The 131505-nt window shown below is 42.3% G+C and overlaps 1 protein-coding gene and 1 long non-coding RNA gene across 7 annotated transcripts; one reads left to right on the top strand and one right to left on the bottom strand.

Moving 5' to 3' along the window:
- Positions 1–4110: 4110 nt before the first annotated feature.
- On the bottom strand, positions 4111–46085 carry LOC123365635. Its single transcript, XR_006577673.1, has 4 exons — positions 45900–46085; positions 11186–11261; positions 5144–5221; positions 4111–4553 (listed from the first exon to the last, which is right to left on the bottom strand). It is a non-coding gene; the product is annotated as an uncharacterized LOC123365635 (long non-coding RNA).
- A 319-nt stretch (positions 46086–46404) lies between these two features.
- FBXO25 (F-box protein 25) lies at positions 46405–111350 on the top strand. 6 transcript variants are annotated; one of them, XM_045010443.1, is made up of 11 exons: positions 46405–46511; positions 52602–52748; positions 66180–66283; positions 67375–67424; positions 73434–73526; positions 87065–87158; positions 87964–88148; positions 91767–91949; positions 98531–98674; positions 104493–104519; positions 110080–111350. In XM_045010443.1, the coding sequence occupies exons 2-11, from the start codon at positions 52609–52611 to the stop codon at positions 110167–110169; spliced, it is 1110 nt and encodes a 369-aa protein (XP_044866378.1). In that variant the 5' UTR covers positions 46405–46511; positions 52602–52608; the 3' UTR covers positions 110170–111350. The 6 variants fall into 6 exon arrangements, with proteins under 6 accessions (XP_044866378.1, XP_044866380.1, XP_044866381.1 ...); XM_045010444.1 differs by lacking the exon at positions 46405–46511 and adding an exon at positions 46524–46571; XM_045010445.1 differs by lacking the exon at positions 104493–104519.
- The last annotated feature ends 20155 nt before the right edge of the window (positions 111351–131505 follow it).

A 131505-nucleotide genomic window follows, 5' to 3' on the forward strand; every position in this document is an offset into this window, starting at 1 on the left:
TAAAGGTCACATTTGGTATAAGTTATGGCTTGATAGATGCTAATTCTGAGTCAGTTGTAACTGTAATCTGAATGATGCCTGAGTTATTAAGCAAAAGGTTTCAGGTAGCAGCAGCAGCCCTTAAAATTAATTTAGACATGAGTGAAATGAAAAATGGTTTACAAAATCCCTTCAGCCTTTAAGAACTGAAAAATTAACATATTAAATATATTCCTTGTCTAAAGACATGCGGTCAGCAGGCTGCAATTATCAAGATATGTTCAGAGAAGAGGAACATTTGGTGAATCCGAAGAGCATTTTCCACAATGCAGCACAAGGTGAATTATGTGTCTTTCTGAGGGAGGAAAGAAACTATAGTTCCTTTAACTATGGTTCAATTAAACTATGGTTCAATTAAATAAATTTTCTTTTCATTTAATAACCAACTGAACCCTAGCATTAAAGTTTGACAATATGTTTAAATTTCTTAGTGCTTTCCTCCACATGCTATAGTGGGGAGATGCAGCTTAGACCTATCCACTGTAACAGCAATAATTGTTTGGCATCCTGACTTTTTTTTTTTTCAGTACAGCTTGTGCATTGTGGTCACACTTCTCACATTCCAAGAGAAACTGAAAATGCTAGAATTATCTCAGTGGAGTTACATAAAGGATGAATTGGGCCAGCTGTCCCAGACTTCTCAAGACCAGAGTCTACCTGTGACAAAAGGGTTATTTTGGGATAACTTCAACAGCATTAAATAGGCTTCCCTGGAAATTGTGAATGACTGCTGCATCAAATTTCACAGTCTATACCTTGAGAGAAATGCTGAGTTCAGGGTATCACATTAGTTGGGAGTGTGGTCCTCTTTCAATATGCCAATATTTTTATGGCCGACCTGGAATGCTTCCTCAGTTCTCGTCCACTCATGCCCCTTCTCTACCTACGCTACATTGATGACATCTTCATCATCTGGACCCATGGGAAGGAGACGCTGGAAAAATTCCACCACGATTTCAACAGCTTCCACCCCACCATCAACCTCAGCCTGGACCAGTCTACACGGGAGGTCCACTTCCTAGACACCACGGTGCAAATAAGTGATGGTCACATTACCACCACCCTATAGCGAAAACCTACCGACCGCTATGCCTACCTTCATGCCTCCAGCTTCCATCCCGGGCACACTACACGATCCATTGTCTACAGCCAAGCACTGAGGTACAACCGCATCTGCTCTAACCTCTCAGACAGAGACCAACACCTACAAAATCTCCACCAAGCATTCTCAAAACTACAATACCCACACGAGGAAATAAGGAAACAGATCAACAGAGGCAGACGTGTACCCAGAAGCCTCCTACTGCAAGACAAACCCAAGAAAGAAACCAACAGGACTCCACTGGCCATCACATACAGTCCCCAGCTAAAACCCCTCCAACGCATCATCAGGGATCTACAACCCATCCTGGACAATGATCCCACACTTTCACAGGCCTTGGCTGGCAGGCCAGTCCTCGCCCACAGACAACCTGCCAACCTGAAGCATATTCTCACCAGTAACTGCACACCGCACCATAGTAACTCTAGCTCAGGAACCAATCCATGCAATAAACCTCAATGCCAACTCTGCCCACATATCTACACCAGCGACACCATCACAGGACCTAACCAGATCAGCCACACCATCACCGGTTCATTCACCTGCACGTCCACAAATGTAATATACGCCATCATATGCCAGCAATACCCCTCTGCTATGTACATCGGCCAAACTGGACAGTCTCTACGGAAAAGGATAAATGGACACAAATCAGATATTAGGAATGGCAATATACAAAAACCTGTAGGAGAACACTTCAACCTCCCTGGCCACACAATAGCAGATCTTAAGGTGGCCATCCTGCAGCAAAAAAACTTCAGGACCAGACTTCAGAGAGAAACTGCTGAGCTTCAGTTCATCTGCAAATTTGACACCATCAGCTCAGGATTAAACAAAGACTGTGAATGGCTTGCCAACTACAAAACCAGTTTCTCCTCCCTTGGTTTTCACACCTCAACTGCTAGAACAGGGCCTCATCCCCCCTGATTGAACTAACCTCGTTATCTCTAGCTTGCTTCTTGCTTGCATATATATACCTGCCCCTGGAAATTTCCACTACTTGCATTCGACGAAGTGGGTATTCACCCACGAAAGCTCATGCTCCCAAACGTCTGTTAGTCTATAAGGTGCCACAGGATTCTTTGCTGCTTTTACAGATCCAGACTAACACGGCTACCCCTCTGATACTGGTCCTCTCTTAATATCTTCTATACATACGACATGAATTTGCCACACAATGCTAGTGTCAACCCCTAGTAATATGAGATTCTTCCTGCCCTTCCATATCAGAGCTTCATTTTCAATAACGTTGTGGTGCCAATGTTAAGAATTAAAAGATTACTCTTTTAATCTGCTCAGCACAAGTCTAATACAACCCTTGAAATGGCTGCCTCTTTCTGAGAGCAATGCATTGTGGGGTTTTGCATGAGACCATCTTTGCTACTGCTGCTGCCATTCTGCATTTCTTTTTGCAGGTAGTATAAAAATAATAATGTAAACAGTGTTCCTCCCCTAGGCATACTAAGAAATGAAAATGTCTTAGGCCTCTGATACTGTGTTTATATGTGGCCCAACATTCCAAGAATTCTAGCCAAGAAAGTAAAGCAATACTTCCAATTTATATATGAAATTATTGCCAGGGAGTCAAATACACAGTCACAGAGGAAAGAAAATTCTTAAGGCCTCTCCTGGTATTTTAGAATCATAGACATGAGGTAATCTAGTCTATCCCACTTTACTGAGGCAGGACCAAATATACCTAGACAATTCCTGACAGGTGTTTTATCAGTAGTTCCCCTATCAATTTTTGTTAGCAACACCCAAGAAGTGAACTAAATGTTCTTTATTCCCAGACTTTACTCAGCAAATAGGAAAACTATAAAACTTTCATTTCCCACCTAATTATAGGTCCTTTCTGCTGACATTATTATTACCTTTCTTTCTATGTTTCCAAAAGGACAGAAGCAATTGATAAAGTTAGGCATCACGACTAATTGATAAACATAGCACCACGACTCATGTAATTCTACTTGTAGTTATAGTTCCTCACAGTATTTTGTATAAGACAATTATCTGTTTGTGCATCCTTTGACTTTTCAGTAAGGTCTATTGCATTTTTTTCTCTTCATTTTCACTTAACCCTAAAATGTTCTATGTTACATACTATTAGGCTTCTCGATACTGCATCTATCTTAATTTACTTTCATCATTTCACTAGGTATTTCTATCTTTTAATGCTACCACCTTCATCCCTATCATTCTGACTCACAATCTCGGGAAAGAGGGGGAGTTCACTCTTCCCATTTCCTCGTCTCACACATCCAGGCCATATCCAAATCTCAGTGCTTTGTCTTCCTCAGCATCTCCAAGATCCATCCTTTTCTTTCTATCTCCCCAGCCCAAACACTCCATACATTGCCTCCCACCATTCCAGACAAAATGGAGCCACTATAGTCATCTTCCTTGTCTATCGATTCAACCATGTCACTTTCCTCTTTGAATCCCGTCACTGGTTCCCCATCAGCTATTGCATGATATTTAGGCTTCTTATCACAGCTTTAAAAGCTTTAAATAATATTGCCCCTCTCTGCTTATCCACCCTTGTAGAATGTTGTGTCTCCCCTCTGCTCCACCAACGTTCCTAGCTTCATCTCTCTTTTTTCCAGCTTCTCATATAACCACCTCTCTACCTTTCACCCACACAGTCTTTATGCATGGTATGACTTCCCTGAGCTCATCTGCAAAGCCCCACCTAGTTCATATTTAAATCTACTTTTGCTGTGTTGCTTACAGTGACTGATTTGTCTAGTATTTACATTGCCTGTTATTGTTCCTTTTCTCCATATCCTTTCTTTACTTGCCTGTTTGTCCTTAGATTGTGAGCTCTTCGCAGCAGGGACCACCCCTTCCTGAATGTTTGGAAAGCACAGGAACGGTACCAGAACCAAATACATGTATTTTAATTATGATCTTGACATCTCTAGTTCATCTTAATTAGGCGTATTACATATGCATGTATTCATCTCCATGTGCATGCACATGCTGCAATAGCAGTGGCCCAGTTCTCCCATTATTATTATTAGCGAATGCACAAGTGGTACAATAAAGATGAAAAAAACTTCAAAATACAAAATTGAGAGTAGGGAAATAAAACAGGGCTATAAAAGTCAAAAAAAGAAAAAAAAATGCTAACAGTGATTAGGTAGACATCACATGTGACTTCAGTTGGGCCATCTCTGCCAGAGACCCACCATTACCAGCCTTCTGCAAAGTTCTTGGAAACTTCCCACACAGCCAACGCCAATGCATTCTTACTTGAATAAGTGATGATCCTCATAATAATCCCTATCTCTAGACTACGATGGAACCATACAAGAGCAGGCTGGAAAAAAAACTCAGTACTCCAGTGGGTTTTCTTTCGTGAGCACTTCTTATCTTCAGTACTTTTTCTGAACACTCCATCATCTGAATGCTAAAAGAAAAACCACAGATTGAAGTCCTGAAAGGTTTGCAATAAAGATGACTTTAAGATAATCTTGTCCACTACCATTTTTCTTAATACAATGTACAGAGGTCATTTAAAAACCTGCACTAAGGAATACAGCCAGGTAAGATTTACAAAAAATATTTCAAAAATGGCTTTTTCATTTAAAAACATTGATAAATATATTCTAAAAGGTGTGCATATGATACACATTTTGTGATGTGCTAAACACCTTCAGTTCTGAATGAAATCTAATGGCCCAGCACCTCACAGGATTGGGCCCTTAATTTCAGTTAGTACTAAAGAGAGTTACCTTCATATATCACCCTCATATCGCTGGGAAAGTAAGCCCTTAAAGTCCTGATAAACCAAAAGACATGTTTCTAATGGACCTTCATAATCAACTGAGATGACACAAAGTTTGGCAGTAATAGAATATAATTTGCAAAATGAATGTTACCAGAAGACAAGTTCTCTTAGCTTTGCCAACTTTTCTAATTAAAAGAAGTGAGTCATGTTTCACATAACTGTGCTTCTTAGAACATAATTTTACTGACAATGGATGCAATGAAAAGTACCTGAATTTTAACTGAAAAGTTAAAATAATAATTTCCCACTGCAGTCTCAGGCCAAAATTTCGTACCACCTCTGTAGTCCTAAAACAAAGGAGACAAGTCTGCAGAAAGCAGCCTAATGAGCTGCTAGTCAGGGGTGAAAGTGGACCAGTATGGGCCAGTACAGCGTACTGGTAAGAAGCCGGTACTGGTCCGTACCCAGCCAACATTAAAGCGCTGCCGCAGCAAAGGACCCCCTTAAAGCGCTGCTGCAGCAGCACTTTAACATTGCTGTCCCCCTGTGGCGGACAAAAGGGGCAGCTGTCCCAGGGCCAGTGATTTAAAAGGGCCTGGGGCTCCCAGTCACCACCACTGCTACCATGGCCAGGCCCCGGGCCAGGCAGCACAGATGGGCTGGCTGTGGGAGGCTGACCTCCAGCCCCGCCCCTTCTGCCCATGGCCCCGTACCGATAAGAATTTAATATTACTTTCACCTCTGCTGCTAGTCCACAAAGGCATGAAACTCTCAGATTCCATAGCTAAGGAAGTTGTTCCCAGTTCTGGAAAGCAAACACCTCTCTTTTAGATAGCCAGAGATTGCCAAATTAGCCAAATTAATAGCCCTACCCAACTGTACTCATTTGCAGACTATGGGCCTGATCCAACGGCCATTGAAGTCAGTATAAAGACTCCCATTGACTTCAATGGGATTTGGTTCAGGCCCTAGGATGGGCACACTTTGTGACAGCCCTATATTCTAATGTGTGGGAGGGAGGAACTGTTTTTTGCACAGAGCACTGAATTAAGGATGTGTTTTTAAAAGATACCATTGCTTGCCCCTGGAAAACTATGTACTGTAGGTCAGCTAGATATTAGAAAACCCGGGGCGATGCAAACTGAAGATCATTTGAAGACTTTACATCTTCTCTTTCTCTTTCAGAAGAATTGTCTATAGGATGTAAATATGTGAATACAGCCTACACTTACTCAGTGGGAGGAGAAAGAAGTTAAATTCTTTGGAAAAAAAATAACATTGAATATTCTTAGTGAATGAAATTTGGAACTTGAAATTATTATTCCAACTGTCACTGAATTCTTCATTTCAGCTTTTATTTTTAATAGGGACAGTTCATAATTTCTAAATTGATCAGGATGTGATCAGGAACACATTCTGTATATCTGTGTCTGTCCACACATTTTATGAAATATCAAGCTTCTGTTGCTATTAAACAATAGTTCACATGTATACGATGCATCTTCCCTTGGAAATTTCATACCTTTTTTCAACAATTGTTCAGCTGCAGTGGTATTGCTAATGTGTAAGCTCTATACCTGAGCATACATATCCTTGCCTGTGTCCTTCTCATCATTTTACACTCCTCAGTAATGGCTGCTAAATGACTAACCTGGCTACACCAGAAATGGATAAGAGAACACAGTTTCCAAGAGTTTCCAGTGTCCAATTCTACATTGCTCTGCACCTTGTGTAGTCATTTAGGTCACTCTGGAGTAAATCCATTGACTTCATTGGAGTCACACTGGTGTATGACATCAGAAGCTGGCATTTACATTTTTCAAAATGAATGCAAAATTGACTGAAATAATCTTGGTGAGTGGAGAATTCTTATTTGTTAGAGTGTTGCACTCACATTGCACAGTTGCAAATGGCCACCAAAGGTGCAAAGCAAAGGAAAAGCAGATCCTAAGTTATAACCATTCTGTGAGGATAGTGGGCCACACCAACTGACTCATGTAAGTGAACTAGATGTACTAAGTTTCTTCCCTGTGAAGCAGGCAGGTCTTTTATTGGGGGTGTTAAGTAAATATTTTTTGTTATAGTATAAATATTCTGGGTTACTCACTTAAAAATTCTCAATAGCTGTTCAATTCAACTCTTGCTTAGACTAAAAATTTAGGATTTAGAAAGCGTGTTTACTTTTTATTTTCTTAAGATAGCTATCTCTGACCTTTATGCCTACCACTTATAATCACTTAAAATCTATCTTTCTGTAGTTAATAAATCTGTTTTATATGTTACCTAAAATGGTGTGTTTTGGTTGAAGTGCTTGGAACTCTCAGCTCAGGCTAACAAGGGCTGTTGCACGGCCACTACCCTTTTGTTGGAGTGGCAAACTAGGTAATGAACTTACACTGGCCAGGCTTCTGACCAGTGCAAGACGGTACAGTTCTGGGGTGTAAGGCTGGAGTGTTGGGGGAATTGGCTGGAGCTTCTGTATTGAAGGTTCATGAGTGGCTGGGAGATCATTTGTGTAACACAGTTGGGTGTGTCCCTGCCCGTGGATATCGGTGGTAAGTACAGTGCCTGTCAGCGGTTTGTATCTTGACATCACAGTGTAAGAGGCAACCCAGGTTGGTGAGTTTGGAGAGCTCAGTGGTCCCACAGTCCAGGTTGGACCCTAGGGACTCCATCATAGATGGGATGGTATTCAAGGCAGCTAGCCAATCCTGCCACAGCTACACTTCTATTTTAGCATGCTAGCTAGATCAGAGGTAGTGCTGGTATGTCTACCTGCACTTGGAATTGGCTCCAGTGTAGACCTATCCTAATTCAGAGGGAAGAGTTCCACCTTCGGAGCTTGCTTCTCCTCTTACACCTGTGTAAATCAGCCATGGAGTCACATTGATTTTTACAGCAGTGTAAGTAAGAACAGATACAGGGTCACTGAATCACCACCATCTCTTTTTATAGCACCCCGTGGCTTCTCCTCCAAATACTGACTAGGTCCAAACCACTTGGCTGTTTAAATGTAATAAGATCACAGTTTCAGGTGATATGCAGTAGTTACAAAGCCATTGAAGAAGATACAGTGATACCTTGTATTAGTCATAAAGTCTTGTTCTATTGTTTTATTCTGAATTAGAAATGTAATCTTTATAGATGCTGGCTAAAAGATGTCAAATACTTGGCATTTACAGTGTATTATACCAATACATTCAAAATGCTTCAGCATCTCATGATGCTTAACAAATCTGAGAATTATACAACTAAGAGAGCATTTAAGCAACTTGACTAAGGGCAAACAGTGAGTCAGTGGCAGACTTAGGACTAGAATCCACATCTTTGCACATCTAGTTCCCTGCCCTAATCACTAGAGGGTACTGCCTAACAACAATTACTACAGGCACATGTTTGCATTGGAAATATAATTTATCCTAGCATCTATACAAACAAAAATGGATTGCTCTGCTGAATATGTAAGGAGCCTCAGGATATCTTTTCAAATGTCAAGAACACATGTTCATTAAAAATACATATGTCAGTCATTGACTGGTGTTAGCTTCAACTGGACTAATTATATAAGTTGCTAGATATGTGTATGTACATCTCTGTTGAATAATGGTCAAGCGGTCATAGGGTGCACAATATAATTATGATGAAATATTAAGGGTGCACATTGTGACTTTAAAAATTGAATGATTATCTAAAGAGTTAAAATTAATAAGCTCTAGTATTTGTTTGTATGGAAACAGGCCTGTGCAGATTTTCTAGCTAAATGTTTGCATGAGCTAGAAAACATAGTCAAGTTTTAACTTACTAACAATACAGAAAACACTTTTTTGTTTCCAGACAAAAGATGGCAGTGCCATACTTGTCAGACTTAGAGGCCTCCAAAATGTCTAACACTCATGTTATTGTATTCAATATAGAGCTTCTTGTTTTGCTTGAAGCTTAACTGTGAATGTGGTCATGTACAATGTGTTAAGGTATTTATCTCTGCAGGTAGTTTGCTTTACATTATGCAAGCAAATATTCTAAATAGACTATGATAGCTACAGTAGGCCTGATTCTCCAGTGCCTTGCAGCTGTGTAGTCATTTACATGTGAGCAAAGTCGTCCAGACACAAGTTTGGGGCACAAGGGATGCAAAGGAGTAGATTATGGCTCCCTGATCCTGGTGTCAGTTCTATGCCAGCTCTGAACCCTGTCCGGATATCAAGCCAATCTATGCCATTTGACTATGGCCCCTAAGGGGCCATCTACCAGCTGAGGATTACCAGAGCACAGTATGCTCCAGCCACATCCCTGATAAGCTGCTCCATGCCCCTGACATGCCTCTGATGCTAGGGCTGCATCAGGAGTGATGTAGAACAGAGGGACATAAAAACTATCTATTTGGGGACTATGTCAGCGTATCCCCTGAAGATCAGCGAACTAGGACTCTGTCAGTCCAGCTAGGAAAGTGAATTTGAAAGTCCAGGGACCTACCCTGGGAACATTTTGGACCTGACTCCCTTCTCACACTTCTGTAACTCCACTGACTTCAGTGGAGTGGCTCCTGATTTACACCGGTGTAAGTCAGAAAAGAATCATGCTCTTTGACTCCACAGTCAGATGTTCAAATCCAGGGACAGTTAATCTAGGCAACCCAGCTGGCCTCAATTCCAGTGGTGGCACATTGGGGAAAAGGTAATCAGAATTCAAATCAAACAGGGCTTTATGCGTCAGTCAACCCTTGCAAACAGATAAGGAGTCAGCGCAGTCCAGGGTCAGCCACATAGGATGTGGATCCAACCTGCAGGTCACAAACCAGAGCTCCCTCGGTACCTCTGAAATCTCAAGAAGCAAAAGTGGCTGAATTTCAACCCGAGGCATTTGCTGAGATATTGCCAATATGTTCTCCTCTCCTTTCACCATAAACATTAGAGTTTAAATCATCAAAGCCCAGAGCTTAGGTGAGTATGTTGTGCACTGGGGAAGTTTGCAGGGAGATGAAGTCCTCCGACATTGTTACTGTAGCATAAGGTCCTGATTCAGCAAAGCACTTAAGCATGTGTTTAAGTCCCATTGACTTTAACATGCTTGAAGTTAAGCATGTGCGTAACTGCTTTACTCAATCAGGTCCTGAAGGCTGAAGTAGCCCCACAGCTAGTGCACCTTCCCCTCCATAGATGCCTGGAGATCCATTGCACCCTGTCCAGACTCCCCAAATTCCCCTTCCCTCTCCAAGCAGTGAAACGTACCATTTCAGCCTTATCCTGAGCCTTCTGCTCCAGTGGGTCAGCTGACAGAGGGGGGGGCAAGTGGGCAAGATTCCTCCCATACCCAGACCCATGCACATTATTCACCATCCAGGGAGAATCAAATTGTTCACATCTGGAGGAGCACTGAGAAAAGCTGCTATTATCAGTCAAGCAGAACCAAATAGAGACATGGGCTGAAAAATGACAACCCGCATTAAGATTGCTTTTACTCTTGTGCATTGCTGCCACTGAGAAGCTTACTGCATCATGCAGATAGGGAGTGGGGGAAGAGAGGAGGCTTCAGCATGCTGACATGCCTTCAGAGATAGTTATATAGCCTTGGGAAGCTACTTTTTGCAAAGCAACAATAGTAAGATTTTTTGGATAAAAGCAGCCCCATGGACAGCCCTGAGGAAAATGGTGTTGTGAACACACATGTTCAGTTAGATTTGGATTTTAAAGAGTTTTGAATATGGAAAAATGCAATACAAGTGCTAAAAATTGTTATTACTGTATATTTTTCAGTAAGTCCCCTCTGACCAGTACCACTAGCATTTGCAATGCTGAGCCTCATAAAGCACTATTGTTGGCTTTTAAGATGGCTCACAGGCTTGTTACCCCAGACAGAGGTATTAAAGCACAGGACTAAGAGTCAGCAATTCCTGCCTTCTAATGTGGGTTTTGTTACAAATGATATGTTGCCTTGAGCAGTTCACCTAACCTCTCTGCCTCAGAGTCCTCATCCGTACAATAAGGATAGAAATATTTATTTGCCCATAGCACAGCTATGTTGTGAAGATTAGTTACTTAGAGCCAGGTTCAGACACTCTTGCTCACCCTGACATGTCCTCGTTCAGTTTTAGTAATTATAATCTGCCTACCTAATACTGCCTTTGTTGTTCTAATTGGATATAGTATCCTTCGCCTCCTGTCCTAATACTGTTGTTGTGTTTCACCCCAGATATGTCTGCATGTCAGTGGTGCTTGTAGTCTTTTCTATATGAAAGAGATATGATCTTGTGGTCTGAGCACAGTAACTGTAGCAAAGTGCTCCTGAGTTGTAATTCTGGCTTTGACACTTACCCTCTGTCAAGTTGGGCAAAACACTTAACCTCATTGCCTCGGTTTCTTGGCTATAATTAAGATGATAATATTTTACCTGTTTCACAACAGGGAGGTGAGAATTAGACAAGCATTTTGAAAATGAAAAGTACTATATAAATGCTAAGTATTATTATTAGTACATGCACTTTGGACTCCTGAGATACAGAAAGTATTCTCTCGATATATACATATATTTGTGTGTCTCTAAGCTTTTATAGACTAGACATTTTTCCTTTTATAGAATTACTAAATAAATATTGTGGCTATGCAGAATTATATTCACAGTGCATTCTACCATATGGTGTTTGCATCAAAAGAATGAAATGGTCCATTTAAATATGAAAAATTTGATCTCCCTTTCTTGAAAATACAGTCTCGCATAAAAACACAAGCACAGATGAGTCCCAAATAAGAATGTCTAATGTATGTTGATGTGTTCATTCAGCAGTTGGTTTTTCAGCAAACTTGGCCATTTCGCATCACAATAATGCACAAAATAAATGAGATTTATAGGAAATATTTTCTCTGTGTGTGGACTTGGAAGGTTACTCCCACACATTGGTTATTCTCCAGGGAGCCCAGCCTTGCATTCCTCACAGATTTCCCAGTGAGTAAAGAAAACAAGCTCTTACCAAAATAACATCACAAAACTACCTAGTGTCAACACTCCAGCAGAACTCCATGCACTTGGCACAGGGCCAAACTGAACGGTGCTGCAACCCTGCAAGCCAAGTCACAATGCCACTCACTCAAACTTGGCTTGGCTGCCCCCAGTGATGGAGGAGTGGCTAAGTCAAATTTGAGCGAGTGGCATTGCGACCTGGCTTGCGGGGTTGCAGCACCGTTTTGGTTTGGCCTGGCCACCACTTCATCACGATGAGGGGCAACCAGGCCAAATTTGAGTGAGTGGTGTTGCAATCTGGCAAAGCCGCTCATTCAAATTCGGCCTATACTGTGTGAGTGTGGGGCAGGCAATGGGAGTGAGCAGAGCCACTGGGTGGCTGAGATTGGGGGGAGCTGCTCTAGACCAGGAAAAAAGTGCTGAACTGGGGGATGGGGGCACCAGTGAGCAGCCAGGAAGGTATCAGAGGCAGTGTGTGATGGCCTGGGGAAGAGTTGTTGTTGGACTATGGGATGAGTGGAAAATGTTGGGAGAGGGGCGAGTGGGGGATGTTGTGGGGAGGTGGATGAGTTGTGGGGGTTGTGGTAGGAATGGCGGTTTCTGGGTGGAATTGGGGACTGGGATGTTGGGGGTCAGTGGCAGATGTTGGGGGCTGTGGCCGGTGGGGGCTGAGGTGTTGGAGGCTGCTGTGAATAGGACGTACGTCAGAGCTTCTGGAATGTGTGGGACAGCTGTCAGGATAAGTGGCGGTTGGTGGAGGGTTGTTGGGATTATGTGGGGCGAAACGGGCATTCAGGGATCTGTATGGGGCAGGGAGTGGCAGCAGCCAGAGCAGAGCTAGAGCAGGGTTGCAGTGCCACTCAGGCTTGGCCCAGCCACCCCTGCATCATGATAGGGGAAGGGTGACAGGGCCAAATTGGAGTTTCCATAATGCACAGGCCCCTAATCCACTCCAGTCTCCCATTGACGTAAGTGGGAGTTATACATATGCAAATGAGGGTACACTTATACTCTTAAGGGCCAGATTCTGCCTTACACAGGTGAACAGTAGGGAGGAGGAGTATGCAAGGATCCTTCTTCTCCCCACTATGCTCCAGCAGCTGGGTAGGGACACAGAGATTTCCAGTCCCTCTCCCTGGGATTGCATAGTGCCCCTAATGAGTCAGAGAAGGGAAAGGAGCTGGCAGTGCCCCTGGCTTCACTCCTCCTTATCCCTATGCATGGCTAGTGTGGGGGTGACCAGCTGTGAAGGACAATGTGAGCTGTACCCCCAAAGGGATGAGGCAATGAGTAAGGCTACGAATTTTTCACAGAGGATCCATGACTTCCAGTGACCTCCATGACTTCAGCCCATGGCAGCCAGGAGCTGCAGGGTCCCTCCGCCATCTCCAAGAGCTCCCAGCGGCCGCAGGCAGCAGGGGTCCCTTGCAGCTCCAGGCTGCCACGGGCGGCAGGGACACACTGGAGCTTTGAGCCACTGCAGGCAGTGGGGGCCCCCAGAGGGCTGAGCAGCCCCCTCAGCTGCCTAGCCACTGCAGGGCCGTGTGGGGACCCCGCAGCTGAGCGCCTCATTTTGTCATGGATATTTTTAGTAAAAGTCAGGGACAGGTCACGGGCTTCCATGAATTTTTCTTTACTAAAAATATCCGTGGCAAAATCTAAGCCTTAGCAATGAGTGTACAGCCTCTATCTAGCCTCCCTCACCAAAGACTCTTCCTAAATGGCACAATCTGGCCTGTTACTAAACTCTTCACAGATATTTTTATTCCTGAATATCTAGATAAGTAGTTTTGTAAATGAAACGTACAATAGGTATCTGCTATCCTCTGTTGTAGATTATTATCATTTGATTACTAAGCTATAAATCATTATTTGCCGTCATTCTGTGCATTAACATGCTTTTAAGAGCCTGACACTGGTTCATCCACTAACTTCTATAGGAATTTTAGGTACACAAGCAACTGATCATCAGACCATATATCTGGTTCCATAATATTCCAACATTTAAGGGCTACATTCTGCCTTTACTTGAACCAACAAAACCCCAATAAAGATTGTTTAATGGGAGTAAATGAGGGAATATTTTGACCTAAAGGAAGTATAAACAAACAGTTCAAACATATGACTGGCCGATCTCAGAATCTCTTTAGGAACTCTAAGCTGATTGCTGAAACATATGGTACTTAAGCCTTATTTTAATTTGTTCTAATTTCATGCAGAAACAATTTTGCAAAACTGGCTGATTTTCTACTCAGTTCACTTCTTTACATCATGTTTATTTTTTCAGGTTTAGTAAATGATTATTTCCAGCGTATGCTGTTGCCATCTAGTGTCAAAACCAAGCAACGTACTTAAGTAATATTTTCCATTTATTGTAAAACTAAGCACCCCATTCCTGTTTTTAGTGCCTCTAGTTCACTTCTAGATTTGTTCTCTCTTGGCCTTGACACAGGCTGTGGATACCTCCCATTAACGCTAATGAGATTTTTACAGTTGTGTGTGCACTAAAGGTGAAATTCTGGCCTCATTAAAGTCAATGGGAGTTTTGTCATTGAAGTCACCTTTTAGCAACATCAGCGTAAATGTTTGTCTAAATCTTTCGAAACATTTGTGCTGATGCTACTAAAAGGTGACTTCATCAAAGGAGCAGGAGCCTCCACACTCTCCGGTGCTGAATTGATGAATGAATGTTGCATTTCCCTAATGCTTTTTCATCCTCTGACTTCAGAGTTTTACAACCCCTGAATTGCTGCCACCTCTGGGATGGATTAGAGATGCAATTTCTGCCATCACCCAGGCCTCCAGCTATTGTGATTCATTTCATCTTGCTGATGTTGGATATATTTTCTTAACAACCTATCGGGGAAGGCTGTGTTAATTTATGCCACCTGATGAAGTTATGGATGTACTAAATACAACTTTAAAAACAAAATTCAGAAGCCAGTATTGCTATACATTAAATAGTTGTCTGCAGGTAAATGTATATAATCTCAAATTGGTTTTAATTCAGTAACTCTAGATAACGTGAAAATAAAAACATTTCCCCCCATACTGATTGAGTCCTATTTAATAAATCTTGACTTCCCCTCTACGGAGCTGTAATATATAGTCATAGACTGTAAAGCCAGAACGGACTATTATGACCATCTGTCTGACCTCCTGCACACATCAGAGATTGCCCAAAATTACTTCTTGCCCGAACTACAGCAGTGGTTCTCAACCAGGGGTACACATACCCCTGAAGGTACTCAGAGGTCTTCCAGGAGGTAAATCAACTCATCTAGATATTTGCCTAGTTTTACAACAGGCTACATAAAAAACACTAGTGAAGTCAGTACAAACTAAAGTTTCATACAGTGACTTGTTTATACTGCTTTATATACTATACATTGAAATGTAAGTACAATATTTATATTCCAGTTGATTTATGTTATAATTATGTGGTAAAAATGAGAAAGTAAGCCATTTTTCAGTAATAGTGTGCTGTGACAGTTTTGTATTTTGTCTGGTTTTGTAAGCAAGTAGTTTTTAAGTGACGTGAAACTTGGGGGTATGCAAGACTAGTCAGCCTCCTGAAAGGGGTACAGTAGTCTGTAAAGGTTGAGAGCCACTGAACTACAGCATATCTTTTAGAAAAATATCCAAACTTGCCAGTCATAGAGAATTCACCACAATGCTCAATACATTGTTCTAATTATTAATTATCCTCACTGTTAAAATTTACACCTTATTTCCAGTCAGAATTTGTCTGGCTTCAACTTCCAACCATTAGATCGCATTATGCCTTTGACTACTAGACTGAAGAGCTCATTATCAAATTTTTGTTCCCCCTTTGTAGGTACTTGGAAATTGTGATCAAATCTCACCTTAACTTTCTCTTTGGTAAACTAAGCAGATTGATCTCTTTGAGTCTTTTGCTATAAGGAATGTTTTTTCAAGCCTTTAATCATACTTAAGGCTCTTCTCTGGACCCTTTCCAATCTGATTCCAACATCCTTCTTGAATTGTGGACACACACTATTCCAGTAGCCATTGCACCAGTGCCAAACACAGATATAAAAATAACTTTCTTACTCCTACTCGGATTCACCTGTTTAGTCCAAGGGTTCTCAAACTGGAGGTTGGGACCTCTCAGGGGGTTGTGAGGTTATTACATGGGGGGGGGGGGTTGTGAGCTGTCAGCCTCCACTGCAAAACCCGCTTTGCCTCCAGCATTTATTATGGTGTTAAATATATTAAAAAGTGTTTTTAATTTATGGGGGGGGGGTTGCACTCAGAGGCTTGCTATGTGAAAGGGGACACCAGTACAAAAGTTTGAGAACCACTGAATTAGTCCTTTTGGCAAAGGCATCACATTGGAAGCTCAATCTGATGTTCAGCTGATTATCAAATATGACCCCCCTAATCTTTTTCAGAGTCATTGCTTCCTAAATTAGAGTCTCCTCCCCCCGATCCTGTAAGTATGGCCTGCATTCTTTGTTCCTAGATGTACACATTTATATTTGGCTGAATTGAAATGCACAGTGTGTGCTTGCACCCAGTTTACCAAGTATCAGGACCTGTCCTCTTCATTATTTACCACACTCACACTTTTTGTGTTGTCTGCAAACTTTGTCAGTGATGATTTTATGTTTCTTTCTAGATCACTGATAAAAAAAAACATTAAATAGTATAGAACCAATCCCTAGAGGACCTCACTAGAAACACACCCATTTGATGATTATTCCTCATTTACCATTACATTCTGAGGCCTATATTTTAGCCAGCTTTTTATCTATTTAATGTGTGCCATCTTAATTTTCTGACATTGTAATTTCTTAATCAAAATGTTGCGTCATACCAAGTCAAATGCCTTACAGAAGTCTAAACATATTATAACAACACTATTACCTTTATCAACCAAACTTTTCATCTCATAAAAAAAGCTATCAAGTTTGACAGGATCTATTTTCCATAAACCCATCTTGATTGGCATTAATTACATTACTCTCCTTTAATCCTTTATTGATTGAGTCCCCTATCAGCCATTCCATTATTTTACCCAGGATCAATATCAAAATGACAAGCCTATAATTACCCAGGTCATCCGGTTTACCTTTTTTGAATATTGGCACAACAGTTTTCTTCCAGTCCTCTGAAACGTCCCCTGTTCCAAGAGTTATTATAACTCAATATTAACGGTCCAGGGAGCTCCTTGGCCAGCTCTTTCAACAGTCTTGAATGCTAGTTATGTGGACATGCTGATTTCAAAATGTTTAACAGCAACTACTAAAGTTAATGTCCTCCTGAGTTACTGTTGGAGCGATAAGTGTCATCATTATATCATATGCTTACATCATCTGTTTTTCTTCCCAAATACAGAACAGAAACATTTATTGAGCACTTTTGCCTTTTCTGCATTATTGACAATTCTACCATTTCCAGCTTGGGACTAACATGCCACTCTTGGTTTTCCAATAGTATTTTAAAAAATCAAGGGTATTACAGGAGGTGGAGATAAGAACACTTCCCCCCTCCCCCAATAGATTCAAGAAGCATTGGAAGTACACAGTGTGTGCTCTCCTGTATCATTCTCCCTTTTTCACTGAGTTCAGAGAGCCCCTAGGTGTGTGTTCTGCGGGGATCTGGATTTGGAATAGGGGAGGCTGTTGGGCCAGGGCAGGGCTCAGTGGATGGGGCCACCAACCATAGCATCATCATCCTAGCAAACCCACAGGACTTTAACAGGGGAGTTAGCGTTGACTTTGTCAGCACACATTTATCAGCTGATTCCCCTGTGATGCGTAATTCCCCGAAAGAGCTCATGGGCAGCAGTCAGTGGAAGTGCAGGTCCTGGAGGAGCCATGCTGTCATGGAGCCTAGAGATGGCAGGGAGTTGGGAACTATTGTGGACGTACACAGTCTCCGTGTGAATATGCCTCACCTCCACCGACTACAGGAACCACTGATTTTGAATGCAAAATTCTCAGTTACCTTGACACAAATCCTCCCAACTGCTGCAGAACAATGGGATAGAAATTCTACAGATGCAGACTCACTGTTCCCTGCCCTTTCCACAGCAATAGCCAGTGTAGGGAATGATGTGACTCCTCCTCAGCACCCTTAACAAATTATTAAAGTCGCTGAGACAATATCACCATTGGTGTAAGCTGGCAAAACAATTGCACCAAGTTACACCAGCGGTGGAATTGGCTCACTGACTGTCATGGGACTTTATGCTTGAGTGAGAACTGCTGGGTCAGGCCTGATGTTAACAGACGTCAGCACAGTTCTGGGAATAATGTTTGTTAATTAACTGCTGAGACAGCAGAAGCATCACAAACAGTGTTTTTGTTTTGTTTTGTTTTTTGGGATTCACACAGGCAGTGCTTCCTGTTTTATAATTTCTCAGGAGTTAGTGCTTTCCTTTGCACTTCCTCAATCTATATGGCTGCTTGGGGTTGGTGTGGCTCCTACCATAACCAGGCAGCTGAGAATCCCCCTGCTCTGGGAAGACCTGGGTGGGACAGAGCTGAACAGACAGAACCACAGTCTTGTGGTATCCTCCAGCATAGGGGACAAGTCATATGGGTACATGCCAAGGTTGCCTGGGAAGGGGCACGTTCAGAGCTCTGCTGCACTCCAGTGATCTCCACATGCATACAACCTGTCTGCCACCATAAACTAGAGTAGCTCTGAGGCTGCTCCGGCTTATGGCAGGAGTCAAACAAACCCCCACCAGCCACATGGCTTGAGAAAGCACAAAGATGGGCTAACCTTGTCCCCCATCCTCCAGGCACTCTGCTATGCACAGCTTGTACAGATCCAAGGACTGGAATCAGACAATCCAGTATGTCGAATCCAGATAACTTCCTTCTTTAGATTTTATTTAAGTTGGATCAAATATCTAAATATAAACATATTCCAAAGCATACAAAAATAGTACCTTGTGTATGTTGACATTTTAGAAATCTCAGCATTTGTAACAGGAAATTCTTTCTTTAATACAAACTAATACAGGAAAGTAACTACAGGCTTCTTAAATTTAACATTGAGAAACTTCTCCTTTATTTTGCTTAAATGCATAATATCTTTCAAGTTTGTAAATCAAGAAGATATGATGAATCTAATTATCAATATTTAATTGCTGCATCTTTCCAAAGTTGAAGAATTAATATGATGGTTGAGGTTAATGGTGACAAGTTCTAGAGTAAATGTCAATATGTTCTGTGAAACATATTGATTTAAAAATAAGATGGATCACATACAGCAGAATCCAATTAGGGCCTGATCCTGCAGCTGTTACTTAGGCAAAACTCCCGTTAACTTTAATATAGGTTTTCCTTGTTCCAGGACTGCAGAATTGGACCTTTAACCTTAAAGATAATAGCCAAATCAAGAGGATCAGGTCTTGCCATCTTTTATCAAGTTGAGTGGTACCTTACTCTATGTGTAGTCTCATATTACTCAGCTCAAGTAAGGGTGGCACATCCTGACCCCCCTAATCTCTTAAGGGTTGTATAAGAGATGCTATGGTGAGAGAAGGGTTCTGGGGGGAAACTGGTCTGGGCAGCCTGCCCTTTCTCTGGGTAGGCTGATGAAGAAGAGAATCCACCATGGAACCTAGAGTATGTTTACACTGCAGCTGGGAGCAAGCCTCCTAGCATAGGTAAATGGACTCACGCTAGCTTAGCTCAAGTTAGCATACTAAAAATACCAGCGTGGACACTGCACCTCCAGCAGAGGCTCAGGCTCCCCACCTGAGTCCTCCTGGGTCTGAGCTCGGTGGCTTGCCCAAGTCACCACCAGACCCACAACATTCACACAGCTATTTTTAGCACACTAGCTCAAGTGAGTTGTCTGTCTGCACTAGGAGACATGCTCTCATCTGCAGTGTAGACATATCTCCAGAGGCCAACGGACAGCTCAGAGGAGATGGGTCATCAACATGAAGAACATGAAGTTGTCTGCCTGCTAGGGGGTTCCAGCTGTCAAAGAGAAGCAGGACAGGTAGAAAAGAAGAGAATGGTTAGCTATTAAATGTGGCATCTGTCCCTCACCTTAGACCTGTAAAGATGTGTTTATGCATCCTTTGGGAGTTAAGAATTTAACCAGCACTTTCACAAATGGTATGCTCACTTAATTGGGATGGAGACAAGACAAAAAATGTAATGTATTTCAGTGGCTCTAGACGGTGGGAGAACTGTATATCCAGCTGTGCTAAGTCAGTTTAAATAGCATGCCTGATGCTATCTGCATGCCTAGTCACAGTTGTTTATCGGTGTTTGCCAGCATAAATTTCCTACTCTAAGGCAATTTGTTCACTTCATGCTGCTTCTCTGTTCTAATATGGCTGTAAATGAGTTAGTTTTATCTTAATAGTTTTAAAAAATAATTTAATGTTTTGCACATTGCTGTGTTTTAAAGGAATTAACAAAGTAAAAGTGATTATCTCCTAACACTAGGAGCCTCTGACAATGGGATATACTTAACAGGCACGTTTTCCTTTCTACCAAGGTGTGCGAGGGAAAGAGATTACACTGTATAGGGCCAAGGCAACTAGATTGTCTTCCCTAAAGGTTCCTAAGCCTTCATTTCCATTTAATAAGATAGTGATTGCATATTTAAATCTACATGTAAAAATCAAATTATAAACATTACCAATTGAGAGGGAGAGAAAAGGTATATTTAAGATCAACTGCTATGGACCCCAGTTTAGGGCTAGAATATGGGAATTGTAGAATCATAGAACTGGAGAGACCTCGAGAGGTCTTCTAGTCCAGTCCCTTGCACTCCTGGGGGATGAGTGTGCCCTGAGCTAGGTGCTGCATGTATGTGTGTGGCCCCAGGGGCAGACCAGGGAACTATTTGTGACTCAGGCCTTGGCTACACTTGAGAGTTACAGCACTGTTGGTGGCTTTATAGCACTGTAACTCACTCCCTGTCCACACTGGCAAGGCACCTACAGCGCTGTATCTCCATGGCTACAGCGCTGCTTGTACTCCACCTCCCCAAGAGGAATAAAGAGCATAGCGCTGCTGCTGCAGCGCTGGGGCGCCAGTGTAAACAGGGAATAATCTTAATACGCTGTGATTGACCTCTGGAAGCTTCCCATAATCCTTTTAAGTGAATGTTCCACTCTTTGTTTTGTTGTGAACTCTGGGCTCCCGGAGCTGCTTATCAAAAAAACAAACACAGCTAGTGTTTGCTGTGAATGAGCAGAGGCAGGGTGGCTCCCTTTGGAACGCCCACAGCTAGTGTTTGCTTGAAGAGAGGGGGAGAGAGGGGGCTTGAGGAGAGAAGCAGCGCGGTGGGCGGGCGGGCGAGAGGCGGGGGCGTCCGTTTCAGAGCAGCTGCTTATCTGGTCTGTGAGGGAAAAAAACAGTTGCTGTTTGATTTCAGTGAGTGAGAGAGGGGTGGGGGAGGGGATCGGAACTTGCAAGGCAGGGTGCTGACACAGTGTCGGCTCCAAAAATCCACTCACTCTCTCCCCCACGCTCCCTGTCACACTGCACCCCACCCCCCCTTTTGAAAAGCACGTTGCAGCCACTTGATCGCTGGGATAGCTGCCCATAATGCACCACTCCCAATGCCGCTGCTGATGCTGCAAATGTGGCCACGACAGTGCGCTGGTAGCAGGGGCGGCTCCAGGCCCCAGCACGCCAAGCACGTGCTTGGGGCGGCATGCCGCGGGGGGCGCTCTGCCGGTCACCGGGAGGGTGGCAGGCAGGGTGCCTTTGGCGGCATGCCTGCGGAGGGTCCGCTGGTCCTGCGGCTTCGGTGGATCTCCCGCAGGCGTGCCTGTGGAGGGTCTGCTGGTCCCACGGCTCCACCGAAGCTGCGGGACCAGCAGACCCTCCGCAGGCACGCCTGCGGGAGGTCCACCGGAGCTGCAAGACCGGCAATCGGCAGAGCACCCCCCACGGCATGATGCCGTGCTTGGGGCGGCGAAATGTCTAGAGCCGCCCCTGGCTGGTAGCTGTCAGTGTGGACAGACTGCAGCACTTTCCCTACTCAGCTGTACGAAGACAGGTTTAACTCCCAGCGCTGTACAGCTGCAAGTGTAGCCATACCCTCAGAGTCACAATTTGGTTCTTGTTTCTGCATTGCTCCTACGGTGAAACAAGCTTTTTAACACCACCTGAGTCTTGACAACCCTAGAGCTTTAGGGTGACCAGATGTCCTGATTTTATAGGGACAGTCCCAATTTTTGGGTCTTTTTCTTATATTGGCACCTATTACCCCCCATCTCCGTCCCGATTGTTCACACTTTCTATCTGGTCACCCTATACAACTTCCACCATTGCTGGGCTAGTGTTGAATTACAGATACTAGTGTAGATGCAACCCAGGTGTATCTTAGGGCTAGGCACTCAGCAATGAACTGCAAAAATAACCCATCTGTGTGCAATTAAGTTTATTACACCATGAGCCTGATCTTGTTCCACTGAAATCAAGGGCAAAACTTCTACTGACCTCAGTGGGTATGGGGTAGTTCTTATGAGCGTAGTGGATGCAAAGAGGTGATCATATTAACATAGTTAGCATAGAATAAGCAACTAAAACCCAGGGAGTTATAGGTGACTTTTTTTAATTGGATTCACAATAATAATAAAAAAGCCAGCTTTCTACACTCTTCAGTAGGCAATGCGAATTTAGAGTCTGTAATTAAATGGTGAATGAGGCTGGGAATAAAGATAATAAATGTATATTGTATTCCAATTTTTAAATGTATATTATTTGAAATGCTTTCTTGATCCAGCACTTCCAAAGGGGAACTCTATTACAGCTGCAAGAGTTTATAGGGTTAGTAACCATAAGTTATTACTGTATTTCTGCAGGGGGTTTTAGAGCAGTCTAATTAGCTTCACATACAGTAACTCATATCTTATTTGACCTTCAGGTTTTAATTTCATTCTAATTAGAATCACTTATCTTCATGTCTTTCAAAAAGAGACTAAAATTATTCTGAGCTTCTTCACTTTAATACCTTCAAAGTTTATCAGCCACAGGGCTTGTAAGGAACTGCATCTATCAGCTTGCCTGTTCTCTCTGTGCTTTCTCATCTCTGGTGAGATTGATATTCCACTAGCGCAGCTCTCCTTCTGCAGCACTACAAGTTACTCCTTAAAAAACAACTTGACAATGTTAATTATAACACATTTTATTTATTTTAAAGACTAATCGTTGGGTTTATATGAGTGTAAAGATCAGATATACTTAGTCTCCCACAGCTGTCAGGGACTGCGGGGACAGTGCACTCAGCCTCAAGAGGGAATGAGAACCTCTTTATATTTGCAAGTGAATCCACTGGCCAATGCCCCTAACGGTGTTGAAGAGCTCAGGAATGAGCTAATCTGCATCTCATCACTGGAGGTAAGGCCATCATAACTCCACACCTTCTGAGAAAGGAGAGAGTAAAAATGGGAGGGAAAGAGGCTTCAAAGTGGTTCAATGGACTCCTGGGTGGTAGGGGAGGCAGACAAAATATGTCTGTCATTGCATACGACAGCAATAATGCATCCTGAAGAGCAGCAATGAAAATGAATCTGAAAGATACTGAGATACCTACAAGGACCGCACCAGCACTCGCTGCTCGCTTTCCACTGAACTGTCAATTGCATAAGGGGTTGTCACAAAGCCACTCAATCCGATTTTTTAAAATTTTAAGGTGAGGTAATAAATATAACTAAGGGTATTTGTTACCTTTCCAAAAAAATAAAAATGATCAGCAGCATAAGTCTGGAGCCCATGTAATACATACATTTAGCAGCATAATATAATATGCATTAGAGTACTCCAAAGTTCTGAACATCAAAAACCTAACTCTACCAGCAATTTCCATCAAAGGTATTACCCACATTTATAGTGACAGAACTGCAAAAAGAACAAAAGAAATTAAAAATGTAAACTACCAAGAACTAAAAAAATTATAGCCAAGAAAGAGGAGGGGTAAAATGCATGTCTCCACATACCACCTGTATCCATTAAATTGCACATCCAAAATTTCTCATTTATAAAGAACGGTAGAAAATTTACCAATTCTGATAAATCATTTGGGTGTGGGATTGAGGAGGGAGATGAAAAATAATAAGAAAATAGGTTAATTCATTTAGGATCTAATTCAAAATCCCCTGAAGTCAATGGAAAGACTCTCATTGACTTAAATGGGCATTGGATCAGGATTTTATTGTACATTCTCTCTCCCTTCCCTCCTTCTTGCTCCATGCCCATTGTTTACTTACATTAAAGGACATTTGAAGGGGAACACTTAGAGAACATTAATATCAGTGGGCTTGTATTGCTGTAATTGACCCCATGGCTAGACTGGGAAAACGGATGATGTTTTGACATGGGTTAGTAAACATATTTTAATTAAAAGATTACAAACAGGACTTTCCACCCAGTGTAACTAGGACAAGTCATCATCGAAAATCTGTGAATTTGTTGTCATAAACCTTAGGGATAAGCCGCAGAACCTGATTCTATTCCCACAGATCTGATGTAAGTCAGGAATAACTCCACTGAAGTCAATGGAGCTACATCAGTGGAAGTGAAATCAGTAAAAGGCTCATTATCATGTATCCCTCCTGCTATGTAGCATTGGCAGCAACAAGTGCCAAATTCAGGTTGCTTTTAACATTACAAAACAAAACTGTCTCAACCCCCCCGCCGCCCCCGAAATCTTGGAAAACTAAACACCACCCCAGAGTGCCTCTAAGAGGGAATACTTTCCCACTTGCAAGCACTGAGTCCGTGCATGACAAAAGAAAACTTACTAAAAATAGAAGATGTAGCAGGGTGCTGGTGCAAAAGCACCTAACTAGCCCCTGCCCAGTCAGTTCCAATCAAGGGAAGCAGATTGGGGCTGATGGAAAAGGCCTGATGGACGGCCTGAAGATTGGCAACTCCTGCTGGCCTGACAAACCAATGGCTACAAAGGCTGGGAGGGAGCCAGAAGGTGGGGGGCAGCCAGAGAGAAGTCAGTCGGGGAGGGAACTAGAGGCCTCCTAAGCCTGGTCTACACTAGGCGTTTAAACCGGTTTTAGGAGCGTAAAACCGTTTTAACGCCACACCCGTCCACACTAGGCGGCACCTCATATCGATTTTAATGGCTCTTTAAATCGGTTTCTGTACTCCTCCCCGACGAGAGGAGTAGCGCTATTATCGGGATTAACATATCAGAATAGGGTTAGTGTGGCCGCAAATCGACGGTATTGGCCTCCGGGCGGTATCCCACAGTGCACCACTGTGACCGCTCTGGACAGCATTCTGAACTCTGATGCACTGGCCAGGTAGACAGGAAAAGCCCCGCGAACTTTTGAAATTCATTTCCTGCTTCCCCAGCATGGAGAGCTCATCAGCACAGGTGACCACGCACAGCTCATCTGCACAGGTAACAATGCAGTCTCCTGAGAATCGAAAAAGAGCCCCAGCATGGACTGCACGGGAGGTACTGGATCTGATCGCTATATGGGGAGAGGATTCAGTGCTAACAGAACTGCGTTCCAAAAGACGAAATGAAAAAGTTTTTGAAAGAATTTCTAAGGCTATGACGGATAAAGGCCACAGCAGGGACTCAGTGCAGTGCAGAGTGAAAGTTAAGGAGCTCAGACAAGCCTACCAGAAAACCAAAGAAGCAAACGGAAGGTCCGGGGCAGGTCGAAAAACATGCCGCTTCTATGCTGAGCTGCATGCAATTTTAGGGGGCTGCGCCACAAGTACCCCACCCTTGACCGTGGATTCCGAGGTGGGGGTTGTAATCTCTGCCATGTCTGAGGATTATGCAGACGGGGAAGATGAAGATGAAGAAGAGGAGGACGACCTAGCAGAGAGCACACAGCACTCCGTGAGCCCCAGCAGCCAGGAGCTTTTTCTCACCCTGACGGAATTACCCTCCTCCCAGCCCTCCCAAGCAACTGTCCCAGACAATGACGCCATGGAAGGGACCTCTAGTGAGTGTACCTTTGCAAATAGCAAACATTGTTTTTTAAGCAAGGATTTTTTAATGATTGATTTGCCCTGAGGATTTGGGATGCATTCGCAGACAGTATAGTTACTTAGAAAAGTTTGTTAACATGTCCGGGGATTGAGAGGAAATCCTCCAGGGACATCTCGATGAAGCGCTCCTGTAGGTACTCCAGAAGCCTTTGCAGAAGGTTTCTGGGCAAGGCAGCCTTGTTCCGCCCACCACGGTAGGACACTTTACCACGCCATGCATGTAGCAAGTAATCAGGTATCATTGCATGGCAAAGCATAGCAGCGTATGGTCCCGGTGATTGCTAGCATTCAAGAAGCATCCGTTCTTTATCTCGCTGTGTTATCCTCAGCAAAGTGATATCGTTCAGGATAACCTGGTTAAAAATCAGGAATTTAAGTAAGGGGGATGGCCATTTTCCTACTGGGTTCGTGGACTGCAGCAGCTTAAAAAAAATCCTTTCCTGCATGTAGCCAAGCGGGGGGAGGGGAGGAGTGAAATGCCGATGGTCTTTTTTGTGTTTGGTAAGCAGGGATCTCCCCCAAGCTACCAGCCACGCAGTGGGTGGGGGGGTGGGAAGGATGTTGATTAGCAGGGAGCTAGTGTGGTATTAGCCATGCGTTGGGGGGAGGGGTAAATCACTACAGAAGCCTAAAGACAGTGGCTTACCATGGCCGCATGCAAGCTGAATTCTGATGCCCGGACCTGTGTCTGTGAGATCTGTAACTCCAGAGCTGCAGGCAGTCAGTATTAAGATGAAAAATGCGACCTTGTAGGGAAATCACATGTGCTATGTAAGGTGAATAGTGCTGTTCACTGTGAAAGAGTATAACCATTGTTCTGTAAAATGTATCTTTTTAAATATTTCTCTCCCTCATGCAGCTGCAAATTTTTCAAGCGTCCCTCCTCCATCCCAAAGGCTAGCACAGATAAGGCAGAGGAAAAAGAAGACGCGAGATGAAATGTTCTCGGATATTATGGAAGTTACACGCAATGAAAGAGCTCATCTGAATGAGTGGAAGGACGTGGTATCAAATTACAGGAAAGATGCCAGTGAACGTGAGAACAGGAGGGACACCCGAGATGAGAGGTGGCAGCAGGAAGATCAGCGGTGGCGGGATGCAACTCTGGGGCTGCTGCATGATCAAATTGACATGCTCCGGCGTCTGGTGGAGCTTCAGGAACGGCAGCAGGATCACAGAGTGCCGCTGCTGCTCCTGTATAACCACCCTCAACCCTCACCATGTTCCACATCCTCCTCACCCAGACGTGTAAGAACGCGTGGGGGGAGGCTCCGTGCACCCGTCCACTCCACCCCCGTGGACAGCCCAACCAGAAGGCTGTCGTTACTGTGAAATTTTTTTAATGGCCTTCTCCATCCCTCCTATCCTCCTCCCAAACCACACCCTTACTTCTCTCCCTCTTTTTATAATGAATTAATAAAGAATTCATGATTTTTAAATGAGAGTGACTTTATTTGCATAAGTAAGCTGTACTCGAAGGGGGAGGGTGAGTTGCTTACAGGGAATGAGTCAATCAAGGGGGTTGGGTGTTCATCAACAAACACAGCAGTCACACTGTACCCTGGCCATTGATGAAGCTCGTTTTCAAAGCTTCTCTGATGCGCACCGCTTCCTGGTGTGCTCTTCTAATCTCCCTGGTGTCTGGCTGCGCGTAATCAGCGGCCAGGTGATTTGCCTCAGCCTCCCACCCCGCCATAAAGGTCTCCCCCTTACTCTCACAGAGATTGTGGAGATTACAGCAAGCAGCAATAACATAGGGGATATTGGTTTGGCTGAGGTCTGAGCGAGTCAGTAATGTGTGCCAGCGTGCCTTTAAACGGCCAAATGCACATTCCACCACCATTCTGCACTTGCTCAGCCTGTAATTGAACAGATCCTGACCACTGTCCAGGCTGCCTGTGTATGGCTTCATGAGCCATGACATCAAGGGGTAGGCTGGGTCCCCCACGATAACAACAGGCATTTCAACATCCCCCAACTGTTATTTTCTGGTCTGGGAAGTAATTCCCTTGCTGCAGCCGTTTAAACAGTGTAGTGCTTCTGAAGACGCGAGCGTCATGAACCCTCCCTGGCCATCCCACATGGATGTTTGTGAAACGTCCCTTGTGATCCACCAGTGCTTGCAGCACCATTGAAAAGTACCCCTTCCGGTTTACGTACTGGGTGCCCTGGCGCTCCGGTGCCAAGCTAGGGATATGGGTTCCATCTATCGCCCCCCCACAGTTAGGGAATCCCAGTGCAGCAAAGCCATCCACTATGGCCTGCACGTTTCCCAGAGTCACAACCTTTCGTAGCAGCAGCTTAGTGATTGCTTTGGCTACTTGCATCACAGCAGCCCCCACAGTAGATTTTCCAACTCCAAATTGATTCCCGACTGACCGGTAGCTGTCTGGTGTTGCAAGCTTCCACAGGGCTATCGCCACTCGCTTCTCTACTGTGAGGGCTGCTCTCATCTTGGTATTCTGGCGTTTCAGGGCAGGGGCAAGCAAGTCACAAAGTTCCATGAAAGTGCCCTTACGCATGCGAAAGTTTCGCAGCCACTGGGAATCGTCCCACACCTGCAACACAATGCGGTCCCACCAGTCAGTGCTTGTTTCCGGGCCCAAAATCGGCGTTCAATGGATAGAATCTGCCCCATTACCATCAGGATCTCCAAAGCGCAGGGGCCCGCGGTTTGAGAGAATTCTGTGTCTACGTCCTCATCACTGTCATCGCCGCGCTGCCGTATCCGCCTCCTCCTCGCCTCGGTTTGAAGGTCCTGGTTCAACATATACTGCACGAGAGTGCGCGAGGTGTTTAAAACATCCACGATTGCGGTATTGAGCTGAGCAGGGTCCATGCTTGCTGTGCTATGGCGTCTGCACAGTTCACCAAGCAAAAAAGGCGCGAAACGGTTGTCTGCTGCTTTCAGGGAGGGAGGGGTGAGGCTGTACCCAGAACCACCCGCAACAATGATTTTTGCCCCATCAGGCACTGGGATCTCAACCCGGAAATTCCAAGGGGCGGGGGAGGCTGCGGGAACTATGGGATAGCTACGGGATAGCTACCCACAGTGCAACGCTCCAGAAATCGACGCTAGCCTCGGACGTGGACGCACACCACCGATTTAATGTGTTTAGTGTGGCCGCGCGCAATCGATTTTATACAATCTGTTTTGCTAAACCGGTTTATGTAAATTCGGAATAATCCCGTAGTGTAGACGTACCCCTAGTTGAAGGCTGACTCTGTCTGTAAAAGAGGTTGAATAATCCTGTAAAGCTTGTAAATAGATAGACACTGGTGGTGGGATAACTGTTGGTAAATAAAGACAGGTGTTGCACAACCCTAAAGCCTCTCTCAGCATTATTGGGGCAGCAAGCGGGCCTCAGGAAGAGGGGTGGGTTGTGAACCCTGTTACAGAAGGAAACACTGTGTTAATTTGGGAAAACACTGAACTCAAAAGTAAGTAAACAATAATAAAGTAACAATAAGTAAAACACCTACCCCACATTATCTTGGGCAGTATCCTTTGCCTCAGTTTCCCATCTTCTGTGTGAATGTCCCCTTAACACACCACTTCCCTTTTCCCTCCGCAGCACCCCACTCACGGTTTGTTGTCTAAGGTCATTAAAATCCCAGAATTCAAGAGTGCATTCACAGGGTGGTGGAGTGTCAAGCAACTGCCTCTACCGCTCACTGCTCGTGCTGCCTGTTACAATGCCATATTCTGAGGTTCCACCACGTAGTCCAGCTCTTAATGATTTCAGCAGATAGTGGGGAACCTCACTGCCACAGCAGCCCCTGCGATGTCTTTCACTGCAACACTGTCCCAACAGCAAGTCTAAGGGTATGTCTACACTGGGAACTTCAAAGCTCTGCGTGCAAGTTCTGGGAGAGAGCTCTGGTATTCCATCTCCATGAGGGGATTAGCTCTAAGTGCTGTGAGCGCGGCTCCCAGAGCCTGTCTACACTAGAGCTTTAAAGCGCTCAGACTTGCTGTGCTCAGGGGGGTGATTTTTCACCCCTCTGAGCCAGCAAGTTAGAGTGCTATAAAATGTAAGTGTAGACAAGCCCTAAGGTTCAGACCCCAGACCTGGTCATCAGTGATTTCACCTCTAGTTATACCTGAGCAGAAGCCAGAAGTCTAAATTGACTCTGATCAGCTCTTTCTTTAAAGACTGGAAGGGGAGTGTAGACAAATGGGGCAAGGATGGTACTCAAATCGAGTTTACACTGCCAGGAAGGAACACCCAGTGCTTACTTTATGCCAGCTGGCACCTCTAGGCTTGGCATTTCATAGCCCCAGCACCTCTGGGCTTGCTGCATCAGTTATGAATGTAAAAAAAGAAAATGGTTGAGCTCTGGTACCTAAGTGCTTGGGCCCCAGCACCTCTTTCATTACAAATTAAGCACTGGGGATATCTATCTCTCTGACTTTCAATTGGATTTGCATGACTACCACATGCTTAGTGAGTGAGGTTACATTTAAAATGACCTCCTCAAGTAGAGCATATTAAGTGTGAAGCTCTATTGCCCTTAGTCATACAATAAGTGTAACAGCATTTCATTACCCCTACATCCACAACTAAATTAAATTTTAAGCCAAATCAGCCAAAATTGATCACTTTAACAAAGCAGGTACATCTGTTGATCACCTAGGTAAAGTAGGTGTGTTTATGCAAATATGGTCTGCTCCTGTGGTCATTTCCCCCAATTCACCAACAGATAACAGGGAAGAGCTCATTCAGCTCCTGATTACAGCTACAAATGTATTTTTCCATTGTTGTCAATTTGCTTCCTGTCTGATCCTGTTTATCCAGAGAATGATTCTACTGTAAAAGATATGGTTACAACCTTTGAGACATTGATAGCATCACTCATAACAATACTTATCCAGTTTGGTTTTACATTATTCCATTAAGCAATGATTATTTTAGAAGAGAGATTGCTCGATAGGAGATAAACATGATATGGTTAGATACTTTAATTATGGCTAGATATAGAAAGTAATACAGTATGAATGGAAATAAATTAAAATAGTACCTCTTGCAGGGGCTGGAGAACAGGAATTAAAAGTGTATGACTGTAGGAAGTTGAAATGATTCAAGGAAATCTTAATTATAGTGCACTGTCTTTGATACATACTTCTTTTTTGTTTTTAATTGTCTCTTTAAAGACAGAGAGATGTCAGATAGGAAAGGAGCAGGAGAGGAAGAAGATAAAAGATTTATATTTTAAGCACAACTTGACACAATATAGGAACACTCACCACACCACTAAAATCTATTGTCCAATGTAGGCCCTACTGCTGCCAAAACTGATTTAATTTATTTCAGTAAAGACCCCTCATGAAATCATAATATTTGAACAGACAAATTACAGAAAGGGAAAGCTTTTAACCCTGCTTCCTCATTAACCTCATCTCCAAAAAGGAAGAAACAATTTCCCAGCCTCCCAGAGAGAAAATCTGTAGTTTCAGACCCTGCAATGCCCAAAAGTAAAGGGGTAAAATTGAACATTGCCCTCATTCTCCCATCACAATCACATTCCCCTCTTGCGAAGCAGCTTTAAATGGTGTTCCCGCTGCTGATAAATTGGCCTCTTATCATTCCACCCCTCCATCTTGTAATCTAAAGCAACATTTGACACAATTTTACCAGCTGTTAATGCTTTAGAAACACATTTTAAGTTTTTGACCATAAAATAGATTTATTGATTCAAAGGATGAATTTTTAGAATCAAATGTGTAAAAATCTGGAGGAAGCAGTCAAATCCAATCAGATACTGTGTAGCTCTAAGACTCTTTATTGGTATCTTGAGAGAAGACAATATTGTACTTTATGTAGGTCACCAGGGGAAGCTCCCGCTATGCTTCATAAGCACCAAAACCATGAATCTGGTTCTCTTAGTAACTTGACTCCCATTGATTTCTCCACTGAATCCAGCCACAATCCACCCAGCGTAGCAATTTTCTAGAAGAATGTATTACTGCTCTTAAAACACAGTTATTTCATTACAGCATCAGTACAGACATTAATCTGGAAAGTTTAAAATTTCTGCTCTAAATCTTTTCTCACATGCCATTTTTTCTTACTTTGAATTAACCAGTGTTACCATGCACCCTGACTTTATCAACCAGTGCAATTTCTGTTAATTTCCCAGTACTTTCATTTGAATATGTCTCTCCAGATAAATACTCACTGTACTTAACATTTTCTCCACTGTTTTACTATCAATATTCCTCTCAGCATGGCTTAAATTCTCATAGACTATTTTCCAGTGGGGCTGAAAATATGTACCAGAGCTCCACTTTGGACAGCTCTGGCTGAAGCCCTGCCTCTCAGGGAGGAACCAGGGTTTCTAATGCATTACTGGACTCACTCTGCTTCACCTTTACTACTATTTCCCTTGCAAATTGTTGCCAATTTAATCTCAGAACAATCATAAGTTCTCAAAAATCTTTGCCCAATACTTACCTCTAATTTTTCCCACCAGTACAAGTCAACATCCAGCCATGGGTTACTTCTAATAAACCTCCTTTTATACTAAATCCTATCTACAATACTTTTGTTTATGCATCATTACCAAAAATACTTGCATCTTTTGATAACTCTAAGTGTCCCTCAGGACAAAATGTTTATTAGGATTTTAAAACAAAAACAAACAAAAAACCCTACAAAGCTCTAATTTTCTGAGATGTTGCTTTCTTTGGTATCTTTGCTGTTACTTATTTTCCTCTTAGACAGCAGTTTCTCTTTTCTTTACGTAATTTTTTTATCCTAGAAAAATTTTTTGCAAAATTTTTACATAAAGTTTAGAATTCCCAGGATACCCCATTTCCCTCTCAGTTTACAACTCTTAGAATTGCACCACAGATATTTTCAGAGATTAGAAATTTATGGAAAACTCCTTTTTTCACCTTTTAAGTGTCCTCTTTTGTTGCTGCTTCTTTCATAGAACTCTAATTGAATTCAATAGAAAATCTATGGGCAGAGTGGTGACAATATTGGACTGATGCATTATGGGTAAACTTGGATTTCTTGGGACATATTAGAAATGGGGACAAATTTTAGACTAGGCAAAGTTTTAGTTATGTATGTGAATCTGCAGAAAATTTCAATTAGCAAAGAAAAACTTGACCATAAAATTTAGAAAGAGGAAAGCTGAAATTGACTAGGATAATCAACATAGTTGTATATTGTTTTTTTGCTCATTATTTCATTTTGAAATGTTAACATATGACTTTTCCACTGAATTATATAGAGAAAAGGTGTGTCAAGGGTCTTACCCAAGAAGGGATAGAGAGCATTGCTGACAATCCTGGCAGAGTATCATGGGACAGCTCTGCCCTGAGCACCCTTCAGAGACAGAACAGGTGCATACCTGCATCAGTTTTCTCAGGAACTACACACAGGCTTTCTTGTCTTAATAATACCCCTCTTTGGAGCCAGTTTATTACCAAAATATAGTTCAAATAATCCATAATAAAAGTTCCAAACATAGTCCATTTCAGAGTATATAGTCCTTAAAACTCCACATCCTCTGGTCCAGTGGTGGGCAACCTGGGGCGCGTGGCCTGCCAGACAGTTTGTTTACTGTTCCCGGCCAATGGGAACTGTGGGAAGCAGCGCTGGCTGCAGGGATTTGCTGCCTGCCACTTCCCGCAGCTCCCATTGGCCAGGAACAGCAAACTGCGGCCACTGGGAGCTGCTGGCGGCTGTGCAAATGTAAACAAACTGTCTGGCAGCCAGCCAGCAGATTACTTTGGTGGGCCACATGCAGCCCACAGGCCGCAGGTTGCCCACCACTGCTCTAGTCCATGAACATAGCATATACCACCCTCCTGCATCTTCCACCACACCTAGGCTCTTCTTCAGTCCTCTCCTGTCCCTTTTAAAGGACAGCCACCCCAGCCCTTCCAGCTGGACTGCAAACTCACTCTTACCAATAGGCTCTCCCCACAGCCTCTCATCTGTGAGTTCATCCTCATCAGGGGAGCATCCCTCACTCCCGCTGGTCCTCAGACCTCTCTACCCCTCTGGCACCAGCATGGAGCATCAGCAGGTAATCCCCTCTGCTGATCCCCTTTCTTCAGCCCTACCCATCTTAGAAATCAGCAGGCAACTCCCTTTGCTGCTCTTTGGTCTTCAACCTCTCCCCAGAACCACCTACAACTTCCTTCAGAGACTTCCTACAGACTCCTTTTCATTTCAAAAGGGCAGAGTTTGGGATAGTAAAGGAATTAGATAAAGAAGCCAGCTGGACTGAAGACCTCAAGGACTTAAATGTGCAGGAAGTTTTGAATTTCTTCAAATCAGCTATACAAAAACTATATGAAATTTGCATCTCAAGCAAGGGAAAAAAACTTGTAGGGAAAGGCTCCAGACCCAGCTGGATGAATAACCACCCCCAAGAGGTTATTAGGAGTAGGCAGAGAGCCTGTTTGGAATGGAAAAAAGGGGTCAGTCAGCAAAGAAAGCTGCATTGTGGAGATTAGGAAATATAAGAATAAAGTGAGAATTGCTAAAAGTCAAGGAGAATTAGCTCTTGCCAAGGAAATTAAAATAAATAATAGGTTTTTTAGTTATATAAATAAAAAGAAAAGACAGAAGGATGAGGCTGGGCTGCTATTGCAGCAGAGATGGAAAGGAGATTAAAGATAATCTAGGTATGGCCCAAAAATAAATGAATATTTTGTCTCTGTTTTCAATAATGAAAATGATGTGGAGCATGTGCATGAAGGCAGTCCAGCTGATGAAATGAGTGTCTAGAAATGGAAATTATCACATCTGTGGTGGAAGAAAAACTTAAAGAGTTTAAAGCGCTCAAATTGGGGGGACTGGATAATTTCCAGTGCAGACTACTGAATGAACTGACACATGAGATTGCTAGTCCAACAGCAAGGATTTTTAATGAATCTATCTTTTGGGAGTAGTATGATATGAATGGAGAATGGCTAATGTTGTACCGACATGTAAGAAACAGGAAAAAAGAGTGATCCAGTAGTGACAGACCTGTTAGTCTTGCAAGATTTTGCAGTAGTAATGCAAGGTTTTAGAACAAATTGCATCAAAAAGAATAATTAAATGCATAAAAGTAATTGGTAAAGAGAATGTAATGCAATATGGGTTTACCAAATGTAGATCATGCCAGACTGACCTGATCTCCTTCTTTGAGAAAAAAACTGATTTTTTAGATAAGGCAGGTGCAGCAGATCTAATATATTTGGACTTCAGTAAAGCATTTGACACAGTACCACCTGGAGAATTATTAGTTAAATTAGGGGAGGTGGGGATTAGTACAAGCACTGTACGATAGGTAAGGATTTGGATAAAGGGGAGAAGGCAATGGGTTGTGCTGAAAGGTGAATTATTGGACTGGAGCAAGGTTACTAGTGGAGTGCCTCAAGAATCCGTCCTGCTATCAATCAAATTCAATATTTTTATTAATGACCTTGGTACAAAAAGTAGGAGTGTGCTAATTAAATTTGCTGATGATACAAAATTGGGAAGCATCATCAAGCCTGAGGAGGATTGGAATATTATACAGAAAGATTTGGATGACCTTGAAGACAGGAGTGACAGAAATGGGTGAAATTCAATAGTACAAAGTGCAAGATCATGCACTTAGGTTCTAATAATAAGAATTTCTGCAACAAGCTAGGGACTCATCAATAGGAAGCAACAGAGGAGGAGAGAGACCTATGCGTGTGGGTTGATCACATGGTGTCTATGAGCCATCAATGTGATGTGTCTGTGAAAAAGGCATATGTGATCCTAGGATGTATTAGACAAGGCATTTTCAATAGAGTAGTATTAATGCCATTGTACAAGGCACTGGTAAGACCTCATTTGGAATACTGTGTACAATTTCGGTCACCCATATTCAAGAATTTTGAATTTAAACTAGAAGAGGTGCAGAAAAGAGCTACTAGAATGACATGGGGAATGGAGAGCCTATCTTATGAGAGGAGATTCTAAGACTTGGCTTGTTTGGTTTAAGAAAAAGAATGAGAGGGGATATGACTCCTCTCTATAAATACATTAGAAGGGTAAATACCAGGGAGGGTGAAGACCAATTTAAGCTATTTAAGATAAAGGACAATGTTGGCAGAAGAGCAAATGGATATAAACTGGCCACAAACAAATTCAGGTAGGAAATTAGGTTTCTACTCATCAGAGAGATGAGGTTCTGGAACAGCCTCTCAATAGGAGTTGTGAGGGAAAACAATCTAATTAATTTTAAGATAGAACTGGACAAATTGATGGGTGCAATTGTATGAAGTTTGCTTGTGAAGGTAGGGGGCAAGGCTCAAGAGCCCTGGGCTCACTTCCAGTTTATGTCTTATGTTCCTAAAGCTCATTTTTCAGGGTTTCAGCCATCCAACTACTGGGATCAGGAAGGGATTCTCTCTCCTCACCCCATATATTCTGGGCGGGTTTTTTATCTCCTTTCTCTGAAGCATCAGGATGGCCATGGCTGGAAATGAGACACTAGGCAGGGTGGGCCAGGGCTCTGAGGTGGCACTGAGCATTTTTTCTCTCAGGTGCTTGGCTGGCTGGTTCTTGCTCCCATGTTCAGGGTTTAGCTGATCACTGTATGTGAGATTGGGAAGGATTTTTACCCAAGGTCAGATTGGCAGTGACCTTGTGAGCTTTTCACCTTCCTCTGAAATGTGTGAGTGCAGGTTACTTATCAGGATTATCAATATACATCTCACTTAATCATTTCCTTGCCATTATCAAGGACGCAGGCACCTCCTATTCTCTGCCTGTGGCATGTAACAGTTTAGTCTCCTATGGGTTGTAATATTTTGGTCTCATTTTGCTGTCAGGTTTAGTGTGCGGGTGCTGGGTGGTGTTGGTGGCCTGTGAGAGGAGGTTAGACTGGATGATCTAGTGGTCCCTTCTGGTCTTAAACTCTATGACTCCTGATCTCTGGCAGTTCCAATCTCTCCCCTCGAAGGCCCATATGTCCTCTTTGAAGCTCAGTTGGCAGTCAGCTGACCACTCACAGGTGCACTAGCCTCTTCTCTCTTAAAGGGTCATTGTCACCCTTATTGTTTTCTTAATCTGTGACACCCAGAAATATTATGCTATCGTAATTTTGGCAGATCGGTAATATAGTATGTTCTGACAATGAAGAAACAGTGGCAAGATGACCCTGGGTAGATGGTGCTGATGGAAAGTGTTTAGAAAAGTTGATGCCAGCAGTGAAGAAAAGGTTGGAGGAGCTGGTGTGATAGGTTGGAAAAAATACAATAAATAATCTTCAGGACAAGTAAGGCTTTTGTCCAAGCTTTGTTCTTGTACTAGTTTGAGATTTTTCCTGAAAAAAATAATCACCTGTGCCAGCAAATCTCCAATTCCTTGGAATAGTGAAAACTTCCTGGATTAGCAATCCTTTTCCAACTTTCCTAGGAAACCCTACGAGAGCTGTCTTTATAACTGCCATGGACTCTCTGCTGCTGTTTCCTGTTTTCTAGCTGCTCCATCACTTCCTTGTTTCTCACCAACTATAAACATCACACCTCTCTGTGATGTCTTCATCAATCCCCTGGAGTCTGGATTTAGTCCAGTTGCTAAGTAACCAAATCAGCTCATGTTATTTTCTGCAATTTCTCCCCTTATTTAAATATAAACATAGGTGAATCAACAGAATTCTTATAATATCAGAGGTGACTGTCTCAAAACCAGTGAGGCTCAGTTAGATATGTCCCAGGGGCATTCACCATAGACCTCATTCTCAGAAGGCTGGTCAGAAAAACAGGGTGACTACCTATCAGCAGTCAGCCTGATTTTAATGTAATCCTACAGTCTTCTCTGACCCAGCAAAACCAAAGGCTCTTGCACTAATACAGGGATCGGCAACCTTTGGCATGCGGCTCACCAGGGTAAGGACCGTGGCGGGCCGGGACAGCTTGTTTACCTGCCGCATCCGCAGGTTCAGCCAATCGCGGCTCCCACTGGCCACAGTTCACCACTTCAGACCAATGGGGGCTGCAGGAAGGGGCGCGGGACGAGGGATGTGCTGGCCACTGCTTCCCGCAGCCCCCATTGGCCTGGAGCAGCGAACTGCAGCCAGGGGGAGCTGCGATCGGCCGAACCTGCAGATGCAGCAGGTAAACAAACCCGCCTGTCAAAGGTTGCCGATCCCTGCACTAACAGACCTATTGACTCAGCATTCCCCACTATAAGCAATGAGCACTCAGGGAAACTGTAGTCCCAAAATGCTTTAGGATTTGATCAAATGTGATGGGTACCAGGAGAAGCCACAAGAGTGGGGGGCTGAACAGTGAAGGTTGGCACAAATGTGATGGCCATCCAGGGACTTGGGGAGTAGTGGTTGAAAGAGGGTCAGAGTCTTTCCATACCTTCTCCAATACAGTCAAATTCCTAAATTCCTTCAGCATACCTTAGGAGCTTCATGCTGTTGTCAAGTGCTGAGGAATGTTGTTGCTGCTGCAGCACTGTTACTGTTCTTGGAGCACTGATGTCAGCTGCACTAGCAGACAGTGCAGCATGTTAATTCAGCAGACCTAAATGTTATTCAGAAGAAAGGCCACGGGATCAGTTCAACAGCAAAGGCACTTGGCCAGGTTTATTGTTGACAAAGCACGGTATCCGTGCCCGATAGAGGCTACAGGTACACTAACACATGTATGTCTGCGACAACAATACCAGTTCAGTCAGCACACCAGGATGCCGTTCCCTAAGCTGGCCAACAGTGTCCCTTCTATGACGTCTCCTTTTATACATTGATACAAACAAGTTACACTCCTTATGTGATTAGTTACCAATCCTACACCTTGCATCTGCTAATTCAAACAAAACATCCTTATCCATTATCCTGTCATCCCATCCTTATCTTACAAAAGGTCGGTGTGCTCCTGTACCAGGTCTTACATAGTTACTTGGGAACTCTGGGTGTTCTTGTACCATCCTCTCTGGTCAGGAATGTGCTTATTTGTTTAGCCAATACCTAGTGTGATGTTATTTTGCCAAAGCCAGGCCTACCCTGGTTCACAGACTTTGCTTCACACTGTTAGTTATGCCTAGGGCTCCAGTAAGCCTACACATGCTCACTGCTATGGTATTGGATCAAAAGTAAGAAGGGGAAAGAGGAGGAGGAGGAGAGCCAAGAAGAGTCACTGAAGTCAGGAAACTGATCAAAGTGAGGACAGGGGCAAAAGGCTATTCCTCAGTTCCAGAATACCGTGGAACTCCTAAAGTGAGCAGAAAGCCTTCAGAGGGATCCCCATTCCTGCAGGGCTTTGGAGTAGAGCCCGGAGCTGGAGCGCGGAGCAGCTCTGGAGCAGTGGAGCTGCAGGTTTTTACCTGGAGCTGGAGCGGAGCCGGAGCACAGCTCCAAAGCCCTGCATTCCTGAAAACTTTTGTAAGTCTATAGTAGGATTGCTACACTCCTGCAGACAACAGAAAGTCCACTGGAGGCCATCTCATTTCTGAGAACTTTAGGAGATTTGCAGAAGCAAAGTATTTCTTCCATGGAGCGGGGGGACTCCTGGAGGTTAGACCCACACCTGCAGACTTTAAATGGCTCACAGAAGGAGAAGACGTGATTGAACCTCAATGGAAGAACAGTCACTAAGGCCACGTCTACACTACCTGCTGGATCGACGGGTAGTAATCGATCTATCAGGGATTGATTTATCGTGTCTCATCTAGATGCAATAAATCGATCCCCGAATTGACGCCCGTACTCTACCTCAGCAGGAGGAGTAAGCGGAGTCGATGGGGGAGCCGCGGCAGTTGACTCGCCGCCTTGAGGACGGCCAGGTAAGTCGAACTAAGATACTTCGACTTCACCTACGTGAATAGCGTAGCTGAAGTTGCATATCTTAGATCAATCCCCCCCACCCCCAGTGTAGACCAGCCCTAAGTCTCAGAGCACTTGCTCCTTTGGAGTTAGGAGCTCCAGGATGATTCCTTCCTCCAGCATGACCGAAATTTCTGTATTTTCTGACTCCTTAGGGCTATCCAGTATCCCCTGCTCACCTACCCCAATCTAGCTCTCATGTGGATTTTAGGAGGGACACTATATCTAAGACAAAGGATTGGCAAATATTATAAGGAATCAGGCAGATTTCCTAACGCTGATTGGAGCCCTCTTAATAATTTCTCAGATTCCAACAGACTATTCGTATGCTCCCAAATTGAAAATGAATGACCTATTAAATTTGCTTTTCTACATCTCAGGCATTGTTCTACATCTTGCCAAGATCTTTCAAATACATTTTATTTGAAGACTCTCAGACAAATTGTTTTGTAGCTAGGAGTTGGCAAAAAAGTATTCGAATTTCAAACATGAACGTGATTATCACTTATTTTTTTCTATGTCCTATCTCTCAAAAATGACTTTTCTGAAGAATGTCAAATTTAGTCAAAATATTGTTAGGTGGTCATAGAACACACATGGCAAATTTGACGCTGAAAGGACTTTTATTGAGGTACAAAGAGTGCCAAAATTATCCTTAAAATGGAAAGGATGTCTCAACACTAACTATGGTGTTGGCAACAGTCATTCTATAATAAGAACATTTATTCGGTAAAAGTTTTGATCCATTTGGATTAAAATGCTGGACACACAAAAGATTAAAGTTACTGTCCCAAACAACTAACATTCTTGTGCTAGAACAAATATAATTACCAAAAGAGGCACGTTGTTATAATTCCCACAAATGTATAACTAGGGTAAAAAGGCTGAAGACAAGGGGAAAATACTGTAATAGCTGGCATCAAGTCAAACCTCTTAATTATTGTCTACAATCAAGAAGGAAGGGAATTGGCACATGTGTCACTCCAGCAAGTCAACAATTAGTAGCAGCCACAAACATATTCATTCAACAACTATCAAAGGGAAAAAAAGGAAAGCATAAAGCATATTATCCTATAAACAATACCAATTTGCCTGCTTATATTCAAATGTCAAACATATTATTCACTCGGGTCCCTCACAGTTCTGCCAAGATTATAACAAAGATACAATTAAGTAATAGCCTGTTCCGGATAATTTAAAAGATAGCATACAATGTGTGCAAGAATATTATATTCCTGCTTTCATCACAGTTATTGGATGAAGCATAAAACTATAAAGCAGGGATCCGCAACTTTTGGCACGCGGTCTGTCAGGGAAATCCGTTGGCGGGCCAGTTTGTTTTCCTGCCACGTCCGCAAGTTCGGTCGATCGCGGCTCCCACTGGCCGCGGTTCATCGTTCCAGGCCAATGGTGCGGCAGGAAGTGGCAGCCAGCACATCCCTCAGCCCGCGCCATTTCCCGCAGCCCCCATTGGCCTGGAGCGGCGAACTGCAGCCAGTCGGAGCCATGATCAGCCGAAACTGCAGACGCGGCAGGTAAACAAACCGGCCCGGCCTGCCGGTGATTTTCCCTGATGGGCCGCATGCCAAAGGTTGCCGATCCCTGCTATAAAGAAAGGAGAAGCTGATAGTAATTAAATCAGAAGTTATTAATTGTAGAAATTGATAAGGGAAGCCAAGGAACACAAGGAGAAATCAATGGCCAGAAGCGTTAAGGAAAATAAGGAAGTTTTTTAATATATTAAAATAAAAAAGAATCCTGACAATGATATTCATCCCTTACTAGATGGAAATAGTAGAATTAGTGTTCAATAAATTTCTGTTCTGCATTTGGGGAAAAATAGATGATATAGTCTCATCATATGGTGATAATACTCTTTCCATTCCACTGGTATCTCTGGAGGATCTTAAACAGAAGTTACTAAAGTTAGACATTTTTAAATCACCAGGTCCAGATAACTTGCATTCAAGAGTCTTAAAAGAGATGGCTGAGGAGCTCACTTGACCATTAATATTGCTTTTCAATAAGAACTGGAGCAATGGGAAGTTCCAGAAGACTGGAAGAAAGCTAAAGTTGTGCAAATTTTTTAAAAAAAATTTAGACGAGCTGACCCGGGTAATTACAGGCCTCTCAGCCTGACATTCATCCTGAGCAAGATAATGGAGTGACTAATATGAGACTCAATTAATAAAGAACTAAATGAGGGTGATGTAATTCAATGTTAATTTACTTTGTTTATGGAAAACAGATCCTGTCAAACTAACTTGATATCTTTTTTGATGAGATTATAAGTTTGGTTGATAAAGGTTACAGTGTTGACATACTATATTTACACTTCTCAAAGGCATTTGACTTGGTACCAAACTGCATTTTGATTAAAAAACTAAAATGATATAAAATTAACATGCCACATTTTACATGGATTAAAAATTGGCTAACTACACCACTACCTCGATATAATGCCACCCGATATAACACGAATTTGGATATAACGCGGTAAAGCAGTGCTGGGCAGGGCTGGATCAAAGCAAATTCAATATAACACGGTTTCACCTATAATGCGGTAAGATTTTTTGGCTCCCAAGGACAGCGTTATATCGAGGTAGAGGTGTGTTAGGTCTCAAACTATAACTGTAAACAAGGAATCGTCATTGAGCGGGTATGTTTCCAGTGGGATACCACAGGGATTGGTTCTTGGTCTTATGCCATTTAATGTTTTTGGACAAAAACATAAAAATCATCAGTGATAAAGTTTGCAGATGACCCAAAAATTGGGGGAGTGGTGAAATAATGGAGAGGACAGGTGACTGATTCAGAGTGATTTGGATCGCTTGGTAAACTGGATGCAAGCAAACAACATGCATTTTAATATAGCTAATGTAAATGTATACATCTAGGAACAAAGAATGTAGGCCATACGTACAGGATGAGGACTCTATTATGAGCAGCAGTGACTCTGAAAAAGAATTGGGGGTCATGGTGCACAGTCAGCTGAACATCAGCTCTCAGTGTGATAGTATGGCCAAAAGAGCTAATGCGATCCTGCGATGCATAAACGGGGGAATCTCAAGTAGGAGTAGAGAGATTATTTCACCTCTGTATGTGGCACTGGTCCAACCAGTGCTAGACTACTGGGTCCAGTTCTGGTGTCCACAATTCAAGAATGATGTTGATAAATTGGAAAGGGTTCAGAAAAGTCACAAGAATGACTGAAGGATTATAATTACTATAGGATCTCACTCTATTTCACTTACCAAAGAGAAGATTAATGGGTGACTTGATTACAGTCTATAAGTACCTACATGGGGAACAAATATTTAATAATGGGCTCATCAATCTAGCAGAGAAAGGTATAATAGAATCCAATAGCGGGAAGTGAAGCTGAACCAATTCAGAATGGAAATAAGGAGTACGTTTTTAATGGTAACCCTACCCACAGTCCAAGCGCCAGCAAGGGTACCATGTAGGTAGGGCAGAGGGGGGTTGTTTCATACTGGAAGTGTGCTCCCAGGCAGAGCTCTTAACTGCTCAGCATTAGTGTGGAATGTGAGTTCTGCCAAGAGGTGCTTCTCCTAGCTTGTGTCCCTGGAGCAGGGAGTCAGTGTTTTGTTTACAAACAGAGGCAGAGTGATTAAGTTAAGAAAAGCCTGGTACTGTAATTAAATTAAGGATCTGGACATCCTTAGATGAACCTGTAAAATAGGAATCCCTCTGGAGGTGGGAGGGGGAGTTGAAGAGGGAATGCAGGGGACTCAGAAGAAATACAGTCAAGCTTTCTGAGCCAACGTTACATTCAGAAAAGAGGAAGATGTGAGGGGCGTAGGTGAAAAGAAGGTGCCAAAACCCAGGGAAGGGATAGCAGCGGTATAGAGAAGTTCCCACTCTGGTACTTATGTGGCCGCATTACCATAGTATCTGAGCGCCTCACATCACAGCCCCTCAGTGAGGTAACAGTGCTGTTATCCTCACTGTACAAGTGGGGCACTGAGGCACAGAGAGACTAACAGCCAGATTTTCAAAGGTATTTAGGCACCTAGTGGGATTTTCAAAAGCACCTAGAAGTCCCTGTCCCTAAGGCACTGACCTGATGTCAGATAGGAAGTCCATGGGGGATGGAGGGGAAAGTAGAACCCAAGTCTCTCAGGGCTAGCTTCCTATCCACTGGGCCAGCCTTTCTCTCTGCTGCATGCTGCAAAAAAGAGGCCTCTGATGGATGGGAACAAAACCTAGAAAGCCAGTTCCCTGAGACTCTAGCACACTGTCCCAGATGATTGGGAACAATGTCATGATTGACAGTATCAAAAGCAGCACAGAGGTCAAGAACGTTGAAGAAAGAAAGAGAATGAGTCAGATGAGAGGAGACCACTTAACTGCCAATGGGTGGCAGGTTCTGCCCCAGGCTGAGTTGTATAGCAATGCCTGCTGTGCAATTTTAGATTTTAACTGAAAACCATTTTGTTTTGTCTTTTTTTGTTCTGAGTTTGAGAAAAGGAACGAATGAGAAAGTGTCATGAGTATCAGATGTGATTATACATCAAATTCTTAAGGTTTCAGCTGTATTCAGGCCAAAGAACAGAAATTGCATCCACAGTGTCCATAAAGTCGACCATTATTGTCATGATTTGTGTTATTCACTGGGCACAATTTGTGTGCTCAGCACTGTTCAGAATACGCCAGAAAATGTAGCCCCTGAGCCAATGCATACAAGATGTGTAACTCTGAATAAGATGGCTCCGATATTTAAGTATGAAGTGTACAGTTATTGACCACACGTGTTATCACAGGGTCATTGTGATATTTATATCTATGAGTGGAGGCACTGATGGCAATGGAAATTTTACTTGATTAAGGACTAGAAGATTTGACCCTCCAACTTTCTTTTAAGAGGAAGAGCTGCCCAGAGCTCTTGTGCCTGTTTATTTTCCTTTCCTGCCTGCAGTGGCCATGATATACCTCAGAAATCTCAATATTTTCCCCAACTTTAAAACACTGAATTTTCTTGGTGTTTGATTTAAAATATTCTCCTGTGAAAACTGCAACTCAATCATTGTAGTGTTGTGTTTACGAGCCTTCTGGAAAGTAACTAGCCTTTAAAAAGAAAGAAGTGTTGCCAACTCTCATGATTTTGTCATGAGTCTCATAATAATTGTCCTCCTTAAAGCCCCAGCTGCTGGAGTCAAGTGATATGTGATGATTTCAGCCTTCATTCTTAAAGAAAAATGAAGGTTCTGGCCCTTGCGGCTGTGGAGAAAGCTTCAAAATGCGACCCCAGTGCACCTTAAATGCTCAAAAAGCAGAATGTAAATAAAAAGAATACCAAATCTATTAATTTTACATCATTTTAAAGCCAATATTGTGGTTTTTGGTGAGCCTGAGTCTTGATTTTTGAAGATTTGGGGTTGGCAATCCCATGAAAGTGACTTGAAAGTGTCAGTTTCACTCCTTTTTAAAGTCATTTTCTAGTGTATTATTTGTAATGGGGTAACATCCCTAGAGCCCCATGCCAGTGCCCTAATAGGATGTCTCCAAAAGTTAAATGATCTATTCCAAGCTTGATGAACTGCAAAAAAGTGATAGAAAGTAATCTAGGCTTTTCTACAATTGTTTAAATTGTTGTATTCAAGAGTTAGTAACAAAGTAAGCATATACATTAATGTTTTAAACCTAACCACGGTCCCTTAAGTGAACTGACACAAGATGTCAAAACATGTTAGTTTGGGTCTAATATTTCTTTAATTTTCTTTCTTTATATAGGAATTAGAAATGATTACCGGACAGGTGCATTATATCTAAGTTACCGGTATTATCTGCAAAAAACAAGAAAGTTTTCAGGTGCCCAAGCAGCGTTTTGAATCACAGTTAAAGTTACCACCTCTCTGAAATGGTGCCTAGTGCCTGGAAGTCTAGTGAGCTGTCATGGGCCAGTGGTGGGTTTTTGACTGCAGTGCAGACACACCTTTTAGGCAGGTCTGAGACCATGGGGTGGAAAGAGGGATAGCTCAGTGGTTTGAGCATTGGCCTGCTAAATCCAGGATTGTAAGCTCAATCCTTGAGGAGGCCATCTGGGGCAAAAATTGGTCCTGCTAGTGAAGGCAGGGGGCTGGACTTGATGACCTCAATTTTTTTTTTATTTATTGGAACTAACCACCCCAGGAACTAAGCCCATTCACAAACCTCACCACCTCTTGCTCCAAGCATATTGCTTTGCCCTGACCTTCTCTAACCTAAGTACACAGACAGCAACGTGGACAGCTCAACCACAACAATTCGCCCCTACCAAAAGGAACCACTCCTCCGCGCGCCCAGCTGCCCCGCAGGAGCAAACGCGCCACACGGGACACACGCCGCTCAGGCACCAAGCCACGTGCGGGGTAGAAACGAGCCCGGGCAGAAAGGCTCTCGCACCCGGGGTGGCCTGCTACCGCCCCAGCCACTCTCCTTCCTGGCGGGCTCAGTGGGAGCCGCTGCCTCACCCTGGCGCAGGGCCGAGCCTCCAGCTCGCGACCCTAGGGCCGGGGGGCGGATCTGCTGACATCACAATGGGCCCCTGGAGAACGGACTCCTCCAACCGTGCGCGAGCGGTGACCAGGGTCCTACAGCCTCAGACCCTGGGACACGCCCCTTGCCCCGCCCCGCCCGCTCACAGCGGTGCCGGGCCTCTCCCCCGCCAACCAAAACACTGACATGTGCTTCTCGCGCTCCTCAGTCACGTGACGCGGGCGCCTTAGAAAGCTCGTGACGTCACAAACTCCGTAACCAATGGAAAATCCTGCTGCTGGGTAGCAACAAGCGCCGCGGTAAGCGGCCAATCAGCGGGAGCGGGAGGGTGGGGAGTTCAGCCCCAATGTTAGTTCCGTCAACAGTCCTGCAGCTGCCCGGGTTCCGTCAGGTGAGCGTCGCAGGCCTCCCGCAGGGCCAGGGCAGCGGGAGCCAGGCTGGGGTTTGCGGGGTAGGGCTGCTGGGGGCGGGGCTGGCGCTGAATGGGGTGGGGGCCTGGGCGGGTTGGAACCGGAACCGGAGCAGGAGGGGGCTGGGGTGGCTGGGGCAAGAGGAGGCAGGGGGCTGGGCTGAGGGTGGCTGGGTGGGCGGCTGGAATAGGAGAGGGCAGGGATAGAGGGAAGGGATCTGGGGCTGGGACAGGGACAGGAGGGGGTAGGGATCTGGAGGGCTGGGCTGGGGATTTGGGGGCTGGGACAGGAGGGGGCAGGGATTGTGGGGGCTGGGCTGGGACAGGGATTTGGGGGCGGGGGCAGGGATTCTCGGGGCTGGGACAGGGATTTGGGGGCTGGGACAGGAGGGGCTGGTCTGGGACAGGATGGGGCAACGGTGTTGTGGGGATGGGGCTGAACATGGGGAGGGGGTTGCTGGGATCAAGGGGCTGGGGCTGCCCTAGGGTGGGGATGTCTAGAGGAGCAAGGAATAGGATTGTAGTGGTCTGTGTGGTTGGGCAATGTGGGGAGTGAAGGCAGTTGGGGGAACAGATTTTTACCCCAGGTTGTTGGGGGCGGGAGTTGCTGGAGTTAGAAACAAGGGTACATTTAGGAGCCTGCAGATTAGGGAACTGGAGTAGATGGGGAAGGAGCCAAGGAGTGAGTAGGGCTGGTGAAGAAAAATGAGGAGATGGCTTTTCAGCAGGGAAATCCTCATGGTGCAGAGTGCTGAATGGGGAGTGATGGAGTAGTGTAGGATCACATCTTCCTAACTTTGTCTGATGAGGGATTTTCTGTTCTGAATGGGACCTCAAGTGCTGTCCGTTTCATGTGTGATGCTTTATCCACCCCACCAAAAGCAGAACAATCTCAGAAATGCCTTCAAATTCTTTAGCCTGTCAGGATTTCCCATTTTTTGAGGAAAGGGTGGGAGACCCAAAAAACCAAGAAATCAACTCTCATTTGTGCTTCCAGTGCTTGGAAACCAAGGAGCTAAACAATATTTGTTTTAAGCGGCAGAGTCCTGTGGCATCTTATAGACTAACAGAAGTATTGGAGCATCTGATGCAGTGGGTATTCACCCATGAAAGCTTATGCTCCAATACTTCTGTTAGTCTATAAGGTGCCACAGGACGCTTTGTTGCTTTTTACAGATCCAGACTAACACGGCTACCCCTCTGATACTTAATATCTGTTTTGTAGTGCCAATCACTGCAAATCAAATAACCAAGTTTATTGTAAATTATCTGTTGTGTGAAGTTGGAGGGTAAGTTTTTCAGGGAAAGAGATGTGAGGAAAACAAAAACATAATGGGTCCAACATTTAGAAGTCTAGAGAACTATATTCTTGCTGTGGTGGTGCAAAGGAGTTTTCTCTGCATGAGGTAATGAGCTCATGAAAATTTCACTCTGTGCAATTATACATACCTCTTACATAAAGTTCATGTGGGCTGGCAGCTCTTTAAACAGGTGAGTTCAGGAATGGCCAAACTTTGTTCAGTTGTTAGTAATTTTCCAAGAGTCGATAAGGATCAAAGGTAAGCCCCAATTCTGCAACTGTACCATTTTCTAATGTAGGGCCCCATTAGCTCTGATTTCCTTAAATGCAGCTTCTCTTATTTTCTGGAATGTCTGTAAGAGTTTTGAGCCTGTGTTGTACCAATATAATAAAAACCAGCAGGATCTTATTAAGAGGGATAAGGCAAAGATGCCACATTTATTGTAAATACCATAACAAAACAAAAGACAATGTTTTTCTACTTATTTCTATCACTACTTATTCCTTATACAGACACACACACACACACTCTCTCTCTCTCTCTCATTCATTCATTCATTCATTCATTCATTCACACAATCATTCATTCAGGTTCTGTATAGATGTTATAGTTACCAGCCTAGATGTTGCTCATGCCAAGTTACTGGCCAGGTATCTTGGTCATGAGGATGGAGCCGAGTCTGTGTCAGATGCATCTGATGCTCCTGGAGGCTGGCAGTAGAACCATAGACTCAAAGTCCTTATTCTTTAGAGTCCAGTTTTATAGGGATTTTTCCCTATGTTAGTTGATAGGAGTTGCTTCATTCTGCTGTTGCTAAATCAATCAGCAGATGGCTGGCTCCATGTTATTAGATGTTTTGTTTTTCCTTCCTTTGAGGTGTGGTGGGTGGATTCCAGTTTGCCCTCCAGGGGTCATCTGGTTGATCCCACTTGACACCTTCTTCAGCCGACACTGAATTCTTCAGGCTGGTGACTCCCTAACCATTCATTCATTGTTTAAACTAGGCATGCATTCACATACACTCTCTATCTTAATCACATCTATTTCACTGTCTCTTAAATTGGTAACACCCCAAAAAGTAATGTGAGACTCCCTGTCTTTTAACAATCAAAGATAAAGTGAGATGAAAACTTACAGAGGGTGGGGGTCTCTATCTATACACTATAACAGCTACTGTTTTGGCTTACTTAGAGTTAATTAAAATGTTTAACAAGTTTTATACAAAGTATTTCTTTGAGCAGGCTTCACACAGACACAGCTGGTGGCTTGCAGGTTAGAATCACAAATTTACTTTTAACATAAACCTTCTTTAATATCCCTACACCTGAGATGCTCCAGGAGAGAAGCCAAGTCCCACAAAAGCAGATTACTGCATAGCAGGTTGTAGTCTCCATGGTGTCTGTATCCCAACTAAAGATGGGTCAGAAGCATGTTGCATCATTTTCAGGTAGAGCTAGACAGATAGTTCTAATGTTGCAAAAGATGGAAGTATTTTTGTTCTCTTTTTTTAATAGAAAATTTAGGTCATCATGCTCTCACATGGAGTTATTGATTTTCTGTGGCTGTCTCTCACTATGGCTTTCTCCACAAGGGTTTTATTGCTAATTAAATTGGTGGTTTCCTAGTGATTTTTTTTGTTTTTCCACCCCTGAAGTACAAATGTGCTGCTTACTTGTCCTAAACATGGGAGGTCATAAAAGTGTAAGAAAGAAAGCCCTACGTGATCCAGATTCTAGATACTAGTTTCTAAAGTTTATATAGGAGCAGCAAAAGTATTGTCTGTCGACGTGTGCATGTGGCTGCCACTTCCATTAGTATTTTTAAAACCTTTAATCCAGTTATCAGTTTTGCAGGGGTAGAGAAAACATTTACTGACTTTTTATTTCCTAATGAAGACTTTCATTTCAGTCCCATTGGTTTGCAGGTCATCTTTTAGACTATAAAGCAATTAAGAGTTTATTGACCATGTATACTAAGGCATGTTGTTTTGAAGCAGACATGACTTTTATAGGAGTGTTTATGCATAATTGTACTGACTCAGTCTGACTGCTGGAAGTTCTCAAAGTTCAAGAGCAAATTTAATTTTTTTTTTAAAGAATTGAATTTATTCACTGTTTTACTAGGGTTTCACTGATAATCAGTTGTTCTACTTTATATACTTCCTGTTTGACGTAAAACTTGAATGACACAGTTTTAGGTTCCAGTCCTACCCATACTTGCACACCTGCTTACCTTTATGGATGTGAGGAAGCCCACTGCTTGATATGGGAGGGAGGAGGGAACAAACCTTTACATTTATTTATGGAGAAAACTATGGTAATCTGACAGACATTAAAAAGAAAGTTCAATTTCTTCTTTTTTAAAACAATGTGATGCTAGTAGTAACTATAATCAAGCCCTAGACGAGATCACAAAGCAATACCTGAACCTCTCTGTGTTGAATTTCTTTGCTGCCTTAATGTTCCCATTCATGTTCTTAAATGTCTTCATAACTTTAGTGGGACTATTCACATGTATTCTATTCAGTCTCTAATGACTTTTGATGCTCTGAACTCATTACCAGAAAGATACTGACAACCTGGAAGGAGATGTCAAAAACCAAACATTAATTGGTGTTTACTTTGTCTGTGTTCCAGTTCTTTCAGCAGGACATAACACAGGGATCAGCAACCTTTAGCACGCGACCCTGGCAGGCCAGGTCGGTTTGTTCACCTGACGCGTCTGCAGGTTCAGCAGATCATGGTGAACCGTGGTCAGTGGGAGCCACGATCGGCCGAACCTGCGTATGCGGCAGCTAAACAAACCGGTCCGGCCTACCAGGGTGCTTACCCTGGCAGGCTGCGTGCCAAAGGTTGCCGATCCCTGACTTAACGCATTGACTTAATGTAGCAAGATCTATTTTTTTTTCTTTGACACTCTAGTGGCATAGCTCTGATGGTGACTGTCACAAACACCTGAACGCCAGATATTTGATAAGAAAGGTAAAACAGCCTTTTATAGGAACAACATTGCCTTCAGTGCAGCACAATGTGTGCAGTTTAAAGAAATGATTGAAACACTCTGCCTTGGAAAGACATGCACTCCTGCGGACAGATTTAAAATTGAAATTCACCTAAAAGAAGCTGCAAGTGAAGAAACAGGAGAAATTAAAGGCAGAACTAAAAGTAGGAGCATTGACGTTAGTACGAGATGGTTTGAACATGAGAAGCGTCCTGATTAAGGCTTCCCATGCTCCTATTTAATGCTATTGATTTTAGGGTTGCCAGCCCTCCAGGATTGTCCTGGTCTCCAAGAATTAAAGATTAATCTTTAATTAAAGATTATGTCATGTGGTAAAACCTTCAGGAACCTCCAACCAAAACTGGCAGCCCTAATTGACTCACTCTCTCTCTCCCTCCCTCCCCTAAAAAGGAAAAAAACAAAAAAACCCTACAGAATATTGCCATTAAGGAATCCAGGAAAATATAACTGCAGCTTATGCCATTTGCACAACCTATACTATGTAGTTGTTCAGCACACTATTTAAAACTCATGGAGGAAAATATGGGTAACACCTCCCTCACTAGAACTGTTTAATATTTTCAACCAAAACATTTTCCCATTAGAAAAATGAAGGGGGTTTTATCAAACAAATTTGAGGTGTATGTGCCCCTGCAAAAATCAGGAAACATCAAAATGGAAATTTTTTGTTTAGTTTTCAGGTTTTGAAAATTGGAATTTTTTTTCCAGTTTTGGACTTTGTCTCTTTTCCATTTCTCACTTTTCTTTTTGTTTCCTTTGCTACTGAAAACAATAAAATTAAATCTAGACTTTTTTTCCTTCTGACATTCTGTAAATTTTCAAACCTTTTCCAAAGTTGGAGAAGTTAGTTGCAAAAGGAAAAATGAAACAGAGTAAATTTGCCACTCTGTCAAAGAAAGAGAAACAAGTTAAATATTTAGAAAATTAATTTTTTTCCCAAAAGTATTTTGTTTAAAAATTTTGGAAAAAAAGAAATTATTCCACATGAAATGGGGAAATTCTTAACATGTCTCAAAATTCTTTCAATTTTTTACCAGATCTCTACAACAGATTGTAGAATTTCAAAAATATAAAATGAATATAACCCATTATCAGCCTTTTGTTTAATTGACCGAATAAAGATATTAATGTCTCAATTTCCTCATGACACATTAGATCTCTCGGGATGATTGTCTCCATACTAGTGTCCAGCTATCATAAGTGTATTGCATTTCACACTGAGTATGAAGGGGCTTTGATCACAGCTCACATTAAACAACAACAAGTTCTACAGAGAACTACTGCATTTAAAAACATAACCAAAGGATGTTTAGGAATCACCTGACAATTTGCTTATGCAACTGTCATCTTTTTGACTTGTTTGCATTAAATACATGTTAACAAAACAGCTCTTAAATTATCTGAATAAAAATCACTTCCTTTCTCAATTTAATCAGCTTTCAATTCTGTTGTATCTTTGTCTAACTTACTAGTTCTCCGTCTCTTTCAGAATTCTAGGGGGGAGAAAGGTATATGACTCCTGAATTTCTAATGCAGAAAAAATTTCAAGTCATCCTTTTATGTATCACAAAGGAGAAAAGGGAACAGTTTTTTTTCTTTGCCAAACACCGTCAACTGTAGAAACCTATTTTTTCTGAAACTTGATTTCTCCATTTAAAATGGGGGAAGATGAAGTAATGAATTAGGAAGTGTGAGGAAGGTTCTGAAACATTTTCAGGAATATTTAAATTAAACTACTTATTGCTTATAGGGAAGCCATGCCATTTTTGGGCCAAGACTGGAGATCTCCAGGATGGAGATGGATTAAAACAGAAGATGGTTGGAAAAGATGTGAGTCCTTCAGTCCAGAACTTGAGGATGAGAACAGCCAGCTGAACAACAACATCAGTCACACTGTGTAAGTTTCAGAACAAAGATTAATAGACTTCAACAAGGAAGTAGGAGAGATTGTGCTCATAGTTTAAAGTTTGCTGTAGCAGGGTGTGTCTTATTCAAACTCAGACTTTGTGTTCCGCACATTCTTCTTATCTGCACTCATTAGCAATACAGAGCTGTAATCATAAGCACTTTGGACAAGGAATGTCAGTCAGCATTTTGATGAGAGGAAATTATCTGAAACTCCAACTTTGCGGAGGCAGGGAAGCAGCCCACTTGATATGTGATTAATTCATATATTCAAAACTTATAGTCTCCTTGAATAATGGGAAAACATTACAATAACTTTTAATCAGTATTTTAATGAAGATCATATGATTGTTTAGAGTGTAGCAATAATACAAGGTAGTTGGTAAAATTTACCGGTTTTTTTGTTTGTTTGTTTTGTTTTTAAATAACATCTGTCCACGATGGGGTGATGTCCATTTGCCAAATGGCTGCTCTAGATATCTTAGTAAACTTGGATAATTTACATACTTAATAGTATATTACAAGTAAAAGGGTATACAACTTTTGCAGTACTTCTAGTATTTCCATGTGTCAGGACAAGGTGGAATAGTGTGTTAGGTTATCATCTCTGGAAAACTGGGGTCAAATTTAGCCACTGTTACAAGTGAAAGTTGATGGACTCATATTAGTCCTTATTGGAATGTTGCCCAGATCACAACTACCATGCAATATGTCATGAATGGCAGTCTTCTCTTAGAGAGACAACATGGTTGAGATAATACCTTTTATTGGACCAACTTCTGTTGGTGACAGAGACAAGCTTTTTGAGCTACAGAGAGCTCTGCTTCAGACCTGAAGCTTGTCTCACTCACTAACAGAAGTTGGTCCAATAAAAGATATTACTTCCCCCAGCTTGTCTCTCTAATGTCCTGGGACTTACATGGCTACAACTACAGTCTTCTCTTAGGACAGTCATTGAAATTTATTCTAAGTAGGAGCACTACAGATTAAGATGCTTTAATAGTGCAGTATGAAGCTTTCAGAACTCTTGCCCATATTATGCCAGATTCTAGCCACCATTGTTTATATCTGACTGACTTGCCAAACTCATCCTCAGACAGCATTGATAGCATTTTCAGGATTCAAATGTTAGGCAGTAAAACCCTGATCCACCAACTTCAATGGGAGCTGGAAGACACTAATTGGTATTTGATCAGACCCTAATTTAAAGCTGCCACATAGTGCCTTTAACCTATACGCAAACTTCAGTGGTACTACTGGATATTCTCTGCAATGAGTCAAGAGTGCATTTGACTCTTTGGATCTATTGAGAAATAACCTGTTTAATATGTTAGCTAATTTGAGAGTGGAATGGTATATATTGCAAATTTTAGTAAACTTTTATGAAATAAATGATCTTTCCGTAGTTCTGTTCTGAATTTATATTGGTTCCTTTCCCCAAAAATTAGCCAGAGGACAGTGCTCTTGGTTAGGACCTCCAGTGTAACCAGTTTACCATCCCGAGGAAAGGGAGCATACAGTGTTCAAGTTGTTAGTTCATTGAGAACTGCAATTAATGTACAAATGAGCACAGTATGTTAATTGACTTGGATGTGGAAAAAATTAACTGAAAAGAGATTTTATTAGCAAACATGGAAAACCTTGCGTAGATGTGCTCTAAAAATACCTTAACTGGTCACTTGCAAAATGCAATCCTAAATTGTTGAATGACCAAGGAATGAGTGATGTGTCTGTCTCTTTTAAACCTGTCTCGAGACTTGCCTACATCTCAGACCTTGTTGCTTTCTACATACCATCCTTCTCTCTGTGCTTATCTACCACAGACCTTTCTGGTTTTTCAGACAGTTTGCTAGCGTGAGTGTGAAAGGCTCCTTGTCTATAACTACTCTTGTTGTCTGGAAGAGTATTCAGTTATCCTTTCATCTTATCGACTCTTGCCTTCAGATATCTTCTGAAACAGATCCTCTCTCCTTTGCCTTTATCCCTTAAATAATAGTTGCAGTTGAAAAATGAAAACAAGAGGCTTAACTCTGAAGCATTTTGTGAAAGACACTATATATGACGCTGTTATGTAATACTTGTAGAGAATTTCTTTGTGTTAACTTAATGAAAGTTTCCTAGTAATGTATGTATGATATGAATTATATCTTTGTGTTCTTGTAAGCAAATATTTAAAATGTCAAGGACTTTGTTCTGCTTGTATTTTCATATCTCATATTTGTTTCCAGTGTTGACTGAAAAAAACCCCTTAATTTCTGTTTTTGTACTTGCGTTTCCTCTTCACAATTAAGAAATGGTCCAGCTTAATCTCTTAAGTCTATTGAACTTGAAATCATATAGCTTTCTTTTCAAGGGAACTAATCTGCTGCTATTTAAAACATTTTTTTTCTTAAGTATCTGTTAATCTTAACATGAAACTAGATATATTTATAGAAGGATGATTGTAAGTTTTTAAATTTCTAGACAGATGCAGTGGAGCACTCATATCCTTCCAAGTAATTGCATATTAAATACTTAGAGTTACTGTGGACTTTGCATCTGTCCTGTAATAATTTGTTGAATTCTCTTTAAATTTGAATGCCCATCTATAGAATTCTATTCTCACTGTTAAACACCATATATGTAGTTATTTATGCAACATGAAATAATACATCCAATTTTGCTTACTGATTCTACAATAGCACTCTAAGCTCCTTTGAAACAAAAAAAAATAAATACAGAAATTGAAGGAAAACTAATCCCATCAACCCCTTTTTACTTTTGAAAATGGAATGTAGCACTAAATGAGGAAGAATAAAGCTTGATTAAATGTGGGACAATTAATTCCAGCTAATGGAAGTAGCATGTTGTAAGTGGTCCTGGAGTAGTAGTATATTTTACAGTATCCATGAATGTGCTGTATGCTTTCTTTATAAAGGGACTACTGTGCATAGTGGTCTAACTGTTCCCTTTCAGTCTGTGAAAGTGAGTAGACAAGAGCTAAACTCATTTTAGAGAGGTTTCTAACAAGCCTATAAAAACAAGTCGATTCTCCAAAAGTGGATTTACCAAAAAAATTTTTTTAAAAATCTGTAGTAACGCTAATGATAGTACTTGGATGTTTGCTGGCTTTGGGGAACATCAATTTCAAATGAGAACTTTTGTTGGCTTTTATATATAAAATTCAAACAGTCTTTCAAGGACAGTTGCTATGTAATGGTAATGGACTATTTCCTTAGGCTTAAATTGCAGTAAAAGGTAATCGTGATGCTATTTCCCTCTCTCTAAAATCCATAATTGGGAGAGGAATGGAAGTGAATGGGGGTGAGTGACGTTGCTTAACTTGCTTTGTGAAGTTTGATAAAGTGAATTAGGTTTATTCATTTTTTTACGTTCAATTCAGTTCAGTTTTGTTTGTTATATAGAGAGAGCTTGAATTTAACTGACTGAAAATTGTTGTACTGTTGCTGGCATTCTTGTTATATTTGAGGTAAGGGGTAGATGTAGGCATTGATACTTTTGATTCAGAGTTTTTTAATGCCCCTGGGGAAGTTAAACACAATGCTTTTTTAGCATAAAAATTTATGAATGAATAAGTTTCTGTACTTCTGACTGCCAGAAGCTGGGGCTTGACGATAAAGGATGGATCACTCAATAATTACCCTGTTCTGTTCATTCCCTCTGAAACATCTGGCCCCAGCCACTTGTCAGAAGACAGGATACTGGACTAGATGGACCACTGGTCTGACCCAGGAGGCCATTCTTATGTTCTTAATTTGGGGAAAATATTCAGTTTTGTCTTTTATTTGATCCTGTCTCTGTAAATAATTTGGGACACTTCTGGCACTTATTCATAATATTCAATTAAAGGAGAATAATTATCTAATGGTTAGGGCATGGTTTTCTCTTGGAAATTGAGGGACTGGTCAGTGACTCGGTTAAACATCTCTTGCCTCAGGTAATTCAGTTGTAAACTGGCTAAAAAACAGTACCTAATGAAAACTGTAGTCTGGAGCAAACAGCCATTTAACTGTAAATAAACAGCATTATGCAGAAACAATTTGAGGATTATTCCTAAACCCTTAAATTGTTGGATATAAATTTACATACATTTATGGAAACTGGAATGGAAAAATAGAGGCTCCAATTTTGCAGCCCTTTTGCTGGTTGCTGTAAGTAAGGGGTGTGAAATTGTGCCCATCACGTCCAAGACACTGAAGTATTTAGAAATGAGTGTGCTGATGGAGACAGTACCACTTTAGTTTGATGAACAGGGTACTACTGTTAAGGATGGAAATTAGTGACAAAACTTTTTTCTGTAAAATAATATTGAAAATCACAGAAATACTCTTTCGCCTGACTGACTGCTATAGTTGTCACAAGGTTTACAAATGCAGGCACTCTTTACTAAAATCTAGTCCATACTGTAAAAAATCTGAAGTTCCAGTTTAGATGGTCTTCTCAGCCAAAATTTCATCCTTCTAGGGAAGTTTCTCTTTATACAGCCAGGAGTGAAACTTCCCTGCCACATGACTGGAATATCCACAGAAAGAAATACTCACCTACTCTATCCTAAAGTCCTATTAATCTTGGAGTCCAGAGCCATACAGTGCAGAGATTAATTTTCTAGCAGTGAAGAAATTACAGGGAACCATTCAAGCACTTCTTCGACAGTTGTTGCAGGTGACTGTCTTTCATGGGGATAGTCTTTCAAATTGTGCTCTGCTATCTTTCCCCCGAAAACACTATTGTAGGTTGGAAAGACTTCATTCTGAGAAAGAAACAACTAGGCGCCTGTTTTGCTTAGCAGTCAGAATGAGGCACCTTGAACTTAAAAAATGCACTTAAACATGTAATATAAAACTAGCTGTTGGTTGAACATTGACATGTCTATTGCAGTTTGTCTCTGCAAATTCCTCCTAAAGGCATATCATTGCCTTGAGAAATTTTTTTTTTCCTGGAAGAGGAATTTTGGGGAAAACCATGCAGTCCTGTGGACAGTGCAGAATGGCTGAACAGTGGGAGCTGTGTGTGACTATCTCCCAGATAGAAGAACTTTACCATTACATTGAGTGCAACTCTTACATATGTCTTACAGGTAAAAATAAAAGGGCTGGTATGTCAGTAGAGATGGGCTAATAAAGAATGGGTTTCTTCCTCTGTCACTTAAAGCCTGTGATAAATGAAGGGGTGGAGGGAGAGCTCCCTTTTATGGACACCTAGCCAACCAGTTAGCTACAAAATCCTGTTAGTAGCTATTCTCTACTTGCTTTACTTGTAAAGGGTTAAAAAAAGGAAGAGAGTGGGCACCTGACCAAGAGAGCTAATGGGAGGGCTAGAACTTTTTTAAATTGGGAAAGAACTTTCCTTTTGTCTGTCTGTCTGTATGTTGCTCTCTGGAGAGAGGGAACAGAGCAGAAAGAAGGCTGAATCTATGCTGTAAAAAGCTGTAAACCAGGTATGAAAATCACCAGATCATACCTAGAACTACTCAGTTTGAACCCCCAGATATGTAAGTAGATCAGGAAATGTCTAGAAAGACGCGATTAGGTTTCCCTTTTATTTCTGTAAGGCTTATGGACTCCTCTGTGCTAACCCCCAAATGCTTTTGTTTTGCTTGTAACCATTAAGCTGGACCTCAAGAAAACCATTCTTGATGGTTGATTATTATACACCTCTACCTCGATATAACGCTGTCCTCGGGAGCCAAAAAATCTTACCACGTTTTAGGTGAAACTGCATTATATCGAACTTGCTTTGATCCACTGGAGTGCGCAGCCCGGCCCCCCCCCCCCCCGGAGCACTGCTTTACCGCGTTATATCCAAATTTGTGTTATATCGGGGTAGAGGTGTATTTGCTCTTTCTAAATCTAGCAATAACCTAAGTTCCAGATGTATTTTCTTTCTTTTGGTTTTTAATAAAATTTACCTTTTTTAAGAAGAGGATTGGGTTTTTTGTGTCCTAAGAGGTTTGTGCATATGTTGTTTAATTAGCTGGTGGCAACAGCTGATTTTCTTTTCTTTCTCAGCCCTTCCCTGTATTGGGGTGAAAGGGCTTGAGGGTATTCCCAAATGCGCCTTCCTGGGTCCAAAGGGGTTTTTTTGCTCTTGGGTGGTGGCAGCATCTACCCATCCAAGGTCAGAGAGAAGCTGTGACCTTGAGAGTTTAATACAAGCCTGGAGTGGCCAGTATTAATTTTTAGAATCCTTGCGGGCCCCGCCTTCTGCACTCGAAGTGCCAGAGTGGGGAATCAGCCTTGACAAAGCATTTTACCAGTTAGGCCATTTAAAAAAAAAAAAAGCACTGGTTTTTGCTCTGCAGGAAATCGTTAGCAGTTAGTTAGGAGTTTTGTCAACAAAAGAAGGTTTGTGGTATTAGAAAGGCATCTGTAGATTTGGTCCTGGTCTCGGTTAAAACTACTGCGTCACAAAATAAATTTGCTGTAACAAGTACACTCTCTTTGTGAGGTATCTCTAGTCTGTGTGTTGCAGTTAACATACCATTCTCTCATACTGTGTTCAGTTGCAGCTAACAAGATCTTAGTGGGTTTTGGTTCACTCACTTACAGACCATTTGCTGTTTGTCACTGTGTTCTGAAAGAAGCATGCTTCACTAGTGGGGTGATTTATGTGGTTTTGGATGGTCCTGTCAAGTATTTCTAAAGTTTTAATTATTACTTCTTAACACAGCTTTACGCAAAGTCCTTATGAGAGCACTGTTACTATATTATGACTCTATGAAGGAAGCCCATGTTCTGGCATTTTAATATGCTACACTATTTGTAGGTTTATGACAAATACCCCCTTTACTCCCCACTTTACCAAGAAATGCATTTGTACTTTTTATTTAGAATTTGAAGAAGTAGAATTTTTCAGAAGCACAGGGGTTTGTCTGCCAGAGCAAATTGCAGGATTAGAGCCCAAAATCTCGCTTTCAGTTTAAATTGGACTCTTAGTTCAGCTCTGAAAGTCTAGAAGAGTCTGTTTTTGTGACTTGAATTTCTGCAGGGCAAAAGCTAACCATAGTTTTTGCTGAATAGGACAATATTTCTGGTGTTAAAAAGATCTTCATCTGAAAACTTCCAGTACCCTGAGTTATGTCACTTTGATAAAAGATAGTTTAACACTCGATCTGGATTTAACTAGTATCAACGAATAGCAGTGGATTGATGTAATTTAATGTTTGTTTGCCATTTAATGCCTAGGTGTGGGTTGTTTTCAAATGCACTTTTACTTGCCCTGGTGATTTACAACATCTAGGCTATTGCTGATGTTTCTTAAATCTAAACTGACAATGAAAAATAGATTCATATGGCAAACTCAGCTGTTTTAATAAAAGTGAATACTCATGAGTGGTATAAGGCTTGTATACACTTTTTCTGTCAAAGAATGATGCTGGCTGGGGAAATAAAAGCAATTTTACTTATTGTTGAGCCTCAATGTCCTATGGCTTTAGCGATTCTGCTTATCTGCACAAGGTTGGCTGCCTTCACAGTGAAGACAATCTTAGTTATCAGTGTTTTGAAAAGTAAGCACTCATGCTTATCTTTATGTCTTTGTATGGTTAGCATTGCTGTTTCCTCTAGTTATCTGCTGACATGGAAAGCAAAGCCTCACTTTAAGAAACTGCTTTGACTTTATGCTGTGCTATGGAGTTTTTTTCCCTAGCTTTAAAAAAAAAAAACACCTGTGTTTTTAATGTACGGGTGAGTATGGTTTTTTGTTTTTTTAAATAAACGTGATGAGGAGGAGGGACTCTAATTTTTTGCTTCTCAAGAATATATTAAGTATATAAAACCATTGCAAAACAGCATGATCACAGCTTCTAAAATAGTTCTTCAGATAATCTTCTTGGGTCACCCTTTTATTACTGGACTATATATATGTTGTTTAAAGTTGTGACAATTTGGGGAAGCTGTTTATGTAGAACTTGTGAATTGTAGTGGTAGTTATGAAGATGTTGTACTATTAAATGCCTCTATGCAGATGTGAAATACACCATTTGGTGACAGCTGTAGCATGTCTCTCCCAGACTACATACAGTGGTGGATTGTTAGTCTTGTAATGGTCACCTATTCAGGTGGAAGCACTTTGGCACAATGGGTTGGCTGAAGCCCAGGAGAACCAGTTCGACTGTGTCTCTCTGCAGGGGGTTGGAGAAGTGGAGAGAAGAAAATTTCCAACAATTACAACAAAGGAACCAGGTGCTGGTGGTGGGATATATAAACTCAAGAGATTAACTGAGACAGGCAACTTTGGGCAGGAGATGGGAAGAAAATGGCATGCTTTTGTGGGAGGGTTGTGTGCGTTTGCAAAACCAGTCAAGGCAGAGAAAGCTAGCCGACCTAGGAATGCTCCATGATTTTGAAGAGACCCATGAGCTGCAGGAAAAGAATCCCAGACACTGCAGAAAGCTCTGGCTAAGCCCAAAGAAATCTCAAGAGTGGCAAGGAACCTGAGGTAGGGAAAAGCACACAGGCGTGTTCATTGTTTGTTTGTTTTTTATAGATCTGTATATTTCTTGTGCTACATAAGTGAAGAGTGATGATATTTGATAATCTCATACAAAGTCTGTCTCTCTGTTTGCTTTCACTATTTTGTATCCCTAAGAGGTGAACTGCAAACAGAAGGTTCCCACCTTTTAATGAGATTCTGAGGAACACTCAAAAAGCTGGGGAAGACATCACTAGTTGCAGGGCCTTAGGCAATTGGACTGCAGGATTTCCACTACAAAAAGTGGTGTCAGACATGAGATCTGCACCTGGAGTGCGTGGCTAGAGGCAGGAAGCCTGGAACAATGCCTAAGCTCTACCTAACACCATCTAGCTAGGAATAGATGAGATTCAGGATTGGATCTCCTCACAGCAGTCTAGCAAGTGTCCAGCTAGGGGAGCTCAGCCAAATCAGTGATGGGTATTAAAATGTTTATCAATAAGGTAGATATTTTATTAAATCTGTTTATTTGTAAATGCCTTTACTCCCTTACTTGGTAACTTAAACTAAGGGGTTTTTTATGTGTGTTTTGACATTAATGTATAATATTACATTTCCAGTTTCTTCTCTTGAATGACTGACTGAAACAGTCTCATGTGATTTACTGTTCAACATTAGTGGCTGTAAAATCAGTGGGTAATTTAAATAAATCAGGCAATAAATTCTGCACTTGGTCAGAATTGCTGCTTTTAAAGTTGAAAGTTATCTGATATGTATTGCGTCTCTCATTTGATCACTCTCCAAGAAGGATTTACTACCTTAAAAGGTAAAAACAACTACTGGTTTTTCTTAAGCAGTAGTTGTGTAAAAAAATACCCTTCAGTCAGAAATTTCCCTTCTGCAAAATAACTCTCTCTAAATCTTTGTTTTGGGGGAATTGTATCACTGTCTTGCTAAGTTTTCTGTGTCTTAGACATAATTGTAACACCTTTGCTTTAAAATAAATCACAATTTAGCACAATAGATATGTGTTGTAATTTGTGTTAAAATATATTCAAATAGTGGATGAAGCGCTTAGATCAAGGCATAAAAATGTGCATTGTGTTACAAACCTCTTTACTTTGCATTAGCATTTTATTCTTTGCATTTGTAAAAACTTAGTTGAAAAATCATTTTGGAAAAATTCAGCTCTAGGGTCTACAGTGTTTTCTCCCAACACCCTATTGACAGTTCTTTCATTAATTGTAGACAAGATAAAAGTAATCCAGGATTTTGGGGGATATAAAACTTGCTTTAGTTGTTACCAAACACTTCAATTTTTTTGGCAGGGAAGCTTAACTGTGTAGTGAATTACTATTCAAGAATAGACTTTAAGGTCCATTATGGTACATGTTTCCATATTACTGTTATCTTACTGTTTTATTTTTATATATATATATATATATATACATACACACACACACACACACGAAGTTACTATGTGAAAGTCAAAATAGTTCACTAAAACTAATTTCCCACCTTAAACAAGCATGGGGTTTAAAAAAAATTATTCTCCTTTTTTGTTTACTTCATAGGAACATATCAGTGCAGACATACGTTGTTGAGGATAATGATGACAGTTTGCAATTAGATTGCTCCAACCCCATCCGACCACATCCTCGAAAATCTCCAGTACAATAGCACTTTCCTCAATATTGTAGTGACAGCTTAAAACAACTAACGTTGTGATCCTAGTCAGATAATCTCTGCTACAACAAATACCTCATTGAAAGCTTTGTTCAACTGTAGCAATGGTGTTTCAGTCGTATACTGTATTTCTGTGGCACTTAGTAAATGGAAAAAACATTCTTGTCGTTTTTTTTCTGCAAGAGATCATGTTCCCTTAGAGTGCTAAAGGTTTTTACTGGCCTTCCTCAAAATAATATATATGAATAGAAGAAAAGGGAAGTTGATAGTAATGAGAAAGTAGGAATTGTAAAAAATTGATAAAGGAAGCAAATGGACACAGCGATATCTATGGCCGGTAGAGTTAAAAACAGTAAGAAGGAGTTTAAGTATATTAGAAATAAAAAGAGTCCTAACAATGGTATTCATAGAATGATAGAAGATTGGGGTCGGAAGAGACCTCAGGAGGTCATCTAGTCCAACCCCCTGCTCAAAGCAGGACCAACGCCAACTAAATCATCCCAGCCAGGCCTTAACCTCTAAGGATGGAGATTCCACCACCTCCCTAGGTAACCCATTTTAGTGCTTCACAACCCTCCTAGTGAAATAGTGTTTCCTAATATCCAACCTAAACCTCCCCCACTGCAACTTGAGACCATTGCTTCTTGTTCTGTTATCTGCCACCACTGAGAACAGCCTACCTCCATCCTCTTTGGAACCCCCCTTCACGTAATTGAAGGCTATCAAATCCCACCTCACTCTTCTCTTTTGCAGACTAAATAACCCCAGTTCCCTCAGCCTCTCCTCATAAGCCATGTGTCTCAGCCCCCTAATAATTTTTGTTGCCCTCCGCTGGACTCTCGCCAATTTGTCCACATCCCTTCTATAGTGGGGGCCCCAAAACTGGACGCAATACTCCAGGTGTGGCCTCACCAGTGCCGAATAGTGGGGAATAATCACTTCCCTTGATCTGCTGGCATTGCGACTAGTAATGCAGCCCAATATGCTGTTGTCCTTCCTGGCAACAAGGGCACACTGCTGACTCATATCCAGCTTCTCATCCACTGTAATCCCCAGGTCCTTTTATGCAGAACTGCTGTTTAGCCAGTCGGTCCCCCGCCTATAGCGGTGCATGGGATTCTTCCATCCTAAGTGCAGGACTCTGCCTTTGTCCTTGTTGAAACTCATCAGATTTCTTTTGGCCTAATCCTCCAATTTGTCTAGGTCACTCTGGATCCTATCCCTACCCTACCTTTCCCCCCAGTTTAGTGTCATCTGCGAACTTGCTGAGGGTGCAATTCATCCCATCATCCAGATCATTAATAAAAATGTTGAACAAAACTGTCGCCAGGCCTGACCCCTGGGACACTCCGCTTGATACCGGCTGCCCACTAGACATTGAGCCGTTGATCACTACCCGTTGAGTCCGACAATCTAGCCAGCTTTCTATCTTGGTCTATTACTATATGGAAATCGTAGAATTATCAATAATAATGCAGAAAAGGCTGAAAGGGTCAATACAAATTTCTCTTCTGTATTTAGGGGGGGATACAGATTATGTAATCATATGATATCACTCTTTCCATTCCACTAGTATCTCGATGTTAAACAGCAGCTACCAAAGTTAGACATTTTTAAATTGGCAAGTCTGGTAACTTGTGTCCCAAGAGTTTTAAAAGAGCGGGCCGAGGAGCCTACTGGATTTTAATGTTGCTTTCACTAAGTCTTGGAACACCAGGGAAGTTCCAGAAGACAGGAAGGAAGCTAATTTTGTGCTAATGTTTAAAAAGGGTAAATGGGACGACCCAGGTAATTATAAGCCTGTTGGTATGACATCGATCCCAGTCAAGATAATGAGGTGGCTAATATGAGACTCAGTTAAGAAATAAAGGAGACTAATATAATTAATGTCAATCAGCATGGGTTTATGAAAAAACAGATTCTGTCTTGGTACCTTTTTTGAGGATCTTACAAGCTTGGTTGATAAAGGAAATAGTGTATTAATTTTAATATACTTCAATTTCTGTAAGTCATATAGTTCTTTACTATATGCTGCTTAACATTTTTATTAATGACCTGGAAGAAAACATTAAGTCATCATTGGTAAAATTTGCAGATGACTCAAATTGTGGGAGAGGCAAATAATGAAGATGACAGGTACCCTACACAGAGCAATCTGGATCACTTGGTAATCTGAGTGCAATAAAACAATGTTTTAATATGACTAAAAGTAAATGCCTACATCTAGGAACAAAGACTGTAGGCCATGCATTCAGGACAGGGGACTCTATCTTGGGAAGGGAGTGACTCTGAAAAAGATTTGGAGGTCATGGTGGATAATCAGCTGAACATGAACTCCCAGTGCAATGCTATAGCTAATGCAATCCTTGGATCCACAAATGGGTATCTCAAGTAGGAATAGAGAAGTTTTTACGTCTCTCTTTAGCGTTGGTACAACCACTGCTGGAATACTGTGTCTAGTTCAGGTATCCACAATTCAAGAAAGATGTTGATAAATTGGAGAGATTTCAAAGAAAAGCCACAAGAAAGATTAAAGGATTAGAAAACATGCTTTATAGTGGTAGACCGAAGAAGCTCAATCTATGTATCTTAACAAGGAGAATGAGAAGGGGTGACTTGATTACAATTTATAAGTACCTACATGGGGAACAAATATTTACTAATGGGCTCTTCAGTCTAACAGAGAAAGGTATGACCTTATCCTAATGGCCGGAAGTTGAAACTAGACAAATTCAGACTGGATATAAGCTATACATGATTAACAGTGAGGGTAATTAATCCATGGAAGCAATTTCCCAAGAGTCATGAGGTGTTCTCCATCACAAACAATTTTTAAATCAAGATTGGATGCTCTATGAATTACTTTGTGAATTTCTATGGGCTGTGTTATACAGGAGGGCAAACTAGATGATCACAGTGGTCCTTTCTGTCCTTGGAATCTGAGAACCTTGACTGCAGTGGTTTCCAGACTGTAGTCCATCAGCCAGTGGTGATCTATGCACACACAATAGCAGTTTGAGGAAAGGTGTTTGATCATATAGTGCTGGCTCCTTATTAGTTCCTCCTCCTAAATTACACTTTTTAAGGTTTTTAAATATGTCCGTAATATGAAGTTCCTATGGAAGCTATTATTTATTTGAAACAAGAATACTACACAATTATGAAAATGAGACAGGAGGTGCTGAACATGACAATTTCGCTGCTAAGGTCCCTGACACATTCTCTTTAAATTGTGAATTTCCAGTTGGCAGAGTGAGGTGCAAGCCCTCTATAGTTAAATACTTATCATTAGATGGTTCTTTAATTAAATGTGTGTTTATTTCAGCATCTTAACTGATGATGAAGAAGAAATATACAGAACTGAAGATTGTGAATTTGCAGCCAAGAAAAGGAAAAAAGACCATTTTCGGAATAACACAAAATCACAATGTAAGACTAGATTGCTTTTAGCTCTAGTTTGAAGGATGTTTCAGAACTTTCATGTATTTAAATATTTCTATAAAGCTTATTCATAACGACATAATTCACCAATCCTTTTTAGTATTGCTTCTACAAAAACTCAGTATTAATAATGCATACATAAATGATACAGCTTTTCTAAACTACTCTCTCATTAATCAGCGAGCATAAGATCTTGATGATCCTATGAAATTACATTTGTGAATTGTGATATCACTTTAATAATCAAAGTCTACTGATGCTGCTTTTATTTTCTTTTTCTGGGGAAGTTTTACTTTAAACTGAGGTTCTTCTGAATATGTAAACTTGCTTTTTAGTTGCTGCCTTTATAAGCGTGTGCTAATCTTATATGTAATTTTAATTCAACTTGTCAGTAGTGAAACAGCTCTTGGAAAAATGAATTTTTGTTGGGTTTTTTCCCCCCTCCTTTACTTTTAATCACAGCATCTAGGGTACTTAATGGTTTAAAAAAAAAACTGGGGGGAATACAGTGATCCACAGTCCTTGAAGGCACAGAGCATGGAGGGACAGAAAGGGGCATACAGAACACTGGAGAGGGGGCACAAACTGCTTGGGATTGAGGGGACAACACAGGGGAACCCTGGGGCAAAGACTATTCCTGGGGAGACAGCAGAGTATGTGCACAGAATGAGGGTGGGGCCCTGTGTAAAATACGTGATCATGTAACTAAAACTGTATCCTAATATATACTCACAAGAGGGCAGAATATAGGTTGCTGGTGCAGCCTAAAATCTAGAGTTTCCTTACTTTTGAATGCTTGGCTTTGCAACCTAAATAATTTTCTTTTTGTTTAGTTTTTTGTATGTGTAATTTACTACATGGTATAAAATTTTTGTAAGTGCCTAAGTCACTTAGGTACTTTCGGAACTGTTTATCCATCAGCCGTTTCAAACTTTTGTAAGTAGCCTGCATCTTAATATCTTAAAAAACCTCATTTGCAGAGTTTTATCAAGAATGATACATTTGTGTAACTTTTTAGGTAATAAATATTACTCAGTGTGCTGAAAGTTAAAATTGTTACATTAATTATTTATGTTTAGGTTTTTATCGTGAAAAGTGGATCTATGTTCACAAAGAAAGCACCAGAGAAGTAAGTGTCCTAAGCTGTCTTGCAGTCCTTATTTAGTGCCTGATTACATGTGATGTTTAAGTACACATCTTAAGCTTTATCTTCACTGCATGCTATCCTCATGATCAACCCTGAGTCGTCCCCATCCCCCCAACACAGTATGCATTCAGACAGTCTTATTGTGGGGCAGCCATCACACTCTGAACAATAGGGCAGACCCCAAGGTAGCTTTTAACAGCACGAGGTCAACATAGTTAAAACAAAGGTATCTGTAGCTGCTCAACAATTAAGATACCATGGTACTTCAGTTAATTCCCGTAAGCCCGTTGGGTACCTATTCATGTGTTCTACCTTGCCATCTCCCTGAGCCCTGACCAGAAATGGTCTACCTTCACTTCCCTCTGCTCAAAGTGCATAGTCCCACTCTGCTTGCAGTTTCCCCAGCTATCCTATCCCCGTGTTTGAAACAGCAGAACAGTGGCCCCTAAGAAGCATGTGTATTGGTATGCAGCCTCCTGGCCTTACAAACGCACCAGAATCTTGGTGCAGCTTTGGACTGAAGTAAACCAAACCCACATCTTTAACTGTACAAAGAGGAGTGTCAAACTGTAAAAAAGGTATATCTGAGGAGCTGCTGGCTGATCATGGGATTGAGCAGACCAAACAGCAGTGCAGAGAGAGAATAAAGGGGCTCGAGGTGAGCTATTGGAAGACTAGGAAAAAGAATAAGAAATGTGGTAGTGCCCCAGCAACATGTTCATTTTACAATGAAATGGACTGTGTTCTGAGCAGCCTTGTGAGGAGCACATAGACCCGTTTCAGCCTGGACTCATTTGTGGGGCTTGGAGGGGTGTGGGTTCAGAATTTGGATGTCCATGGAGATGTAACCTAGCCCAGCCAGCAAGGAGAGGAAGAGGCAGAGGAGGATGGCTTTAGTCTGGTCCACAAACTTGTCTCCGATTCACAAAAGCTGTTCCCCTGAACATCCCAGGAAGAGCACAGTGTGTTAGAGAGTCTCCACACTGAAGAAGTAGGGGAGAAGTCGGCATCTTATCTGATTGCCAACAGATCTGCAACAGTCTGAAGTTGGCAGTTTACAGAGGGCAATAGAAACGCTCTTCTAAACATTATTCGTTCTCACATCTGGGTGCTCTGTCTCTTAAGTGCCAGGGAATCACCTTACTCTGTTCCATGAATGTGTGTTTCTTCATGTGAAAGTTCTGGGGTCATGGCTAGTCATCCCATGTTTCCGTCATAATGTGCTTGTATTCCTACCCAGAAGCAGCAGTCATTAAAAGTTCTGGGCTCATGGCTAAGGCTACCTTTTCATCATGGGTATTTTTAGTAAAAGTCATGGACGGTGCTGACCCTGTTACAGGAGTCCAGCACTAGAGAAGTTATAGTGTTGGGTGGAAGGGGGCCAGGCCACGTGATGCTGCGAGGGGAAGGTTAGTGGGGCTGGCAGGCTCCCTACCTGGCTCCATGTGTCTGTGCAGCTCCTAGGCAGTGGAGAGGGCAAGGGTATCAGCGCACTGCTCCCACCACAAGCACTGGCTGCGCAGCTCCCATTGGCCAGAAACTGCAGCCAATGGGAGCTGCAGGGGCAGATTCTGTGGGTGTGGGCAGCACGCAGAGCCCCTTGATCTCTCTGCCTAGGAGCTGTAGGGCCATGCCAGTGGGAGCTGGGGAGCCCTGCACCCACCTCCACCCTCTAACCCTCAGCCCCCTCCCACACACTCAAACTGCTGCTGCTGGCTGCTGCAGAAGTCACAGAAAGTCATGGAATCCATGACCTCCGGGACAGCCTCACAGCTTACTCATGACTAGTCATCCCGTGTTTCCATCATCATGTGCTCCCACCAGAACACATCGTGTGCTTGTGTTCCAACCCAGAAGTAGGGGTTATCTGCCATTTAAAAACAGAATCATCTCAGTCCATGCCTCCATGTCCACTTGGCCATGTTCAGTTGCTTTGATGATACTTCTGACTGCAAGCTGCTACCTCAATCTCCTCTAGCCCCAAAACAGCCTCCTAAGTCCCTGTCCACATCTAACAGCTAGTGCAGAGACATAAAAACAAAACATTGCATGAATAAAAAGCAGTAGTTCCCTGGTGACTAGGGAGCCAAACGGCACACTACTACATCAGCTTGGTTACTGCCAGTAAGTGAATTTTGTGGGCCTAAACTATTTCCTCCCACAATCCCAAGAGCAAACAGACAAGTTATCCTACAGCACCTTGCAAATGTAAGCACAGTGACAAAATTAATCTCAAGATACAAGCCAAGATAACTCTATTGCTTGTCACTGCCACATACAATGCCAGTACAGACATAAGATGTGACAGCAGTGTACTGATATCTACAACAGCTGTGTAGTAGTGAGGCAGGCTACCAGGCACTTACAAGCACATGTTTACTTACCCCATGGTTCCTGATAAAATTGTGCGCCGCTGCAAATGCAGAATTTGCGCAGAATTAATGTTCCTCATGGAACTTTATTTTTCATGCAGAATTTGCGATTTCCACCAAATTGTTTTCATTTTCCAGTTTTGCGTGTTTCAGTTGTATTAGTTACGTATACACATAATGTCTTTGCTCGCACATGAGCGTGAACCCACTGCCTCCACTGCCACTTATCACTGTACCTCTCCAGCAGTCCTGCGCATGCCTGGCACAGGGTGCGCATACCACCTTCAGAGACAAAAGGGTGTTGGCTGATGAACCATGTACACGACCCAGCCCACGCGCACACTCACCCCAACACACACTCTGCCCGGGTTCTCCATTTCCCCATGCTAACCACCACTGTCCTACAACTGAACTACCGCTAACTCACCAACCCCTCTCCTGCTACAGTGGCGTGACCGTAAAACCTTACAATACACACAGAAGTTTGAACTTGGACAGGACATGACAGACAGACATAAAACAGTCCTTAAGGATGCTAGCACCCCCTTAGGCCAGGTCATTACAGTACATTTGTATAATGACTTTGTTTAAATGAAATATTTAATTTCACTGAAATAGAAGATAATAGTGCGACGGGTGGTGCCACAGAAACCCCCTGTGAGTTGCCACCTGATGTGTCAAGACTACCCAGGGCCGCCCAGAGGGGGGGGCAAAGGGGGCAATTTGCCCCGGGCCCCGGGCTCCGCAGGGGCCCCCAAGAGAAGAGCGGAGGCTCCCGCCTCCGCCCCTCTCCTGGAGCCTCGGCGCATCAAGCGCCGAGACTCCGGCCGAGCCCCTGAGCCCCGCCCCGATCCGCGTGGTGAGGGGGTGGGGCTGGAAGCTCCAACGGGGCCTGAGCCCCGTCCCGCTCAGAGCGCCGTGGGGAGGAGGCGGGGCAGCTGCCTCCGCTCGGCATGGAGCTCACAGCCCCGCCCCCTCACCACGCGGCTCTGAGCGGGACGGAGCTCAGGCCCTGCCGGCGGCGCGCTCGGTAAGGGGCCGGGGAGAAGCCGGGGCCGAGGCCGGGGCCAGGGGGGGGAGAAGCGGCGGGCGGGGCCGGGGGGGAGAAGCGGGGGCCGGGGCCGGGGGGGAGACGCGGCGTCCGGGGCCGGGGGGGAGAAGCGGCGTCCGGGGCCGGGGGGGAGAAGCGGCGTCCGGGGCCGGGGGGGAGAAGCGGCGTCCGGGGCCGGGGGGGAGAAGCGGCGTCCGGGGCCGGGGGGGAGAAGCGGCGTCCGGGGCCGGGGGGGGGGGGGCGTGAGAAGCGGCGTCCGGGGCCGGGCGGGGGGCGGGGTGAGAAGCGGGACCCGCCGCCGTCGAAGCACAGCCCGGTCTTCGGCGGGGGGGGGCCCCTTCTGTTCCGGGACCCGCCGCCGAAGTGCCCCGAAGGCCCGCGGCGGGGACCCCCCCCCCTCGCCACCGAATTACCGCCGAAGACCGGGCGGCGGGTCCCACTTCGGCGGTAATTCGGCGGTGGGGGGCTCCCGCCGCGGGTCTTCGGGGCACTTCGGCGGCGGGTCCCGGAACGGAAGGGGCCCCCCGCCGCCGAAGACCCCGGGCCCCCGGAATCCTCTGGGCGGCCCTGAGACTACCTCTGTTCCTGTTTTCCCTGCCAGCTCAGGACTCCAGCACCCTGTCTTGCTGAGCCAGACACTCCCGTCTGCTCCAGCAAAGACCCAGGGTCTGAATTACTTGCCCCAAAGCTGCAGGTTTACCTGAAAACAGCTCACAGAAGTGTGCTTGTCTTTAGCACTCAGATGCCCAACTCCCAATGGGGTCTAAACCCAAATAAATCTGTTTTACCCTGTATAAATCTTATGCAGGGTAAACTCATAAATTGTTCGCCGTCTATAACACTGATAGAGAGAGATGCACAGTTGTTTGCTCCCCCAGGTATTAATACATACTCTGAGTTAATTAATAAGTAAAAAGTGATCTTATTAAATACAGAAAGTAGGATTTAAGTGGTTCCAAGTAGTAACAGACAGAACAAAGTAAGTCACCAAGCAAAATAAAATGTGCAAATCTATGTCTAATCAAACTGAATACAGATAATCTCACCCTCAGAGATGCTTCAGTAAGGTGTTTTTTGTTTTTTGTTTTTTTTCTCTGGACACCTTCCAGGCCTGGGCACAATTCTTTCCCTTGTTACAGCTCTTGTTCCAGCTTAGGTGGTAGCTAGGGGATTCTTCATGATGGCGCCTCTCTTTTTTTTTTCTCTTCCACCCCATTATATATCTTTTGCATAAGGCAGGAATCCTTGTGTCCCTCTCTGATTTCCCAGCCCCTCCTTCTCAATGGAAAGACACCAGGTTAAAAATGGATTCCAGTTCAGGTGACATGAGCACATGTCACTGCAAGACTTCATTACCTCCGTGCCAGCACACACATATACAGGAAGACTTACAGGTAAAACACAGCCATTTGCAGACAATGGTCCTAGTTAATGGGAGTCATCAAGATTCCAAACCACCATTAATGGCCCCCACTTTACATAATTACAGTAGGCTCTCAGAGTTATATTTCATATTTCTAGTTTCAGATACAAGTGATACATTTATACAAATAGGATGATCACACTCAGTAGATTATTCCCCCACCCCCCAGTTCCTTACATCTCCTTGTCAATTGCTGGATATGGGCCATTTTCATTACCACTACAAACAGTTTTTTCTCTCCAGCTGATAATAGCTCACCTTAACTGATCACTCTCCTTATAGTGTGTATGGTAACACCCATTGTTTCATGTTCTCTGTGTGTGTGTGTATATATATATATATCTTCCTACTGTATTTTCCACTACATGCATCCGATGAAGTGAGCTGTAGCCCATGAAAGCTTATGCTCAAATCAATTTGTTAGTCTCTAAGGTGCCACAAGTACTCCTTGTTCTTTTTGCAGATACAGACTACATGGCTGCTACTCTGAAAGCTTTATAATGATACCTTACAAGAGACCTTTTGCATGAAGCATATCTCAGTTACATTATATTCACTTATTATTAAATTTTTATAAAACCATATAGACTGCACAACGTCACAAACAGTCAACAAAGATACATCAAGTTCTGTAATAATATGCCTAGTAAGGAATCTGTTTGTCAAAAAACATTTCCTGATCTTTTTTGTTGTCTGTTGTTACAGACGTACTTGCTAACAGGTATTTCGAAATAAATTACAAAAATAATTGAAACGGGTGTGATTAAATTGTTGTTTTGACAAATAAAATATGTAGAGTTTTGCAGAATTTAAAATACTGTGCACAGAATTTTTTATTTTTGGTGCAGAATTGTCCCAGGAGTATTCACCTGTAATGAAGATAAGGCCTTACTAATGTGTTGCATCACTTAGATACCTTTTAGTTCAAAATGGAGCAGTTGTAGTTTCCTCATCTTCTCTCTAAGAAATCAAATGAATGCTTGGCCTAGATTCAGGAAAGTATCCCAGTTCCATGAGGGTGCTTAGGTATATGTTTAACTTTAAGTACATGCTTAAGTGCTTTCTTGAATCAGAACATTAGTGATGATTAACTGAACCAGTTTTTTCTTTGTTTGCTCTAAAAGTATGTTTTCTTCTTGTTCAAGAGACATGGCTATTGCACATTGGGAGAAGCTTTTAATCGCTTAGATTTTTCAAGTGCAATTCAGGACATCAGAAGGTTCAATTATGTGGTCAAAGTAAGCTGTTTATATTATATATTTCATAAATGTTTTGCTGATTTGTCTGGTATTCTACACTGGCAATTTGCAACTACATAAATAAGCTGTTTGCATAAAATATGCATTTAAAAATATAAAAAAATCCAAGTTTTGGAGTAAACTTTGATTTTTGTGTGTTGAAAACTGATTTATTATACTGTGAAACTCCTCAGACTGCAGAAGGAAGAAAACAGGCCAATAACTCTTTTCTGATGGCTTTTCAGAGAAACATTGGTGGTAACTTCAGTAGTTTTTTGCATTATAAAAAAAATTAATAAAACAGCAAATTATGACCCCCACTATTTAATATTTTGCAAAATAAACTATAATACATCGAAAAGAACAGGAGTACTTGTGGCACCTTAAAGACTAACAAATTTATTTTAGCATGAGCTTTCATGAGCTGCAGCTCACTTCTCGAAAGCTCATGCTAAAATAAATTTGTTAGTCTTTAAGGTGCCACAAGTACTCCTGTTCTTTTTGCGGATACAGACTAACACGGCTGCTACTCTGAAACCTATAATACATCGTTTAACTTATTTTCACAATTGCAATTTTAATAATTTTTGATAATGCATTATGAATTAGGAAATTTTCTGTAGAACAATGAAGTGTTAGTGCTATGAGTAGGGTTACCATGTGTCTAGTTTTCGACAGTAATGTCCAGTCGAAAAGGGAACCTGGCAGCTGTGCTGACCAGGCGCTAGAAGTCCACTTGGCTGCAGTAACTGGTCTCTGCCACTGGGGGAGGGGGAAAGAGGAGCTGCTGTGGCTGGAGCCACATGGAGGAGCTTAGGGTGACCAGACAGCAAGTGTGAAAAATCGTGACGGGGAGGAGGAGTAATAGATGCCTATAGAAGAAAAAGCCCCAAATATCAGGACTGTCCTTATAAAATAGGGACATCTGGTCACCCTAGAGGAGCTTGCTCTCTGCTCAGCTGCTGATGCCTTACAGAGTGTTGGCTTGTTTCTGGACCAGGTTCCAAGAGATAGGTCCCGCCACCCGGGGAGAAGGGGGGATCCTGTCCATTCCTCCCCCTTTCTGTCCCAACATGCCCTGATTGCCCCAACCCTAACCCCTCACTATGGAGACTGACCCCACCCTGGCTTCTTGCTCCAGGGATCGACCACTGCTGTGCCCTCATTTTGCAGGTGGGCAGGTTCCATGTCAGCTCCTCCCAGCCTGACTCTGCAGGCAGCAAGTGAGTCCCGTGAGAGGGGGGACTGAGCAAAGTGGGGGGTGGAGAGCGAGCGACTGAGGGAGGGGGGTGAGGAGTGAGCAGGCCTCGAGAGAAGAAGCAGGATGGGGTGGGGCAAGGGTGTTTAGTTTTCTGTATTTAAAAAGTTGGCAACCCTAGCTATGGGTGTCATTACACCACTCTGTCAATCTTTGCTGCTCCTCATGCTTTATAAGTGGCAAGTACTTAGTGAGATAACTGGTATTCCCTTTCTACTAGTATTATTTCCTGTTCTTTGGGAACAGCACCCAGATTTTTAAAAATCTTCTAGCCTGTCCATCTTCCAAAAATGACTTTAATGAGAAGCTGTTCTTGCCATGTTTGTCTTCATCTATTTCACAAATAACAGAACAAGGCAAAGTTTTTAGAGAAACAATTTCTCAACAACTTTAGTGATTGCTTCTTGGAACAATTTGTCCTAGAGCATCCAACAAGAGAGGCTAGCCTTAACTTAGTTTTAAGCAACACACTGTATCTAGATTCAAAAGCCAAGGGGCAGGTAGTGTACTATAAAGTGACAGTGACATTAAACTTGAGAAAATGAGGTTGTAGTCAAATGAGAAGGTTAGTCAAAAAGTCCCGGAAGTTAAAAATAAAGGAATTTAAATCCTTGGTGAATGCAGGGATGGTTCTTAAACAGTAACAGTCTCAGAAAATGTTTATTTTGAGAAGAGAAGAGTGTTTAAACGAATATGGCTAAATGACAGTGCTCAAAAGGCTACTTGAGCCAACAGAAATACTTCAAAACTTGGAAATCTGTCCATAGTAAAGCCAATAAACATGCGCATAAATTACAGTAGCCAATAAAAGACAGAACTAGAAGGACCAAAGTGGATTTCAAAGAGCAAACAGCTAAAGGTAAAAGAGGATTTTTTTTAAGTGTATCAAAAGCAGGAAGCCTGCAGAAGAATCAGTGTGTCCACTAAATCATCAGTAGTTGAAGGGGGCAATTAAGGACAGTAAGGACATTTCTTTGCATCAATCTTCACCACTGAGAGTGCTGGAGAGCTTCTTAGCCAGGACCTGCTCTTTTCTTGTAATAAAGGTGATATATTCAGAGGTGTCAGAATAGATGCTGGAGCAAATTGTTAATTTAAAAAGCAGTACGTTACGAGGCCCAAATGGTAAATCAAGCGTTCTGAAGAAGTCTAAGTAGAAGTAGCTGAGCTGTTAACAAAAACATGCAATAATTAAAAACAGCCACTGTTCAGAGGATTGGAGGGGTAGCAAGCTTTTTTTTTAAAAAAAAGTCTAGTGGTTGATCCAGTGAATTTACAGTCCAGTAAGCCTTACATATGTACCTGTCAGATTGGTTGGTTGAAACAATAATTTAGCAAAGATTAACAAAGCACATGGCAGATCATGATATAATAGAGTCTAGGCAGCTCGGTCTCTGCAAACAACTAATAAAAGAACATGTCAAAAGTAGTATATAAAGGAGAACTAGTTGGCATTATAAGCAATGCATCCAGATCTGCCTTAGTTAAGGTTACATAGTTCTTCCCATTTATAGAACCCGTTTTCAGTGGCTTATAGCTTTTTCCAAAATTTAACTGTATGCTGAAGGGGAGAGACAAGACTGGGACTGATTCAGGAGGGTTCAGGTTTGTTGGGTGGAACAGTGGCACAAAGATCTGTGCCTATTCCCCTCCAGAACCTGGAATGGAACACAAGATTCCTTAGTATTACCATTCCTATGTCAACAAATCTCTGTGAAAGCCCCTGGCAAAGTGTGTCCCCCAGTTCTTCTCCAGTACTGTAACGGGGTCAGCAGTCGCCTCTCGTGCATGCTCCCTTTTTTGTCTGGCTGATAGTGCCTGCAAACAGTTCTTTTCATGGTGCGGGGGACCCACCTCTTGTGGATGGCCTCCTTTCTCTCGGTTAGGTATGAGCTGACACCTGCCTCTTGCAAGCACCGACCCCAGCTGCTAGTTCTCTCGGCTGGTGTTTGGCAGCTCAGCCCTCCAGCTGAGCCGCACATGCTGTCCCCCCTCCCCACTTCTGGTGTATACAGTCCAAGTTCTTTCTTGGCCCTGGTATGGGGTCGTAGCTCTAAGGCTTCTTCCTAGAGGCACTGCCTCCTTCAACCACCCAGCTGGGGCCCATCTCGGTACCCTCAGCTGGTGTCCTTTTCAGCAGCCCTCCCTGGGCTCACTCTGCAGCCAGACCTGGAGGGCCCATCTTAGTACTCTTGCCTGGTCTGGCCAGGTCTTGGGCTCAGCCTGCCCACACTGACCTTTTCATGGTCCTACTGCTTACTCCATCCATCCAGCCAGGCACCTGGGCTTTGGCAGCCAATCCTGGGCTCAGTTCTGCCTGGTGAGCTCTCTGCAGTGAGCTGCTCTTGTCTAACTAGCCAGGTACCTGGTCCTCCCTCATCAAGCTCCACACAGCAACTGAAGGCTTTGCTCTGCTGCTTGCCTTTTATCTGTCCCTTCTGGCCCCACTCAGTCTTTGCTCATGCCCCGTTAGTCAGGTTGTACTCCGCTTGGGCTACCTCTGCCTCTGGCTCCCTTCGGTCTCTGGCCCTACCCAATAAATAATTAAAATCTTGCCTGTTTTCCATGGCTGCCTCTGGTCCTCCTTTGACCTCTTCCTCTAGCCTCACACAATAAACCAGTTAAAAACTTGCAGTAAAACAATGAAAAGCCCCAGTAAAACAGTTAATTCTGATCTGACCCCCTTTAGACAAGGTCGGTCTGAAGAGCCCACTTTTGGTACCATAATGTAATGGAGTGAGCACCTGCCTCTTGTGTGTGCCCCCTTTTTTGGCCAATAGTGCCTGCAAACACAATTCTAGGCTGCCTGGAGGACTTCTCGCTGCTCTATTCTGGGACAGGGTGATGCAGGGCTCTGAGTCCTCCAGCAGGGGGCCTCTAGACCTAGTCTACCCTGCCACAACTACACAGGACAGCCTACTGCTATCAAGTTACTCCATTAGCTCAAGTGTTAGAGGCCTGTGCTGTGGATCTAAAGGTTCCAACCCTGCTACTGACCATGCTGGTATCAGTATGATGCAATGTGATTTTTTTTTTCAGTTTTCTTTGTTAAAAATCTAGGAAACTATATACAAAAATATTACATTAAAAGTTAGCACAGTCAACCTTAATTGCAGCATTTCTTAATCTGAGTGCTTGGATTGTAACCTTAATACTTCTGATGTAGTTTTTGTATATAACCATTTTTTCAGATTTCCAAAAAGCAGTTGACAAGATCCCAAACAAGAGGCTACTAAAGAAGTGAAGTAGTCACAGGGAGACAGGCAACATATTGCCATGGATTAAAAACTAGCTGGGAGACAGAAAGCAAAAAGAGTAAAATGAAATGGTCGATTTTTATCATGGCAAAAGGGTATCTCAAGGTTCCATTCTAGGTTCCGTGATTAATGCATTTATTTATTATCTGGAAATGGCAGAAAGTAATGAGATAGTAACATTTGCAAATGTTACTAATAGGGCTGTCAAGCGATTAAAAAAAAAAAAAGTAATTGTGCGATTAATTGCATTGTAAAACAGTAATAAAATACCATTTATTTAAATATTTATGTATGTTTTCTACATTTTGAAGTATATTCATTTCAATTATAACACATAATACAAAGTGTACAGTGCTCACTTTATATTTGTTTTTATTACAAATATTTGCACTGTAAAAAGCAAAAGAAATAGTATTTTTCAATTCACCTAATACAAGTCCTGTAGTGCAATCTCTTTATCATGAAAGTTGAACTTATAAATGTAGACTTATGTACAAAAAAACTGCATTAAAAAAATAAAAGAATGTAAAACTGTAGAACCTACAAATCCACTCAGTCCTATTTCTTGTTCAGCCAGTCACTCAAACACGTTTGTTTACATTTGGAGGAGATAATGCTCCCCGCTTCTTGTTCACCGTGTCACCTGAAAGTGAGAATAGGTGTTCGCATGGCACTGTTGTAGCCGGCGTCCAAGATACTTACATGCCAGATGCGCTAAAGATTCATATGACCCTTCATGATTCGACCACCATTCCAGAGGACATTCATGCATGCTGATGATGGGTTCTGCTACATAACAATCCAAAGCAGTGTGGACTGATGCGTGTTCATTTTCATCATCTGAGTCAGATGCCACCAGCAGAAGGTTGATTTTTCTCTTTTGGTGGTTTGGGTTCTGTAGTGTCTGCATCGGAGTGCTGCGCTTTAAGACTTCCGAAAGCATGCTGCACACCTCAGCCCTCTCAGATTTTGGAAGGCACTTCAGATTCTTAAACCTTGGGTCGAGTGCTGTAGCTATCTTTAGAAATCTCACATTTTGTCAAATCTGCAGCGTTCTTAAAATTAATGTGTGCTGAGTCATCGTCTGACACTACTATAATATGAAATCTATGGCAGAATGCAGGTAAAATAGAGCCAGAGACGTACAATTCTCCCCCAAGGAGTTCAGTCACAAATGTAATTAACACATTTTTTTAACGAGCGTCATCAGCATGGAAGCATGTCCTCTGGCATGATGGCCAAAGCATGAAGGGGCATGCAAATGTTTAGCATATCTGACACACAAATATCTTGCAATACTGGCTACAAAAGTGCCATGCGAACGCCTGTTCTCACTTATAGTGTCACCAGAAAATAAGAAGTGGGTTGCATTATCTCTTTGTAAATGTAAACAAACTTGTTTGTCTTAGTGATTGGCTAACTGAGAAGTAGGACAGAGTGGACTTGTAGGCTTTACATTTTTGCTTTTGAGTGCAGTTATGTAACCAAAAAAAACTACATTTGTACGTTGCGCTTTCACGATAAAGAGATTGCACTACAGTAGTTGTATGAGGTGAATTGAAAAATACTATTTCTTTTGTTTATCATTTTCACTGTGCAAATATTTGTAATAAAAATAATGTAAAGTGAGCACTGTACACTTTGTATTCTGTGTTGTAACTGAAATCAATATATTTGAAAATGTAGAAACACATCCAAAAATATTTAATAAATTTCAATTGGTAGTCTATTGTTTAACAATGCGATCAAAACTGTGATTAATCGTGATTAAAAAACTTAATCGCATGAGTTAACTGCAATTAATCAACAGCCTTAGTTACTAAGTTACTTAGGTTAGTCACCCCATCTCAGAAAGGATATTGCACAACTAGAGAGGGTTCAGAGAAAGATGCCAAGAACAATCAAGGGCATGGAAAAACTTTCATAGCAAGAGTGAGTGAAAAGATTGTGTTTGTTTACTCTAGAAAGGAGATGAGTAAGAGGGTGTAACATTTGGGAGTTCCACCCAGACTAGTGAGAGGTTATGTCACTGCCTGCCATGGCTTACAGCCCGGATACCAATAGCTAGCAGACAAGCATGTAGGTAGTTCCGTGAGTCTGTATGCTGTACAGCCCTGGTGCAACACTGTGACCCCAGCAGCCCATGGTCTTCACCAGTCCTTATTACTGCTTGCAGGGTGATTCCAGTGCAGCCCCAGTCCCAAATTTCCCTACAACCATCTGCCCTGAAGTGTCCAGCCCTCTTCTGTCACATGCAGAGAAATAATAAGGTTGGATGCTCTTTTAAAGAGACCAAAGTACAGCTTATCACTTTAACTGGAGTTAAGAATCACTTAAATTCAAATACAGCACTAGGTTGGTTTAGATTAAAAGTAAAACAAATTCATTAACAAAAGGACATGGGTTAAGTGATACAAAGTTGAAGATATTGGAGGTAGAACAGGTTACAAACAAACCAAAGTTAAAATACGCTTTCTAATGGCTAAGACCTACCTTAAAAAGCTACAGACTTTGCTCAAGGTAGTTGTCTCACTAGTCATTCTTTGAGCAGGCAGTCTCGCCAGGACCCTACACATGGAACACAAACTGCTCGGTTTCTTTTTCTCCTGCGAGGTAAGGTAAAGATGGAGTCTCTATCTGTCCCTTACGTTCCCAAAGGTATTGTTTTTTGTCTTGAAAGTCAGGAAGGTCTCCTAGGGATTCATTCTCCTATGTCTGTCTGTCTGGTGCAGGAGCCATGCTAATTCTCCATCTCTCAAGTTCAGTCTCAGGGTATTCCCTGCTGATTTAGCTTGATGGCTTTGTTTACTGCTAATATGTAAATTGAGGTAAACCCACATTTCATTGTCTAGGACAAACCTGTTTATTACCTCGGCCCAGGCTAACATCACACAGAGAGAATTCATAACTTTACATATGACGATATTGACCACTGTGATATTATTTTTCAAATGATACCTCACAATGCATATTTTGTACATATAATTGCTGTAGTGTGTAGCAGGTGAATACAGAGATATCCTGTCCTTTTGTGACCCAAGGTAAAAGTATATAAAATAAATAATAGAGAAAAGGTAATTAGGAACCTAGGCTTTTGCTGTCTCTTAACATAAGAACAAAGGAATGTTGAATTAAGGTAAGAGTTAGGGAAGTAAAAAACCAATAAAAAGAAATCCTTTTTTCACATAACCTGTAATTAAGCTGTGGCCAATGGGGGCTGCGGGAAGCAGCGCAGGCCGAGGGATGTGCTAGCCGCCACTTCCCGCAACCCCCATTGGCCTGGAGCGGTGAACCGCGGCCCCTGGGAGCCACGATCGGCTGAACCTGCAGAGGCGGCGGATAAACAAACCGGTCCAGCCCACCAGGGGGCTTACCCTGGCGGGCCATGTGCCAAAGGTTGTCAATCCCTGTGCTGCAGCAAGGTCCAAAGGCTTCATGTGGATTTGCTTGAAATAAAATAGTTCCCAATTATCAGTTGCTCACAGCTCCAATTTTATCTAAATTGAGTTAGTGTTTCACGAAGTGGCATTAGATCTCCTTTTCCTTCCTCTTAAGTACCAGAAGGGTATTCTCTATCTGTTTTTTTTTTTATTCCTACTTAATGACCTAATGCATCTCCCCTTTGGTAGGAATTTATCTTCTCTGAGAAGAAGCTAGAGATTAATATTTCAGGAGCATAAATGAAAGCCCCATATAAAAACTACAGTCCTAATCTGTACTAAAAATCCCCAGCAAACCTCGCAGTCTGTTCCCCCTACTTCTCAAGCAGGTATTTAGTAGAGTTTTGTAGTGAGAGTTTATAATAGTCTTATGACATCACTTATATTTGTAAAATATGCTTTAATACACTATACAGTAACAAAAAACCACCATAGTCCAGAACAATAAAATGTATTTTAAATGTACTTTAAAAGCTTTAATGCATTTATTTGTTCACCTTCAAAATGGCAATGGGCTTCCCACTTATTAACACCAATTAGAAAGGTAATATAGTACAGAATAAAACTGTCCGTACGGCTTTTCAAGGGATCGGGAATACCACCTTTGAAGTGTTAGATCCTGTAAAATGATTAATTGAGCTTTGCTGAAATTGTCCAGTCTCGAGTTCAAAAAGTTCTCTCTCATAATGTGACTTAACTACAATGTAGTCAAAAAGAATTGACCTTGGATCTCCTTTTTAAAGTAATGAAATTTAAAAAGGCTGAGCACACTGAGTGCACATTAGTTAAACGTTGGCTTGTGAATGCTGGAAATTGTAACTTCTGCCTTTTTCCTTTAGGAAAAAGTCTATCTAAACAAGCTCTTTATATGCATATAGCTCTTTTATTATGAATACAGAAAATTTATGAGAAATTAAGAGAATCAGTAGTGTGAGTAGCAAACTACCCAGTTTTCCCATTGTGGTATTGGTAGGAGATGAGCACGAATTCAATCAACACATCTAGAAATCTGATATGTAAAAGCATTTTAATATAGTGATTGCAGCTGTGAATAAGGTTTTTGTTCTGATGGCTCTCACTACGCAAATAAATTATTTGCGCCAATATTGAAATTCTATAGTATCTCATTTCCATCTCCAACTTCTGATTTATCATTAATGTAAGCCCCAACATGTAACTTATCTTATTTTCTACCTTACATTTAATGTGATTTTATGTTAATTGTGACAAAAAGAAATTTTTTTTCTTAGACGTACCTTCTGTTCTTTGTAACAGAACTGTCTAAAGAGCTCAGTGGTAATGGGTTTTAGTGGTGTCTCTTGCGCCAGGAGTTCCCTTGCATGCATTTAAATTGAAGCTCCTTTACAGCGCTTAAGGGTTCAGAGCAGCCTATCTATTTGTCCAGGAAATAGCACCCTCTTCAGCTTCTAAACAAGGGAAGGCTACAAGTACAACTTGAAAGGAAGAAAGAAAGAAAGGGTACGTCTACACTACGGGATTATTCCGAATTTGCATAAACCGGTTTTGTAAAACAGAATTTATAAAATCGGGTGGAGCGCGGCCATACTAAGCACATTAAATCGGTGGTGTGCGTCCATGGTCCGTGGCTAGCGTCGATTTCTGGAGCGTTGCACTGTGGGTAGCTATTCCCTAGCTATCCCATAGTTCCCGCAGCCTCCCCCGCCCCTTGGAACTTCCGGGTTGAGATCCCAGTGCCTGATGGGGCAAAAATCATTGTCGCAGGTGGTTCTGGGTAAATGTCGTCAGTCACTCCTTCGTCTGGGAAAGCAACGGCAGACAAGCATTTCGCGCCTTTTTCCCCTGGATTGCCCTGGCAGATGCCATAGCATGGCAATCATGGAGCTTTTTTTGCCGTTTGTGACTCTCACCGTATGTGTACTAGATGCCGCTCACAGAGGCGATTCAGCAGCGCTACACAGAAGCATGCTTTTGCTTTTGCATGACAGCAGAGATGGTTACTAGCCATATTGCACCATCCAAACCCTTCCATAAATTGGAACTGAGGATGATCATGGCTACCAGTCCTTTTGTACCATTTGCTGCTAGTGCCCCTGGTCAATCAGCCAGGGGCGCAAAAGCCAAGAGTGGTTACTAGCCATATTGCACCTTCCATCATTTTGTACCATTGGCTGCTGTCATAAGTGCCCCTGGCCGATCAGCCAGGGGCGCAAAAGCAAAAATTGGGAATGACTCCCTGAGTCAATCCCTCCTTTTTGGTATCTAAAAATAGAATCAGTGCTGCCTAATATAGGCAAGTGTGCTAGAGAACCACCTGCTCTGTGTCAGAGCCCGCAGAAATTATTATCTGTATGCTATTCACAGGGGGTGCTCCTGTAACAACCCCACCTGTTGATTCCGTTCTTCCCCCAGCCTTTCTTGGCTACCGTAGCATTGTCCCCCCACTTGTGTGATGAATTAATAAAGAATGCAGGAATAAGACACACTGACTTGTTAGTGAGAAATGAGTGGAAGGCAGCCTCCAGCTGCTATGATAGTCCAGACAGGACATTAAGCAGTGTGTAGGAGAGAAGCCCAGCATCCCACTGCTAGTCCAGGGGCAACTGAATCTTTTCTTTACACATGAAGGGTGGGGGCTGATGGAGCTCAGCCCCCTGTTGCTATGATGAGGATGGTTACCAGCCATATTGCACCATCCATCCACCAGAAAAAATTAGGGCCAATAGGCTGATGACGAGGACGGTTACCAGTCCTTTTGTACCATCAGCTGAGGCTGATGATGAGGATGGATTTCCATCATTTTGTACGATCAGCTTATGCTGATGATGAAGATGGATTTCCATCCTTTTGTACCATCAGCCGCCCATGGCGGGGGGGGGAGCAAGGATGTTGGTGTTGAGTGCTGCACTATCGCGTCTATCTGCAGCATTCAGTAAAGATAGGGTGACATGTAAAAGAGTCAGAGGATTGTTTTACCTTTCGCTTCTGGGGGTGGGTGGGGGGTGGGTGAGTAGATTGCCAAGCTATGCCCTGACCCGCGGGCACTGTGTTTGACCCTAGAAGCATTTGGAGCTCAGCCAAGAATGCAAATAATTTTAGGAGGCTGCAGGAACTGTGGGATAGCTTCAGTCCTCCAGTCCATGCGCATCCATTTGATTCTTTGGCTTTCCGTTACGCTTGTCACGCTGCAGTGCGCTGAGTCCCTGCTATGGCGTCTGTCTGGAGATTTTTAAAAAAGGATTCTGAATTTCATCTTCTGTAACGGAGCGCTGATAGAACGGATAGAACGGATTTGCCTGCCCTTATAGCGATCACATCCGCATGGTCCATGCGGGAGCTCTTTTTTTTATTTTGATTTCGGACTGCATCGCCACCCGTGCTGATCGGAGCTCCACGCTGGGCAAACAGGAAATATTCAAAAGTTCGCGGGGCTTTTCCTGTTTACCTGACCACTGCATCCGAGTTCAGATTGCGGTCCAGAGCGGTCACTGGTGCACTGTGGGATAGCTCCCGGAGGCCAATACCGTCGATCAGCGTCCACACTAACCCTAATCCGATATGTTAATACCGATACTAGCGTTACTCCTCTCGTTAGGGAGGAGTACAGAAACCAGTTTAAAGAGCCATTAAAATCGATATAAGGTGCCTCCTAGTGTGGACGGTTTTGGCGTTAAATCGGTTTTACGCTCCTAAAACCGATTTAAACGCCTAGTGTAGACCAGGCCAAAGAAAGAAAGAACATTCATGTGCAGAAGGACGTTGATCGTCTCTGGCTGCATCCCCTGCCAGGCCAATCCCAACCCTCCATCTAGGCGGACCAGATAGCAAGTGTGAAAAAGCGGGATGGGGGTGGGGGTAATAGGAGCCTATATAAGAAAAAGCCCCACATATCGGGACTGTCCCTGTAAAATCGGGACATCTGGGCACCCTACTTTCTTCTCACCACCCACCTATCATTGAGAGTTTCTTAGAGGGAATTCTGTGGGCTGTCATGCAACTGCATTCTGGCCGTTCCGACGACAGTTTTCCCTAGCCTGAGGGGTGGAGACCATTTGAGCCGAAATAGGAGAAAAATAACAGCAAGTCTCATGATTTGTAGACATGAGAAAACCAGCCAGTAGCTTTGATTGTTAACTTCAAATACTAACTGTACACTAAGGTCAAAAGCAAAGTTCTCCATCTGCATTTCATGTGCTCCAGATCAGCACCAGACTCACATGTGTTTTAAGAGATGGGGTTAATTCTTAGAATATTTATTGCAAATTTCTCAAATTAATATTCATTTATGAATATTCATATCCATTTTGCCTTCTATTCAAATACTGTATAACTTGTGGTAATACGATTATATGCACACATTCATCATTGGATTACTGCAGCTATCAGTCCCTGGGGCTGAAGGTGAAAGCAATGCAGAGGCCTCCAGTTTGTGAGGAATGTGGCTGCTTCCCTCTTGAGTGGGATACACCATGATGAGCTCATCATGCCTGTGCTCCAGTCAGTATACTGACTACCATTTTTTATTCAAAACCTGATCTTCAAATCTCTCAATGAGTACCCATATATATCAGAGTCCACATCTCCATCCATGAATCTCCAAGACAGCAGCCTTCTGCTGTGTCCCTGTAACTTACAAAGACCATGATGGAATATGTGAGAGCAGAGATGAAGCATCAGTAAAAAGTTTAAAGTATATATAATTTTTTTTACTAGGGTACTATGCAAGCTGAGATTTCTGTGTACCAAACCCTGAGCCTTGTTTAAAACTATTTGAATGCTGGATAGTGACTGAGTTATGTTAATGCCTTTGGCCTGTGTATTCTATCTAAAGTAATGCAACTCCATGATGTTCAGTGGACCTCACTAGGCAAATGTAATTTATCTCATGAGCAATTGAATACTGCGATGATGGAGTTGCAGAAAGCCCTTAGATGCACAGCTACTCTTTCTGAGAATTCTCAGCAGTAGTGCCTTTCAGACAGCTGTATGGCTTCTGTTAACATTGTTTAGAGTCAGTCCTTCAATTTGATTGTTGTGGAATTTTGAATATGGCATAGCAATTTAAAATAAAATCAGAATGTTAAGATTTAAAAGGGAAAAAAATATGACCATCAATGTACATGCTCTGTCAGAAAACATAACAATTAAAAACTTGCTTTAAGAATGTGCCCTCTGCAGTTGTACATGGTAGGTTTTCTTGTACATGGTAGCTTTTCTAAGAACTAAGGTGAAGAGAGGAATTACCTCATGAGCTGCAAGAAATGTAACTATATTTTACTAATCTTAGACTATGTGGATTTTTTTCTGAAGTCTATTTGGTAGGAACCTCAGAAATATAATTAATATTTGTACAGTACACTGAAAATGTATGTCTCAATATGAGTTACTAATGGGAGGTTATTTAAATAGTTAGTAGAACCTTATGTATACTTTCAGTGTTCTTTAATTTATATCCTTTTTTCTCTCCCTAGCACTGTAGCTACTAAAGTTTTTTCATAAGCCATACTGTGATTCTACAATCTTTCATAGAAGAATATCTATTTAAAGCATGCTTGATTTTTTTTTGTAGTCCTTCATTCTAATGTTAATTTTTTTCTGTTTTAGTTGTTGCAGTTAATTGCAAAATCTCAGCTAACCTCACTGAGTGGTGCAGCACAGAAGAACTACTTTCATATTTTGGACAAAATTGTACGAAAGGGTATGTTCAGGGTTCATTAGCATTGACTGAGTTGCTTTTCTGACCTTTCAATTAGTTTAGTTATTTTTTTATATGTACTGCCTGTCACAAAACAAAGGTAATGGCATATTTAATTCATGGAAATATAATATACTTTTTAACCAGTTTCTTAACATTGAAGAATATCATTCAAAACAAATGTATAAAGTGAAATCCGAGATTATCCTTCACGGTCAGAAATTCATGGATTCTTTTTTACTATTCTGTACTCTTTATCAAATCTAAAATTTCTTAGTTCTGAACAAAACTATTCTTTTTATTAACATGAATACATGTGAATGTCTTTTTTTTTTTAATTCCTTTGCATGATGAACTAAAACATTTTAGTCCAAATTTGCCAAGTTACCCAAAGAGGTATGCAAGAAACTGCAATTATTCCTGGTGTGTATAATAAGAAAACTGGGCTCTTGCATATTAATGTTGGAAAATGTTGGGTTTTTTTTTAAAGGTGACCACTGTATATGGAAGACATTTAATACTATCTATTGAAAATAGGAAATCCACTTGAATAACTAAGATGCAGCATTAATTTTATTAACACATGGCATGAAATGTTGCACTGATGCCTTCATAGCAGTATTGTCTTAAGAATCAATCCTGCACCTATGGGACCTGCCAGAGCAAATTCCATTGTGGGATCAGGGCATTTAGTTTGGAAGTGAAACCACTGCTCAACTGCAGTTTGAGTTAGTTTAGACAGGAAAATGTCAATAACTTGGGTTAACTGTAACAAATCAAAAGAGTACTTCTTATTCTTCTTTTCCAGTTTTGGAAGACCAACACAATCCACGCTTAATCAAAGATCTTCTTCAGGATCTGAGTTCTACTCTCTGTATACTAATTAGGGGAGTAGGGAAATCTGTGTTGGTGGGGAACATCAATATTTGGATTTGCCGATTAGAAACTATCCTTACATGGCAACAACAGCTAAAAAATCTTCAGATGAACAAGGTATATTAAATTTGTTAAATCAGAAATATGAGGTAAAAAGGGAGAAGGTGCTTTGAATACTGGCTTTTGATCTGTATACATGCAAAGTTTTAAATATGTCTAAAGCCATTTTTACTTGACTTCATTAGTTATTCTGCACAAATGAAGATATAAAATTAAAGTTCAATTATTTTACACTCACTAAGTATTTTAATATCCTTTTTCTGTGAAAAGGACAACAGTAACTTTAAACTTTAGCAACCTGCATTAAATGAACGTCCTGGCAGACGTTCACATCTTAATTTTCTGATAGCCCAACCATAAATTTCAAAACTGATAGCTCTCTGTCGACCTTAATCTGACTATTTAGAGATAATTATTCACTGGTCAGACACATACAATAACTCTACCTTACTAAGGAGACACAGACCTGAAATCCAAGATTAAAGAGGGACCAAGAAAACATGAATAAAGCATTGAAATAGTGATTCCAAAGCTATGCAAGCCAACAGGGTTTTTTTCTATGAAACTAGGTAACTTATGGACTTCTGGAAGCAAAGTTTGGATCTAGGTCACAGCTTTTTTTTTAGTATACTGTAGGGGGCGACAGAGGGTTAGGAGAGGAAGCAAGGCAAGGTACTGAGACTCTGGGCGGGGGAGTAGGAGGAAGGGCAGTCAGCTGCAGGCTGGGAAGGAGAGTCCCAGGTATTTCTCTCTGCTTCCGGGCTCTTGCCTCCACCAGTATGCAAGTCTTGGAAAAAATTTTGAAGGAGAAAGTTAAGGACGTTGAGGTCAATGGTAATTGGAACAAAATACAACATGGTTTTACAAGAGGTAGATCGTGCAAAACCAACCTGATCTCCTTCTTTGAGAAGGTAACAGATTTTTTTTAGACAAAGGAAATGCAGTGGATCTAATTTACCTCGATTTCAGTAAGGCATTTGATATGGTTCCACATGGGGAATTATTAGCTAAATTGGAAAAGATGGGAATCAATATGAAAATTGAAAGGTGAATAAGGAACTGGTTAAAGAGGAGACTATAACGGGTAATACTGACAGGTGAACTGTCAGGCTGGAAGGAGGATACTAGTGGAGTTCTTCAGGGATCAGTTTTGGGACTAATCTTGTTTAATCTTTTTATTACTGACCTTGGCACAAAAGGTGGGAATGTGCTAATAAAGTTTGCAGATGACACAAAGCTGGGAGGTATTGCTGATACAGAGAAGGACCGGGATATCATACAGGAAGATCTGGATGACCTTGTAAACTAGAGTAACAGTAATAGGATGAAATGTATTAGTAAAAAGTGCAAGGTTATGCATTTAGGGATTAATAACAAGAATTTTGGTAATAAATTGGGGGCACACCAGTTGGAAGTAACAGAGGAGGAAATGTTTTTGTGCATTTTTAATTCAATTCCAATTTCCAAATAGAGCTTGACACAAATCATGAGTAAACAGTCATCTAGTAAATGAGAAGTATATCATTCACCATTTTCTAACATAATAAAAAATATAAAATTTAAGAATGAATAAATGTATGTTAAGCTATCTAATTGCTTAAATAAATGAGGATAGATACATTGTGTCTCCTGGTTAGCAAAAAGTAGCAGCAAATTTAGTGTGAAAGCTATATTTAGCTCCAAATCAACATGTGTTAATGGACACCAACGAATGAGAATAGACTTTAGTTATTTTCCTAAAGAAAGAAGTATCAATGCAAAACATGATTAAAATAGATTTATTTAAATCAATCCACCCTGAAGCAAAGTTACAAGACCTTATCAGCAATAAACTAATATAACTGCTTATCTAATATGCAGCTTTTAAGGTAGGTAGCGGGGATGGAATCAGGAATTTACTCTGACTCGTTACTTTATCATTTTGCCCTGATAAATCACAACACATTTTGAAATAGAAGCTAGATTACACTAAAAAAATGGGAAATTCAGCCTTGAAGATATTTGTCATGTGGCCAACAAACCAAAACACCATCCTTGCTTGACAGATAGTTGCTTGACTTGTTATTTCCTTTATTTTATATCAGTAACTTCCACTGAGTGCTTTTGCTTTAGTTACGTATTACAAATGCAAGATTGGCGTCATTACGTTCACAGATGCCTGAGCATGATGATCTCTGAAAAACTATACACAAGATGTCACTACAGAAAGTATATTCTATAAGCGAGACTAATAAGTGTAATGAACTAAATTGTGGGATTAAGCTAGAGCTGTCTATTGGACCCAGCCACCCTAGGGAGTGCAGCTGCTGTAATACGATTGAAGAGAATGATGCTTATGCTTCCCTTTGCATCTGGTCAGTTCCACTAGGTGGGGCCACTGTCATCCCTTGCACGAAACAATGACAGCAGTGCTAGCTCTATATAGTCCCTAAAAATGTCTCTTATTGTGCCCAGCCCCTTCCAGTAGGTTCAAATAGAGGAAAGGACAAGGCACTTTTTACATCTGCCATGCCCCTGCTGCAAGGAAGAGAACCTCTCTAGTCTCCACCGTAGGTGCTGCTGCACAGAGACCAGGGGCGGCTATAGCTTTTTTGCTGCCCCAAGCACGGCAGTCAGGCAGCCTTCAGTGGCTTGTCTGCGGGAGATCCCTGGTCCTGCAGATTCCGCGGCTTGTCTGCGGGAGGTCCGCCGGTCCCGTGGCTTTGGCGTACCCGCCGCCGAATTGCCACTGAATCCGTGGGACCGGCAGACCTCCCGCAGGCATGCCACCCAAGGCTACCTGACTGCTACCCTCGCAAGGACCAGCAGGGCGCCCCCTTCCCCTCCTCCCCCCACCCGCAGCTTGCCGCTCCAGGCACGCGCTTGGAGTGCTGGTGCCTGGAGCTGCTGCTGACAGGGACCCCATGGAAGAGGACTCTGGTCAGGGATACATACTCCCTTGGGTCACCCACTCTATATTTGCTCTCCTATCAGTGTGGCAGAATCAGTATTACATCTGTTGGGGGCTCTCTGCAGAGGTGGGATTTGTCCTACTCTCTTCCCTCCAACTCCTACATTCCATATCTACTGCACATCCTGTTGAGTAATTGACATAAACTTCAGTGCTTTTTAATAATGGTTTCTCTTATTTCTGATTGTCCAATTTACTATAATAAGGTTCAGGATTGACTATAGTGCAGGGAAATTATGGGTACGTTTTTAATGTGTGCATTTTCTGAAAGTTGGTGTTGTATGCAACTTTTAACTAATTTTCAGACTGCATAATTTGGATTTTTGCTTTTAATTTCCAAAAGCTTTTTCATCCAAAGCATAACTGTAGGTTCTAAGAATTCTCATTCATTTAACACTAGAAAAACTAAGAACTGTAAAACCACATTATTCAACTTCTGTTCTTTGAGGTATTTAATTTTCAATAACAAACTTGCAGAATAATCTAACAAATGTTGAAAACTAAATGATCAAAATATCAAACTGGCAAAAAAAAAACCAAAAAAAACCACCCTGGTCCATATTTTTCCAGGGAAACACACATACATATATATATAATTATAAAAAATATAAAATTTTAAAAGGTGAAATAAAAAAAAAATGTGGTTTAAACCTAAAATTGAAAACCCTACTTATGTTATACTAACAACTCCATGCAGTTAACTTTTAACTCTTTTGTTTTTTCAGCAAGTCAACAATGGTCTCACGCTCAGTGATCTCCCTCTACATATGCTGAATAACATTTTATACAGGTTCTCAGATGGCTGGGACATTATTACGCTAGGTCAAGTGACCCCAACACTGTACATGCTCAGCGAAGACAGGCAGTTGTGGAAAAAACTTTGCCAGTACCATTTTGCAGAAAAACAGGTAACGAGAGAGAGGGGTGTGTGTGTGTGTGTGTGTTAAATCTGATACTGTTTTCTGTCATACTGGATGATGATCTCAGTATGAATTCCTCAGTGAATTTGCCCTTGCTTTCACGTTGAACTATGGCAGTGTGGGTAACAGGAAAGTGATCTGTTTTTTTCAGAGGTGGTGTCTAACCTCAGTTCCCATTGATTTCTATGAGAAATGTGATCTGTACATCAACCCAGGAGACTTTATCCGGATGTTCCCCATGCAGTGGTGGGGAGTACAGTGCAGTCAGTGTCTACACTAAGCTTTTCCCTCCGTATTTCCCACCATTCCTGCCAACTGTGGCAGACTGGACTCTTAAAGCTTTAGTATATGCATTTTAGATGCCAAGGTAATAGGTGCTTCAAGCTAAGATTTTCCATAATTTATACAAATGTGGTCAGCCATGAGCTTCTAGATTATATTTCTCTACCTAGACTATTATGAGTAGATTTTCTTGTATACAAGTAACTTTTACCATGCATGCATTAGTCTCAGAGTTCACCTAATAACATTGATGTTCATGACCATCTGGACTTTAACCTCGAGGCATCTAGATAGACTTATGTGTAGTACTGGGGAGAAGCCAATGCTACATGTAGGTAGTAATGACATAGGGAAGGATAGGCGAGAGGTCCTGGAGGCAAAATTTAGGCTGCTAGGAAAGAGACTGACACTCGGGATTTCTATGGTGGCATTATCAGAAATGCTTCCAGTTCCGCGCCAGGTAGGCAGGCAGAGCTTCAGAGTCTCAATGCGTGGATGAGATGATGGTGTAGGGAGGAGGGGTTTAGATTTAGTAGGAACAGGCGAAAATTTTGAGATAAGGGAAGCCTATCCAGGAAGGATGGGCTCCGCCTAAACCAAAGTGGATCCAGACTCCTGGCACTTAACATTAAAAAGGTTGCAGAGCAGTTTTTAAACTAAGAGATGGGGGAAAGCTGATTGCTGCAGAGGAGCACGTGGATCGGACAGAGACTTCTATTAGAGGAGAGTCTATTGATAGAGATGCCCTAGGTTTTAGTCAGGAGGAGAGGATAGAAGAGGATAAAACATGGGCCAGATCAGATGAGAAACATTCACATAAAAAAGAATCTGGCACATCAGAAAAGGGCAGACAAATAAACAGGGACAAGTTTTTAAAGTGCTTGTACACAAATGCTAGAAGTCTAAATAATGAGATGGGTGAACTAGAGTGCCTCGTGTTAAAGGAGGATATTGGTATAATAGGCATTACAGAAACCTGGTAGAGTGAGGACAATCAATGAGACACAATCATTCCGAGGTACAAAATATATCGGAAGGACAGAACAGGTCGTGCGGGGGGTTGGGGAGTGGCACTATATGTGAAAGAAAATGTAGACTCAAATGAAGTAAAAATCTTAAATGAATCCACATGTTCCATAGAATCTCTATGGATAGAAATTTCATGCTCTAGTAAGAATATAACAATAGGGATCTATTATCGACCACCTGATCAGGACAGTGATAGTGACTATGAAATGCTAAGGGAGATTAGAGAGGCTATCAAAATAAAGAACTCAACAATAGTGGGGGATTTCAGTTATCCCCATATTGACTGGGTACATGTCACCTCAGGATGAAATGCAGAGACAACATTTCTCAATACTTTAAATGACTGCTTTTTTGAGCAGCTGGTACAGGAACTCACAAGGGGAGAGACAATTCTCGATTTAGTCCTGAGTGGAACACAGGCTCTGGTCCAAGAGGTAACTATAACAGGACCACTTGGGAATAGTGACCATAATATAACAACATTTTACATTCCTGTGGTGGGAAGAACACCTCAGCAGCCCAGCACTGTGGCATTTAATTTCAGAAAGTGGAACTACGCAAAAATGAGGAGGTTAGTTAAACAGAAATTAAAAGGTACAGTGACTAGAGTGAAATCCCTGCAAGCTATATGGACACTTTTCAAAGACACCATAATAGAGGCCCAACTTAAATGTATATCTCAAATTAAAAAACACAGTAAAAGAACTAAGAAAGAGCCACTGTGGCTTAACAACCATGTAAAAGAAGCAGTGAGAGATAAAAAGGCATCTTTTAAAAAATGGAAGTCAAATCCTAATGAGGTAAATAGAAAGGAGCATAAACACTGCCAAATTAAATGTAAAAATGTAATAAGAAAAGACAAAAAGAAGTTTGAAGAACAGCTAACCAAAAACTCAAAAGGTAATAACAAAATGTTTGTTAAGTACATCAGAAGCAGGAAGACTGTTAAACAACCAGTGGGGCCCCTGGACAATCGAGATACAAAAGGAGCACTTAAAGACGATAAAGTCATTGCAGAGAAACTAAATAAACTTTGCTTCAGTCTTCATGGCTGAGGATGTTAGGGAGATTCTCAAACCTGAGCTGTCCTTTGTAGGTGACAACTCTGAGGAATTGTCACAGATTGAAGTGTTATTAGAGGAGGTTTTGGAATTAATTGATAAACTTAAGAGTAACAAGTCACTGGGACCTAAGAGTTCTGAAAGATATAAAATGTGAAATCGTGGAACTATTAACTATACTTTGTAACCTGTCCTTTAAATCAGCTTCTGTACCCAGTGACCGGAAGATAGCTAATATAACGCCAAAATTTAAAAATGGCTCTGGAGGTGATCTCAGCAATTACAGACCAGTAAGTCTAACGTCAGTACCGGGCAAATTAATTGAAACAATAGTAAAGAATAAAATTGTCAGACACATAGAAGAATATAAATTGTTGGGCAAAAGTCAACATGGTCTCTTTAAAGGGAAATCATATCTTACTAATCTATTGGAGTTCTTTGAAGGGTCAACAAACATGTGGACAAGGGGGATCCAGTGGACATAGTGTACTTAGATTTGCAGAAAGCCTTTGACAAGGTACCTCACCAAAGGCTCTAATGTAAATTAAGTTGTCATGGGATAAGAGGAAAGATCCTTTCATGGATTGAGAACTGGTTAAAAAACTGGGAACAAAGGGTAGGAATAAATGGTAAATTTTCAGAATGGAGAGGGGTAACTAGTGGTGTTCCCCAAGGGTCAGTCCTAGAACCAATCCTATTCAACTTATTTATAAATGCTCTGGAGAAAGGGGTAAACAGTGAGGTGGCAAAGTTTGTAGATGATACTAAACTGCTCAAGATAGTTACGACCAAAGCAGACTGTGAAGAACTTCAAAAAGATCTCACAAAACTAAGTGATTGGGCAACAAAAAGGCAAATGAAATTTAATGTGGATAAATGTAAAGTAATGCACATTGGAAAAAATAAACCCAACTATACATACAATTTGATGGGGGCTAATTTAGCTACAACTAATCAGGAAAGAGATCTTGGAGTCATTGTGGATAGTTCTCTGAAGACCTCCCCGCAGTGTGCAGTGACAGTCAAAAAAACAAACAGGATGTTAGGAATCATTAAAAAGGGGTAGAGAATAAGACGGAGAATATCTTATTGCCCTTATATAAATCCATGGTACGCCCACATCTTGAATACTGCATACGGATGTGGTCTCCTCATCTCAAAAAAGATATACTGGGATTAGAAAAGGTTCAGAGAAGGGCAACTAAAATGATTAGGGGTTTGGAACAGGTCCCATATGAGGAGAGATTAAAGAGGCTAGAACTTTTCAGCTTGGAAAAGAGGAGACTATGGGAGGATATGATAGAGGTATATAAAATCATGAATGATGTGAAGAAAGTGAATAAGGAAAAGTTATTTACTTGTTCCCATAATATAAGAACTAGGGCCACCAAATGAAATTAATGAACAGCAGGTTTAAAACGAATAAAAGGAAGTTCTTCTTCACACAGCGCACAGTCAACCTGTGGAACTCCTTTCCTGAGGACGTTGTGAAGGCTAGGACTATAACAGGGTTTAAAAGAGAACTAGATTAAATTCATGGAGGTTAAGTCCATTAATGGCTATTAGCCAGAATGGGTAAGGAATGGTGTCCCTAGCCTCTGTTTGTCAGAGGGTGGAGATGGACGGCAGGAGAGAGATCACTTGATCATTACCTGTTAGGTTCATTCCCTCTGGGGCACCTGGCATTGGCCACTGTCTGCAGACAGGATACTGGGCTGGATGGATCTTTGGTCTAACGCAGTATGGCCATTCTTATGTTAATTTACCCATTCTTTAAACCCCCAGTAATGGGGTGTGTGTGTATGTGTCTACACACACACCCTTGCCCTTTAACACACAAGGCTAAGAGTTTAAGAACTGCTTTCCAAACAACTGTCAAAGAAATTCCATTACTGGTTGGAAGTGAGTTAGAATAGCCTCGTTCTGTTACATTGGGTGAACTCTAAGGCCTTAGACCAAACTTAGAAAAATTAACCCTCCTTCTATTCCTAATAGTCAAAGAGGAGAATAGTGTAGAACTTCATGTCTGACCATTTATGGCTTTATATAAACACTGAGCTAGTAAACTACCTAATGTTGAATATATGTACAAAATACAGTGCACACTGTTTAAAAATAGATATCAAGAGATACAGAGGGCAAGAATGAGGGCCTCATCAGATGAATAGTAAATATTCCACTACAGGAAATTCTAGGATTCTAAAGAAGTTGCAAGCGTGAGGTAGGCATGGCCACTGTCTTGTGAAGATTTGAGAGAGGTATTTTCCAGGTGGCACTCTTGCAAATATCATGGAGATGAGCTGACCAAAAATTGTTCTGTAATCATTGGGCTGAGCTAATCCAATTGTATCAATGTTTTATTCTTTCAGGATAAAGTCCCACATTATTATTACTGTATTCCCTGAATGCCATCAGTATGCTCTCTGCCATTCAAAGCATCAAAGAAGGCATCAATACTACCTCAAAAAATACTAAATTCAGTGAATTATACAACTTGGCCACAACAAATTATCTCTGATTAAAAAATCTGTACTGTCTTGAGATTGTTTGTTTGTAATCCAGCAAGGTGATATTAATGTGAATATCTTCATAGAAGCATTCTAAGTTGGGGGTTGAATAGAGACAGTGGTTCTAAAGACTTGATAATTCCACGTGCTCACAAGAAACGTTGATTTTAAATGTCATTTCATCATATGAGTTGCCCAGCATATCCCATCCTGTCTCCTCTGTCTTTAAGACTGTAAACTCTTTGGGGCAAAATGGTTTTCTTTTATTGACTATATAGCACTGAGCTCAAAATGGATCTTAACTAATACATAAATGGTGATTGTTTCACAAGGAGAGGGATGGAAGGAGTCCCAAACTGACATGGCATCTTGGCAAAAGATGCAAAGGCAGGGGAATAGAAGTAGTATGCCAAAGGAGAGTTTAGGAGGGTGATTTGGGGGAAATGTAGGCTATGGGAGCAGGCATAGGAAGAACAATAGCTGAGAAGTAGGCAGGGCGGGGTTGAGCATTTTGAATTTGATGTACAAAGTCAGGGAATTTTGAAGAGGGGAAGAGGAGAAGGATTCTGAATAAAGATCACAATGGCTGGAGAGGAAGCTGTTATCTTAAGATAATATAAGAAATAAAAATCACTCCAGCACATCAGTGTAATATGTCAGATACAGGATCTCTAAATACTAGTGTAAAACTACTTTTTTTTTTTAAGTCTTTCTGAACTCTAACATTGAGTTTCCAAGCAGCTTGTAAGTGGACTAATAACGTAACTGAATCTATAGGGTTTTTGGGGGGCTATTAAACTGTAATTTGCCTCAGGTTAAAAATGTGTCACTTTACAAGCAGCAATATGACCTTAACCTTCACCATGTTCCAATGTTTTCTGCTGTCTTCTCAATACACTAGTAGCAACCACATTGATTTGAAGGATTCTTGCACTGTTGCTTGGAAAAATTAGGCAGTACATCTGTCCATGCGCTTCAGTGTCCCATGCTTCCAAAAAGGATATACAAAGCATGTGCAAGTAAGACTAAAATGCATTTATTCAAAATTTAAAAGAAAAACATTAAGGTTCTAATAATAGTTGTGTAAAATACCTTAATTATGAAAAATATATAGCCTAAGGCTCCATTTATAAAGTCTAACGCCTTGGTTGCGTTGTCTGTACTTTACAGGGGAGTATTTTACAGTTACAGTCCTCACAATAAGCCACTAGTTGTAATACATCATCATCTTCCATCAGTTTAGAAGTGAAGAAAATACTCAGTGCAATATTTTTTCTGTATAACTCTTAAAATAGTACTCATATGCAACAAGAGAATTATTAACTTGGCCCTTTCAAGTCAATGGAGTTGCCCCATTTATGAGTATGGCCCAATGTAGCCTAACAAATCTGTATTTTCTGTTTTGTATTGTTCTACCTAATTTAGTTTCATTGGAAAGGTCTCAAATATTTAGAGGAGTATAGACTAGAATATGGCATAAATCACCTTTGTATGGATAGGTCTGTAAAACTGTGCTTCAGAGTTTCAAGTTGACATTCCATGAAGTTGTGTATATGAGTCATAATACTATCCTGAGAGAGCCCCCATTATAAAATAATTGATGTTGAACTATTCTTTTATATTTCAGCCTTTGATTGACTTGATTACTTTCTGCTAACAATTTAAAGAAAAATATTAATTTTATGTCCAGTTCTGTAGGCATTTGATCCTGTCAGAAAAAGGTCACATTGACTGGAAGCTGATGTACTTTGCACTTCAGAAATGTTATCCAATAAAGGAACAATATGGGGACACATTACATTTTTGTCGACATTGTAGTATTCTGTTTTGGAAGGTAAGAACTGGCAATGTATAATTTAACATTAGAAAATATTTTGATAGCTACTGAAAAAAATATAGTTGACAGGGAAAATGTTAGCGTTGCATAATTTTGTGCCATCCCAGGTGGAAAGTAATTGGGCCTTAAATCAAACTAAGTAAAGTGGTCACACCTACAGAGTTTGGTGTGTTGTTCCAAAAGAGGATTCCAGATGAAATGAAAAATCAAAAGTTCAATTCCGTGCTATATTTAGTTTTTAAATCTGTACCAGAAATTGATATTCTGTGCTTTTATAAAGAAAGAAGAGAAGAGTGTTACTCCCTACCTTCCAGCAGCCTTTTCGTTAGACAGCTGTAATGCACAAATGCACAGGAATGAGGAGGAAGCAGGCAGAGGACTAACTTCATCATTATGGCAGCCAGTAAAAAGGATCAATAGTAAAAACATTTTACCACAGTATTTCCACAGCAGTGATGTAATATTTTACATGATTTAATAACCAGCTGTGTCTTGTGAAATGCACTGAAGAACATGTTAGAAATGATCTTTCTAAACATGAATTTTGTTTGTTCCCTTATCTTGCTCTTTGGTAGTAAGTATATTTGTCCTTGAAGGAGGATTTTGTTTCTCCAGGGTAATCTGCTTCTTAACTCTCACCTGAAGTCATAATAATCCTATTTTGGTTTAACATTTGATGGCTGGAAAAGTGATTAGATGCCTCTTTCTGATTGACTTCAATTTGCAACCCAAAGACTACAGTAGATTATGATTTCAAATGGAAAATAAGAAGAAAGAGTTGCTTGGAAACCTTGAAAAATCTTCTCCTGAGAAATCATTTTGCTTTTATACATTATATTTTGTTCCTTTTCCATTATTCTGAAATTCTAAAGACATTTACATGAAAGCAAGATTGTGTAAGATTCCTTTTCTGCTCTTTCCTCACTCTCCTCCCAAAGAAGATCATTCTTCTTGTGTGACTATGGGTCCTCTGCATGACTTTGTAATTTGTCCAATGAGGAGTAATAGCTTGTATGACAATAGCAATGTATGAATCATGTTGTTCTGAATTTGAATATCCTTGTTATCTTGTCTGTACCTGCAGACGTTAATAATTAAATCAGCAGTACAAAAACATGCAGTCAGTATAGTCTTCTGCTTTAAAAAAAGTCTAGACAACCTATTGATGTATAGTTCTTGCACTTCTGATAAAGGTTTGCTAGGGAATAAAAGCTGTCCATTGCGGTAGACTCTGTCCTGTAACTTGCTGCCTAGTCAGTAGGAGACAGTTTCCCCTTGATAAAATACTGCTGGAGACATAACGATGCAGTTAGGAGAGAGTTGGATTTTTTAGTTCTTGTGTATACTAGTTCCCTTTCTAATTTCTAAAGGCTTTTGTTGTTGGGGTATTCCTGTATAAGGGGATAACCGGATACTATTTGACATTTTGCCTCCATTCAAATGTTTGCTAACTGTTGTGCTTCAGAGTGTATTTCATGCATTTAATGCTGGGAATGACCAGTTTTGTGATATTCTTAAGAGTCTAGAACTTAAGTTGAAGGATCATGGGGGAGTATAGGAGGAAGCAGAAATGCCATGTACATGGTTAGAATGGCTAGATACTAAGAATTGTGGAGTATTCCATGCAAGTGTACTTATTGATTCCTTCCTCCTATGATAGGAGTTCTGAGTGCTGCTCTACAGATCAATCCTAAGGCAGGAGTAACAATAATTTCATGGTGGCACTAGCACTAGTGATTGCTGTTGCAAGACTTCATATACAGAAGTGAGTTGTTTGATTGGGCTGACTGTGGATTTTCATAACTTCTTTCAGACAGTTTTTAAACTTCTCAAATTAAGGAGTGGCTTTAATTTTCAGGCTCTCGGAAAAAGCGGATATGGGAATGTGACAAAAAACTTCAACTTTTAAAATAATTGTTAAAGTTTGCCAGTAGTGGGGAACTTAATTCTTTCTCTATGCAAAGTGTTCTAACAGCTCAGCTTAGTGCTATTAATTCTGTTCTAGTGGGACTTTTTATTGTTGCATTATCTTAAGGTGGCTAGGTCAAAGAACGGGTGTTTGCATTTGGTTCTGAAAGTACTGAAGTTTGTTGGCACCCTGATCTCATGAGGGAACAGGTTCGAAATCCATGGGCCAATGGGCAAAAAAACCTGCATCTTCTGCATGTTTCACTTTGTTTCCAGTTCCACTGGAATGTAGGTTTCATGGGAGGTCATGATCATGCAGGATGGAGAGGTCTTGTTGGTAACTTGTGACAGTCACATCAAGACATTTGAAGAGGAGGGTGAAAACCTTGAGTCCAAGGGGAGCAAGAACAGGAGGCAGAGCACCGGGCCACCACTGTGGCTGAGCAGAGAAGCTACTGTGTTCTGAACCTAGTAGTAGCTTTTTTATTATTATTTTGATGGTTTTGTACTTGGGTTCAGAGAATTACAATAGTCAAGCTTGGAGGTGATGAACATGCCAATCATTGGACACCGTGGCTAAATCTGAAAGGTTTCCCACCAGCTATGAATGAAGGAGGAGCTTTTTGCAGCAGTGGCAGTTTTGGCCTCCACAGGCCAAATGGCCACTGAGGCTATGAACTAGAACTATCTGAAATCAGATGCCCTCAAAGGAAGATGGTGATGTAAAAATGGTGAGTTCTTTGGAGTGTTTCTGTCATTCCACCACCATCATTTCAGTCTTTCCAGGATTCTGCTTCAGCCAGCTGCATTTCCCCCAGTTGCTGATGTCAGCTGAACTGTTGGGTAGCTGGGAGAATGTGCTGTTTGTGTCTGATGTGAAGGTGCTGTAAAGTTGAGTGTCTTCTGTGTATTGTGTACCTTTTTAATTACTCCTCCAACCAGGGGTATGGCCAGTGTACCCAGGCTAATACCTTTTTCTTGTAGGAAATGTAGTAGGATTGCCAGTGACTCAGAATCTCTGGCGTACATCATCCAAAAGATGGTAGCTGGACGGACACGCACACACGCACACACGCACACACACACACGCACACACGCGTGCAAAACTTTATTGTGGGTTATTGGTTCAGCACTCACCCTAGGAGAAGAGGGCCACTTACTGAATTACTGGGGAGCATGGATCAGTATTCATGTCGCACTCCCAGTCAGTACCCAGCCCAAGCCGGAGAAGCTAACGATCCAACCAGAGGACCAAATTCGGTGATGAACCCTAGTCACGTGTCACCTGAGGCATGTTGCACATACGCTGAGAAGACTGAATTACCGTTCCAGTACTGTGACCATGCCTGATCCTGCTGACTTGAGGGATCTAGTAGAAGTGGTATGGCTGAAGAGTTAATAAACGCATGACTCCAAATGCAAATTTAATAATCTTTGTCACACCATAATCACCTCCATAGCAACTGATTGTGATATCAGATAGGATTATGACTTCTGGTGTAGAATAAGCATGGATGTGTTTTGGGATTAGTGATGAGATATGGAGGTTTATCTCCTCTACAGCATTGGAATGTGAACCACATCAATACCATCTAACAAATGTTTGTTTGACACTGCTGAAATAATTAGTGGTGTTACTTCATTTCTAAATGGATTATTTCTACACTATAACTGGCACCCTTGTTGGCAGAGATGCCAAAGGCTTGATCAGCATAGAGCCTGAATTGCCTCCTTGCTCTGACTCTTTCACAAGCTTTTTAACCAAAAAAAGAGAAATCAACAGAGGGAAATGAAACTTCTGCTCCTGTCATCTCTGATGAGCCTTTGTGCTCTTTGGAAACAGCTATCTTAACTGGAAAAAGATGTATACCAGTTTAAATATATTAATGGTAGTAAACCTAGTTGTGACAAACCCTCTGTTAGGGTTTAGTGTGGTACATGGTTTTAACTTGGTGTCAGTAAAATACACACAGTACAGTGGTTGACTAATATCATTATACACCTCTACCCTGATATAACATGGTCCTCAGGAGAAAAAAAAATCTCACCGCGTTATAGGTGAGACCGCGTTATATCAAACTTGCTTTGCCCCCCCCCCCCCGTTCCTTGTTCCCTGACCGCCCCAACCAGAGACCCCCATCCCTAATCACCCCCAGGACCCCACCCCCTACCCAACCCCCCTGTCTCCTGACTGCTCTGACTGCGGGGAGGTTGGGGAAAGGACGCCCCCCATACTCACCTGCGGCAGGAAGTGGAGAGCTGCAGCTGGGAGCTGGTGGAGTGGAGCGGGCTGGGGCCAGGCTGCTCTGCTTTCACCGCTGCTGGTGAGTGCGGGGAGATTCTTTCCCCCCAAACTCCCTCCCCCGAGCGACAAGGCTGGGGCTGGGGCGAGGGAAGCAGAGCGGGCTGCTCCCGGCCCCCCGCTAATCCCCCAGACCACTCTGGGACTGCAGGGCCCCCAAAAGTGCCCTCCCACAGCTCCTGCCTCCCTCGGCCCTGGCCTGGCCCAGCACCCTTAATGCGCTGCTCAGAGCAGCGTGTCAGAGCTTTACCGCGTTGTATGCGAACCCGCGTTATATCGGATCGCATTATAGCGGGGTAGAGGTGTAGTATCTGTAATTAACACCTATATTTTCCAAACTGAAACTTGATCCTTTACAATACTTTGGACACTTTCTAAATGTTTGATTTATTCTGTAACTTTAAAATTTCCATTTTTTTTAAAGGAAAAACGCTAGCTAGTTACTTTACATTTTGTGGGGGTTAGGGGGATACTGATAAGACATTTACACTTTGTTAAATTATATATTATCAGTACATACTATGAAGAAAATAAAGGAAGATATTTTCTTAATTGAATACCTATAATTCAAAAGCTGGTCAATTTTTAAAAAGTTCAAAGTAATTTTGGAGACTTTGCTCTTTTTTGTTTTTGTTTTACAGTTCCTTTCCTATCTTTTTTAAAAAAAAGTTGTTTTATCTCCTGTTATGTGAAAAACTCACACAAAAAGGGGAATGTCTGACTATACATGGAAGCAGTGACACACAGAGTAAAGAAAATGATTTCTCACTTTTCAGTTTTTCAGTCATTCAGTTCTAGTAATCTTAGCTGTTATTTGTAACAATAATAGTTTTAAAAAACCTTCAGACAGCAATGTATAGGGTTTTTTTTATTGATGGCATTCCTTTAAAACAAATGATCATAGAAAACGTAAATACAGCAGTGAAACCATTACTACCTACTTCATAGGAGGTGAGGTAATATATAAAAACATCTTGTACTCTTTAATATTAAAAGAGGAAATGAATATAGCACACACTCATCACCTCAAATGACACTTTGAAAAGTGATTTTTCAAAAAAAGACTGATGTTCATTTTTAATATAGACTAAATATGTAATTACTCAGTGGAGTGAAAATGCTGGCATCTAGTACTATTAAGTGATGCATTTTTGTGGGCACTTTTTGTTTCTATCATAACTCTTCCACATTATTATGTGGTGTCACTTATGTGGGTAAATTTCTTCCATTGCTAACTGGATGATACATTTCAGCAGGTTTAGAGATGGACAAGAATGATGGAGTATTTGTCCTTCTTTAATGGTAATTTTTTCAACGGTAGGCAAATCATTGAAGCAGTATGCAGTGACTAAAAGCTATTTCAAGCAGATGATGCGATCTAACACCTGTTCTTGCTCCTCTCAGAGTTTTAGCGGTAGTTTGTTTGTGGGCTTTGTTTTCCAACAGATTAAAATAATCTAGTGCAGAATATTCCTGTGGTGAATAATAAGCAAAATCCTGTACTAAGCTTCTTATTCTAAATGACAGACAGTCCAATAAATCTTACTGTTTCCTCTCTTTTACTTTATTGCACTCCTTCCTGCTTCTTCCTTCATGATCCCCAAGGACTACCACCTTGCTTTGTTACTCAAGGTATTTCATGTGTGTTTCATCCCTGCTTTTATCTGTGCTCGTTTTGTAATGTTGAAGTGAACAAGATGTTCAGTTGTAATTTATGTTTTGGTTTGTCATGACTGGCTAAGAACAAGCTATTCCTGCAGCTGTTGACACTATGTTAGATACTGTCATCTTCCAACCTCAGTTTTGCACTTTTTGTTGTTGTTGCTATTTTTATTGCAGTGTTCCTCACTGTACTGTTTCAACTCAAGGGACTAAATTCAGCCTCTGATGTAAGCAGATGCAGCTGTCACTGAATTCAGAAAGTGATGCCCTTTTACACTAAGGATAAATTTTGCACAAAGTAGGCATTAATGGCTGTTTCCACACTCTAATGGATTTAGTTCAGCACTGAAATCTAAGAACAGTAAAGGCAACATCACAGAATTATGTCTCTGCAGTATGAAACAAAGGTACTGACGTTGCTTTTACCCCACTGAATAATTTAATTACACTTTAACCTGTTTTACTCAAAGACCTTCTACAAATAGTGTTTTTTTTAAAAGAGACCTCTTGTGATTGGAGGAAAAGGAAATTAGGACATTGCTTTCTGATTGAGAAATTTACAGAAAAGAATTACACAGAGCACCGTAAGCCTATTGTTGTTATGGGAATGTCATAATTTGCAATTAAGCTGAAATTTGGGGAAGAAAACAATTATATTTGTCATTTGGTGCTCCTTGTAGACAGTGCACATTTTCATTCAACTTACATTTATTATGATTTAGTTAAATAGATTTATTGAAATTTGATTGGAAGTGAATCATTATGCATGAGCAAGATTTTAAATTAAAATAACTCTCAGAAGCAAGAGCATTCAGAATCACCAGTGGATATGCAATGCCTTACCTCTGATTTAAAAAAAAATGCACATAGCTCTTCAAATCCATAGGCTCTTCCATAGTAAAATTGCTATCTGGGTTTAAAAAACAAAAATGGATTTTAGTTGAGATTGTTCTTCAGCTTCTCTTCCTGACTGAAAGGAGGAACTTGGGAGGGTGTTTTTCATGCTGTTGTGAAGAGCAAAACAGACAACACCTGACAGGCTATGCCTTAGAATTACATTTAGAAAGACTGGAGGGAAACACAACTAACTCTTCTCCAAGAATCTGGTTCTGGTGGCAATGGGGAGAAGGTGGGTGCTAGTTGGCTAGTTACAGTACCTGATTTTCAGGGAAAAAGACTCCTCTACCATTGCAGTTTGTAGAAGAGCCCTTCTCAAGAGAATAAGTGAGTTTCAGCTTTCATCTGTTCTAAGTCCTTGGCATCTTTCTCTGCTGACTGCAGCATCTCCTCTCCTCCCTGTCTCTGAAGGCAGCTCAGTTAGGGACCTTATTGTTAGATGTTTGCTTTTTTTTTAACGGCTTTTCTCCCTGTTTCCCATGTCATTAAAAGAGCACCCTGCTCTCAGACTGTCCGTATGCAGTAAGAAAAAGGAACATAAATAGATCTTCATTTTAAAATCTCATTTAACACTCTCTTTTTCTTTAAACCCACACTAGGGTATTTATTTTTATAGAATGAGACTCTCCCATTCAAAAGTTCCATGGCATCTAGATCCCCATTTAAAATGGATGCTTCATCCTTAGCTTGTACTATATGTGTGCTTCCATACCTAGGTTTTAAGGAATTGAATTCAGAGCTCCCATTTTAAGTTCTTGCTTTCTGTGAAATACAGTTCCTTTTTTCCCCTCATTGAAATGTCAGTGGAATACTTCTATCGACAGCAGCAGTGCGTAACGTTAATGGTAGGGGCTGTATGATTTCTTTACCTTCTTTGAGCCTTCCTGGATTTATGGCTATACCTAGCAAGTACACTAAAAAGCAGGTGTTTATGAGCTTTATGAACATTGTCTTTTAAGATATTTACTAACCTCACTATCCAGACTCGTTCAGGACTTTGTGCTTACTGCAGCTATAGTATTTCCTTCTGGTAACAGTTGTTATAGGTTACAAAAGAGATGTTACCATTTAATCATAAAATTAACTCAAATCCTGAATGTTTTTCATCAGTACAAGAGCCTCATGCTGAGGCTAGGCTCTCAACAGTTTTAAAGCAGGACCAAATGGCTCAGTGGGGATAGCACTGACGGAGCCTTTCAACTTGAGGTCACCAATTTAAACTCTGACCAGTCCAGTATTGAACAAAAGTCAGTGACTGAAAATGCCATATGCAAAACAAACTGGTGCTCTGTCAGCCATTCCTCCAGTGTCACAATTGGCTGTATCTGTGGAGAAACTGAGAATTGGGTGCAAATTACACTCTCCTCAGCCTTACTACAAATGTTCTGCCTAGAATAAGGTCCAAGGCAGTGTAGGAAGCTTGCTCTGCTGTTGTCCTCCTTCTGTGTGTGTGGGTGGCGGGAAGAAGGTTGTTTTGTTTGGGGTTGGAGGGCATGGGGGAAATGAGACATCAACCTTGTATCTTCCCCAATTACTAAATACAGTACAGTGTGGGGAGGGGGGGGAGCAGGGGTGAGAAGGAGTGATCCAATTTCTGTGATTTTTCCACTGTTATGAAAGCTTTCATTTTAAAGTGCCAAATTTAGGCAAGGCTTTGATAGGATATTTTAGACTCATTGAATCTAATCACTGAAAAGAATTATGCGTGGTAAAATACTGAAGGTATGACTGGTATTTTATGCATGCTTAGTATATGGTTGAGTATTTGCAAGATATATTAACCAAAATGCACATAACTTTAAAACACACCCCGTCTCACATTCCTTCCGAATGCTGTTGCACAGGGATCGGCAACCTTTGGCATTCGGCTCACCAGGGTAAGCACCCTGGCAAGCCGAGCCGGTTTATTTACCTGCCGCGTCCACAGGTTCTGCCGATTGTGGCTCCCACTGGCCACAGTTCACCGATCCAGGCCAATGGGGCTGCGGGAAGGGGCGCAGGCCAAGGGATGCGCTGGCCGCTGCTTCCCGCTGCCCCCATTGGCCTGGAGCAGCAAACCGCGACCAGTGGGAGCCGCAACTGGCCAAACCTGCGGACGCGGCAGGCAAACAAACCAGCCTGGCCCACCAGGGTCCTTACTCTGGCACGCCGTGTGCCAAAGGTTGCCGATCCCTGCTGTTGCATTTTATGTTGGTACAGTGAAAATATAAGAAAATAGTAAAATAACCATAGCAGGGAAAGAGTTCATAAAAACTACATAGAAGTGTGCATGTTGGTCTCCTTACAGCTCAAAGCATGGAAATTAGGATGTGACCCAGTGTATATAACTAATACATTTTGACAATTTTTGTTTTCAGTTTTCTGTCATCCTTCTCCTGAAAGTAATTTTTCAGAAGATAAAGGAAATGTTGAAATGGAAAAACTAACAGAGCACAGCTTGTTGGCTATGATTTAGAAGCAGCATGGGGATCAGCAATAAAAGTAGCTGCTTTCACCTCTGTCTCCTGTTACAATTTATGCTGTCACACAAGGCTCTTTGTCCACAGTTTACCACTTAAGCATTAAGAGTGTTAAATCTTTAAAACTCAGAAGTAATGCTATTGAAATTCTAAATGACAAGCAATACATACTCCTTGAGAGTTTCTCCCAAATGGATGTATGTGGCAATCCCCACTGTCTTTTAAGCCTCTTGGCATCCACAAGAAAGGGCTTTTTCCCCACTACAAATACAGCTAGCTCCGACACAAGAACTATGTTGTAACTGGTTCTTCCAATCTGTGGTATTTATAGAGGGGAAGAGCCCTGAGTTTCCTGCCGTAGCTTCCCAACAGCTCTGAGGAACAATTTGAAGTAGCTTTCAATAACTTGACCACTTCCTCCCTTGCAGAAGAGGAAAGGAAGCAGCACTGAAGCTCTTTAGAACTCGAGCCCATTGCAGAAGGAGAATCTGATTCTGCAGCATTTTCCACTTGTAAAGTTCCACATTGCTTCTGCGCTTACTGCTTTAAAAAAAATGTTATACCCCCTGCCCCCCCCCCAATAGTTAATACTAGAAGGGGAAAGTCGGGGTTGGGGGGGGGGAACAGCTTGGAAAAAAGGGAAAACAAGAAACAGATGTTTCCAGTATTTCTGTTTCTTCACGTGTAACCACGTTTGTGGCAGGGATTGTCTTGCTGAGCTCATAGCTAGCACTAAAGTGAGAGAAGACAGGAAAAATAATTATATAGGGAGGAAGAAGAAAAAAGAAACACAAGTTGTGCTACTGTACAATTCTCCAAGAATGATATTGCTCCAAAACGTATTGGTCCACCAGCCGTGGTTGATAAACAATTGGTCATTCGGATTGATAAAATGTAAATGCTGCTACTTTTATCTAGCTGTTCCTACAGTTTTCTCTCCGTTTCCTTTCCCCAGTCACTTTGCAGAGAGAGAGAGAGAGAGAGAGTGTGTGTGTGTGTGTGTGTATCCCCAATATTGTAATGTATGGTAGCCAGTCCTGAAGCTCTAATTACAGTTCTTCGCCCATTTATTTGTGTACTCTCTCCTCTCTATATATGATCTGCCCAAAAGTGAGTTAAGGCATATCACTAAAATACTAATCCATACCCAGGCCATCTCTGACCTTTAATGCAACCCCCACCATCACCACCACTGCCTTAGCACTTCTCTCTTTCCCTTCTAAGCCATTCAGTGTGTCATTGCCAAAATGATGCTCCTTGCTGGTTGATCAGACCATATCATTTCTCTTTTTGAATCACTCCACTGGCTTTGCCTTGGGCCCCCATATCAAGATTAAACCTCTCAACCTTGCCTTCAGAGTCCCACACAACTGTCTGCCTATAGATCTAATCACTTATTGTATTCCCCATTCTCTCCTCCAGTGCCACCAGCTTTGCAAACCCCTACTTTCCATGCTGCATCTGTTCATGGTGGGTCACCCCTATTCCAGTGTTCAATCTCTCTCTCTCTCACACACACACACTCTCACACACACACTCTCACACACACACACACACACTTACACACTTTTCCCCATTCATATCCATCATAAAGGCCCACATTGTCCTAAAGCCAGGCAAAATTAGATTAAAGATCTAAGGTAACTATTTCCTCTGCCCCACCCAGTGCATCTTCTCTGCTTTCTAGGTTGTAAATTTGCTGGAGTACAGGCTGTCTCTGTCTGCTTTATACAGGGCCAAAAGCCCTTGGGACAAAGGGAGAGGGAATGTGGAAAAGCTTGTTCTGCTATGATTTCCTGTTTGGGGTTCCTAGGCACTACTGCGGTACAATCAGGGCTTGAAGCCCCATTGTGTTGCTATATAGGCACTGTGTACACAAAACAAGAGATGGTCATTGTCCCAAGGAGCTTACAATCTAAGTAACTGTATGTTCTTGGCATTTTTTTCTATGTAAGGGCCTTGTCGGCTTTGATCCAGAGTCCCAAAAAGCCAGTGACTTAAAACTGGTGTAGTCAGTTGCCCAGCTACTTAATTTGTCTTCTTAAAATGTAAAACTGAGGTGTGAATTCTTGCAGTTCTTTTCTTTTAAAATCAATGCTCAGCAGCTTTTTGGTTTTGTGGGTATTTTTTTTAAAGGAGAAAATAACCTTTTCCCCTCCTCTTAATTTCACTAGGATACAGGGCATCCCTGCACAGCCAATGATCCAGACACCTGTTTCATGCCAGTTTCTCCGCAGCACTTCATTGATCTCTTCAAATTTTAAGAGGTGCAATAGCCTTGTTTTTGTTTTTATTTTTGGTTATCTTTGTGAAGAATCATGCAGTATGTATTATGCTTTGTGTGCAATATCTTTTTAAATGTACTTCATAGTAAAAAGGGATGTCTAGGAGGGAGGGAGGAAATTGGAAGGTGTATTCCAAATGCTATTTGTGTGCAGAAATGAACTGAAGAGGAATAAATATCTCCAAAGAAGACACATTCTGTAGAGATGTCTACAAAAGGCTCTTTTGAATCCAAGAAAGAGTACATTTTTCGTCCTGCCTTTAAATCCATTTTGTACTGATTTAACATTTCATTAAGGCTATTGAGACTTGGGGGGAGAGAGGAGTTGGAAGGGCTATTCTTGGAGTGACCAAAAGCAATTTGTCTTAATCCTTCACTCTTTTTATGCCTCCATTTTCCAAGTACTAACTTACAATTTGCACATTTATAAATATTCATCTGATTCCTTTTTGGACTCCTTCATAAATATCAAATCAATTACCAAGTTGGTGTTAATCATTGTGAGTTTGTGTGTGAATAAAATATAGAGTTGTGATTATCTGTTGTTGAACCTGTTATGAAGGAAACCAACCTCTGTACATACATTATGCAGAATATTTATTTTTGTTAAAAGGTATTTTATTAACCACATCAAACCTGTTTAAAGACTTCCTAAATAGTATGGGAGGCTGTTCAGTGGCTGCTGAAGAATGATGGGTTTTTCCAATGGTAACCACAGTCTTTTATTTTTATTTAATTTTTATTTTAAGTTAGGTGTTAAACTGTTGCAGAAGGACTTTCAGAAAGAACACATTACTGAGCTTTAATGCAGAAAATGAGTACAGTGGTGGTATTACATTGTTCTAGTAAATGAGGCTCTGAGCTGGAAATTCTTTGCACTAAAAGGCAGCTTGTTGATCTGGAGCACCTCTGCTGATTAACCCCATAGTGACATGAATTCTGCAAGAAGCTATCCTTCTTATACTTAGTAAATTACAGAGGAGGGGATGGGGCGCTGTCCAGAGATAGGAAAAAATAATAAAGTTGTTCACAAAGTTTTTTTGGAGAGATCATTTACCAACTGTGTAATGTAAAGACAAAATACAAGACATATTATATATCACACTGCTTGTTTTGAATCTAGTTTTGTACACAATGTAATAAATCATGTTTTACCTATTATTCTTTAGTAATTTCTTTTGCATTTAGAAATTAGTCCGTTTGAATTTATAGCATTGGCTTCTGTGTCCATCACCAATACCGGTTAGCATTTGCTAACTGAACAAGAAAAATGTATATACATCTTCTGTTCCCATATCATTTTTAATTTATTTTAACAGAGCCAGAACTTTAGCAGTAGTGGATTGTGCAGGAAAGAGAGAATATTTAAGTGCTTGAAAAGAAAAGTTAGCTCTTCACAGTAAGTGAACTATTCTTCCCTGGGTTTAATACCGATGACCTGTCCTTATCAATGGAGATGTGAAGGGTAACAAACCTTTTTGCCCTAAAGCTTAAATAAATACAAATCAGATGTTGAGCTCATAAGACTCCCTCCTAGATGCAGTTGGTTTTGGGGTTGTGTTGGTGTTTGTTTTGAGTCTACATTCAAAGCATCCCAAGTAAAATGTTAAAGAAACTGAATCTGATGGTAAAGAAACAAGGCTTACTATTTTTGCATTTACTGGATTGCTAACTCTTTTGATCTTATTGCAAGTCTTGTGACATGTGATGTTTTCCTAAGCCCCAGCTTCTGGAGTCAGAACCTCAGCTTTCATTAAAATTATTTTCTATCCTTAGAGTTGTGGAGAAAAGCTTGAAAACGGGACCAAAAAGGTTCCAACATCAGAGGTTAAATAAGAGTCCTCAAATAGATTTTAAAAAGAAATCTCATGATTTGTAAGCCACTCTCATGAGTGTGGAGGAGGGCAGGGGCTCACTCATGATTTGTGAGCACTTGGGGTTGTCACTGTACTTAGTGGCTCTCAAAGCTCTTTATACACATTATTGAAGCGTCACAGTCCTGGGGTTATAGTTATAGCTTATCCTACATTTTACAACTGGGTCAATTGTAGGCAGAGAGAGGTTAAGTGACTTGTCCAAGGACATACAACATGTCAGTAATAAAGCACTAGCTCTTGCTCCCAGCTATACTCATTAACTAATGATTCTTTCACCAGGGGTTGGTCTGGCTACCTTAACTTCAACATCTACAGTCCCCCCTGGGACAGATGATGGCATGGCTGCCTCTGCTGCCAATCATACCCTATTTCATATTTAATTTTGTAGTGGTATAATCAGTTCTCTTCAACAGATATCTCAATACCCACAGGAGATCAGTAACTGGCTCAGACTCCAACTGGCAACCTTGAAGTGATGCTTCTTGGCAGAGGGAAACACATCAAACTCAGGTTCACTTCTCTCTCCTTCCATCAGACATCTGCTCCGATTTGCCAAAGTGCTGCAAACTCTGTCCTGCTTGACTCATTGTTAAAGCTTAAGGATCAACGACCATGGTGAAAAATGCTTTCTTCTACCCTCTAGGACAGAATCTGCCTAAAATTCTCAGTCCATTCAACATGTCCAAAATGGATTGTTGTAACTTGCTGTACACGGGGCTGAATGTGGACACTGGGCGGAGACTCCAGTTGGAGCACAATGCACCCGCCACCTCCTCTACAGGACAGACCACCATACATACATAACCTTTGGGCTCCAATTACTCCACTGCACCTGTGCCACTTCCCACAGCTCCCATTGGCCAGGAATGGTGAACCGTGGCCACTGGGAGCTGCGAGCAGCCGTACTGTGGACGCTCAGGTAAACAAAGCATCTCACGGCCTGCAGGGGCTTACCCTGATCAAGCTGCGAACCAAGTTTAGGAACCCCTGGATTAGTACATTAGCATAAATTATAGCATTTGCTCTGGCCTCTGGAGCATTGCACAGTAAATATTAAATGCTTCACTGTACTTGACCTGCTACAGTACTGCACAGATTGTCTGAGCTCGTGGTAGGTGGTTACTTTGTCTAGTGCTTTCAGCTGAGGTGCCCCATGTGTTACAAATGTTGCGTAAATCTCACACTCATGGGTTACATCATCACTAGTGACTGTACCACATGTTCATGAATGTGGTTGTGCCAGAAGCCCATTTTCCACCACGAAACCCTGGAAAGACATAGCTGAATGAAGTACGAGGTGATTGTTACCATGCCTGAGGGATGTATGTAAGGACCCATCATGGGCTGTGGCATGGCCCTGTACATGTGCCAGGGGGCTGTGTGGATAGAGGCAATGGGCATGTACCTGCATTTCAATAGTCCTCCAATACTCACAATGCATTGAACTATTTTCTGTCTGTCCCTTACCCCATCCATAAAGATCCCTGTTGCCCCATTTTCACCAGTAGGCACAAGCTGTGCTGACCCCACTAAACAGTTCTCCACCTCTTACCAGTACACATGAACATGAAGCCTGTTCTGAGAGCAGCCACCTGGCCCCCAGTCAGTGTATGATTGGGGTACAGCATCCTCCACAACTCCCGGTGCAACAGGTTGGTGGAGGTGGGCAAACAGCAGACTCTGGCCCAGTGCTGGGAACACATGAAGCATGTTGGAGTCTTTACTCTCCTTACAACAGTCACTCTGGGAAGGCTCCTTGTTCATGCCCCTTCTATGATGAGTTGGACCAGGTGCTGTCCAGGGCTGCCAGGGCAGAGCCTGAAGTTGCTCACAACCCCCCTGCCCAACCCTGCCCGCCTCATTGCTGGGATGCCAATGGAAGCCAGGATGAGGTGGCAACAGGGACCATGGAGGAGGTCCTTGAAGACTTGCAGGACATGGAGCATGTGATTCTGCCCCCTCTACCCAGAGAAGCTGGTTGACTAAATCCACACACACCCCATCCCCAACAAACCTGAACCACAGCAGGACCTAAGGCTGGTTAGAATGGACTCCCTCACCCTCCCTGCCAATATCCCTCTTGCTCTGGTGTTATAGTCCTGATTTTATGTCCAGCTCCCCACTCCACTTTCAGCTTTACAGGGTCCCTGAGCAAAACCCAGCTATAAATTGACGATTTTACTGATTGCCAGTTCGCCATTATTATGCATTTTGCAGAAGCAATAAAGCAGATCAACAAACAATCTTTGTTCATTTCTCAGCCAACATGCAGGCAGTGATGGTCCTGGTTCTGTGTGGATCGAAAGAAGAGGGAGTGGGTTTAGGTGGGGATAGGTCATTATAGAAAACTTATAGTGGTTTGTCTAAAGTTAGCAACAGCTGTCTTTTTTCCCTTGGAAGATTTATACAGTTTCAGTTCTTCTCCCGGCCATTCCCGATCATGCTGTCCCCTTACAAACAGAAACCACACAAGAATGGAGGCAGAGGTTGAGGTGGCGGATGGGGGTTAGGCCCAGGAAGGAGAAGAGAACGCTTTTCACTTGTCTAAGTGAGAAAGGATTGTTGTGACTCAGGAATGGTAAAAATTCTGTCGTCTTCTGTCATTGCCCCACACTGAGACATGGTGCACGAAATGGGCCTGAGAGCAGGATCCTAACTGGTAGTTGCATAAACACAAGAGGGTGTCCCTTTGCAGTGGAGAGGCAAGAGTGACCTGGTGCTGACCTGAAATGTCAGGGAACAAAAATAAAGTTGTACTGTGGCTGCTTCTTTCTCTGTTTAATTCAGCAGGCACAGGGGCAAGATTTTGTGGTGATGCCAGGGTGGATGAGAGGGGGTGGGCATTGTTCGTGGTTCATATTTCCCTTTCCATCAAAGCTCTGTATGCTAGCTGAGAATATAGTCTATTTCCAATTGACTTGCCTCCCAGTTCTGGAAGCATATTCTAGCAAACTTTTGGTGTAGCAGAAACTCGAGCTGCATCTTGAGCTTCAATGGAAGTGCAAATCGTTTTGGTCCATTGTTGTAGGTGACCAAACCCCTCCATTCCGCAATATGTAGAGGGGTGCCTGTTAGTATATAGGTCTGTCTGTTAGCCTGGAATAGAATTTTGATACTAATATGTGTAAACAGAGGACAAAGGGCTTCTGCTTAGTCAGGTGGAATTGGTAGTACAATGGGAATAGATAAGAGCAGTTAAAGTGTTACTCAGAGCACACTTTAAGATTGCCTCAACCCCTATCTCAAAGTAAAATCAAGCAACCAGTGTGGAGGGGCAAAGGGACTTGGGGGGAAGGTATAACACTAACAGACCAAAGAAATGCCTGTCCCTGACCCAGAGCACAACCTCACTCCTTACCCCTCCCATGGGATACAAAAGAGGTGGGATGAAGACCTCAGACCCAAAATGGAACATGACTCTAAGTTGTAAGGGGTGGGACTCTGGACATGCATTTCAGGTATAATTATGCCTCCCGAGGATGGGGGGATTGAGACACTGGGAAACAAGGCTCTGCAGCATCAGAGTTATGGAACACATGTTCGCTGGAAACTAACCCCAATAAACATTGCATTGTCTACACTTCGGCCTTCTGCTTTCTGTCCTCATGACAAGAACCAGGGGAGAGTGTGAAGGGAAAGCCCTCTAACATTGCCCCTTAGCAGAAACATCTCTCTGGGATAGGTTTCCTCCACAGAAGTGGAAAGCCACATCTCTTCTCAGCCTGGGTACCTTGAAAACATGCTATGTTCTCCAAAGGTTGCCCAGCCTTTGAAAAAAGAAATCGCAAACTGGTAACTTGGAGGGAACTGTCACCCCCACCCCCACCCCATCCCATCCCTTGAGACACTATGGAAATTTCATAAAACATTAATACATGCATCTTACCCTTCGTAGCCACTGCTCCTTCCTTGTGGGCTTTTCCAGCAGCTGCGTAGTGGGTGACACTGTTCCTCAGCACAGGTAGACGTCATCCTCTGCCTCCCTTCTGTGCCAAGATACGTGAACGTATGGCATCTCTGATTTCCCTTGACGTCTGGGACCCAGGATCAGCATGCAAGTACAGAGTTTGTAAACCCAACTTGTCCTGTGCTCACACAAGAGGCAAGCACTTCCTTTTACCTTCACAAACATTAGGGAGAGTGCAGCAGGCAACAGTTATATGAATGTCATTGGCCACACTGGCATCCAGACATGTGTGGACAGCACCGCTGAGATTTCAGCCTACAAAACTCATATTCCACAATCATTCTGCAGATATTGAGTTTCTAACTAAATTCCCTTTTTCCAGATTCAGTTATGTTGGGGTTTCACAAGCCAAGTTAGGAGCAAATATGCAGGATTCCCCCAAAATAACAGTTGGCACAGACATGCCGTAAAGAACCATATCATTTGTGAGACGTAAAGTTCCTTCATCAAGTACAATCCTGATCTCCTCAGCACCCTGGCATCATGAAACTTTCCAGTGTTTCCCACAATGGAACTGATGAATCTGACTCTGTGGTAACCATTTAGGTTCACATACTCACCCCTTTTGGCAGGCACAGTATTGGGATGTGGACACGATCAATGGCAGAGTTTGGAAACCTGATCCTCTGTAATTGAGCTATTTTTTCTGGAACTCTGCTTATGGCAACCACTCATGGGTAGATCAGTGTTAATTGTCTTGCAAACCTACACAGTCCTGACCCTGATAATGAAATTTCCAACTCTGAAGTGGTTTGCAATGGACTGACAGCTGTCTGGTGTTGCCAGCTTCCATACAGCAATAGCTACCCAGTTCTGAACCAGTATGGCTTCCCTTAATCGAGCTCTCTTGCACTAGAGTCATGGTGCAAGCTCCTCACACAGCACCATGAAGGTCTGGTTCCTCATTCAGAAGTTCTGATGCCATTGCTGGTCATTCCAGGGGTCAGGGACGGTGCTCTGGAACAGTCCCTGCGAGGATCCCTTCAGTGTTACAGACCCTCTTAGGATCTCACTCTTTCACTAGGGTAAGCCACTTTGCTTCATTGCCTCCTTGGACTGAACCTCCACACCTTCATCACCCCTGCTTCACACAGTGAGCTCCCGTCAGTGAGTCCACCTCAGATGGGCACCTGAGAGATACTTCTACACTCAAAGGCAGCAATGCCCCCCGCCTTCAGCATCTGCAGTGACTCTCAGCCAGCATTGTAAAAGCGGTAGGGTTTATTAGATGTCTGGAACACAGCCTAGAAAGTCCTTGGTTAGCATAGAGAAAAAAGTTACAGCATGGTCCATTCTGGTTACCGAGGGTCTCAGCCAAGCGGTGTCCATCCTTGGCTCCCCCTCTGTCCTCTTTGTTCAAATTCCCAGGCCAGTCCCCGCCTCAGTCCTTTGTTCCCAGCTTGTCAAACACAGCAGGCTTCCTGCAGGGGGATGGACCATCCATGGTCTTTAGTTGCTAGGTAGCAAGTGTCCTGACGGTTGGCTATGCCACTGTCTTCATGGACTCTCCAATGACATGGGCCTCAAACTCGAGACAGCCAGACATCAGCTACAGCTGTGTAGTAGCCTGCCTGAAAGTAAACAGTTTTTTTCCACCCCTTTAGGTGGAAAATGCAGGATAGAGGGGAAACTGAGGTACACAATATTCATACAAAATATTTACCAAAAAAATCCCCCTCTGTGACAGCAGGGTTCCAAAATGATGTGATCCCGCTACACCATGCTGGTTCTCCTGCACCAGACACAATGGTCCACCCTGGGCAATACCAGCATTCACCATATCTACCTTGGAAACCAGATGAATTGTCAGTCACCCTCAAAGTCAGCCACCTTGGATGTGTCAGACATTCCAGCCAGCATGTTGCCGATCACCTACTCTGCTGCATATACATTTGTCTTGCAACAAGAAGCAGGAGCAAAACCAGATCATTATCCAATTGCTATGTCTTCCACCCAGTTTGGCAGGAGGGGCATGTGAGCAGCAACTCTCATAAGCAAGTGTGTGAAGGTCGATGGAGAGAGGGGGGACAGTACCAACATCACAAAGCAAAAAAGTTCCTAGAGTGTCTCCCTAGCCTGGTCTACACTAGGCGTTTAAATCGGTTTTAGGAGCGTAAAACCGATTTAACGCCACAACCGTCCACACTAGGAGGCACCTTATATCGATTTTAATGGCTCTTTAAACTGGTTTCTGTACTCCTCCCTAACGAGAGGAGTAGCGCTAGTATCGGTATTACCATATCGGATTAGGGTTAGTGTGGCCGCTGATCGACGGTATTGGCCTCCGGGCGGTATCCCACAGTGCACCACTGACCGCTCTGGACAGCAATCTGAACTCGGATGCAGTGGCCAGGTAGACAGGAAAAGCCCCGCGAACTTTTGAATATTTCCTGTTTGCCCAGCATGGAGCTCCGATCAGCACGTGTGGCGATGCAGTTAAAAATCAAAATAAAGAAAGAGCTCCCGCATGGACCATGCGGACGTGATCGCTGTAAGGGCAGGCAAATCTGTTCTATCAGCGCTCTGTTACAGAAGACGAAATTCAAAATCATTTTTTTAAAATCTCCAGCCAGAGCTCCAAATGCTTCTAGGGTCAAACACCGTGTCCGCGGTGGGTCAGGGCATAGCTCGGCAATTTTTGCCCCATCAGGCACTGGGATCTCAACCCGGAAGTTCCAAGGGGCGGGGGAGGCTGCGGGAACTATGGGATAGCTACGGAATAGCTACCCACAGTGCAACGCTCCAGAAATCGACACTAGCCTCGAACCGTGGACGCACACCACCGATTTAATGTGTTTAGTGTGGCTGCGCGCACTCGATTTTATAAAATCTGTTTTACAAAACCGGTTTATGCAAATTCAGAATAGTCCCGTAGTGTAGACGTACCCCCTGTGATGCACTAAACCCCGGGATACCATCCCTGAAATGGTAGTGCTGATGTCACATAATAATAGTGACAGTGTGGATGCAGGTATACATCTATATGTAGTGTTATATCCATTTCTAGCACAACATATGTGGACAAACTGCAGGGGGAAGGGAACATGTGTGAGCATGCATACATCAAGTATCTAAGCATGTGTGCCAGTGTAGGCATAGCCATGGGAGGTATGATACCTATTTTAAAGATGGGTAAACTGAGCCAGTTAGTAGTAGAGGTAGGGCAGTAAACTAGAACTCCCAGCTCGCAGACTAACTCTTGGGCCAAGCTGTGTCTCCTACACAGACTATATATGTCCTCTCTCTTGTAAAGCACATATACTTGTCTAATTGTCTTTCAGTCATTCTGCTAATAACACTTAGCTAACAAATGGCTTTGAATGTTTTCCCCAATTTTGTTTCTGTGTAAGTTCTGTTTAAAATATGATTAAAACTTGCTCAGGCACCCATTTCTAAGGGATTATTGCACTTTATGGGTAATTTTAACTTTCAGCTCTAAAGCTGTGTAAAAATCCCTGAGGCACGCACAAACTGTTCCTGCTAATTCTGAGCTTACTTACAGTTGGATGTATTTAATCTTTATATAGTCTCTTTCCACTTGAATGGTCACTTTTTCTATATTATTTAAAAACGAAGTAATAATGGAGGAAATGTAATTAATTTGCCAAAGCCATACTTCTCTGTTCCCATACAATGATCAGATTATGGATCAAAATTCCTCATTGGCAAAGCATTTTTTCTACTTTGCTTTAATACTCTTTATCCTAACAAGCATGGGGCAGTGGCTGTGATTCTCAGACTTTTTCCTCCTGGGATCCACTAACACCACAGACTCTTTTGTGTTCACTCCCCCTCCTAAAGTGGATTACAGAACTGCCTTGCAACAATACTATACAGTAGTGGGCTAAATGAAAAAGTAATATTGTGACAGTAGCAGGAAAAGAGAAGGAAAACAAATTTGTTTTAATACGATGCTTGCTGCTGTTTAGGTATATCCTCCCATTTTGTACCTTGTACATGTTTTCCCTCATGTTAAATGTATGGTATTAGGACTGATCTTCTCTCCCTGCCGGGGAGACCAGCACAGGCTTCCCTCTTGATGGAAGCCACCGAGACACTAACAGTAGCAGCTACCAATACTGACTGGTGTAACCAGGGCTGTGCCAGTCCTGGGATCAGGCTCAACAGACCCTTCCTGGGCTCCAGAGTCAACAGGCTGTATCTAGGGGACCCCAAAGGGTCATTGAGTCCAGCCCCCTGCCTTTACTAGCAGGACCAAGTACTGATTTTGCCCCAGATTCCTAAGTGGCCCCCTCAAGGACTGAGCTCACAACCCTGGGTTTAGCAGGCCAATGCTCAAACCACTGAGCTATCCCTCCCCACTGGGATGACTCAGTGGCATAGGTTTGCCACAGGAGTGACAGGCCAGGAGAAAGCAGCATTAGTCTGGAACCAGACCCAGTACCCAAACAGGCACTGGAGACGGAGCTTACTTAAGAAATTAACAAAACTTACTCTAGTCACTAAACATGTACAAAAACCACTACTCTAGGCTAAACTAACATGACACGTACTATATAGACACAAGAAGGGAGGAGAAACTTACAAATGCAAAGACCATGGGTCCAACAAACATCACTGGCGGTAGGAAAGAACTGAGGGAGGCATGGGCAGCATGGCCCTTTATGCCTGTGGGCAGTGGGGTGAGGAAATAAGGCGGCACTCACACTGCTGAAGAAAAAATCTCTTACAACTGTGCATGAGGTGCACACACACCTACAGTGGAATGGACGTGCAAACACTCGAAGAAGGTGGTAAACTACTCTGTTAAATGATTTCACTTGACATGTAATGGAGAGCCTGTTTGGATATGCGTTTGAGCCTGTATTACAGCTCTGTCTGAAATATGGAGAAATGGAGTACAATTAACATTGTATCCATAGAACATAAAAAGAGCAATCTCCAATTTTGCACTCTCTCTTGCTCCCGTTTCCTTACTCCTCACCATATCTTCATTCGTTCCTTATGCCAGCACATCCGCTCCATCACTTGTCCTTAACATTTCTTTTTTCCTCCACACCTAGCTCCCACAGTACGACACAGGTGATATGTTCAGGGCCTCCACCTCAGTCTCAAATATTTAAAATCAGCTGTCAAATCAGGCCACCCACTTTCTATGAGCCTGATTCAGCACAATCTATGTAATGTGCCATTTGTGCTGGGTGCAGTATGGCAACACATCCTACATGAGAACACTATAAAAGCTGAGGGGACGAGCAAAGAACGATGGCTCAGTAGGAATGGTGGGGTTTGGTTTTTTGGTTTTAGTTTGTTTTAAAACAAAGAACTGATCCCTCACCCCTCATCAACATTCCCTTCTCTTCCCTTCTCCATCCCCACAGTGCAATATTGAAGGAAGGATTCTCAGGTTATAGCAACAATATTTTTACATCCTGCAAATAAAAATGTATGCACATTTTAGTTAGCACTTCTCATAAGTTAGATTTAACAATTTCATAGAATCGTAGGACTGGAAGGGGCCTTGAAAGGTCTTCTAGTCCAGTCCCCTGCACTCAAAGCAGGACTACGTATTATCTAGACCAGTGGTTCTCAAACTTTTTGTATTGGTGATGCCTTTCACATGGCAAGCCACTGAGTGCAACGCCCCTTATAAATTAAAAACATTTTTATGTTTAATGCTATTATAAATGCTAAATTTATAACCCTATAGTTTAAAATGAGTTTACCTTCTCTCACCGCTATTAAATTAAGACTAAAACACACTTCTATCCAATTATTGTTGTAAGCAGAAAAGTTTTAACTACTTAGTGTTTAATACTTCGAGGGCCACAAAAGAAACGTTGTCAATATCACTTTTCACAACAGATTTACTAGTGCAGACTTGGCAGCAGACTTGCTAGCAGTTGCTCTCAGTTTCGTGCATGTACTCACAACCCCCATGCAATAATCTCATGACCCCCTGAGGGGTTGCAACCCCCCAGTTTAAGTATCAGAGGGGTAGCCGTGTTAGTCTGGTTCTGTAAAAGCAGCAAAGAATCCTGTGGCACCTTATAGACTAACAGACGTTTTGCAGCATGAGCTGTGAATACACTTCTTGCATCCGAAGAAGTGGGTATTCACCCACGAAAGCTCATGCTGCAAAACGTCTGTTAGTCTATAAGGTGCCACAGGATTCTCCCCCCCAGTTTAAGAACCTCTAATCTAGACCATCCCTGATAACACAGGTGCCCACCGGCAGCCAAGCTCCTCTCCCTCCCCGCCACTCTCACCCGTGGCCCCTGCCGATCAACTCCTCCCTGTCCCTCCCAGTGCCTCCTGCACGCCATGGAACAGCTATTCTGCAGCATGCAGGAGGCGCTTGGAGGGAAGGGGAGGAGCAGGGATAAGGCATGCTTCGGGGAGTTGGGAAAAAAGAGGCAGGGAAGAGGCGGCATGGGGGTCAGGCGGGGCCTTGGTGGAAGGGGTGGAGGCGGAGCCTGGGGCTGAGTGGGGGTTGAGCACCCCCAGGGAAAATTAGAAGCCAGCGCCTGTGCATGATAGGTATTTGTCTAACATGTTCTTAATCTCCAAAGACAGAGATTCCACAACCTCCGTGGGCAATTTATTCGAGTGCTTCATTAACTTGACAGATTGGAAGCTTTTCCTAATGTCCAACCTAAACTGCCCTTGCTGCAGTTTAAACCCATTGCTTCTTGTCCTATCCTCAGAGATTAACAAGAACAATTTACCTCCCTCCTCCCTGTAACAACCTTTTACATACTCAAAACTGTTATGTCCCCCCTCAATCTTCTCTTCTCCAGACTAAACAAATCCAACTTTTTAAATCTTCCCTCATAGGTCATGTTTTCTAGACCTTTAATCATGTTGTTGCTCTTCTCTGGACTTTCTCCAATTTGTCCACATCTTTCCTGAACATGATACTCCAGTTGAGGCCTAATCAGCATGAAGTAGAGTGGAAGAATTACTTCTCATGTCTTGCTTACAACACTCCTGCTGATACATCCCAGAATTATGTTCGCTTTTTTTGCAACAGTGTTACACTGTTGACTCATATTTAGCTTGTGATCCACTGTGAGTCCCAGATCCCTTTCCCCAGTACTCCATCCTAGGCAGTTATTTCTCATTTTGTATGTGTGCAACTGATTTTTTCTTCGTAAGTGGAGAACTTTGCATCATCTTATTGAATTTCATCCTATTTTCTTCATATCGCTGTTTGTCCAGATCATTTTGAATTTTAGTCCTATCTTCCAAAGCTTGCAACCCCTCCCTCTTGGTATTGTCCGCAAACTTTATAAGTGTACTCTTTATGCCACTATCTCAATCACTAATGAAGATATTGAACAGAACCAGACCCAGACCTGATCCCTGTAGGAACCCACTTGATATGCCCTTCCAGCTTGACTCTGAACCACTAATAACTACACTCTGGAAATGGTTTTCTAACCAGTTATGCACCCACCTTATAGTAGCTCAATCCAGACTGTATTTCCCCAGTTTGTGTATGAGAAAGTCATGCAAGACAGTGTCAAAAGATATACCACATCTATCACTGCCCCTGTATCCACAAGGCTTGTTACTCTGTCAAACAAACCTATTACGCTGATTTGACACAATTTGTTCTTGACAAATCCATGTTTACTGTTACTTATCACCTTATTATATTTAGGTGTTTGCAAACTGATTGCTTAATTAGTTGCTCCATTATCGTTCCAGGGACTGAATTGAAGCTGACTGGTCTGTAATTCTCAAGGTTGTCTTATTTCTCTTTTTATAGATTGGCACTATATTTGCCCTTTTCCAGTTCTCTATAACCTTTCCCGTCTTCCAGTGCCGTAACAAGGGCAAGGCGAGTGAGGCACTTGCCTCGGGTGCGCAAAGCGGAGAGGCGCAGCTCTACCGCCCAAGCAGGGCGGAGGGGGCGGGGAAAAATCCTGCAATAGGTGGCAATTCGGCGGCGGGTCCCTCAGTCCTTCTTGGAGGGAAGGACCTGCAGCTGAATTGCCACTGCCGCCTCATTCATTCTTTGGCAGCAATTCAGCGGCGGGTCCTTCCCTCTGATAGGGACTGAGTGACCCACCGCCAAATTGCCGCCGAAGAGCCTGGAGCCAGCCCTTGCCTCAGGCACAAAAATTCCTTGTTATGGCTCTGCCATCTTCTATGACTTTTCAAAGATAATTGCTAATGACTCATATCTCCTCAGTCAGAAATTTATACTTAAATTTCAAGCAGATTACATCTATTTTTGATACATGTTGCAGTTTTGTATAAAAATCCTATTTATTTTTCAGTAATTTTACTAGATCTGTAGTATGAATTTTATAATCCTTTTAAGAATTTAGGGAAATGAAGGTCCTTATCCTATGAAACAACAGTTTACTTCCTAATGGGAAGTGATAGTTGATTTGTTCTCCTTTGTTTGCCTCTCTCAAATGCTGGAATGCCAAGTTATTGTCTGAATGTTTAAAAGATAAACAGTTTACAGGAGTCAACCCGAATGTAAGCCCATCTGCAGAAAAGGGAGGTTACTTATCTGTAACTAAAGGTTCTCCTAGATGTGTGATCTTTCTCTGTATTCCACTGAGAGTTATGTGCATGTGCCATGCGCCCAGAGCCAGAGCTTTTGAAAGTAGTATTCGGCGGTCCATGCATGCACCTTCTATATTTCCTCATGGTTTCTCGAGGTGATAAAGGGCAGGGCAAACCACCAGCATCTCCAGTTCCTTCTCTATCACAGACCTATCAGATCCACAGCAGAGGGGAAGGAAAATGGGATCAGAATACACATAGGGACCACACATCTCGAAGAATCTCCAGTTACAGGTAAGTAACTTCTCCTTCTTCTTCTTCTTCAAGTGATGGTCCCTATTGCAATTCCACTCAGGGTGATTGACGAGCAGTACCAGATACAAGAAGGATGCGAGGAAAACGATGGAACCATAGAACAGAGGATCATTGTGCTGAACGAGGCATCTGTCGGAGAATCACATACTAGAGCATAGTGAGAGGGAACGGTCTGTGCCAAACTCCACCATGCGTATGTCCGCAAGTGGCATGTTGTGGAGCACAGCTATGGTTGATGCTTGCACTATTGTGGAATGGGCTCATATCCCATCTGGTGGGGAATGCCTTGACAATTGATAGCAGCATGTAATGCACCCTAAGACCCACTTAGAGATTCTCTGGGTGCAAAGGGCGTGTCTTTTAATTCTCTCCGCTATGGTCATAAATAGCCTGGGAAACTCTAGAATGGCTTTGTCCTTTGTAGGTAAAAGGCCAGGGCCCTATGCACATCGAGGGAATGAAGCCGCCATTCCTCATTCAAGGCATGTGGTTTTGGAAAGAAGGTTGGCAGATGGACGGGTTGGTTCAGATGGAATTGGGAAACCACCTTTACCAGAAACTTGGGATTCAGTCATACAGACCTTGTCCATATGGAACGTGGTGATTGGGGGGGAGGGTTGTCACTATGGCTCCCATCTCACCAATCTTTCTCGATGAGGTAATGGCAATAAGAAAGGGACCTTCATGGAGACGAGAGAGAGGCCAGGGTTCAAAGGGAGAGTTCATTAAACAGGTAAAAGGACTAGGTTGAGATCCCATTGGGCTGAATGGGTGGATATTTATGTAAAAGGCCTTTCCCAGAACCAAGTGGTCAAAGGTTGGGTAAAAATGAATGCCCTTCCACTGGTGGATGGAAAGTGGTGATAGAGCTGAGAGCAAGTCCCGGAGTTTTCAGATGGACGAAATAGTTTAAGAGCATGGGGATGCCCAGGAGGTGAACCACGTTCATTTGGCCTGATACGATCACCTCGTGTAGTCCTTTCAGCTACTGGAGAGGATGTCTTGCACCGCCAACGAGCATTCCCGTGCTAATGGAGGTGTCCATTAAAAAACCACGCAGTCTGATGTAGCATCCATGGATCTGGGTGACAGTCTGCCATTGTGTTGTGTCAGCAACTCTGGAAATGGCTACAGCATGAGCGGAGGTTGTTTCAACATGTGAAGAAGAAGAGGGAACCAAAATTGGGAAAACCAGAATGAGAATGACTGTCATTTTCTCCTGCTGGATTTTGTGGAGGGCACGGGGTAGAAAAAGGTGGGGAAAAAGGTGTAGTTTGTCCGGTCCGACTAAATTGACAACCAAAGCGTCGTCCAATGAGTGGGCACAGAGTCCTCCTCTGGAGCAATACTGGGTGCACTTGGTGTTGCTGTGAGATGCAAAGAGATCTCTGATTGGTGTACCCCAGTGACCAAAGATGTCCATTATTATAGTGTTGCGCAACTCCCATTTGTGGTCACTTGCAAAGTTTCTGCTGAAAGAATCTGCAATCACATTCCTGGTGCCTGACAGGTAGGCTGCTGACAAAAGGATATGTTATTTGATGCACCATTCCCAAAGGTGAATCATCTCCATTACAGCACTAGGGGCCTCGTGCCCCCTTGTATGTTTATGTAGTATACTGTGGTGGTGGTGGTATCTGACATGACGAGGACATGGTGATAGAGGATAGCTGGTAAGAACATGTGGCATGCTTTGCATACTGCCCAAAGTTCAAGAATGTTTATGTGCATCCTGGCCTCGCGCGTGATCCAGGTGCCTTGTGTCATGTGATCTCCAATGTGAGCACCCCAGCCTGAGAGTGATGCATTCATTATGACTGTCATGGTCAGCGAGGATGAGAGAAAGGGCATCCAAGAGCAGACATGGTCTACCATCAAAGAGAAGAGATGATCTCTGGTGAATATTGAGTATGATGTCCATTGACTGGTACATAAGGGAATTAACTCTTTGTAGCCATAGCTGTAGACAGCAAAGGTATATGCGGGCAAAGGACATGACGTATGTGCACACTGCCACGTGACCTAGGATGGAGAGTCAGGTCCTGGCTGAGACAAAAGGATTGGAGGTTATCAGGGCTATTTGGTCCAGTAGTCTGTTCTTTGACAGATAAGCTTGTGGGGAGGTCGAATCAATGTGAGCGCCTATGAATTCCAGGGACTGAGCAAGGTGCAAAGTTGATTTTTCAACATTGTTGCTCACTCCTAGGAAGGAGAGGAGTAGAAGAAGCTGGGAGATTGATGCTTGAGCTTCCTCTTTGGGCCAGACTGCCAGCAGCCAGGTATGGGAAGACAAAGATTCCCTAATGTCATAGATGCACCGCTACCACAGAGAAAACCTTTGTAAAAACTTGTGGAACAGTGGTAAGCCTGAATGGGAGAACCTTGTATTGGAGGTGTCAATGCCCCACTTTGAACCTCAGGAACTTTTTGTGGGTTGGATGTGTGTCAGTATGGAAGTAGGCATCTTGCACGTTGAGAGCTGTAAACTACATGCCCTTTTCTACTGAGGGAACAATGGCTGCAAGCATGACCATACAGAATTTCAGCTTGCTAATTCAGCAGTTGAAGTGTCAGAGATCCAAGATTGGTCTGCATCCCCCTTTCTTTTTGGGTACCAGGAAAGAGTTGGAATAGAACCCTATGCCCCAAAAGGCTTCAGGGACTGGCTCCACTGCTCCTCTCTATAGAAGTGAGTCTACCTCTAGGTTAAGAATACTGTTGTGAGAGTGATCTCTGAGGAGGGTTGGAATGGGATATGTGGATATGTGGAATGGGATAAACCTCTAGTGTAGCCACATCGAACGACATCCAAGACCCACTCATCCATTGTTATAGCTCTCCAAGATGGTAGAAAGTTTGAGATGACCCCCAAAAGGTATGGCGGGTAGAAGCACTGGTGTAGAGAGTGGTTGGCAGCTCTCTAGGCATCATTTTTGCAATGATTAAGTGTGTTCTGCAGAGGTCTCCATTGCCGGAACAGGCGGACAGGCTCTGTGTACCTTAGGGTGCTTCTGAGGAGGTTCATAGGCCCATTGGTGGTAGAAGTGAGGAGTTCTATAGCATTGGACTGGTGGTGGGTGATAAAGTTTTCTCCTTAGTGCCGGTATATATATGCCTAAGGTGGTTCTGGAGTCTTTTAGAGACTGAAAAGAACCATCAGTTTTCTGGTCGAAGAGGTGCGATTCATCAAAGGAAAGGTCCTCAGGTGTGTTCTGCACATCTCTAGGGAAACCTGAGGAGTGTAACCAGGATTCCCTCCTCATGACAATTCCAGTCACCAATACATGCGAGGACGTGTCTGCTGAATCAACTGCAGCCTCAAGTATATACCTGGCAACCAACTTGCCATCTTGTAAAATTGTTTGGAATCGAGTACGATCCGGCAGAGATAGCTTATCTGCAAATTCCTCCATCCAGCCATAGTTTATAAAGTCATACTTGGCCATCAGTACCAAGCAGTTACAGATCTGGAACTGTAGTCCAGCCAACAAGACCTTTCAACCCATGAGGTGCAGTCTCTTATCCTACCTGTCTGCCACGGTAAAGTGTGAGTGGTATTTGGATTGCTCTGACACAGCCTGTATCACCAAGGAGTTAGGTGGAGGATGTGAAAAATAGAAATTCTGACCCCTTATGGGGGGACATAGTATCTTTCTCAACCCCCTTTGAGGTTGGCGCACACATGGCTGGGGTATGCCACACAGTGTGCACTGATTGAAGAATGGCCTCATTGATTGGCAGAATCACCCTTGCCAGTACTGATGCATTCAGAATGTCTAGTGTTTGAGGCTGACTGTCTTGCACCTCTTCTAGTGGATCTCAAGAGCACTGGCCATCATCCATAGCAGCTCTTGAAACTGTGAGTAGTCGTCTGGTGGAGAGGAAGGTATCGATGACACGGCAGCATCTGGAGACAATGAAGGGAGTCTCTCCAGATCCGCTGGTACCATCAGAGTTGGGCTAATCAGTGCATCGACTAACCCCATTTCCGAATGTCTACCAGACAAAGGTTGTGGGGGCAAGATGATGGAGTCCTCCTGAGTTGAACAGGACCACTCTGGAAGCGAATACTGAGGCCTTGAGCTCCACTATGACCAACCCACAAAAACAACGAGGAGTCTGGTGGCACCTTAAAGACTAACAGATTTATTTGGGCATAAGTTTTCGTGGGTAAAAAACCGACTTAAGTTTATGGCCTCAACCCACGAAAGCTTATGCGCAAACAAATCTGTTAGTCTTTAAGGTGCCACCAGACTCCTCATTGTTTTTGTGGATACAGACTAACACGGCTACCCCTCTGATACTTATGACAAACCCAGTTGATCCTGCTGTTGCTGAGCCTGTGACCAAGGAGCTGGGTACCAGCTTTATTGGTAAGGCAATGTGGGGAACTGCTACAGGGCCATTGGAACCCATCAGTAGTCATGCTTCTAGAATGTGAGCAGTGGGCCATGTTGAATGTTTGTATCCTTAGAATTGGAGAAATCAGAGACCTCCACTAGAGGAAGCCAACAAAGCTGTCAGAACCATATTCAAATTACAGTAGTTAATTTTCATCTGTATTCTTTACTCTCAGACAGAATGGATTGATTTAAATCAAAATTATTTAAATCCTGATTTAAAATCAGCAAGCAAGAAACCTTTGATTTATGAGGAGATATTAATAAGAAGACTGGGACTTTTCAGTTTAGAAAAGATGACTAAGAGGGGATATGATAAGAGGTCTATAAAATGACGACTGGTGTGGAGAAAGTAAATAAGGAAATGTTATTTACTCCTCATAACACAAGAACTAGGGGTCACCAAATGAAATTAATAGGCAGCAGGTTTAAAACTAACAAAAGGATGTATTTCTTTACACGGCGCAAAGACAACCCGTGGAACTCTTTGTCAGAGGATGTTGTGAAGGCCAAGACTAAAACAAGGTTCAAAAAAGAACTAGATAAGTTCATGCAGAATAAGTCCATCAATGGCTATTAGCCAGGATGAGCAGGGATGCAAAACCATGCTCTGAACTGTCCCTAGCCTCTGTTTGCCAAAGCTGTGAATGGGCAACGGAGGGTGGATTACTTGATGATTACCTGTCCTGTTCATTCCCTCCGAAGCACCTGGCATTGGCCACTGTAGGAACACAGGATACTGGGCTACATGGACCATTGCTCTGACCCAATATGGCTGTTATTACGTAAATAATTTTAATCTTTTTTTGCATGTGTATTTGAATAATTTTCCTAAAGAAAGGTTGATTCTTGTTGGTTGGTAACCACCAAAATGTGTTGATTTGAAACTACATATATACACACATATACATATATATATATATATATATATACACACACACACACACTTTACACTAAACTTGGTACTTTCTGCTAACCAGGAGGACATACCATGTATACAAATTTATTTAAGCTATTATATAGCATAACATACATTTATTGAAAGCCTTAATTTTTACAATTTTGTATTATGTTACAAAAATGGTAAATGATGCATTTCTTATTAGCTGATTAATTTTTTGTGATTTATGTCAAGCTCTGTTTGGATAGAAATTGGAGTTCAATTAAAAATGTATAAAAATAGCTTTTAAAACTTTTGTTAAACTATCTTAAATGTGCTGGATACAAAAGAATGGTTTGCATTTAAAGCTAACTTATTTATTAAACAAAAGAAGTATTACCTGTAGGTAGTGAATCTAGCTGATTATTTCTGGTCATCATGTCCTTCAAGACTTTAGAACTTGTAAATCTCATACCCTCACAACTAGTTTTTATTTATAGACTGAAAGAGGAAAACAAGCTTTCCTGCTTTTTCAACTCCCAATCAGTTTCTTAACTTCAAATGAACTGAACTACCTGAAGAAGTGAAATGAAGATATTGTTATAAAAAACTGGTTTAGCACTTAAAAAAACAAATACCACACACACACACACACACACACCAGATTTCATGTGCTTAGCCTGTTCATTAGTTTGGCTTGCTTTAAAACTTTGGCAGCAAGCAGATGTAAGCTAGGTCTAAATGAGTTCTCCCCTGAGAGCTATCTGGGAGGAGGAGAGACTTCAGGAGCAAACTGTATTTACATGAATACACCTACTCTGCATAGGTGTCCAGCAGACAGGAGCTGTGTAGCTCCAAGTGATCAAGTTTGGCTGGTGTTGGGTTACAAATCACTTTAGTACTGAATGCAGGGGTAGTGACATTTTATCAGTTATTGTCTGTGTTATATAAAGAAAGGGGAGCAGAACTGTGCTTATCCTGTTCCAAATGAAGGGGTTGTCCTCAGTTGAAAGGATGATTAAGTCAGGGGCTCGAATACCAGACCCCTGTGAAAGTAAGAGGGGTGGGGACAGCGAGCCAGGAGGAGTGGGCTCTGTCCAAGTGTCCCAGGTTTGGTTTAACATGTTCCTCCCCACTTTTCAAAGATAGAGCTAAATAAGCTCCATTAGAAGCCTTTTGTTATTTTAGGTGCTCCAAAGATCTGACAATCACTTGTGGTGGGACAGTGTTTCTGCCCAGCCTAAGAGCTGACTAGCAGAGGTCACAGCAGAGAGGCAGGTGGCAGAAGGTGACCGGTGAGTGGAATAGGGAGGCGGCAAGCAGAGGGAGCTGCTGACAGGGAGCCAGCAGAGCAGAACGAGCAGCTGGTAGGGTGGCCAGCCAGAATAAG

Source organism: Mauremys mutica, chromosome 3 (assembly GCF_020497125.1).
Source record: "Mauremys mutica isolate MM-2020 ecotype Southern chromosome 3, ASM2049712v1, whole genome shotgun sequence".
Taxonomy (NCBI): Eukaryota; Metazoa; Chordata; order Testudines; family Geoemydidae; genus Mauremys; species Mauremys mutica.

What these genes read in the sequence shown, in the direction of transcription:
- FBXO25 (XM_045010443.1), top strand. Translation starts at nt 52,609, where the DNA reads ATGCCATTTTTGGGCCAAGACTGGAGATCTCCAGGATGGAGATGGATT. An exon ending in GGTTCAATTATGTGGTCAAA is followed by an intron (nt 73,527 to 87,064) that starts GTAAGCTGTTTA and finishes TTTCTGTTTTAG; the next exon opens with TTGTTGCAGTTAATTGCAAA. An exon ending in AAAATCTTCAGATGAACAAG is followed by an intron (nt 88,149 to 91,766) that starts GTATATTAAATT and finishes TTGTTTTTTCAG; the next exon opens with CAAGTCAACAATGGTCTCAC.